Source organism: Eptesicus fuscus, chromosome 12 (assembly GCF_027574615.1).
Source record: "Eptesicus fuscus isolate TK198812 chromosome 12, DD_ASM_mEF_20220401, whole genome shotgun sequence".
Classification (NCBI taxonomy): domain Eukaryota; kingdom Metazoa; phylum Chordata; class Mammalia; order Chiroptera; family Vespertilionidae; genus Eptesicus; species Eptesicus fuscus.
In genome coordinates, this window is record NC_072484.1 from 6,139,779 (window position 1) to 6,283,957 (window position 144,179).

At 42.9% G+C, this 144,179-nt stretch overlaps 1 long non-coding RNA gene across 5 annotated transcripts; it reads left to right on the forward strand.

Annotated features, from left to right (window-relative positions):
• The first annotated feature begins 25,957 nt into the window (after window positions 1-25,957).
• LOC114231348 (uncharacterized) lies at window positions 25,958-116,988 on the forward strand. 5 transcript variants are annotated; one of them, XR_008557746.1, is made up of 5 exons: window positions 25,958-26,045; window positions 34,744-35,004; window positions 57,976-58,032; window positions 87,470-87,564; window positions 116,638-116,988. It is a non-coding gene; the product is annotated as an uncharacterized LOC114231348 (long non-coding RNA). The 5 variants fall into 5 exon arrangements; XR_003617293.2 differs by lacking the exon at window positions 57,976-58,032; XR_003617292.2 differs by lacking the exon at window positions 34,744-35,004.
• The last annotated feature ends 27,191 nt before the right edge of the window (window positions 116,989-144,179 follow it).

Genomic DNA, 144,179 nt, shown 5'->3' on the forward strand with positions numbered 1-144,179 from the left:
ACACATTTGAGTATTATTCTGGGGCAAATATCAAGTGATGCTTTTCCTGGGATATAGAATCTGTATAGTTTACATTTTACTAGACACTCAAGATGTCCTCCTGTCTCATCAGCAATCTGGAAGACTGGGCACATCCCAATCACACCAACACTTTGCATTTCAAGCCTTAATGTCTTTTGCCAACCAGTGCGGTGTTCTTATGGGATGGGTCAAGGAATGGTGGTTAAAGTGATTTAGCCTCAAACACGATCAAGCAGAATGAGCTCATGCATTATGCATGAAATGTAAACTTCTTTTTAAAACATACACTTAAAAATGCATCCATGTAATTGATGTTCAGTGTTGACCCTTGTGATGTGGTGGTGACCGTCTGAGCTATCAGCACCAGTTGGGGAGGGAGAAGCCAAGGTTAGGCGAAGGTCAGGAACGAGAGAGTCTTTAGGCTCGTGGTGAAACCTGGTGCATAGATTGAAACTGGAGTCCAGGCCTGCTGAGCTGCACTACAAAGTCAACAGAAGAAACCTGCCAAATTGGAGAAGCCAGGTGAGGAAATAGGAATCTGAAAGCAAATTAGCAGCCCACCAGCCCCGGAGTTTGATGAGGAAGAGATAGGAGCCAGAGCATTCAGACAAATTCGGTGGATGGAGCTCCCCTGATGCAGCCAGGAGAGGAGAGCAGAAGCAGAAACATCTTCTGAGTCTCAAGTCTCCCTTCTGGCGGGCGCCCTCGCTGGCCTTAGAAACACAGATGTCTGCATTGAGCAAACAATAGTCTTCATTTTTCATAATGTCTCCTATTATCCCCTGTATAGATCTGAAACTAATTTGTAATCTCATTTGTGATTTCTCTTCCTAGCCTCATGTGAGTAGTCTAGAGGCTGGCAAACTTTTCTCTAAAGATCCAGCTAGTCAGTATTTTAGGCTTTGAGCCAGACAAAACTTAAGTGAATGAGCAAGGCTGTATTTCAATAAAGCTTTATTTAAAACAACAGGCAATGGGCCAGATTCAGACCATGGGTAGTGGTTTTCTGACCCTGGTCTAGTTTGCTAAATGGGGTAATAATAGGAATGATCCCCTCTGTGGATTTCAGGGCTGAGTGAGAAAATGCAGGTGAAGTACTTAGTTCAGGGCTTAGATTGTAGCTTTGATTTTTCTGTTTTCTTAATTTAAATGTCTAACAAATAGCAATTAATTTTGTTATGCTCACTGTAATTATTCTTAATAAGCCTGTGTAATATATCTGCTCCTGAGAATGTTGGTTGGGTCAGGTTCCTTGTCATGCATTCTAACTGTGTAGGCCACTCATTCTTATGGAATTCTAAGTACTTAGAATTCCCCCCTGAGGTGCCCAAGTGATTTTAATAAAGGCTGAACATATTCCTTAAAGCAGACCAATGACTTCTTTTATAAAAGAATACAAAAGCACTGAGTTTGCTCATTGTTCTTGGTTGAGGACATCCCCTGGCATTTGACCTTTAGACAGGCCGGAGCAGCAAAGGGGTTTCAAGTTCACATGGGAAGCTCTGTGATCTCCTGGAAACATAATAAAGACATCACCTGCCCAGAACCCCTGAGCTGAGAGCATCCTAGAACTGATTAAAAGCTATTTCACTGAGTGTTGCTCTTCAAAGTAAATGATGCGCAAGGCTGTTGGAACAGAACTATTTTGTAAGTTGTAGCTTGATTTGCGGTTCTGATAAACCTGATGAAGTGTATTTGAACATTAGCAGAGACTTAGCATGCATTCCATCTTGTTTGTATAGTTTTCTCCAAACTGCAGGGATTATCCTCTTGTTAATACCGCTATTTGCTGTTCAGGCTAAGGCATGGCACGAGCGCATTGTAATTAGGATAAAACCAGAAACAAATGGACAGATTAGCTCATTGTCTCAAGCAAATTTGCTCCAGAGTCACTTTACACCACGTCAAGATGCAGAGGAGTGGCCGAGGGCTGGGTGCCACGCTTATGTCTAATTATGTTTGACAATTTATTATGACAAATCTATATTTGCACTATTTGCTATCTTCCAAGAATGCGGCAGAATGCCATGCCACTGGCACTTGAAGAAGGGGGTTTAGAATCACAAGAAAGAAGATAAACCTTCTGTTGAAAAGATATGTCAAAATATTTTTAATTCCAAAGTGAAAGATTGGAAAATTTCCCCCGTTTTAGTTCTTCTCTGGAACAAAAGATCCAATGTCTAATTAATCTAATTAGGGTGGTGGTCAAGAGCTCAGGCTTTGGGGATCCCACTGAGGGGGTTCAGGGCGGCTGCCCAGCAGGTGCCACTCAGGTGTGCTCATTATTTAGAGCTGAAGACAGTGGAGGCCAAGCCTTCAGGAGGAGCCTGTTTACTGCCTCTGTGACCACCTGAAAGGATTTAGAGAAGAGAGCTATTGCCAAAAACAACTTTTTTTTTTAACCTGAAAGACTTACCTGTGTGCAGGGTAAAAACATTTGCTTACCAAACACCTGCTGCTCTCATCTTTCTGCGAACTGTCTTTCTTCTCTCTGAGACCCCAGGCGCTCACTGCCTCCTCCTTAGCTCAGGACCTCATGTAAGTCTCCATCACCTGACTGCTGTGATGTCTCTCACGTCTTTGTGGGGCTTCCGTGCATATGAAATTAAATTTGATTTTCTTCTGTTAGTCTGTCTTTATGTCACTTGAATGATTAGGCCAGCCAAAGAACCTTAGAAGGGAGGAAAGGGAACTTTACCCTTCCCAATGCCGTCTTTATAAGTACAGACCGACAGTGAGCTACCATGATCTGGCACGGTGGAGGCTGTAGGGATTAAGAGCTGTAGGATGGGACCTTAGGACCTTGGCCTCAAATAAATGAGTGACTGGGGTAAACAACTTGTCTTGGTTTTCCCAGGTCTCTCCTAGTATTAGCACTGAAAATGCCATGTCCTGAGAACTACCTCAGTCCCAGGGAAGCCAGGACAGTCACTAAAATGAGGCTAGAAACACACAGTACTGTTCAAAGGATGAAGGACAATCGTGGCTCGGTGAGGGACTAGCTTGGTTAGGTTGGTTAAATTATTTAACCTCTCTGAATTTCTCTATAAAATAGCACATTAAAACCACTTTGGCCCTGGCTGCATAGCTCAGTTGGTTGGAGTGTCATCCTGATACACTAAGGTTGTGGGTTCAGTCTCAGGTCAGGGCACATATAAGAAGCAACTAATGAATGCATAAATAAGTGGAATAACAAATCAATGTTTTTCTCTCTCAAATAAATTAATAAAAATAATAATAAAGAATTCTGCTTTTAAAAATATACTTTTTACTCTAATTGTACAATAGGGTATGACATAGGCAATCAGAGTATATAACATACAGCTGGTAAAAATAACCTGTAACTGTTTTATGTCAATAAAAGATAAAAAACACACAACTATATTGTGAGCCAGAAGGAAGGAGATTAGACTGAGCTAGGGAGGGTGTGTGTATACTTGTGTGTATATATTTTTTAATGAGTTCTTACTTTCAACATTATAGTCTCCTGGGGAAGACATATAGTATCAAAAAAGTAACACAGGTAGATGGAAAATTGCAATGATGACAAGGCAACAGAGGGGAATGGAATGATACTATGGTATTTAGTGGGAATATTTGACCTGCTCAGGAGGTCAGAATGGTTTTGCTAAGGAGCTGAGGAGTCAGCTGGGCCAAAGGAGAAAGAAAGAACCTCTCAGCAGGGACCAACGTATCTGTGCTGATGAGAGAGAAGAAATAACAAGAATGTCAGAGATATCAGGAGAGCGGAGCCAATGAAAGGTGCACAGGGAGGGAGTCAGGGCTGGACCATGTAGACCTTACAGACCCTGGGTAGGAGGGATTTGCACTAACCATAAAAGAGCAGTTGGAGGGCATTTCAATGGAGCGAGGTAAAAAGCAAACAAACGAACAACTTGAATCTAATCAAGACCCTAGATTGAATGGCCAGGCTTCAGGGAGTAAGAGGGAGAGAGGAACAGACTAAATGTCACCACAAGGGGCAACCCACCAAATCCAGAATGTGGGACATTCTGTAGGACAACTGACCTGGTCTGGCTCTCTACCAAATCAACAACTCAAACAAAAAGTAGTGGAGAAAAATTGATACAGAACAGAAGAGCCTTAAACATCGTAACAACTAAATGTAATGCATGGACTCTATTCTTCCAACAAACCAACTGTAGAAAGACATCTTCGAGTCAATCAAGGGGAAATATGAATATGGACTCATCGATGATAGTAAGAAATTCTTAATACTGATAGGTATGAAAATGACACTGTGGTTATGTTTTTATATTCCCTTATTAGAGATCCATGCTGAAGTATTATGAGAGATGACATGACACTCAGGGTTTGCTTTAAAATTCTCTGGCCAAAAAAAAAAAAAAAAAAAAAATGTGTGGAGGATTGAGGATATAGACAATATAAACTCGGTAAGTGGTTATATTTTTGAAGCTGGGTAGTAGATTTATAGCAGTTCATTACACAAGGTGTGGCAAAGGCAGATTTGCAGTTGTGAGTATGTGAAACACAGAGTTTATTCTTGTATTATTATTTATTAACTAGAGGCCCAGTGCATGAAATTCGTGCATGGGGGGGGTTGTCCCTCAGCCCAGCCTGCACCCTCTTCAATCTGGGACCCCTCGAGGGATGTCCGACTGCCCATTTAGGCAGTTGGACATCCCTCTCACAATCCAGGACTGCTGGCTCCCAACTGCTCGCCTGCCTGCCTTCCTGATTGCCCCTAACTGCTTCTGCCTGCCAGCCTGATCACCCCCTAATCACTCCCCTGCCAGCCTGATTGATGCCTAACTGCTCCTCTGCCAGCCTGTTTTCCCCTAACTGCCCTCCCCTTCAGGCCTGGTCACCCCTAACTGCTCTCCCCTGCAGGCCTGGGTCCCCCCCAACTGCTCTCCCCTGCAGGCCTGGGTCCCCCCCAACTGCCCTTCCCTGCAGGCCCAGTCATCCCCAACTTCCCTCCTCTGCCAGCCTGGTCACCCCTAACTGTCCTCACATGCAGGCTTGATCACCCCCAACTGCCCTCCCTTGCAGGCCTGGTCCCTCCCAACTGCCCTTCCCTGCTGGCCATCTTGTGGTGGCCATCTTGTGTCCACATGGGGGCAGGATCTTTGACCACATGGGGAAAGCCATCTTGTGTGTTGGAGTGATGGTCAATCTGCATATTACTCTTTTATTAGATAGATGGAGGCCTGGTGCAGGGGTGGGGGCCAGCTGGTTTGCCCTGAAGGGTGTCCCAGATCAAGGTGGGGGTTCCCTTGGGGCATGGGGCGGCCTGGACGAGGGGCCTGTGGTGGTTTGCAGGCTGACCATGACCCCTGGTGACCCAAGTGGAGGCCCTGGTATTTGGGATTTATTTATCTTCTACAATTGAAACTTTGTAGCCTGGAGCTGAGCCAAGCCTTCTGCTCGCTCCATGGCAGCAGCCATTTCTGTTGGGATTTATTTACCTTCTATAATTGAAACTTTGTAGCATTGAGTGGAGGCCTAGGCTGGCAAGGGCAGGCAGAAAGCTTGGCTTCCTCCATTGCCGGGGAAACCCAAGCTTCCCTCCTGCTCTCTGTGGCTGCAGCCATCTTGGTTGGGTTTATTTGCATATTTGCTCCTGATTGGGTGGTGGGCGTCGCTGGTGAGTGTAGCGGAGGTGTGGTCAATTTGCATATTACTCTTTTATTAGATAGGATTATTGCATTATTGCCCCATGAACAACTGTAAACCTACTTCCTCTACTTTGTATTTGTTTGCATATCACCAGAGTAAAAAGTTAGGTTTAGAGGTGATAGAGAGATAGTAACATGATCATATCTGCATTTTAAAATATTTCCCTGACCTAGTTTTTAAATAGTATGTTTGTTGAAAAGCACAGATTTGACAAGAGGACTCATTCTGGGTAAGACTAGCTGAACAGAGATGGAAACTTTTATTTAATTACAATGCAGGGAGAAAGGAGTAGAGAATGGGGACAAAGTCTGATTAGTTGGTTGCTTATCCAGAGAGCTATTGGCATCCCGTCATCTCTTCTTGTTTCTTCTGGAAGCAACAGCTCAGTTTTGCTTCAGGGATCTCCCCCACTCCCTCAACCCCACTCCCCATAGATCAGTGCATGACTCCACCCCAGAGCTCCAGAGGAGGATATATGACTCAGATTTGGCCAATCAGAATGCAGCATTGCTTTGATTAGCACAGAGATTGGTTCAAGGAAGGCAGTTTGCTTCCTTTGAACCAATGAGATTAAGACCTGGGACTTTGGCTGAAGTTCATTTTCCCCTGGGCTTCCTCAGTTTTGAGGCTGTGTATCTAGTGCCATTGGCAGGCACTTTCCACCATGGGCAGAGTGCCTAGCCAAAAAAAAGTGACCATAGAGAAAAGCAGGGTTGGGGGTTGGAGAGAGCAAGAAGTAAAACCCTGATGATATTATTTCAGACTCCAGGCCTGCAGTGAATTACTTAAATGTTTGTGGGTCTATGAATCAATAAATCTATCTCTCTTTCCTTTGTCTTTTTGGGCATGTTTCTTTCACTTGCAGACAGACAAGTTCTAAGTAATGCAAAATTCTAGAAAGTTCTGTAGCTTTGCCACATTCACAGCTTTGTGTACCCCTCCCCATACGTGCTTCACGTCTTGTTTTAAAAGTTTCTCAAGTTCTGCCTATAGCTCAATTTCTACTGGATGACCAGCCAGTGTTCCCTTTTCCTCACTATAAATCTTTCAAGATCTCAAATTTCCATGTTCACAAACTGCTTCTTAATGGCAACCCAGGTATTCTATTGAGATCATTGTATACAGTAATTAGTAATCTGCAAGGTAATTTTAGTGAATTTAAAATTTAAAATCCATCATGCAAAACAAGTTTGGATCAGCGTGGAGCTACCAACAAAAAGGAATGAATCAGAGTGTGAGAGAAGCTGCACAGAGCCCTGAAAATAAAAACGTGCAGATTTCTCAGGGAATAATCATTGTCTCGATTTTTACTTGTAATTGTAATTTAATTATGAACCTACTTTGCAACATTTTAAAGGTACATAGTTAGCATTTGAGTACTTTCCATATAATTATCTATTATTGAACCTGCTCATTACAGAGCACTTGGTGCATAAATTACTGTGCTTTGCATAAAAATATTTTTCACTCCAGGTTGACTTGAAATAAAATCAGACAAATTATTTGAATGGTGCTTAGCGGATCCCCAATACTGCACAGCTTCTTTGGACCTGTCTATCTTCAAGATTGGAGTAGAGATGGACTCTGGCTTGGTTTGCTAATATTGGTGAAGATTATTTCTGGAAACCCAGACAATTTTTTTTCTTGATAATAATTTACTTGTTTTCTCATTGTTCCTCTTGAAACATTCCTAGAAAATATCTGAAACCCTTCAGCACCACGGGAGAGAGTTGGTGAATATTTTACTTCAGACATGGTTTTGGCTATAGAGTTTTAATTTGCTTATACCACGAAGGGACTCAGCTGTCCCAATCACATTCAGTGGACAAACACCAATACGAACCAAAGGGAAGTGACAGCAATCCAAATGTCCATCAACTGATGAATGGATAAGCAAACACAGTCCATCCATAGAATGAAATGTTACTCAGTCATGAAGAGGAATGAAGTACTGATACCTGCTATAACATGGGTCAACCTTGAAAATGTTATGCTGAGTGAAGGAAGCCAGACACAAAAGACCATTTGTATAAAATATAATTCCATGTATACAAAATGTTCAGAATTGGAAAATCTATACAGACAGAAAATAGATTAGTTGGTTGCCAGGGGCTGCAGGGAGAGAACCCCAGGGAATGAGTGCTAATGGCTCTGAGGTTTCTTTGTGGGGTGGTGAAAAGGTTCTGGAATTAGGTATTGATGATGGGTGCAGAGCCTTGTGGGCCCACCAAAAACTACTGGATTTTAGAAGGATGGATTGTATGATATGTGAATTACATCTCAATAAAACTAATATTTAAAAAACAAAACTGTTTCCAGATGTTGCCAAATATCCTCAGGGCGGGGGTAGGGGAGGTGGGGACTGCCCTGACTGAGGACTTCTGAGCTAGAGGAAACTAAACAGAATGCATAGGTACAGAAGGTGCAATGACAGGACAAGTCATTTAATCCTGTTTTCAAAAATAAACAAATATTATCTTTGTAATCAAGTTCGATTATTTAAAAAGTCCTAGCATCATTATCCAAGAGGTAATCAAGAGCTCCCTTCCTCTCATCTGCCCCAGTCCCTGTTTCCCTTTCTCTTGCAATTAGCAAGTTTATGGCCAAGCGAGGTTTTGTGTAGATGGATGTTTAGAAGAATCAGTATCTGTTGGTGGTAAGAGAACAAGGCTGAGATTCTGGCTCTCTCTTCCCATTATTCTAAGAAGGAGAAAAGTTTTAGGCGAAGATGAACGGAAATTATTCAATAACTCCAAATTTATTAATCCCCAGATCTCCTGTCCTGGTAAGTCAAGATACTCACAACTCTAGATAATGAGATAATTAAAAACTGGTAAATATATATGTGAGGTGCCTTCTGCCATTAAGCCCAGGGAATGTACCTGATTATGAAACACTGACTCTGTATTTTGAAATGTCATATCAATTATAAGAGACACTTTTACAGATCTCCATGAACAGTATTTACATAAAACTATATTTTATATACTATGTAAAGTACTGAAGTATAGATTTAATCAAAACTCTAAATAAGACTAAAGATATGCTGTAAGTGTGCAGTATGCAAGCATAAAAATATTTAGCCAAATTTTAAATCAGTTTCACTCTGAATTACATTGGCTTCTCTATTACTTGCATACTAGTGGCCTGGTGCATGAAATTTGTGCACGGGCAGGGGGGGTTCCCTCAGCCCAGCCTGCACCCTCTCCAATTGGGGACCCCTTGGGGGATGTCTGACTGCTGGTTTAAACCAGCAGTCGGACATCCCTCTCGCAATCTGGGACTACTGGCTCCTAACCGTTCACCTGCCTGCCTGCCTGATTGCCCCTAACTGCCTCTGTCTGTCTGATCACCCCTAACTGCCTTCCCTTGCTGGCCTGATCTTGCCCCCAACTTTTCTCCCCTGCTGGCCTGATCTTGCCCCCAACTTCCCTCCCCTGCCAGCCTGATCTCACTTCTAACTGCTCTCCCCTGCCGGCCTGATTTTGCCCTAACTGCCTCTGTCTGCCTGATCGCCGCTAACTGCCCTCCCCTGCAGGCCTGATCTCACTCCCAACTGCCCTCCCCTGCAGGCCTGATCTCTCCCCCAACTGCCCTCCCCTGCAGGCCTGATCTGACCCCCAAAGGCCCTCCCTGCTGGCCTGATCTCGCCCCCAACTGCCCTCCCCTGCCGGCCTGATCTCGCCCCCAACTGCCCTCCCATGCCAGCCTGATTACCCCTAATGGCCTCTGCCTCAGCCCCCACCACCATGGCTTTGTCTGGAAGGAAGTTGGATGTCCGGAAGATGGCCGGTCGACCGGTTTAATTAGCATATTACCCTTTTAGAGTATAGATAGATTATATAGGATAGGATTGCTTAAATGGGCAGGGGGAAGCCTTTTTCAGCAGGAGGAGATGCTCTTGGCAGACAAAAATACATAATCCCTATATCTGGACTGATAGCCAGCCATATACACTATACTGCCAAACCAGTCATTAAAAAATTGAACCACTTTCTTACACCTTACACCAAACAGCTGTTGCCCTTACAACCCCTCCTCAGCCTCCACGTTAGATTCTACCTTCACAGTTCACCCAGATTAGGTTCTCATTGGTCGGTTTCTATACTAGTCAGAGTCAAAAGCTCCACCTCCTAGGCAGCCATTGGTTCCTCACACTTCACCCAGATTTGGTTCTGATTGGTCGGTTTCTATGCCAGTCAACGTCTCTGGGCCTATCTCTGGGCCTGATCAGAGAAGCGGGACTGATCAACAGGCACCGCTGGCTGCTGGAAAATGGGCTGAACTGCTGATCTCTCCGAGAGAGAGACACGGCTGCTGGTGAGGCCTGGAGAGAGAGAGAAGCAGGGTCTGATCTTTTGCTGCAGACCTTGCTTCTCTCTCTCTCCAGGCCTCACCAACAGCCGCAGTAGCTGCTGATCAGCTCCACCTCTCTCTCCCTCTGAGAGGTCAGCAGTTCAGCCCACTCGCCAGTCCCCACCCATCAGAGCCTGCTGCACGTGCAGTCTGGTGTTTGGTCGAGCCTTTGGTCATTTTGGATGTTATGGACCCTGGGTTTTTATATATTAGGATTCCTCAGCACCCCCACCTCCTCTTTTCTCTTTCAACTTAATATTCTTTCATTGGAAAGAAGACATGGGAAAAGAATCACAGTGGTTTTATGTTTCTGTGTTTCTTGGGAAAAGGGTGTGAATTGAGAGAGTGTATTTCTGCCCCCATTCTGAATGTGACTTTCAATTGCTCCTTTTGCCCTGGAGGCCATACAGGTCACTGTACAAACTCTGATTTTGGTCTTGACCTGGGACTTGGGGTTCAAATTCTGCTTCTGACCCAGCTGTTTGCCCTGGGCAAGTAACTTACTTTCTCTGAGACTGAGTTTCCTCATTTGTAAAATGGGATTGATGGTGTCCAACTCTTGAGGGGTGGTCAGGATGATAGGAGAGGATGCTGGGAAGTTACTTCTCCCATGGTACTGTGGTACCCATTTCACCTCTTCACCTGTCTTTGTGCAGTTGTGGTACTGACCTTCTCTTGACATTATGGCTGGATAGAACAGATTGCATGAGAGGGACATCAAATGAGCAGTGCCATCACTGTGTCTCAATGAATGAACTGGGACACAGTTGTTTCAGAGTCAGAAGGAGCTTGTTTAAAATTTTTTTTTAAATTGATTTTAGAGAGAGAGGGAAGGGAGAGGGATAGAAACATTGATGGCTGCCTCCTGCACATCCCCCACTGGAGATTGAGCTCTTAACCCAGGCATGTGTCCTGACTAGGAATTGAACTAGAGACCTCTTGGTGAATGGGTTAATGGTCAACCACTGAGCCACACTGGTCAGGGAGAAGGAGTTTCTTGCAGCGTGATTCATTGCTGTGTGCTCTTCAAATCAGAATGCTTAACAGACCCCGATTTCTAGGGCTCTTCTTTTGTAAGATGCTTTCGTCCTGACTCACCAAATCAGGCTACCCCAGTAGGCAGAGGTCAAATGAACCACAAACGGGGAAGGAAGACCGGAAAAGTTTGGTTTATGAAAAATACTGTGGTTGAGTGACCAACTTGTCCTGGTTTCCTGGGACTGTCCTGGTTTTGGCTCTAAATATCCTCGGCTCCTAGAGATCCCGAGGTCCTGGGTAAATTGGGATGGTTGGTAATCCTACACTATAGTCAGCAATTTTAGTTATGGGGGAGGTAGTGAGAGACAGGAAGGTTGGTGGTTACATAGGGCTGGAAGTGGGAATGGGGGGATTCTTTTTAGGGTGGAAATGGAAATATTCTAAAATTAGGTGATGGTGACAGCTGACAACTCCATATATATACTAAAATTCATTGACTTGTACTCTTAAAACAGGTGAATGTTATGATATATCTCTATAAAGTTGTTTAAAATTGACTATAAAATTTAATTTTCATAATAAAGCATTTGATTGTGTTGATAGAAAAATAATAATACTTTGTTCACAAAATGAATGTGTGCATTAAGAATTTGAATTGGAAAAGATTTATTAAGATAGACAGTGTTCAGATTTGACAATGACAAGGGAAAGCGTTTTCATGTTCAACTGGTCAAAAGTGTGGATAAGAATGTTGGTGGTATGGACAAACTGTAAAATGAACATATTCCAACTCAGCAGTTTCATTTCTGGAAATTTATCCCAATCAGATAATTGTCAGTGTGCAAAGATGTTCATCACAGATGGCTTATAATAGAAATCATCTAAGTTTTCATCAGTGATGGACTGTTTAGGTGAGTGATGGCAAATCTATGCAATGAAATACTCTTACTATGACAGCAGATCGATCGCAATATACTACATCCACATGCAAATCTAGGGTAACCAACGTCCCAATTTGCCGGGAATAGTTCCTGTTTTAGTCTGGATCCAGGAAAAGCCCTCAGTCTCAGGTGAATAGAGATAGTTGGTCGTCAATAAAACTATAGAAAGACAACTAACAGGATGTCACAAAAAAGTTAATAGTTGTCTTGAAATGGTGGGATTTCAAGTCAGCTCAGTTTTCTTTGTTAAGATTTTTGGGTATTACTTGCATTTTTTATTAATTACATTTGAGGAAAAAGTAGCATTACAAAAGAACGTGTGCTGACACATTAACAAAATGTAGGCATATTAAATGTCGTTTATTTTATGTGTTTAGATTGCCATCAGTGGGGGATGGGTCTATTGTATATCTACTAGTAAGTACGTCCACACAGACACACATGTCCACACCAGAACCATACAGAACTCCCGACAGTCACGTCTGCTTGTTTCCTCTTGTAACACGTGGGCCTAGCATGGCGCTTGGCATGCAAGGTGCTTGTTGAAATGAGAGGAAAACAATTCATCAAAATTGGAATGGAAAGTCAAAGCAATACCTTTAAAATATTTGGTCAAATCAGTGAAGAGGTTACTATCTTACAATGACGCCCATTAGTTTTTCTGTTCTAACTTTTCTTCATGATTAGATAAACTGATTTCTCGCCTATAACATTTGTCATTTTTACTTTTCCTATTATTATTACACAATGAACACTCATTATATAAAAGTTAGAAATTGTCATCAATCAAAAATAAAAGTCTCTCTAGAGATAGCCCCTATTAATTCCCTTACTATACTCCCTATCTCTCTATCATCTATCACCTATCACCTATCTGTATCTACCTGTTTGTCATCTATATCTATCTATCTATCTATCTATCTATCTATCTATCTATCTGTCTGTCTGTCTGTCTGTCTATCTATCTATCTATCTATCTATCTATCTATCTATCTATCTATCATCTATCTCTATAATCTATCTATATTATATCTATCTATCTATCTATCTATCTATCTATCTATCTATCTATCTAACTACCTACCTATCATCTATCATCTATCTATACCTATCAACTATCATCTATCTATTATCTATCATCTATCTATCTATATCATCTATCTCCAGTAGTTAGCATAGGAGCTGGCAAGTAATTGAATAGCACTTGCTTATAGAGTCTAATTTTATACACTGTGAGGAAGGGAGTGACACATTTTGGAGGAGGGCCACTTGATACATTGACTTAAATTGTATTTGAGGTCATTATCATCAGGGAAGCAGCAATTCTTAGTTTCCTTCCCTTTGGGGACTATTTCTACAGAAAATACAAAACTCTAAACTAGATGGGGCAGGTAGAGGTCTCGCAAGGATTCTCTTTTAGAAGCTTTATTTACTTATATTGTTTTCCAATAAAAGCGATAGTTGGGACAAAAGGCTCAGAGGTTTACTCTGCCAGGCAGATGTGGGTTCCAATCCTGGTTTTGCCTCGTGACTACTGAATGACCTGGAACAGATCTCTGAGCCCTTCTTCCCTTATCTCTGAACTGAAGGAAGTAAGCTCTGGTTTTCAGGGCTAAGTGCGGCTTCATGATGTACAAACAGGTGTAAAGCTTTCGGACAGTGCCCACCTCAGTCCCTAGCGGCTGAGTCATGGTTCTTATTACCATCTTGCCTTCCCTTTTGTCTAGGCAACAAAAATCTTATCTGAAAACATCAAAATCTACACCATCCATGCATGTTTTAATACACATAAGCCCTTCAATAGGTGATATAACTTGTAAGGTTGAATCTGTTTTGAATTTGGAGATGTCTTTGTTTTTGCTGTAACTTTACTTACCTGGGTAGAGACAAGGCAATAATAAAACAGTTTCAAAATATCTTGAGTCTGTGAAACTCCACTCATTTTCACAGAAAGGAAACTTATATTAATAAAATATTACTCCAATTCCTTCAAAATCTACATAAAAATCCTCTATGATGATACAAATGGTCTCAGCTCACTACTTTTTAAAATACATATGTACTGTATATATATTATTGATTTCAGAGAGAAAGGGAGAGGGAGAGAAAGATAGAAACATCAATGATGACAGGCCATCATTGATTGGCTGCCTCCTGCACACCCCCTACTGGGGATAGAGCCTGAAACCAGGCATGTGCCCTTGACTGGAATCAAACCCTTTAGTCTGCAGGCTGACGTTCTACCCACTGAGCCAAACCAGCTAGGGCTGCACTCACTGCTTTTTTGACCCAAAGCAAACATGGAGCTCAATTATAGACCCGGTGCTGGGTATGCAATTCCCACAAGGTGCTCCCACTCTCAGAACTAGAGGATCAGCTGCCCAGAGCTCCTGTGTGGCTCAGGCTGTCCCATCTACCAGGTGTCCTGCCCTCAGTACAGGCCTCAGGGGCTGCTGCATCTCACCCAAGACCTCACACTTGCAGAGGAGTCGGCAATGGTGTCTTAAGAGCTTTATTTATTGTTATTGTTTCCCAAATGTAGGCAAAAGTTGGAGGAAAAAGTGCATCCCCAGTGCTGTAATTTACCCATCCTTCCTTCCACCCATCACTTTTCTGTCTGTCATTCTATCTTCCAAGTAATATTTCTTATGCCCCAACCAGGTGGTTCTTCCATGTACTCAGCCAGTTTTTACTCAGCTTGCTATGTGTTTTGGCTGTTGCATTTGTCAAGTGCTGAAGAAATAATGGTGAGAAAAGACAGTCATTGTTCTTAATCTCATGGGACTTAAGTTCAAGAGGGGCAGAGACCGAAACAAAGTAGGCAGATGTATGTATATGCATATTAATGTATGTTATGACAGATTTGATAAATGCAGTGAAAGAAAGGCCACGGAGTCATGAGAGCTTGTAACGGTAGTGGGGTAAAGGCAATTTAATCATTCAGGTCACAGGATTTTTCCCCAAGGAGGTGAAGATTTGCAGAGGTCAAAGAATAAATAAGTTAATTAGAACAAGGAGGCAGGAGTGAGTGGGAAGGTAAAGGGGACAGTGGGACAGTGTGTCCTGTCCTGGGCCAGGGAGCAGGGATTGAAACTCCAGTGGGGCTGGAGCAGAGAGAGGCAGGAAAGGGTGGGAAAGGTAGGGGGAGAGGGGCGGAGACCCAGGAGAGCTTCCTAGGCCATTTTAAGGAGTTCGGGTATAATCCTTAAAGCATTCAAAATGCAGGGAAAGATTTTCAGCAGGGGCATCGGTCAGCTGAGGGCAAGGACAGGTTGAACCTCAAGGCGTGTCTACGGGTGATTCAGTCGGAGGCTTTGTTGTATCCCAATGAGAGATGCTGAGGCGTGAGCTGAACCGTGTGTTAAAACTGTGGGGACCGATGGAGAAATTTCAAAATCCTAGGCCTGAAAGTATCTTGGGACAGGACTTGTGGACAGATGAACTGGCAAGTAAACAACACAAATGGTGTAATGACAGGTGGTGTGGTTGTGGAAGACATTTGAAGCAGGGTTAGAGCTGCTCGGAATGGCTTTTGGGCCTTAACATGGGCTGTGAAAGAGTTGAGGAAGGAGGAACTCAGAGGGCATTTCAGATTGGTGTGAGCAAGTGAACACAGCCTTAGAGAAGGGAGTTTGCATACTTTGTATAGAGGACGCAGAGGAGGCAAAAGAAAATAAAAACGCTGAGAGCGACGGTACACAGCAGCTGTGACAGCCTTTCCAGATAAAGTGGTTAGTCATGTTTCTTGATTTCATGGCAGCAAACCAGCTCAAACTGGCTCAATGCAAAAATCAATTTGCTGATGTAAATGAAAATTACATATGTAAGTGCCTTCAGGTCAAGCTGGATCCAGGTGCTCAAATAATAGTTCCAACATCTTTTCTGTCTTCACCTCTTGACCATTCTTTTCTTTGAATTGGCTTCATTCCCAGGCTGGCTCCTTCTTCTTGGTGGAGAGATGATGCCAGCTGATCTAGGCCGACCTACTAGTTAGACAACCCAGTGGTAGGACACCCATATACCTACAGATTTTTAGCAAAGGTTGCAGATATCTCTCTTACTTGTCTAGCTGACATCACATGTCTCCTAGAACCAATCACTGAGGCCAGGAGAGCCAATGCTCTCATCCTGGATCATATATTTTTTCCTTTGGAAGTGGGGATGGAGTCACCGCCCCCTCCTCCAAGTTAAATGGATTGAGAGAAGGGAAGGACGTTTCTCCATTGGAAAGTAGAATGCTGTTATGAGAAGAAGAGAAACTGTAAGCCAAGAAGGTAATTAACAAACAAATAATGCAAGTGTTCATAATATCACAAGATGTTAAAATGGGTAATGTATTGAACTTGGGAGGAATGCCTTCATGTTAAGAGATTCCCTCTTGATGCATTGTGATAATATTGTGAGATATATGCAAGTTTCATTTTAAAGACACCAAGAAACCATCTTTTATGGAACAACCAAATCTGGACTTTGTCCTTGAGGTTGGTGGTTCCTAGAAGCTGGAGAATCTTCAAATATCTGACTCTCCCTAGGACTGGGGTCAAACACTAGGCTTAGACCTACGCTCTCTGTTCCTAAGTAAGTTGGCATTAGTTTGTTCACCTGATGTTTTATTTCAAAAAGCATGAAAGTTGTCATAGGGAATTGAGTCATACCTAGAAGGTGAAATAGAACTTGAGTCATTCTATTCTATTTTTCTAGTCAAGGGAGATTGATGTGAGTTTTTGATCATAATTCAAGTAAGATATGTCCTTGACAATGTTCAAGAGAACTATCTAATTTAGAGCCCTTATTCTGCCATAAGTTATTTTTTCATATTCATCTCTGAATTCTTTCATCTTTTTAGCAAAAAGTTTTAAAAAATTTTAATTTTATGTTCTTTTCATTTTATCTTGATTAAACTTTGAAAGGCCTTTCTGAAGATCTTATTCTGGCTGATAATTAATTTTAAGGTATTCTTTCCTGGTTCATAATAGCCTTTGTTATTGTATAATTAAAAACAAAATTAAAATATTTCTGCCACTCAGTTTTGTGAAGCCTATAATCTGGCTCCTAGTGACGATCGGGATGCCACATCCGATGCAGAGCATGAAGCTTTCACTCTCTTGCAGTGAAATTAAAACCCCAATAAGAAGAAACAAAGTAGATATTAAACCATTGCACAGGAGTGATGAAATTTGATTGTGAGTGAATTTCCCCCACCATGCAACACTCTTACCTTTTTTTTTTTTTTTTTTCAGGATAAAGGGTATCTGACTTATATTATCTTAACCTGATACAACACTCACTACCCTCTTTGGCTTGCAGGTACCTACTGAAGTGTCCAGCCTCAGGCAAAGGTGAAGGACAGGGTAGGGAATGAGGGAAGAGGGGCCACTTTCTGGGCCCCTACTCTCTGCCTTCCAGAAGTTGTGGTAGGTGGATGTTCAAAGATGCCCATGTCCAGGTTATTTAATCTGATAGGAATCCAGGTACTTCTGCTAAGAGAAGGTGCAGGTGTAATTAAAATCCCCCTTTTTGATATGATATGAAGACTATTTGAGTGTTGGCCAATCAGGGAAGCCCTTTAAAATGAGAGCATTTTTATTGGCTGGTGGGAGAATGGGAAGTAGGAGTTACTCAGGAGTCTTGGAGAAGGAGTCAAAGCATCAGGACAATCCTGTGTTGAAGATGGAGAGGCCGAGTGCAAGGACCAGAGAGCACTACCTGAATGCGGAGAGTAGCTTCCTCCAACAGTCAGCAAGGAGCTGGGACCTCAGTCCTTAAATGACAAGGAACAAGTTGAGCCCCAATTCAACCAACCAGCTGAGTGAGCCTGGAAGCGGCTTCTCCCCATGAGAGGGCAACCCACCAACACCTGGGAGACCTGAGCAGAGAACCTAGCCAAGCCTGTTCAGACTTCTGACCTCCAGACCTGCAAAACGGAGACAAAAGTGGGTGTCATCTTAAGCAGCTAAGCCTGTGGCAATTTGTTACACAGGACAGAAAACTCATTCCTGTTTAAAAGACAGATACATAAGGTCACATAGGAATAACTGGACACTGAAGCTTGCATGTAGGTCTCTCAGACTTCAAGGTCAGCCTCTGTGTGGTGCCTGTGTGACTGAGCTGTTCAAAGTATGAGAAACCGGATGCAATTGATGTCACAGTCTCAGTACTTGTTTAGCAACAGCTTAAAAAATGTATTGTTTTGAACAAGGATAAAAGAAAAATCAAAACCTATAGTACTCTGTTCAAGTAACCTATCTCCCTTGCTTCTCTCTAAATATTTTAGTGGCACTTTACAGGGAGATGAAGAGCAGAGGCGTGGGAAAAAGAAAATGTGAACTCTGGTATGCAAGTTCTGTGGTGATCCGTCTAATTCTTTTATACCCCAGGGAAGAATGTTCACCAAGTGAATGAACACAAGAAAGGGAGACATTCAACAGCGTCTGGTCACAACTAAGGGGGGTGAGGCTTGCATCTAGTGGGGGGAGACCAGGGAAGCTGCTCATCACCACTAGAGACACAAGACAGCACCCCTCCCCCAGCACACACAAAACTGAGGTTGGACATCGTAAATGGTAGGATCCTTGCTGCTAAGTGGGATGGATTTCTTTTACCTACTACCCTGGCATAGTCCTTCTGGTTCTCAGTTTCCAAGCTCTTGATGGTTTTCCAGAACATTTAATCACCTGCCTTAGTTTCAGTCTTTGAAATCCACCTGATGTCTGAGCTCCTGTCCATTTACTAGGGCAGTTGACCCACTCCCAACCTGGATGCTCATAACAGCTAACACAGTATGAGCACCAGCTCTGTGCCAGACTGTGCTGAGCCACTGATACTATCTTCTCTTTGTGTCCTCAGGATGATTCTGCAGTACAAATTCTTTTGTCCCCTTTCTCAGGAGAGGAAAGTTGAAGACCAGAGAGTGTAGGTAGTATGCTTAAGATCTTAAAGCATGAGAACGGCAGGGCTTCGTCCTAACTTCGAACCTTGTAATTCTAGTAACAGTGCTGTGTGCCTTCCTCTTTGCCCATTGTGACCATTCTTACTGCAACTTTTAGTTTGAGAAAATGCCCTAACGTTTTTGCCTTTGATTCTCTTCCTGTTAACATGACTCATATTCATGACTTTTCTTCCATTATTTCTAACCTGCTGCCATTGACTCTTTATCATATCTCTGACATATTTTGTCACCTCCTTATCCTATATAATAAAAGCCTAATATGCAAATCAACCAAATGGTGGAATGACTGGTTACTATGATGTGCACTGACCACCAGGGGGCAGACGCTCAATGCAGGAGCTGCCCCCAGCCCACAGGCCCAAGGCCGGCCAATGCAGGTACCAACAGGGGCCCCCCCAATCATCCCACCGGTCACTCTGCAGAGGGAGGCAACCAGCAGTGGGGGAAGTGCGGGTGGCACCAGGCCAGCCAAGGTGGGTGCCAGCGGGGTCCCCCTGATTGCCCCGCTGGTCACCCCACAGATTGGCCCTGATCGCCAGTCAGGCCTAGCAGACCCTACCTGGGCATGAATTTCATGCACTGGGCCTCTAGTCTAATATAATACAGGGCCAACCAGGCAAGATAAAATGGAAAACTGGGGAAACTGATGCAGTACATAGAAACATCTTTTGAAAATATACATTGGTTGTGACTCACCATCTTCCATAAACCCTGGGTGGCTTCCCATTTCTTAGAATTAACTCCAATACCTTGAATGTGACCCACCAAGCCCTGCACAATCTTGTCCATACCCTTCTCTCTCCAGGCTGAAGAAATACATAGGTTAAAAAATATATAATGATTCAAACACAATGGAGGTTTATTTCTCACTCACACAGCAGCTCAAACAAACATTACAGGTGGCTCATAGTCCTCCTGCGGAATCCAGGCTCCTTTCATCCTTTGGTTCCTCTCTCCCCTGGAACCTCATTGCCACCTTCGTCCTGTAGGCCCAAAGGGAAAGAGAATAGAGGATGGACACCTGCTCTTTTAGAATCAGGCATGCCTCACTTCCTTCACATTCCATTGGCTGGACCTGTTACACAGCCACACTCAGCTGCAAGGGAAGCTGGGAAATGTAGTGTGACTGTCTTTCTAAATCAATCTGTGAACGGAAGGAGCCACATGCTAACCTGACAAGCTCAGGGGAGGCCTATGTGGCAGTCTTGCAAACTCAGAGACCTGAAATAACCACAAAGGATGGTTTGAAAATTAAATATTTAACTACAAACAGGTTATAGTGGGCAGTCATGTCCTAGGCCGATATCTTCCCTGACAAAGGTCAACTTAGATCTTCCTTACTGAGCCCATTTGCCTTTTTGCCTCTAAGATAACATATCTGTGAGATGTCTGGGTAACTTGTAACTTCCTTCTTTTGCTGGAGCCCCTGGGGCACAACCAAATGTGGTGGGCGCCAGGACAGATACTTCAAATTCCTTCATTATCATGTTAATTGTTCCTGTACCCACCTAGGTATGTGTCCATCATTTTACTTTTTATCCAATCCCAGGGGTTTCCCACCGTTTGACTTTAACCCACCTCCTTAATCCGTCACCAATGAATTTCATGTAGCCAACCTATGTCCCTCCTTTAATAGCAATGTATAAATACAGATGTAACCCACCATTTCCTCGGAGCATTATCTCAATTCATTGAGGTTCTGCTTCCCGGCATATGTCGACATTTTGGCTCAAATAAACTCACTAAATTCTTTACAGGTTTCAATGGTTTTTTTCGTTAACAAATCTATCATCACTTTATCTTCTCTCCAAGTGCTACAGCCGTGCTGTCCCAACTATTGATACTGAATTTTTGGACTGGAACCCGGATTCTTTGTCCGCCGGAATCGAAGAATGAATCCACGGACAGAAAAGTATAGCAAAGGTGGAGATTTATTGAAGAACAAGTACAGACTCCCACATAGGGAGGGGGAGAAGGGTCCCTGAACTGACTCCCACATGGGGAGGGGGAAAAGTCCCACTGGGTTCTTCTTCCCAATGGCTTATAAAGGCTACAGATCCTGGTGCCTGCTATCCCCTCTGATTGGTCACTATTCCCCTTCCAGTTGGTTACTATAGTAACTCCTGGGCTCAAAGGTCAAACCTCACATGGGACACGTGAGGTTCTCCCCCTCTCCTTCCTTCCAAATGAAGGGCTTCCTTCTCTTTATTTTGTAAATGTGACCTTTCTTGACTACTTCCAATTCCTTTGTCTTATGGAAATATACTTGTTGCTGCCTCCTTGTCTTATGGAAATGTAACTGCACCTGGCTTCCTTGTGTTATGGAAATGTACCTTCTCCCAGTCTGCAGCCCGTGCTTTTCCCATGGACACCAATTCTAAAAGAATCCCTAAGCTTGCCTATGTCCACCTAAAATTCCTGCTTCACTATCTTTAAGGCACCGTGCTTATTTTTTCACAGGGCCTTTGCATGAACTTCTTGGAGACACGTAGTCAGAGCCCATTCCCCCATCCAGTTTACTCTCACCCTTTTTTCAGCTCTGAGCCCATGTCTCACTTCCCCAGGGAAGACTTCTCCGGTGATTCCCCCAGACACATTCCATCACCCAGACTCCTCTTTGTCACCTGCTCTCACAAAACCATGCTCATTTCTTTGATACCACTTATCTCCATTTAAAACAAAGCCCTCATTTGTGTGATATTTTTCATTAATGTCAACTCACGCATTAGACCTTAAGTTCCAAAACAGAGGGGCATTGCCAGCTTTTATTTGTCAAAAAAAAAAAAAAAAAAAAAGGAGTTCGAATCCCATCAATGGGTTCAAGCAACGTTTCTTCCATCACATTGAATCCTGGGACTGCAGTTATAAATTAAGTCACTGGGTGACTCAGGAGATAAATGAGAAGTGGAGTTGTGAATCTCAACATATAAAGTGGATTTCATTTCATAGACTTCTCTCATTTTATTCCTTTGCTCCATTCCTATTTATTTATTCATCAAACACAAACCGAGTCTGCATTGGCCATTATACAGGGTCCTGAGAGTAAGTAAATACAAGGCCACATTTTCTGTCCTCAAGGAATTCTGGAAAGCAAAGGAAATTGACACATATTCTACCAACTAGACAATGGTATTATTCTCACTATAATAGAGGTATGAATGGAAGGTAGAGTTTCAAGCCTGGATGGTAGAAAAATGATTGTTTCTAGAACAAATACTTCAAATCATCTTTGCCCACAGGCTCTAAGTGCAAAAACAAAACAAAACAAAACAAAACAAAACAAAAAACAAGAAGGGTAATTATCTTATGTTGGCCTAGAGCTTTGTATTTTGCAGAATGCTTTTAGAGATGTCACCTCCTTTCATTCTCCAACAAACACAAGGCCAGGTAAGACAGGTATTACTGGCAATGTTTCAGTGACAAAGAGAAATTCTGGGAAGTGATGAGCTTTGCTAAGAAGTTGGAGTTGCTGAATCATGGGGAATTTGGGGGAAGGGGTGGTCCCTGAGGAGGGACCAGGGTGGCCAGGCTGACGGGACACTTCCAGGTGTTCAGAGCAATAGTTATTTATCAACTGGTGTAGATATATTTCAACATTTTAATAACTGGCTGGATGTCCTGGCTTGCATACCAGCTAACCACCCATCCAACTTCCAAATTCTGTTAGGTTACTAACTCTGCTGCCTCGCTCCATATGTTTTATTAACTTTCTTAAAGAATACCTTTTTATACTTAAAAGTTATAAATAGGTATGGTATAAAACATCAACAGCACACCAAGTATAAAAGGGAAGCGAATGCTTCTCTGCCTCTCCAGAAAGCCAGTCCCCAGTCCCCGCCCCAGAGGGAATGACAGCATCTGTGTGTGTTGTACAGAACAGCATAAAACCTCTACACTGGCAGACACAAACGGAGTATAGTGGTCTCAGGGGTCTGCCACTTGCGTTTTGTTTTGCTTACTGTATCTGGATGGTTTCCTGTATCATAATGCATAGATTACCTCGTTCTTTCTCACAGCTGTAGAGTATTATCTTGTATGGGCTACTTATTTAATCATATCTTATATAATGTGACATATATTACATAATATACACAATTTAATGTATATTATGAATTTAAACTATTATAGAATATATATTCATAAACAAATGCACCAATTATTTATATGTTCACGAATCCAGGTTATTTATTTATTTATAAATAAATCTATTTAATTAGGGATGGGAAAACTATAGCCCAAGGGCCAAATCCAGCCTACCACCTGGTTTTGTGAATAAAGTGTTATGGGGATCACAGACTCATTTATTCATTTATGTAACGTCAGAGTTCAGTGAAAAGCCTAAAAGTTTGTAACCAGACAATCATGGGTCTGGGCTGCCTGTCACTACTTGAGCCAATTAAGCAGAGACAGGGTTGAATCATATGCATGTTGTTCCAATACTGCCGGCAGTATGGGAGAGCAGCAGGTCATCCACAAAAATCTGCTCTGCCCCCCACCACAAGCCAGCTGCCTATATTGGGTAGAAGGACCAAGATTACCTGGGAAAGTAGGCAAAAGGTATGCCAAATGGTTAGTTTACAGGTCTGGAGATTTGCAAAGGCCTGCAGGTATGCAAAGGCTGAGGGTCTTCAAAGGGCTAGTGCTATGCAAAGGGCTGGAGGCTCTGGTTTTCACAACAAGGTTATTAATCTTTCCATGATGATAGGCAGTTCCAGATGGGGAGGATAGGCTGCATTTCCAGGTGAGCTCCCAGGTCCCTCATGCATTCTTTAATTAGAATAAAACAATCACAGTTAACAGAGCATGATTGATATTTCTTACAATTATAGCTGGTCCCCAGTATTTCTGCCCCTAACAGTTTCATAGATAGCCTAAAGTATTTATGGTATGGCCTTTAACAGCAAAAGTTTGGCAGCCACTGGTTTATTTATTGAATTATTGAAACTGTCTGTTTGGATTAAATAAAGCTTGTATGAACCCATACAAGGTTTAACTGTTTTCTTACTGGGGGCATTTGGATTGTTTGCTGTGTAATGTTGCAACAAATGTCCTCGAGCATAAGATTTTTGGGGAAGAAAAGGGTTTGTGTCTATAAGATGAATACTTGGCAGTAGAAATGCTGGAACCATCATTATGTGCTTTTTACATTTTTACAGAAGTTGCTGAGTTTTCCATCCAAGAGCTTACACTCACATGAAAGGATTTGAAAGTATCTGTTTATTCTTAGGCTCACCAAGCACTCTGTGTTGATCTTTATTTTCTTTAAAATTAAGATTGTGGGTGAATGTCTTCATGTATGTTCAAAGGTCATATTGTCCCTCCTGTAAGCAACATTGAAAGCTTCTTCTCACTTTTATAAATTGGGATGATGATTTTTAAAATTGTATTCTTTTCTTTTTCAGTGGGAATGTTAGTATTTTGTCATACGGATTTTAAATACTTTCAGTTTGTTAATCATTTGTCTTTTTATAATAAAAGCAAAAAAAAAAAAAAAAGGAAATAGTCAGACTTATGATCCATTGTCCCTCTTTTAAGATAAAGATCTTGCTTAGAAAATAAGATTTAAAAAAACCCAACCACCTCCCATGTTTTCTTCTAACACTTTTAAGGTTTAATTTCTTACTGTTAATATCACTGGCCCATTTGAAATAATTCTTGATGAAATAAATGATATAGAGATTTAATTCTCATATTTGTTGGCATATAATTGTTGGCTTTTATTTCATATTTAGAAAAATTTGCAGGTGTCCCAAATCCACTCATTGAATAATCCACCTTTCCCCACTGATTTAAAATGCAAACACTATCATACATTACATCACCATCTGTATTTGTGTCTATTTTTTTCCCATTCAGTTTTGTTCCATTAATCTCTCTCTCCATTCCTGTGTCAGGATTGTGCTAAGCAATTTACATTAATTATCTCATTAAGTTACTCCAACTTCATCATGTTTTATCTTTCAAGGCTAATCCCACCACCTACTTACTCTGCCTTGTCAGGGTTTTTCTGGTCATTTTCTTACCATTATTTTTCCCTGAGACCTTGAGTAGCTTGTTTCCTACTTCAAAAAATCTCAACCAATCAATGAAATTCACTTCTGGAATTTTAAAAGGAATCACATTACATTCAAACTTTAATTTAGGAAGATTTAACTTTAAAAAAATAAGATTAAGCCATCTTAGAAAAGAGTAACAAATATCTTTTCATTTATTAATACTTTCTGTATTATAAAAGTTATGTCTTATAGGTTTTCAAAGATTGCATATATTTCTTACTAAATTTATTTGCTGGTATCAAAACATCCTTTTCTCTTGCTTAAGAAATGAAATCTATTCTTTCTTTGTACTTTCTAGCTGCTTTCATTTATATATATATTATATCTCTACACAAAATCATTATTAAGCTATTCACTATTTCTAAAATAATGAATAACAAACTCAATCAAGTATCTTTTTATAATGTTTAGAAAACCATTGGTTTTGTGGCCACTGACAACCTAGTAGGGTAAACATGTCAATAGGTTATGAATCTAATTTTGGCATGGTGAATTATTCTTTTAATATGCTAATTTTTTGGTGTTGTTAATATTTTATTTTAAAATTTTGTATTAATATTTATTGGTCACAGGTTGGTATCAATGGTGTCAGGGCATGACACAAAATGCTTTCAGATGAGTGTTGTTTTTCCTCTGTATGTTCTAGAACAGTACGAACAGGTTTGGAGTTATCTGTTCATTGATGGTTCATAGAATTCACCTGTGACAGTCTTAGGCCTTAAGTACTCCACTTGGTGGCGGGTAGGAGGGCAATGGGAACATCTTGGGTTGTATTCCATAAAGCAGAGCCTGAGATTGTTGTGAAGGTAATTTACTGAGGAAGTGCACCCACAGAAGGGAAATGAGGAAGGCAAGAAAGGGCAGGGAAGGACTTCAACAAGTCCTCATCCTGATCCCATGCAGAGTTCTAGAGCGTGACTAGCATCACACAGTTAGTCCTCCTGTGACTAGGAGGCTAGGCATGGAATTCTCTGAAAAAGGGAGCAGCTGTGAGCTGTGAGCCGTCACTCCCAGCCTCTGGAGGACGGGCAGATGTCCTGGGGTGGAGGTCTTTGGTGGAGCACTAAGGACTTCCACTGAAAGGTAAGATGCTCTTTTGTGAAGGCAATTCGTGGTGGCAGCCTAGGTCTGTGCCCAATCAAACCTGCATTCTGACCCATAAGTGTACAAGTTATAATTAAGCTAGCCTTGCAAAACCCATTTTCCTGAATGCTTATTTTAACAGGAGCTATAAACCATACACAGTCAGACAATGGGGTCTGACTGCTGGTGCCAGACGGGGTCTTGGTTGCTATCTCACTCCCCCCTCCCCCTTACAAGGGTCACAGGGGCTGCAAAAGCCCTAGAAAAGTCCAGAAGCCTGGTCCATGTTTGGGAGACAAAGAAACTAGGGGGATAAAAGGGAAAGCCCTGCCAAATTTGGTGTTCAGTTTTGGGAACTGATCCCCTGAGTCACAGCACTGGTGCTCCTGCAATTAAAGTGCATATTCTGAATCGTCCAAGTGCCTGTTGTGTGTCTTCCTGCTGCCTGGTAACTTCTGTAACACTGACACTGGGCTGCTTAGATTCACTTTCTTCCCAAGGCCAGTGTTTCCTATCACAGGATTTGGAGCAGGTTCAACCAAATCCCTCCCAACAAATCTTACTCTCTGTACTAATGATTATCACTTATTATTCTACTTCATTAAAAATTACTTTAAGAAAAACATAGTTGGAGGGAATCACAATACCAAATATCAAGCTATATTACAAAGCCATGGTTCTCAAAACTGCCTAGTACTGGCACAAGAGCAGACATATAGAACAATGGAACAGAACAGAGAACCCAAAAATTGATCCAAGCCATTATGCTAAATTAATATTTGACAAAGAAAGCAGGAACATACAATGGAGTTAAGACAGTCTCTTTAATAAATGGTGCTGGGAAAATTGGTCAGATACATGCAAAAAAAAAAAAAAAAAAAGAAAAGAAAAGAAAGAAACTAGACCACCAACTTACACCATATGAAAAAATAAACTCAAAATGGTTAAAAGATGGGAAACCATAAAAATCTTAGAAGACTCCATAGGCACCAAAATAGCAGACATTTGTTGTAGCAATATTTGTACCAATACAGCTCCTAGGGCAATAAAAACTAAGGAGAAAGTAAACAAATGGGACTATATCAAAATAAGAAGCTTCTTCACAGCAAAAGAAACCATCAACAAAACAACAAGAAAGCCCACTGCATGGGAGAACATATTTGCCAATGCTATCTCAGATAAGGATTTAATCTCCAAAATTTACAGGTAACTCATACAACTTATCAAAAGGAAGATAAACAATCCAATCAAAAAAAGGGGCAAAGGACCTAAATAGACACTTTTCAAAAGAGGACATACAGAAGGCCCAGAGACATATGAAAACATGCTCAAAGTCACTAATCATCCGAGAGATGCAAATCAAAACAACAATGAGATACCATCTCACACCTGTCAGAATAGCTATCATCAACAAATCAACAAACGACAAGTGCTGGTGAGGATGTGGAGAAAAAGGAACCCTTGTGCACTGCTGGTGGGAATGCAGACTGGTGCAGCCACTGTGGAAAACAGTATGGAGTTTCCTCAAAAAATTAAAAATGGAACTCCTATTTGACCCAGTAATCCCACTTCTAGGAATATATCCCAAGAAACCAGAAGCACCAATCAGAGAGGATATATGCATCCCTATGTTTATAGCAGCACAATTTACAATAGCTAAGATTTGGAAACAACCTTAGTGCCCATTAGCAGATGAGTGGGTTAAAAAACTGTGGTACATCTACACAATGGAATACTATGCCACTATAAAAAAGAAGGAACTCTTACCATTTGCAACAGCATGGATGGAACTGGAGAGCATTATGCTAAGCAAAATAAATCAGTAGGAGAAAGATAAATATCACATGATCTCACTCATATCCTATATAATAGAAGGCTAATTTGCAAATTGACCAAATGGCAGAATGACCAGTCGCTATGACACATACTGACCACCAGAGGGCAGAAAGTTAATGCAGGAGCTGCCCCCTGGTGGTCAGTGCACTCCCACAGAGGGAGCGCTGCTCAGCCAGAACCTGGGCTCATAGCTGGTGAGTGCAGCAGTGGTGGTGGGAGCGTCTCCTGCCTCCATGGCAGCACTAAGGATGTCCAACTAACCACTTAGGCTGGGGGGTGGGAGGGAAGCTGGCCTTAGTGGTCAGTCGGACATCCCATGAGGGCTCCTGGACTGCGAGAGGGTGCAGGCTGGGCTCAGGGACCACCCGAGTGCATGAATTTCGTGCACTGGGCCTCTAGTGTGGGATATAATGATCAACATAAACTGATGAACAAAAATTGATCCAGAGACAAGGTAACACTGAACAGACCGTCCAACCTCAGACAGAAGGCAGGGGATGGGGTGGGGTTGGGGGGGGGGTTAGATAACAACCAAAGAACTTGTATGCATGCATATTAGCATAACCAATGGACACAGACACTGGGGTGGTGGGGCTTGTTCTGGGGGGATAGGAGTGGGGAGGGGTCAATTGGGGAAAAAGGAGGCATATGTAATACTTTAAACAATAATAAAAAAAAAAAACTCTCAGAAAAGTAGAAATAGAAGGGAATTTCCTCAACTTGATAAAAACATCTACCAAAAACCCTACAGCTAGCATTATATTTAATAATGAAAGACTGAATTCTTTCTTCCTAAGATTGGAAACAAGTCAAGGATATCTGCTTGTAGCACTCCTATTCAACATAGTATTGGAAGAACTGGCCAGCACAATAAGGCAAGAAAAGAACATAAAAGGTATACAAATTGGACAAAAAAGAAATAAAGCTCTGCCTTTGTGCAGATGGCATGATAGTCTATGTAAAAAAATCTCAAGAAATGGGATTTACAAAAGTTTTTTTTTTTTTTTTTTAACAAAAACTCCTAGAAAGAATACATATGTTCAGCGAAGTTATCGGATATACAATAAACACTCAAAAATCAATTGTATTTCTCTACAGTTGTAGTAAACACATGGAAACTGAAATTAAAAATACAATGCAAAAAAACAAACAAAAGAATTACTTTAAGACACAGGGATATTTGCTATAAAAAGGATTAGTGTTCAGAGTAAGATGCAAAAATATCTCTTTACCTCTCTGCTCTTTACCATCCTGCCCTCTCTTCCCCTCTCACACTGTCCTAGAAATAGCCACTGTTAACAGGTTGTGTGTGTGCGTGCATGTACAGAGTATGTGTATATATGTTAGTACACATAAATACTCATAGATGTATATATAATACTTACACATATATTGCTAATATTTGTATAACCATTTATTTCTTAGGAGAGCTAGGAAGTGGATTTAAAGAGAGGACAGTGGCTCGGTCACTGTCACTTTGCCCATGTGGACTTCCCTCCAGGGAGCAGTGATGAACTTTTTCGCTGAGGCTCACATGAGTTTGGAATGTTTGGAAAGGAACTGTGAATTTATTAAGACCAGGTTGTGAAGCCTAGGACATTCAGAAAGGAGCTAAGAGGCTTGGATGAAACGCAAATCTCTCAGGTCTCAGTGGCTTAAACGGTCTTTTCTAACTTTAGAAACATCATGAGGGTTTATTCATATGGTCTTCATTTTTCTGTGTTCATCTAGTGACCATTTTCTCCTGGGTTAGGAATTAGGCAACCTGCTTTCTGAGCATGTTCCCGGTGTCACCTTGGGTAGGTTACTTCACAATAGTTCTGCATCCCAGTTTCCTCACCTGTCATTTGAGATTAATAATATGCACCTTACCCAGTTGCTGTAGGTTTAAATGAGGTGATGTGTACCGAGCACTTGGCATAGTGCCTACCAGGTAATAAGCACTCAGTGAATTATCGTTGGTTTATTACATGTATATTTTTCTATCCTCCCAACAGCCCAGGGATAACTTTATATTTCACCCAAGATTCTCTCCTTGGACATTAAAGGAGGCTCCTTGGTTTACATAGACTAATAATAACTCACCTAAACATAAAATAGAAGAAAAAATACTCCAGGGCCCCAGTAGTGTGCCAGTAGACCACCCAGGTCTTGGTGAAGCCACTTGGTCTTGTAAATGAGTAACTCAGAATAGCCAGCAAGCGCCTCGAGCTGTCCCTGCCCTTTGGGTACGAGAAAGATGGGTATTGATGGAAAAATCACACACCAAAATGGCCAAGGAAAAATCGCCACCAACTGTTGGCCAACCAGTTCCTGGATTAAAAAACAAGCAAGCAAAGAAAGAAAGAAAAAAAAAAAAACAGCTAAAGAGTAATTAAAAGTTTTCCCTTTGTCCACTTTATCACCCCTCTTTGTGATGGGAATGAGGGGGGGGGAGCTGGGGGTGCAGGGGTTAATTTTCTTTTCAGCCTGTCCCCTCCGTGTGCTCCTTTGAGCATGGTGGCATGCTTGCAGGGAAGGGACTAATTGTGGGAGCTGATGCCCTTGGCACCCAATTCCAGCTTCTGCCAATAAGCAGTTGCATCTTTTGAGGGTGAGGCTTTGAAGAGTTCATTTTTCATTTCACGTTTGTTAATTGCCTGTGTGCTCCTTGGAGAGAAGGCAGCAAGAGGTCCTTGCAGAGGAAACCCTCAGGGAAAGGTAGGATGAGGGGCAAGCCCTCTGGGGTACGGGTAAGTGCAGTAGGTTCCCTCCTTCTGGTTGCTGTGAAGAGAGAGCCACACAAGTGCCTTCCGTGCCTCTTGGTGACTGTGTCACTTGGAGGGACCCCCAATGTGTGCCAGTTGCCACTCACAAAGGCTTCGCATAGAGCAGGTGGTCTTGACTCGAATTCCAATCGAGCCTCCATTCTTTCTGGCTTCTGAACTCCTAGAGGATCCTTTGATGTGTGTGCGTTTCCCAGCTTGGAGATTTTGCTGGCAAAGGCATGGTTGGTGGGAGGGAGGCGCCGGCCCTCTGGCGAGCTGGCAGGGAATAGGGTAATGTACTCAGCACCCGCAGAGCCAAAGTCACTTGAAAGAGACAATGGTGGTCTCTCTAGATGAAGTTGGCAAGGAGATGAAAAGGACACAGTGCCTCAGTCTTGGCCACAATGCTTGGTGTCAGCGGATGGTCCCAGGAAACATGTAATCAGGCTCCAGTCTTAGAGATGGAAATGTCTGTCTCATCCACGTGGAGGCAGACTGAAAGGATACGGGAGGGCCATGAGGAAGGGAAGAATAGGAGAGAAACTGCTACGGTCTGCATGTTCCTGTCCCTCCACCTCCAACTTCATTTGTTGAAATACTAATGCCCGATGTGATGGTATATTTTTAAAATTTATTTACCTTTATTGTTGAGGGTATTATAGATGTTGCCTGTCACAATAATCTGTGACAGTGTGCTTTGAGACCATGTAATATTCTGCTCCTCAGCATTCTTTTGTCCCCTACTTTTTATTATTATTTTTAAAATTGAGATGTAAATCCACATGCCATAAAATTCACCCTTTAACATGTACAGCTCAATGTTGTTATTATATTCACAAAGCTGTGTCATCATCATTGCTATCTAACTCTAGAATGTTTTTATCACCCCAAAAAGAAACCTGTACCCCATTGGCAGTCACTCTCTCTGACTCCTTCCCCACAGATCCCGGCAACCACTAATCTACTTGCGGTTTCTATGGGTTTGCCTATCCTGTTGCCTACAAATTTTAGCATCCATTCGGAATGCTTGCCGGTGACAATTTTCACTGTGGTGTCTGCCCATTGGTGGTATTTCTAAGCCTTACACTTGAAGGGTAGACGTTATAATGACCCATCCAAAGGGATTAAATTAATACCTACTATTATTACATGACTTGTCTGCTCAGACAGTCCTGGTGTCCCCTGACATTTATCATTTGTCTCAGAAGAAAGCATCCTGCTCAGATGGTAAATTATATGGTGACAGTTATCTACCACCCCGGTTATTTATGATAATGTTGAGCAGGGTAAATCCACTTCTGAGACCCTATGTGGGTGTTGCACATAGAATGATTTGCAGGGGGCCTATTCCCTTTTCTCAGGTTGAATAGGAATTGTTGCTGCTCGAAACACTCTTTTACCTAATCAGGAAGCAGAGTGCTCCTTGTATTTCCGTGTGTGTGTGTGTGTGTGTGTGTGTGTGTGTGTGTGTTGTGTGTGTGTGGTGTGTGTTTTGTGTGTGTGTTGATTTTATTTGTATTTTATTTTATTTTATTGATTAAGGTATTACATATGTGTCCTTATCTCCCCATTGTTCCCCACCCCCCGACTCATGCCCTCACCCCCCTGTTGTCTGTGTCCATTGGTTAGGCTTATGTGGATGCATACAAGTCCTTTGGTTGATCTCTCCCCCTTACCCCCACCCTCCCCTAACTTCCCTCTGAGGTTTGACGATCTGAAAGATGCTTCTCTGTCTCTGGATCTGTTTTTGTTCATCAGTTTATGTTGTTCATTATTTTCCATAAATGAGTGAGATCATGTGGTATTTATCTTTCTCCGACTGGCTTATTTCGCTTAGCATAATGTTCTCCAGTTCCATCCATGCTGTTGCAAATGGTAAGAATTCCTTGTTGTTGTTGTTTTTACCACAGCGTAGTATTCCATTGTGTAGGTGTATCTTTTGCTTTTCTGCTTTCAACAAACTACACCTTACCATGCCAGATGACCCACTAAGATTGTTCCTATATCATAGATTATTTTTTTGTAGTTGCATGAATGAACCTCCAATGGTAGTAAAGTTAGATTGTACACAGTGAATACAATTTCATATGCTTTGATGGTTGATGGCCCACTACGTTTACAATGGTGAAATCTACAGCTGCAGGGGAATGCAGCCATTGACTGATTTATCTTTATTTTCAGCCGTGTTCCCTGTCTTACCATGGTTCATAGGGAGGCTGACGTTTTTTTCTTATGAATAATTGCTAAACTGGATCTCTGGATTTTAGGCTGCCACAGTGATTTTTGAACGCTCTGCAAGGGATCTACATTTATTTCTAATAAACATTATCTTTTAGCTTGGCCAGTATTTCCAGATCTTAGCGACATATTTAGTTAGAGTTCTTAGCTTTGTGTATTCCATAGGTTTGTGCATTCTTTATTTAAGTTAGGTGATCTGAGTAACGCTTCGATAAATGACCATTTTATTAAGCACTTGCTATATGCTGGGAGTTGTGTTAGCTGCTCTACATAAGTTATTTAATTAATATAAAGTTTCTCTTCTCTGTGGCTGTTACTCCATCATGTAATGATGACTGGATGGATTCACATGGAATTTAGAAGCATGTTAGAGATGGTTGTATGTTTATTATAGACCATGTAGCATGGGTGAGGGACCACTTTCATGGGACTCTGGGAGATAAGACGAGGACAAGGGCAGTTGTCCTCCAGAGAAATGCAAGGATTGGTTGTAATGGAGCCACTTTATATATAAGACCAGGAAGTACTCTGTGTACTAGTATGTCATGAGCAATGGTAGGGAGACCAGTTATATAAGACTAGTGGCCCCGTGCACAGATTCGTGCACATTGAAAGGAAAATAATTAGAAGAAATATTTTAATATCGCTATTTGCCCTTTCTCCCTCAGTGCCTGGGAGCTGGGTGGCGGCCCCCTCCGCCCCCCTCACCCCCCGCCGCCAACCCCCCTGCTGCTGCTGCTGGTCGCCATCTGTGGGCCATCTGCTCGCACCAGCCTTGGCCTGGTGCTGCCCACTCACCTTCTCTACCATCCTGCCATGGTCCCGCTCTTGTCAGGGCCCATGCAGCCTGCAGCGCCTCCACTGCCACCTGCTGCCAGCACTGCGTAGCCAATGCCTGCCATGTTCTGTGCCACGCCCTGGTGGTCAGAGCACGTCATAGTGAGTGGTCGAACTCCTGGTCTCCTGGTGGAACTCCTGGTCTCCCAGTCAAACTCCCAGTCGACCACCTGCCCAAGGGGACAATTTGCATATTAGGCTTTTATTATGTAGGATGATAAAATATTCTTTAATTCTTAAAATCCTTACTGTGATACTAAGGCGAGGTATTGTTATTATCCATAATTTAAGGTTGAGGAAATTAAGTCTTAGAGTGATTAAGCAAATGGTCAAGTTCACATACTTATACTGGGGCATTGCTGGAATCTAATCTGGGATCAGCCAGACTCTAGAATCCTTGCTGTCAATCTCTGCGCTCTATGGTGGAGTGTGTGAGAATGGCAGTAAGCATATCACTTGTTCCCCAAGAGAGTCCTAGTGTGGAGGATGGCTGGTCACTCTAATTATCACCCAGGTTGCTCATAATAAGGTTAAAACCACTTCACTTTCTCTTTTGCCATGTGTCAGTATTGCTGAGAAAAAATGATTTGCAGGGGACCTATTCAGCTCAGTTTTATCATGCTCTTTGGCCATATTTGGTAGCTTAGAAATAGGATCAAGAAAGTACATGATGAGGGCTACTCATGGCTGGGCACTGGTCTCAGGAGGATTGGCAGGGGTTCAAGGTCCTGAGGACCTATGGAGTGGTACATTCATTGCAAGTAGTTCACCGAGACCACTGGCTCCAGGCTTGTGGTGGGGGGCGGTGAGGAAGCAGATAAGTCATGTGTCTAAAGAACAGTGTCACAGGTATGAGTGAATGAGAACGGGGAAGATAGGTAATTCTGGACAGAATTATTTCCAATGTTAGGTCTCAGACTTTGGTTATGCATGGACTTTGGAGACACACACAACCTCGTTGGAATCTTGGGCTTGGTGTGATGTTTACAAATGGAGGGAATAGTCATACCTACTTTTATTTGTATGTTGTCTTCCTCTAGATCGTTTGAGTTACATCACTTTCCATATTGGTTTGAACTCAGTGTACACTGTGAGGCACCCTGGGCCTGGGTTGCAGCCTTTGAGGAACGAAGTCCCACGGAGCTCAGCAAGGCCCCTCTTGCTGTCTTGGGATCTCTGCCTGTTCACACTGTGTCAGCAAACTGCACCTGAGGAATACGAAGCTTCAGAAAGCCCGTGTGCATGCATCGCACTGACACCTTCGCTCTGGGACACAGGAACACCTCCAGCATGTTCGGACGGTGAGGCAGCAGAGGCCAGATGGGCTTAGAAATATTAGTGCAATTTATGCAACCAAGACTTTTTATGTTCAAAAGTAGAATCATAAATATCTTTATTATTCATTTGCAAAGGTATATGCACAATGCTAAGTAAAATAAGTCAGTCAAAGAAAGACAAATACCATATGATCTCACTTATATGTGGAATCTAATGAACAAAATAAACTGACAAGCAAAATACAGAGGCATGGATACAGGGTACAGACTGACAGCTGTCAAGGGGAGGGGATTGGGGTACTGGGTGAAAGAAGGTGACGAGGTTAGCCCCAAATCATATATACATAAACATAGACACAGACAGCGTGTGGTGATAGCCAGAGGGAAGGGGGGTGCAGGTGGGTGGAGGTGGGCAAAGTGGGGATAAATGGGGATGGAGAGAGACTGCTTAGGGGGATCGGCACATGATGCGGTTCGCAGACGATGTTTGATTGAGTTGTACACTTGAAACCCGTATGGTTTTGTGAACCAATGTCACCCCAATAAAATCAATTAATTGAAAAACACATAGCTATTTGATAGGTTTCATAGCAAAATAATTATTCATGGCCCACAAGTCTCAATTATCTATGGACGTTGCCTGCTGGCATGGATCAGTCAGTGATGTTACTACTTTCCTATTAGACAGTGGGCGTGGGAAAAGCAGACAATAACGATTTCAGTTTGCACTTTTGTTTTTGCATACTAGTAGTAGCTCTATACATTTTGAATTACTCTCAGTGACCTTTCTTAGTTATTTTTCTCAACAGCCTTGGTAATAAATTAGTTTTTATGCGACTGCCAAGGTTTTAAGTGGCTTACTCTATACCAAGCAAGTTAGTTAAAGAAACAGGACTGGACCTGGTCGTGTAATTCTTGGTACTAATCAGTCCTCTTGCAAATTGTTGGCGGCCAAAAGCTCCGGGCGCAGGCTTTCTTCTCTTTCTTTTCTGTGGGCCTCTCTGTTGGCTCCATTTCCACGCAGGATCTCCCTCATGATGGCAGGACAGTACGAACAGCTCCAGGCCTGCATCCTAATTTTTCAAGAAACCTGAAGAGGGAAGATGTTTCTATCCGTGGTCCTTCCAGCAAAAGTCCTAGGCCAATTGGGTCACCTGAACCCTGTGCCCTGAGGGTTGGAGTCAAGTGGTTCTGCAAGGACCATTAGGAAGTCTTAATCAGAGTATGAGAGCCCGCATGCCAGTCTGTCAAATCACAGTTGTCCACTACACTGGATCGGTGGGTGGAGATGAGTTGTGGGAACTCACCATCTGAAAGAAGCTGTGGAGGGGGTGGAGCTAATCACCTGGGTCCAAGAGAACTAACTCCATACCTCCCAAAGTTTTCTCTAGACACCCTCTGTATTATTTTCCTTATAATCCCCATTGTGTTAAAGGTAATTTTCAAACAAATTGCACTTCTTAAGTAGTAACTGATTTTCCCATTTTTATTTCTTGCTTACTAATTACTATAATTTGGACCACAAAGAGTGACTATAAATTCACCAAAACCGGACAGTTAATATATCACCACCAATGCAGAGTTTCTGAAGGATTTTTGAACTCTTAAAAGTAGTTCACACAAATCAATGATCTCTTGGGCATCCAGGAGCCCACACTTGGGAGGCTGGTCTAGATAACTTGTGCACCTTGGGGTCTCTCTGTTGTAGTTGCTGACCGCCTCCCCCGCACTTCCCCCAGCCTCTGGGAACTTTATTCTTAGGTAGTTCTGATGAAAGAGTTGATGGGCAGAGGAGGTTGAAAGAACAGAATAGTTATCACTAGAGGACCTGACTTGTTTTAATTATCCAAGCCTTTCCTTTTCTGGTTATAAATAATCCAGTAAATAGTTCAAGTGGATCCTGAAAGTGAGTCTCTCAGGGAGAATATTTAGGCTGCTTGGGGTTTAGGATTAGAGAGAGCGAGAAAGGGAGAGGCAGCCCCGTGGGTGGTAGGTCTCCTTAGATAACTTCCATTCTTATCAGATTTCAGAAAATTCTGTCATTCCTACCTTGAAACAGACTCCAGCGTCAACCACCCCCTCCTGGATGGAAGTCCAAGCCACTGTAATTTCTTCTATTGATTTTTCTTTTTTTAGAGAGAGAGGAAGGGAGAGAGAGAGACATAGAGAGACACGTTGATTTGTTCCACTTATTTATGCATTCATTGGTTGATTCTTGAATGTGCCCCAACCAGGGATCAAACCCGCAACCTTGGTGTATCTGGAGGATGCTCTAACCAACTGAGCTGTCTGGCCAGGGCCTGCCACTGTGATTTCTTGCCTAAATTATTGCAGTAATCTCCCAATGGTCTCACTGCTCCTTCATTCTGCCCCTCAACAACTTCTTCTGAACCTCCCAACCGGCATGACCTTTGTAAAACACACCTGGAGACCTGCCACTTCTCACTGCCCTGGTCCCAGCCATCATCATCTCTCACATGGAGTGGGCATCAGACAGCCTTCCACTGGTGTCCCTGCTTCTGGTTTGCCCCTACGCTCTGTTCTCAGCAGCCACCAGCGTGAGCCTCGCACAGTATAAGTTGTCTTGTCATCTCCCTGTTTGAAAACTCTTCCATGACTCCTCATCTCACCGAGGATGAAAGCCAGAGCCTCACAACCGCCCAGCCTCCCAGTTGGCCTCCTGGCAGAGAACAGCCATTGCACATGGCAAGTCAGAGGAGCAGAGTCAGGGGAAGGGGGATGGAGGAGGTGGGATGAGAGGTGGCTGGCAGAGGGGTGGAGGCGGATCAGTATGTCATTCCTCCCCCAAAATAAACAGAAGACAATTTCACAAGCTGCCTATTTTGGGCACCTGTACATGCTGACAAAACCAAAACTTCAAATGCCATTACTCACAAATTCTGCTTTTCTGCTTAATACAGACCCTGGGGAGGGAGCGAGGCGGCGGCACGTGGCTGAGCGCTGCGGCTGCAGCCCTGCTGTGCACAGTTGGACTGAGAGGGTCAGTGCAGACCATCTGACACTTGTCTCATTATCCTCCATCTGGGATAGGATTCCCGGACCTGGGAGTGAAAATCAATTTTAAAAGAGCAATTTATTATTAGCCTTTGAAACAAAACCAGGGCTCTGCACTTTATGAAACTTACCTTAAATTGCTTTTTAATTGTTATATTTGCTCTAGAGAGAACAACCTGTATTGGGATTTCTGAATTTGTCCATTTAAAGATGAGTGTGTAATCCTAGTAGCCGCTAATGAGAAATGGAAAAGTCCTTCTGAACCTTCCAGTACACATTGCATAAACAATCAACTGCTACATTTAAATGTACAATGATTTTAATTTTTGAATAATTAATACATGCACCTAGTACATAATTTAAAAATCGAAGAGTAGACTGCACGTCTCACCCAGGGCTGCGCAGTAGAACTTTCTACAGCGCTGGGAATGTTCTAGTCTCACAGCGTCCAATACAGAAACCATTACCCCTGAGCAGACTGAACATCTGGAATGTGGTTAGTACAACAGAAGAACTGAATTTTTAATTTTATCTTAGATATTTCTTATGGCTATGGTATTGGACAGCACAGTTCTTGCCATTGAGCCTCTGAAACTTGTCTTCAGGTTTTGTGGGGTCTCCCACAGGCACTCTCCATATTTGTACAGGTGAATGCCTGGTTTTAGGAAAAGCCGGCACTTCTGTCTTTCTTTTGTCTTCCATGCTGGGATCTCGGTGCATGGAAGCTATGTAATATGGGTCAACTAGGGATGGTCCTGCCCCTCCCATTGACCCGTCAACTTCCTTTTCTCATAGAAGATCATTGACACAGTAAAGGGACTTTGAACCATGGAATAGTGGTCACTTCCCTGGCTGTCACAGACCAGGAAATGCCTGTCCTTGGTCAATCTTTTCCTAAAAGCCTTCCTGGATCTCTCCTAAGAAACTTCTGGGTGAAGTTCAAAGCAGAAACAGACTGGCTAGGGGTGCTGCATCACCACATGGATTATAACAGCCTTCATGTACACAGGTGCAATGCTACTGAAGATTCACCATGGCTCTTGGTGGAGGAACTGGAGTTTTCCTACGTCATCAAATTACATTGCATGTAACCCTTTGGGGATTTCCTGTGTAAGTTGGTTAGTGATAGGGTGCAGTTTGAAAAGAATCCAAAGAGGAGCTGGATTTCCCTCCCTTTTTTGTTTAAATTTCTCCAGCTATCTAGTAGCAGAGGTGCTCCCAGAGGTCATTGGAAATGGGTAATAAGTTCCTCTTTAGTAGGAGGTCTCACAGACACTCTTCAAAGGACAGTTGCGCAGAGGTCTAGTAAGACCATGCCTTCGTGTGGCGATGAGCAGGGAAACCATTCCTTTGCATGTTATCTTTGGAAGGGGTCTCCAAAGATAAATTTCTCCTGCAGGTCTTTTCTTCCTCATTTCTTTCTCCAGCTTCATGTACTCAATATTGGGATAAATGTTGAAATCTTGTCTGGTGAATATTGATTTTACATACAACCGAACAGTTTCTTTAAGATGACATATAGAAACAAGTACAAAGCAGAGAATGATAAACACTAGAAATAGCATGACAGGGAAATAACATTTGCCTTCATTTTTAGAACATCCTTCCAGGCTTGCGTTCACAAAGTCATGTACAGAAACATGCATGGTCTCATGTAAATGAGGTCATAGTTTATATGTGTTCTGCAGACTGACTTTAAAAAATCAGCAATATGACATATATTTCCAACTAAAAATTATTATGGTAAGAACAAACATCCATTACTATTTTTTTTTTTAAGAAACTATCAGGCTCTATGACAAGCATTTTAAGTGCATTATCTTATGTAATTTCTATAACTCTCTGAGATGATTATTTCTGGAGAGGCAAAATAACAGAGCTAATAAATGGTAGGTTGGGGATTTGAACCCTGGTTTATCTATGCCACTGTCCATGACCTCAAACATTATGTTTTACTCTCTATATGATGATTTTTAATGACTGGTTTGCAATCTATTATATTATATCTCATAATTTATTTAGCATGGCTGGTAAATTCTTTATCACATTATATTATCTAACTCAGGAGGCAGGATACCATCCAGAAAGACAACTGTCTATTCCTTGGAGTCCATTTTCTTCTGCTTCATCTCAGAGTTTCCAAGTTTTAAGCCTTCTATCTTTTCTGTGCACCAAGAATTTGATAAAAATATTCTAGTGATAATATAAATGATTACCTTGAGCTGAGACAGGATTTTCCAATGCCTCTGGCATTTGTCTTTACATCTATAAAAGTAAAATTAATAATAACAATAATTATACCTTTAACACAATTGTAGGGAAGCAAAATTTGCCACCCCAAATTATGTCTCTTAGTCATGAGGGTTATTTTAGGCTGATTATTTCTAAGAAACAGAAGACTCAGGAAGTTTTTCTTTCTACTTTTTCATGTACTGCCTAAAAGAATTTAGTGGGCCTATAGGAGGAAGAAAGCTGTTTTCAGAGATAACTACAAGGAATGTTGCTTGGGCATGTGGGCAGCAAGGGCCTGGAGATCAAAGTCCTCTCTGTGTCCCATGGTCTCTGTGTGGCATGACAAACATGTGTTTACCAAACATCTGCTGTTCCCATCTTCCTGTGAGTTGTCTTCCTTCCCTTTCAGTCCCCAGATGCCCACCCCCTTCTCCTTAGCTCAGGAAGACCTATAAGCCTCACTTACTGTCTTAGATCCTCTCATGTCTACGTAGGCTCTTGTATGTATGTAATTAAATTTGATTTTCTCCTGTTAATCTGCCTTATGTTGATATAATTATTAGATCAGCCAGAAGAACCTAGAAGGTTGAGGGAAATTTTTTTCCCCCTGACAACAGTAACTTGCAGTTTTCCCAACTCCCCACCTCTGAGCATTAGGAATAAGTATCCCAAATAAGGAATTTCTAACTCTAAGAGATGACTCAGTATTCTTTGCATCCAGATAAAGCTGGTAATAGTCTATTTTTCATTCTCCAATAGTGCTCAAATGTTTCATTAGCTGATAGGAGAAAATGTCAGTTTATTTCCTATTAAAATATAGGGCCAGTGGGAAATTACATCTTTTTACTCAGGGAACATGTTAGTCTGGTTTGTTTGCTTGTTTGTTTGATAGTATCCTGCATAAAATAAACTTTACTTATTGCCCTCTCTTCCCCATTCCTGGAAAATAACAGAAGAACAAATAATTATACTATAATAATATCTCTATGAAATAACCAAATATTTCACATTTTGGTTAGTATGTTAGGAAGATTTTGAAAATACAATTACATCTGGACTATTGAGTACTTGTCAAGACTTCATGCAAAAATTGCCATAAAATAATTTCACTTTTAACTTGATTATTGTATTATATCTAAAAATGCTTTGTGTGTATTTTCACCTGTGTTTTACAGTTGAAGGGTGAGTTTATTGCATTTCACATGAAGTAAACCAAAAAACTACAGACCTTATAAGAGAATAAAAAGTATAGAATTGAATTTCAAAGTAGGTCACATACTCCCACTGACAAAAGTTTAGTACAATGCAAGTTCACAAGAATGAGAAAAAATGGGAGTTTATTTGTGTGTATGTGTCTTGGTTAGGAAATAAATTGACCTTAAAATAAATATAATGGGTCTTGATTAAAGCCTAAAGTTAACATGTCCCTATTCTTTTAATGAAGAGAGGGTCAATGAATTTCCTTTGACTTTAGTTCTAGTACATCTTAGCTAACGGTCTGAAAACTATTTCAACATCAACAACGCATTTACTGTAATGGCCAAAGCTAAAAATGACTTGAAATAAGGTTCTACATTTGGACTTAATCACAATTGTTAATTATCTTGGTCTTTTTAGGTTTGACTTTTCTCTCTCTACCAAGCCTCTGATCTGATCATTTTTCCTTTCTCCAGAGATTAGTTAAAGAGGGAAAAACAAACCAGAAACAACAGGTACAGGGGTGAAACATCTATGACTTTTTTTTTTTTTTTAACCTAGAATTCTCTAGGGCCTGGAGTAATCACCTTGGTCCTGTCTTTATCATTTGGAGTTTGAAATGTTACCCATTCTAGAAAAGCAAGAAGAAAGCCAACAGGAAGAAGTCCTAGAAAATACTAATGAATCTCATCTTGCTGTGTGTTGGTGTGGTTGTTGCAGATTTTATTTTCACAGCATGGTACACTCAAATGCACAACTGTTTTCATCTTGTAAGAGCAGACGCTTGATAGACCAACTTTAGATTCTTGAACTTGATTTACAATCCCTTAATACTTAATTTATTTTGAAAACTTAGGACTTTATAAAGGGGTAACAAGATGTGTTGAGAAGATAAAGAGGATGTGTTTCTATAAGGAATGTGTTCTATACTATTTACTACAAAGTTACTCATGTAAGCATATGCACACATATATAGACACATACAGACTCACATTAATTTCAACTTGTAACAACTGGAATGCCAAATGTTAATTAATATTGCATATCTAGTAGTATCTAAGTAAGGAGATCATCAATTCTAAAGATACATGATGTATATTGTGGATATATATATATATATATATATATATATATATATATGTATTAGAGACCCAGTGCATGAAATTCAGGGGGGTCCCTCAGCCTGGTCTGCAACAATGCCAGTGTCCTGCGCACCAGTCGGCCTCTGGCCAGAGGCCCGCCCGCCTGCCCTCCCTCCCTCCATGGGCCAGGGTGCGCGGGATGCTGGGGCTCATGGCCGGGGCGATGCCACCAGCGTCCAACACCCTGGCCATCTTTGTGATGGAGTGGTGGTTAATTTGCACATTACCCTTTTATTAGATAGGATATATATATATATATATATATATATATATATATGAATTTTTACCCAAATCATACAGATAGAGGTCAGGGACTGGTTCTTATTTCTTTCTTTTCAAAAAAAATATTTTTATTGATTTCAGAGAGGAAGGGAGAGGGAGAGATAGAAACATCAATGATGAGAGAGAATCATTGATCCGCTGCCTCCTGCATGCCCCCACACTGGGGATCAAGCCCACAACCTGGGCATGTACCCTTGACCAGAATTGAACCCAGGATCCTTCAGTCCCCATGCAGGCTGATGCTCTATCTACTGAGCCAAACCAGCTAGGCCTCTTATTTCAATAGAACTTAGAAAAATGCCTTGGTTGAATAAATGAATGACAACAGTACTGTTTTGTTATAAACTATCAACTGCTTCTCACTAAGGTGTTAGCAAAACTTTTACCCATAGTAGGAAAAAAGAAATATTATTTCAGTGTCTAACAATAGTGCAGAGGAGATATTTAAAAACTTCCCTTATGAAATAAGTTTAAAAGGTAGGTAGATATACTACAGTGAACATTTCATTAATCTAGTGCTGAACTTACAAAAGAAAGAAAGAAAGAAAGAAAGAAAGAAAGAAAGAAAGAAAGAAAGAAAGAAAGAAAGAAAGAAAAGGTGAGGGGAATCCCTAAAGAGGGATTCGGAAACCAAAGATGGGGTTCTCAATAGAGGTAGGAGCTGGTACTGTTGTCATGGCCACCGTGTAGCATCACCTGTTGCTCTCAGATCTATTTCCTCCCAGCTTCTCTTCAAAACTGCTTTTTAGGATCCCTTGAACACTGGTTTCTGGCTAGATTGGTCAATGTAAGGTACCAGGGAAAACTGGAGGGGCTGAAGGGAGAAGCTAGTGTGTTTCTTTCCCTCACCTCCTGCCGAAGGGGTATTTTCCTACAGTGGTTGTGTAGGCATATCTGTATTTTATATATATACTAGAGGCCCAATGCACGAAATTCATGCATGGGTAGGGACCCTAGGCCTGGCCAGCAATTAGGGCCATCTGTGGGGCGACCAGCAAATGGGGTGATTGGGGGGGGGCCCCCACTGGCACCCACCTTGGCTGGCAGCCTTTTGCTGCTAGCTGGTTGGCCCCGGCCCCTGATTGCCGCCTCCGCTGCTGCAGGTTGCCTCCCTCTCAGGAGGCAGATGCTCAATGCAGGAGCTACCCCTAACCAGGGACAGCTCCTGTGTTAAGCGTCTGCCCCCTGGTGGTCAGTGCATGTCATAGCAACTGGTCGTTTTGCAGTTCATTCCTCCATCAGTCAATTTGCATATTAGGTTTTTATTATATAGCATAGTGGATGGTAGCATAACATATGAGCTCATTATCCCTCATTATCATAGCAAACTTGACTTTTTATTCCCCATATCTTTAAGGATCATTTGCATTCTTTTTAGTGACATATATACTTTTAATTCTTAATATAACTACAAAAATTAGATAAGTTATTATTGTTTGCAGACAGAAAGCTTGTGTAACTGGAGAACTTCAAAGAATTAGCTGAAAATCTACTAGAAAAATTAGGAGCATTTAGCAAAAAGGATTATATATAAAGTAATTATACACAAATCAATACCTTTATACAGAACAGTAATATATAATAAAATTTGCATTAGCAATACCCTCCCCCCAACTCTAAAATATGTGCACTTTTAAAATAAAGCAAATGGAAGACTTTATGGAGACATAAATACTTAACTACAATATAGCAACCATATTTTTGTATGGTAAATTTTATTATTCTGAAGATGCGAAGCCTTCCCAAATTAATTTGTAGCTTTAAAATAATTTAAAGCAAACTCCCAGAGGCATTCATTTCCCCTGTCGCTGACAAAGAAGACTCAGATGCTCATTTGAAAGAATAAATGAAGCCGAAGCTTGATGAGGTTGTTTTTTAAAAAAACAAGTATAATTAAGTGAGACTTTGTTACCAGTTATCTAAGCGTTTATAGAGTTATAGCAATTCACACAGTGTGATTGTGAACCAAGAAGATATGTGAAAATCAAGGGACAAAAAAACAAATCAGTGAAATAGACCCAAGGGGTCTTTTCAAATCAGGGAACAATATTTTTCCTGTCTTCTCTTAAGTGTGATTTTTAAAAATTGTTTTTGCCTGAAACTAGAAAAGCAACCTTATGCATCAGACTGGCTAGACCCACAGTAGTTAGGAACATTCCCATATTATGGGATATAGGTGTTGACACATGTAGCTTTATTTCTTCATACCTATTCATACCTAATCACACCTAGTCACACCTAATCATTCCTATTCATACCTATTCAACGATTGAGTCCTTATTTCTTTTGATAGCAGGAAACTTAAACTTTCTAAATTAAAGCAACTCGGTCTCTTCTGGTGTAAAACACAGTCACTGTCAGCATACCAAGCACCCTTCCCTTCCCTCTGGGTTGATCTGAGGTCTGGGCTGTGTGGGAGGGGACAGGCCTCTGAGGGCCGGGCACGTGTCCTTGTCTAGGCTCTCTACCCCACCAAGCTTTCAAGTTGTGGCTGTCATCCCTGGTCACCGCTGACGTCTAAAGTGCTTTCACGATTTCCTGGTGGAGTTGTCAGCACTGTACCCTCTGCAAGTGCCCACTTGTCACAGCTAAAAGCTATCTTCTTGCTTCCTCATTCCCTCCCCCAGTCCCCTCCCAACCCTGGGTCTTGGGAGGTTTCACAGCTCTGCTCTGCCACGCTGGGGCCCACAGTGCCCAGTGGGAACCCGTAGTTTGTGTCTGGCCTGTGAGTTAAGAATGATGTTTCCATTTTTAAATGGTTGAAAACAAATCAAAAGAAGAAGACTATTTATGGTGCACAAATGACATGAAAGTCAGATGCCTGTGCCCATAAATCAAGTGTTGCTGGGACACAGCCGTGTACACGTTGTCTGGCTGTTTTCCTGCCTCAAGGGCAGAGTTGAGGGGCCACAGGGACCGCAGAGCCTGTGAAATCTGAACTGTTTGCTGTTTGAGGCTTTGTAGAAAAAGTGTGCCAAGCCCTGACCTCAGGGTGGGGTGAGACCACGCTCAGCTGTGTGCTTTTGGCTTCTCACCTGACCCTGGAAGCTCTGCCCGCTGTGTACTGATGCATGGGAGAGAGCAGGGGGCTCACGAAGGGGGATGGGTCGCAGGCTCCTCGGGCCCACCATGGGAGCAGGCCACTCCCCTATGTTGTGTAACTTCTCTGATTTCTGCACTTTCCAGCCAAGGCAGGGACCTGGTTAGGCAATGGGACATGAACAAGAGGTGGGAGCCCCACATCTGCCTTGAAGTTCTCTTTTCCTCTCTCTCTCTCTCTCTCTCTCTCTCTCTCTCTCTCTCTCTCTCTCTCTCTCTCTCAAGTTTCACCTCTTCACAGCCCAGAAAGCCTTGTCATTTCCCCCCTGAATGGGGGGTGGGAATTCTATTATCTGTTATAAATCCTTTGAAATACAACTAAACCTTTGAAATGTTTTAAAAAGAAAGAGAAAAAAAGAAACTTTTTGAATGCTCAGTTCTTGCAATCAAAAGTCGAGGTTTTCCGGACTTGATTTTTGTTGGATCTTTTATGTCCTGCTTTTTTTCTTTTCTTTTTTGGGGGTAGGGGGAGTCTACTTCAGACAGGGTCCAGTTTTGCCGGTGGGATGGCCTTCAGGTTAAATGAAAACGTTGGGAAGGGGAATGCAGCGGCTACTGGTACATATTTCCCTGACACATGGTTGGTATACACCGTGTTTCTAGCCTGTAGACAGGGTAAGCCCCTTTGTACGAACCACAGTCTCAACACAATCTGACAGCAGTTGCAGCATAAGCATGTGACATTCTGTCAGTATTTGAAGATTATGCAAATGAGTTCTAAGTGGCGACCTCTAAAAACGTAGTTGGGAAGAAGATGTTTTTTTCCTAAGAAAATTCATTGTTCTTTTTTGATTAAAAATGTGTTTCAATGCATCTTAAAGAGACATGACACTGACTCGGGTCAAGCTCTCTCTCCAACTGGTGCTGATCAGGAAAAGCATGATAGGAGAATTAGTATCGTTACATCTGAGTATTACATGGTTCCTCCCAAGCTCATCTCAAATGAGAAAGTGACAAGATATGTTGGTTAGAGAAGTGTTGCACTATATAATAGCAGGAAATAATAAAAAGGATAGTTGATTAGCAAAAACATTAAGTGTGTGTCCTTATATCATACTAGAGACCCAGTGCACGAGTTTGTGCATTGGTAGGGTCTCTAGCAGCTTGTGGCAGCCAGCTGGTACTCCTTACCTTCCCCCGGCTGCCTGCCACCAGCCAGGGCTTCCCTCCTTTCCCCCGGCTGCCTGCTGTCCCCTGGTTGAACTCCTGGTTGAGGGGACAATTTGCATACTATGCTTTTATTATAGAGGATACTAAAATAAATTTCAGATGGTTTAATGAGTTAAAGTAAAAACAAAACAAACAACAATAAAAACAACAGAAAAACCCTGAAAACAATGCTATGGAAAAACCGGAAGGAAGATTTAATAAAAGCAAAGCCAAAGAAATCCAGGTCCATCCACATAAACATCCAGAATTACAGAAGGACAAGAAGTAAACACATCAAATTAAGATGAACAATGACCCGAGAAGTGTATTTTTCAGCCAAGTAGTCATTTAATATAGAGAGAATTCACACAAATGAGTAAAGAAAATGAAATCAATGAAAAAATGAGCAAAGGTTATGAAAAGAAATAGAAATGTACAAGAGAATATACACAATGGCCAGAAAATACATAAACACCTTCATCTTTTCCAGCAATCAAAGACATTCTAAATTAAAGAGCAATACACACCATTTATTGCTTATCACATCAGCATGGAATTTTAAAATAACGGGCACAATCGGGTACTGCTTAAGGAAGTAAAAGTTATCTGTCTGACAGTTTGCCAACATGTGCTAGAATTTTAACAAGTCCCATACCAGTTTCTCAAGTAAAAGCTTTAAATTGTTTACATAAGAATTGCCTATGGTGGTTCCTCCAAAGTGCATATGATCTGTCCTCACCTCAGATCCAATGAATCAAAACAGGTGGAGGGGCGTGGCCAGTGGATCTGTGATTTGCAGCTACAAGAACACAGCACCAGGTTTACAGCCAATAGAATTGCAGGTGGTAGTTTCCCCAGACCCAGTCATTCTACGTAACAATAATTCCACAGATACACAGGGACATTTATCTATTCTATCTATTCTTATAACAGTGAAAAATTGAGGTTACTTAAGTGAACAAAGGTAGGTATAGTTAAATAAAATTTAGATTTATATAATAGATGCTACAAAAACAACAGAACTGTTTCTCAAAAATATCTGATAATATAGAAAGATGCCATGATGTAATTTAAATTTATTTTTAGAACAGGTATAAAACTTTATGTATTGTGTTAACCCAAATTCATAAGGCATGCATTTACATAGACACTGGAATCAACTAAAACATTCACATCGTGCCAATACTCCCTTCCCCAAACTTTTTCTAATTTTTTTTGTCTTCAAAAGCATGGTTTTCAATATAATAATGTAAATTAGCGTTTTCACAACAAGCATTACTTAAGAAAGATTAGAGCCATCTTTATCGGAGAAATGGATGTCTAACCTTTTAGGGGACCCTGCAGTACATGGAGGTCCTGCTACCATCTTCCTGGGCCATAAGCAAGCCTTTTATTATCACAAGTGCTGGACTCACCCACACTCTGCTACCTTTTAAGTGGAACTCTTTCTTTCAGCCGCCTTGCTGACCATAGTGTTGTAGTGATAGTGTTTATGCGTTTACAAATGTGTGTGCTCAGCTCTCTGATGATCCCATTTGGTCTGTATGGAACCACCTCATTTTTCAAGTTCATTTTATAGGACTATACATCCTATAAATAATATACAGGGTGTCCCCAAAATGTATATGCACTTTGAATGATTAAATTTAGTGTTTATTACTATACAGTTCATTTTCAAAATTTAAAAGAATCTACAGAAATGAATACCAGGCACTGCTGATAACGTCAAGCAATGGGATCGCAAACATCAATAATTATTTCATTTGGTATTTGTGTGCCCTCAATTTGTCGACTGTGCTGGTTTTGTACCATAAACTTTATCATTTATGTATCCCCATAAAAAATAGTCTAGTGACACTTTATGATACATTTTCTTTGTTCAAAGCTTAGTATAGCTTTACCCATTATTTCAAATCAGTTAAACCTGAAAAGGAGTGAAAATTAAGTGAGTTACAAGTTGTTAAAGTATGTATAAATTTTTTAGGGACAACCTATGTATACCCTATGTTTGCTGACTACTCATTCAATAATTCAGCCCGATGCCATCTGTGATAGAAAATGTAACTATTCAGTTTCTTCTTGGCTTTGACCTTATAGATGGTTGGATCTCAATCCTGGTTTCCCAACAGATTCACCTGGGAACTTCATACAAACAAGCAAATATCTGAATATAGCCCTAGACCAAGTGGGTCAGAATCTTTGGGGAGAAAGCCCTGGATTGTTGTTTGTTTTGAATACTCTTCTCCAAGTGATGGTAGCCAAGGTTGAGGTCCTCTCACAACAAGCATTACTTAAGAAAGATTAGAGCCATCTTTATAGGAGAAATGGAGGTCTATTTACATAAATATGTTGATGGTCCAGGATGTGAGGCTGGTTAAATGAAAATGGCTAAGTGTTCTTTGCCAAGTGCAATGAAAAGTTAAATATTGGATTACTTGTAGAAAGCCTAAAATTATATTTCTTTACTAGAGGCCTGGTGCACAGATTTGTGCACTGGTGGGGTCCTTTGGCCTGGCCTGCACCCTCTCACAATCTGGAACCCCTCAGGGGATGTCTGACTGCTGGTTTTGGCCTGATCCCTGCAAGGATTTATTATCTAAATCTAAATTTTATTTAACTATACCCACCTTTGCACCAAGCCTCTAGTATGCATATAATATCTTTGGTTAATCTCTTCCTGCCCTCCTCCCTCCCCCATTCTCTCTGAGATTCATCAGTCTGTTCCATGTTTCCATGCCTGTGCATTGAGTGTCTGCACCCTGGTGGTCGGTGCACATCATAGCTACCAGTCAAACAATCCAACTGTCGAATGGTTGAATGGTCGCTTAGGCTTTTATATATATAGATTGGGATTTCTTTTTAAGCCCCGTGTATGAGAATCAAAGCCTTGAAAAATTGTTAGCAGTTAGTAAAAGTGATAAGGATGGTGAGGGAATCTCTGCCTGAGACAAATGCCTATGGGAAGATTTGGAAGAAAGGGACCAAGAGGCCACTGAGGTGGGAGGAGATGAGGTCAAAGGGATTAGGCAGAAACACATGAATTATGTTACTGCATCTGGCTCTTTTTCAAATGGCAATAGAAAGCTATTGGTGATTTCAAATGAGAGAGTCTAATAATTGTATTTTTAAAAGCTTCCCCTGGTGGCAGTTTGTTGAGCAGGTGAGATTTGCTAGGAATAAGAATGGGATCCCCAAGACCAGTTGAGAGACAAAGAAAGTGAGAGATGATGATAGGTTTGGCTAGGAAGGTGGCGAGAGTAGATGGAGAGAGGAGACAGATCTGAGAAATGTTTTTTCAGATGAAGATTTTCATTTTGAGCTATTCTCTGCCCATATAGGACACACAGGGACTTAGAATAATAATTTCATTTGACAGATGCACAAGCAAAAATATCCAGGCAGGAGGTTACTTGGCAGATAAAAGCCATGGAGAGAAAATAACCAAGGAAAATGCAAGCAGAATATATCAAGTAGTCGCCTTTCGCTTGCCACTGGCCAGCACTGTAAACCCTTCATTGTCACGTTATTTAATTATTTTTTCTTCATAACCTCAAATGTATTTGATTTAAAGTCTCATGTTAAGCAAAATACATGTCTCTCCACTTTCCCCAAAGCTCATAGTTTCCTCAAGCTATTTGCTTTTGCAAGGTAGGATTATATGGGTTATTCATCAATAGTTAAGGGGACATTGATGTCATTGCTTTACTATTTTTGGTGAATAATTTAAAATATTCTAGCTCATTTCCTTATTTTCTTATTTCCCTTCTCTACCCAGTACAGACATTTTAAAATGAGAATACTGGGACAGTTGATCGAAGTGTTATAAATTGGTGGCAAAGAAGATCTGACTTGCCCAAGTCAAGCCTCTTAATAACTGTGGGAGTTTGGGCAAGTTGATGATGAACTGTCTTGGGGACTGAATTTCATCTGTAAAATGGAACCTCCTGTGGTGAAGGGTAGATGGGATGATAATTGTAAAGTTGTACAGTGCTTTGAATAGCACTCAGGCCATCAGGGGTGTCCAGTAAAGGGTTAATTGTGTTATCATTAGTAAGGGTGGAAGAGGAAAAAGAGAGGAGGTATCAGGACATGGTTTTCCTGCATCTTCTATTGTTAGGCAATGACTTGGTCTAGAAATTTGTTCTTAGAGTGGAAGAATGCTTCAGTTTGAAGGAAACATTTTGCTGGAATACGTTTTAGGGGAGAATTGGTTTGGTGAAACTGAAGTAGCCAAACTCTGGCACCAGGGAAGACCTGTGCTCCAACCCCCTTACTGCTTTCCCTGTCTCCCAAAAGTATACTGCCCTCTATTGGTGGGAGTCCCCAGGATTTTAGAGACAAACTAGTCCTTAATTTACTTAGCAGATGCTTGACATTTACTTGTTTGGGAAATGGAACAAGTCATCAGGTCATTTTGTGCTGTAACAAACACACACAGAAACTCAGCAGGGATCAGAGGAACCTGTAATTCACCATGCTCCACAGATGCCACAGATCTCCAGCAGGTGATCATATGAGTGGTAATGTTTTTACTCTTTGGTAGAGCTAGACAAACATTAATAATGTTTTTGTGTGTGTACTTCCTTCTTTACCCCTGACTTTATGTCATAATCTCACCTCTTTATAATTCTGCCTTCTTTTCCCCCTATCATTTTTCTGCCTCTGTGTGTCTTTTTCTCTCATATTTATGCCATTCACCCTCTTTCTTTCATTATTCGGTGTGATCCTTACATTTAACAGCCCTGTTTTAACTTCACCCAAGAAACTTAAGCCCTTGTTCTGAACTACAGAACAATAAGTAAAGCTTCCCTTTCTTGGTGAATGGTAGAAATTTTATTGCAGATTTATTGAAGAAAATTTCCACTTTATTAAGCTGACAGGTTTTGCTTGAAGACACACTACCCTATGAAATTCTAAATTTGATTTAAAGGTCAGAGGGAAAGCCTGGCACCTACAATCTGCCTTCACACTGCTTTCCTAACACTAGAGTTTCCAAGGAGAGGAAACTGCAATTGGTCAGCAAAAGGCATGCGAATTATGACTTCTCTTATAAACTCTCCCTTCAACCAAGCCAGGAGGTGGAGAAAACTACTACATTGACATGACCTTGCAGAACGTAGGATGCTTCAGGTTCAATTAGGTGTGTGGGATCAGATGAACCACTTTGTGGGAAGACAGGAAAAAGCACTATTATTCTGAAAGCTGTGGGAGAAAACCCTTAATAACAGTTATTAATGACAAGGGCATTTTTATTAACATAAATAAAATAGTGGCTTTCTAAAAGGATACACATATTTAAAATAGGCTCCATTTTTGTTTGTTCTTGATGACATAACTCAACTTGGTGCTGGTGCTGGGCTCAGGAAAACTCTCTTTCCATATGTTCTTATTATCACAGCAAAAATACATTACTTTCTTAATTAAAATCATTTTGTACAGATTCAAGCTGCACATTTTAGCAGTAAGAAAGTTTAATGAAAATTTCTAATTTGCTGTATTAATCCCTTAAAATATGAAAACTTTAGTTATCTGATAATGGATTCTTGGTAATGGTGTGTGTGAAAGAGAAAAAAAAGTACACAAATTGCTAAAAATTGTTAGCATTGAACTTGTCAGAAACCAGGAATAAGACTGAAATATGGATGCAAATTGGAACAGCACTTTGATGGCTGCTGAATGTCTGCTTCCCACCTGCACATCTTCCCGGTGTGACTCAGCAAAGGATGCTCAAAGCTTAAAAACGGTCAGGTCACAGTGGGAGCAATGTCCTGACTGTCCAAACCAAAGAATAATGTGACAAAGTCCATTTTTACCTAAGTCCAGTCTTCTGCCTGAAACCAGTTCCCAACAAACAACAGTCAAAAAGTGGACCCTCACTGATGAGAGGCTCATGGAGGTGGCACATCTGGATTTCACTGTAATGATACCAAAAGCATGATGACAATAATGATGTGACCACTCTCTCCTGCCCTTCTTGGCTGATGCCCCAGCTATCAAAAGCAACTTCTTCCACCTTTAAGTATGATGGTTGATACCATCTGCAGCTTATTGTTTTTATTGCATTTGTTTTGCTGTCTATAATAGTAGCTCAGTTTTGAAAATTTGAGAAATTTGTCATCATTGAAGGAAAAATGGAAACATCACCCATAATCTTATCACCAAGACACAAGCACTATGAATACTTTGTGCCATGCCCTCCAACTTGTCATTCTGTGTGCTTATGTACACAGGGGTGTGCATATACTCATGGTGTGTGCCCGTGTGAAGGGTTACAAAATCCGTAGCATAATACATATGTAATTTTATATTTTGTCCTCTTAAACTTGACATTATATTGTGAACATTTTTCGTATTATTGCGAGTTCTTGAAAAAATGGTTTCTAATAGCTGGATAATATTCTGTTATAAGGAAGAAGCATAATTGGTTCATTTTCATTGGGTACCAAAGTTGTCTCTAATTTTTCACTTAGAAGTTGTCCTGTGGCGAATATCCTTGTGCCTAAGTCTGTGTATCTGACCATTTCTTCAGAGCCTGTTCCTGAAAGTGTAATGCCAGCTTCAGGGACAGGATCAACGCTGAGGTTCTGGACACATATTGCCAGTGTCCACACTGTGGGGTAAATTTTAGGACCTTCTTTTTTCCTATTCTTTTCTTTTTTCCTTTTCCCTTTGCAATGTGGGTATACTGCATAATCAGAAAGTATTCCTCCATGGGACTGAGCAAGTGTCATTGAGCACATATCCTATATAATTAAGAGGTAATATGCAAATTGACCATCACACCCTCACACAAGATGGCCACCACATGTGGTCACAAGATGGCCAGCACAAGATGGCCAGCACAAGATAGCCAGCAGGGAGGGCAGTTGTGGGCAATCAGGCCAGCAGGGGAGGGCAGTTAGGGGTGACCAGGCCAGCAGGGGAGGGCAGTTGGGGGTGACCAGGCCTGCAGGGGAGGGCAGTTAGGGGGGACCAGGCTGGCAGGGGAGGGCAGTTAGGGATGACTGGGCCAGCAGGGGAGGGCAGTTGTGGGGGACCAGGCCTGTAGGGGAGGGCAGTTGGGGGGGACCAGGCCTACAGGGGAGGGCAGTTGGGGACAATCGGGCTAGCAGGGGAGCAGTTAGGCATTGATCAGGCTGGCAGGGGAGTGGTTAGGGAGTGATCAGGCTGGCAGACAGAAGCAGTTAGGGGCAATCAGGCAGGCAGACAAGCAGTTGGGAGGCAGCAGTTCCAGATTGTGAGAGGGATGTCCAACTGCTGGTTTAGGCCTGATCCTAGAGGTTACAAAATTTGTGCACTGGGGGGGGGGGTGTCCCTCAGCACAGCCTGTACCCTCTCCAATCTGTGATCCCTCAGGGGATGTCTGACTGCCGGTTTAGGCCCGATCCCTGTCGGACATCCCTCTCACAATCCGGGACTGCTGGCTCTTAACCACTCACCTGCCTGGCTGCCTGATTGCCCCTAACCACTCTGCCTGCCAGCCTGATAGCCTCCTAACCGCTCCCCTGCCAGCCCAATCACCCTCAACTGCCCTCCCCTGCCCCTGCCCTCCCCTGCAGGCCCGGTCTCCCCCAACTGCCCTCCCCTGCAGGCTTGGTCCCCTCCAACTGCCCTCCCCACTGCAGGCCTGGTCTCCCCCAACTTCCCTCCCCTGCAGGCTGGTTGCCCCCAACTGCCTTCCCCTGCTGGCCATCTTGTGATGACATAGGGGTGGCCATATTGTGATGACATGGGGGTGGCCATATTGTGATGACATGAGGGTGGCCTTCTTGTGACAATGTGGGGGCGGCCATCTTGCGACGTGAGGGCGTGAAGGTCAATTTGCATATTACCTCTTTATTATATAGGATATATGTGTGTGTGTGTGTGTGTGTGTGTGTGTGTGTAATGGCCAACACATTTATGTCTTCATCACAACACATTCATAAAACAAAATCACTCCTGTAGATTTCTTTAGTATTAATTATTATTGTATTTTTAAGAGATGAATGCCCCAAGTTAGAAGCTTAGGAGAAGGAGTCCAAGAGATCCAATTGGAATTTTCAAGCAGTTAACTAGCTTAATGAGATTATATCTAATCAATACACCACTATATATGAAAGCCTATACAGGAATAATTAATATTACAAACACAATTAATAATACTGACTAGTCAAAAGATGTAGTAATTTGTATTATTTCCAAACAAACAAAACTCACAAAGTAGGTATTATTGTTTACTTTTTACATATGTGGTAGTGAAACTAGGAGTATTTAAATGATCTACCCAACAATTTACCCAAGTGGCAGAGAAAAAATTTGTAATCATAAATCATGGGACTACCAAATCAATATTTTGCTTTACTTCATGGTACTATTTCCCGGTACTACTTCAGTGTAGAATTCTGTGGTACTATGCCATGGTACTTCTTCATGGTACTACTTCATGGTACTATATCTCAGTCATAGGTCATCAGACTGCTTCCTGGTACTATTTTGCAGTATTACTTCAGAGTATTACTTCATGGTGTCACTTCACATAGTACATCATGGAACTACATCACAGTAGTACTTTAAAGTAGTATGTCACAATATTATTTTCCAGCAGTATTTCAGGGAAGTATTTTATTCTACCAGTTTATTGCACCTTAATTTGTAGTACAATAATTTGTACCAACATTAGTGATTCGATGTTGCTAAAAGACAATAAAAAAAAACCACACTAAATCATGACTCTCAGATATAAAATAAACACGTGTTAGAGACTTTATTTAGCTCAACCATGAGGAAACCAGGTGGATTTTATAATTGGTGGAACTGAGAAGTCTAAAAAACACATATGCAAACAAATGGGATAAAGGAATGTTGACGTGAATGAGCAAATGGAGGAGTGCCAAGTGAATTTCCACTGGACAGGGCAGAATTTATATGTCTAGAGACAAGAACTATTTTGCTTAACTATTGATTATCTACAATTTCCAGAGATGTAAAATAGCTCCTGTAGAATAGGTAACCCTTGAGTCTAGACAATGCATAGTTTCCCAAATGAAGCACAACATTTCCCATGCTACGTGCACTTTTAGAACACAATCGTTCAATTCTTGCCGTAGAAGACAATAGCTCCTTTGAATCCCTGTAACCTGGATTGTCCAGTAATTAAAATAAAATGGATTCATATGAATTATCTACACATTTTACTTTATTGGTGGAGACTTGACTCAAATCCACACTGTGAAAAGACTTTACTAAAGCCATTTCTGAAGGAGATAAGGGGAGGAATTTTATATTAATTCTCTGACTTTCAACCACAAATTTTCTTGGTTTATAAAGTCACAAGATAATTTTTCTAAATGCCAGCCTTGCAAATTCAAGCTGGGAATGGAATTCAAGCTGTGTTTTTTTTCTGCTTCTTATAGTCCATCATTGCTAGTAATAAAGAGCCTGCAAATTTCTCAGCCAAGTTCTGACAGTAAAATCTTTATTACCGGTGATGATGTAAGAGGCAAAAGGAGCACAGCTTGAGTTTTAGATCCCAGGTTGAATATAGAAAGCTGATGTCTAGAAAAAAAATAACTTCTTACACTGAACAAATTTGATCATTAAGGCAAGATAAATGTGGAACCCAACAAGGGCAATTATAGTCATGGAACCAACCATAACCACTGTTAATTGTTAATCCAAAGGTGAAGAAGTTATGTAGGAATTAACTAGCCCAACAGAAATAATTGGGAAAAGACCCAGAAAATTAATTTAAATCAAGAACTAGTGATACAAGCCAGCTTCAGTGTACGGTTGCAGAGGAAAAAATTGATAAAACAATTTCTCAGGAAAAATCCATAAAGTTCTACAAAGTTGCCTTGTGATAAGAATCACAGGAGAAACAAACATTTAGTCTGTTGAGTGCTGGAGGATTGTTTAATTAAAATTAAGCCAGATCCAAAGGGTAGGTTAATTACCACAAGTTCTGATCAAGTAGCATGAATAAAAAAGCAAGAACTAAATTGGGAAACAGAAGAAAAATACAATATAAAACAAGCAACAAACTAATACATTTTACCTGAAACCTTTCCAGCAAAGGGAAGTGTAGGTTTGCTGTAATTATGCTGTGGATTCAAAGTGTTGAACAGTAGCCTGAGATTGGTCTGAGATTACCCTCCACCCTCACCCTGGACAAGGGAAGCTTTCCAAACCCTTTCATTGCTGCATTGCTCAGAGCTGGAAAAGATGCCTCCTTCTCCCCTTTCATTCTCTATTTGTTCAGCTTTGGCAGAGTTCATTTCTGCTGCTTGCCACCTAGAGCTATGATATACACACACACACACACACACACACACACACACACACACACACACACACACAGTGTCAGAGAGGGGAGAGGAAGGGAAAGCCCTATGGTGGAGGTGGGGGCCATGGGCTTCAAGGAGTTTCTGGGTTCCCTGGAGGTTGCTCATATGTGTTTGAGAGTTAGATCTGGGCATCGAAATCCCACAGACATGAGCAGTCATATGGGGGAGAGTGGGGTTCCCCTCGGCTGTGAATTGGGATTGGGGACAATCCTGCCTAGATCTTGAGGGACAGGGACCCCAGGTAACATCCAGATTGCATTGTAGTTACCATTATGATTACTTTGGCATGATTCCAGGGGAGGACAGGTACTAGCTAGAAGCCCTTCTTGCTCCAGCCCAGACACTTCCCACTGCTTCCCAGGGGAAAGCAGGAGGGTTGCGGTTTCATTTAGAAGTGAGGGCACGAGCACCTTGGGCCTCCTGGTAATTAGTTTACACCAGAGCATCACTGGCCAAAAATAATAAAAAGAGAATCTCCCATCTCTTTATTATACTTGGCCGCAGTGATTGGACAGAGCTTAAACCAGCCTAAAGGGGTGGAATTTTCCTTGCAGGAGGAGAGCAGAGAGAGCAGAAAAAGGCCTCTGACTAACGAGTCATCAAGCACTTCAGTAAGTGTCTCTCCACTCATTTCCTTTTCTTTCTCTTTTTTCTTTTCCTTTCCCCCACCTTTCGCCTCCTTTCCATCCCTGCCCCCTTTACCTGCACAATATAGGGCTCTGTAAATAAAGGTCCCACATGCACACAAGTCCACTAAATTGATAGCTGAAGATCGGCGACTTCGATAGGTCAGTTTCAAGGCTGTGGTTACAGCAGTGCCTCTGGGACAGGAAACCGGAGCAGCCAACAGCTGCCCAGGATGCCCACCTGGGGACACGCTTCTACATCCTGTGTTTGTACTAGCTCATCTAACTACACAGCACCTCCATCGTGGAGGTTCTGGTTTGATGCCCATTTTAGAGATAATAAGACTTGTAAACACCTATGTAATGGTAAGCTCTGGTCTAAGGACTCTCTACTTTTTAATTCACTTTGTTTAGTCATTGTGTAACAACCCTCTGAAGTTATTATCATCCCATTTTAAAGCGGAGGAAACGGAGGCACAGAGAGGTAAAGGGTTTGCCACAATTTCCCAGGCAGCCGGGCCCCTGCATATCTGCTGGCTGTTACTTTACCTCTCCCATCTGGCGGACTGCTCCCTGCAAACCTGGACCGTTTCAGATACCTCTAGAGCTAACTCAGCACAAAGCAAGGATCTGAAGCAGGGTTGTGTGTATGTTCCCAAGGAATGAAGGATGAAAGTCCACGTGGGATGAACTTCCGTTTATTTTGGGGTACCTCTCCATCCAAGTGGAATTGCTTAGTGCATTTTTGCATACAGCCGGGGTAGATGTGGAAGTTTGTTTCCAGTAATAAAATGCTGCAATTGTACATACTGCCAGACAAGTTACAAAGCAGGAGATAAACATTCCTGTCTAGGTGCTGACAAAAGGGTGTGACTGCCGCGAGCAAGCTTCTATTTCAGCCCCGTCTCATTAAGCCGAATGTGTGCACAATCATTAGCATAGAGTTTTGCCAGCGATGTGATCATGCTCCGGTTTGGGCTACAAGTTGGCAGCTTGTGACACCCAAAGACAATTCTGTGATATCTGTATTGTTCAACGTGGTCTCCAAGCAGCATATGTAAGATGAAGCCATAAATAGCTCTCGTCTTTTGCTGGAGGCGCCAAGCGCCACTTTGCATGGGTAGTAAAATCACAAGAGTTGCAGGTACATCAGAAAGCAGCCAGGTGTCAGATGGAGGGGACTCACACCTGAATGAGCAATTAGCATCAGACTTTTCTGAGGGGAGATGACAGATGCCTGCCCACTTTTTTTCTGAAGAAGCAGGGTTTATTTTTTCATCTCTGAAGTTCTCTCTTAATCAGGCATGCTTAACCTTTCACAGGACACCCAGCGGCTAAGATTTTCAAGAAAACAGCGATCCCAAACCCAGGAGAATCTTCATAGGCACATACGACGAATGCCATTTTTTATTCCCCTCCCTTTTTTGGCCTTTTTAAAACAATCATTCAAGCAGGAAGCCATGTTCTGGGCGGCTCCACCCGCACGGAAGGCTTCATTTCCTAAAGGCTGGGTGTGTAGGAATGGGCAGAGTTCGTGGGGAAGGGTCTCAGGGTTTGCTCACCTCTTTGCATCAGACTCGTTTCTGGATAGAGCTGCGGAGAGAGAGTGTGGACACAGACACATTTTTCCACGTGCAAGCTACACACAGACATCATGGTGCTCGGCTCAGGGCTCTTTCCTCCGCGGTGGGTCAGGTCCTGCCCTCAGGGGACAGGCGGCTTCCCTGTTCGTGGATACGGACCCCAGGTGCACATCCAAGTCCCTGGAGATGGGTCAGGGCTGTTGGAGCCAGAGGATGGGGGCGGGCAGAGTATTCGTTTGAGCATCTCGGGACATCTACCCTCAAGTCATTCCTCTCACTGGGGGTACAGGGAGCCAGTTTCTCTCTGTCCTTTGGTAGAAATTTAAAACGAAAGAAGCAAAGAGAATTTCTGAACAAAGAGACATTTTGAATGGGGGTGTGAGAGGCGTCTTTTCTAGTGCTGCCGATGTGCTGTCCTGGGAGGGACCCAGATCCGAGCAGACTTTATTTTGGTGTTAGCCTGAGTCCGTTTGTCCACCTGCTTCTCTGTGGAAGGGAGGCAGGGACACAGTGATGGCAGAGCTGGGGAGGGCCGGTCATGACCGAGAGGTGGTTTCCCGGCCTTCCTCCATAGGAGAGGGTGGCATGAGGCTTATGGGATGGGGCGGAATCCTATGCAAGAAACGAGGGCAGGAGAGACTCACAACACATGCACACAAACACACCACACACACGTACACATCACATACATACCACGCACACATGCATACATACAGCACAAAAGAGGAGGGAGAGAGGGAGAGAGAGACAACATTCTCAAGGGAGAACTCAGCACAAACTTCTGAGCAACCCCCTGGGTTGTGGTGATGCTTGTTCACTCATATAAGCGGGTGCATCCTGGGTCCTCAGTCTTCACAGCCACAGTTTGCTCTGGATCCCGAACTATTTATCATTCTGCTTATTGAAGCTCCATGCATATTGTTCCCTCTGCCTACAGTGCCTGGTTACAACCCCCCCGGTTCTTTATCCTGCTAATTCCCACCCTCCTTCAAGTCTCAGCTCAGGAAGCAGCACCTCCTCCTCCGGAACCCGGGGCTTGCACTGTGATACCGCAGCCCAGGTGCTGACATCTCCACCTGGGCCTTGCTAAGTAGGTAATTGCTTCTTCCTCCTCTAGGGGCAGGGATCATATTTTACTCAGTGTTGCTTTGCATGGTGTCCTTCATAGTATATACATATGTATGGGGAAGGAATGGATGCTTGAAGAAAACCTGGAGGATGATGAATAGTGGACGAAGACTTTGAATAAAGTGGAGATTCAGTAATAGCTTGCTTTTGATAAAGGTATCTTTCAGCAAAAATGCCTGGTCATGCTCACAAAGATAGGGGGAATAAAAATGTGAACCGGGAGTTTGCACTTGGCCATGGCAGCACAGCTTATAGAGCTGCCAAGGGTTCCCCAGGGGCAGGGTATGTAATGGTCAGGAGCTTAGGATTGAGAACCAAAGAGTTAAGCATTCCAACCCAACTCCAACATTTATGAGCCGAGTGACTGAGAAAGTTATTGAATCCTTTTGACTCTCCATTGTCTTAACTGTAAATTCAAGCAGAGTGACAAGTACCTGTCCCCATGGATGTTGTGAAGACTGAACGGAAAGGTGGCATGTAGAGTGGTCAGTTGTGTGACTGACTCATGGTTAGGAATCAATAGATGTTACATTGGTTAGGTGGAATGTAGGCTGCCATGGTCAAGGTGAGTTCAGAATTCCATTTGCAGGGTGTTGCATGTGCATGAAGAACTGCCCAGCTCAGCTGGGATTCCAGGACAATATCAGAATATTAGTCCATGATGGGAAAGTGACATGCTCTGTTCTGCTTAATAAATTAATTCTATAGTCTAAATTTTGAGTTAATGCATGCAATTTTCATTCATTAGCATTCATAACATTGTCCACAGCTCTAACATTGCATAAACATCAAAGCATTTAGTGTCTACGAGTGATGATTTTTGCTATATATGTATCTACATAAATCAAGCTTTGGTGGCAACTATCACCATGCAGATACATATGAATTTCTTTTCAGCAAGAGTCATCAAACTTGTTTAAAAAGAGGCATGTGAAGAACATCTATTGCTTTTATCTCCTGGAATTTATGACCAAAGCCAGGCTTCTGAGTCCTTATTTATTTGTACTTTGCATTCCATAGGAGGCCCAGGCCATGCTTGAATCAAGTGTAAAACATATAAAACAACTGAATTACAGCAATGGTGCATAATCATAGTCTGACACAAGTAGGGAATTAATCTGGGCACTTGGAAAACACTGTCAACCCCATTGTCCTTAGTGTTTTTTGAGATGGGTTCAGTCAACTCCATTAGTAGGTTTGGAAGGTCAGAGAGCTCTGAAATAAATTGGGGCTGAACAGAATTCAAAAATGGGCGAGAATTTGTCAGAATTCTTAAATTCTTACATTGGCTTTGACCTCAAAAGCTGTGTGGTTTTTGGGCCTCAGTTTCTCCTACATGTACAATGGCCATGACAGATTAGGAGGCAGAACATTTGAAACTTGGGGTCCATGGATGTTCATCAAGCAGTTTGTAAATTCCTTGTGATTCTTTCTGTGTAGGTACATCTTTCTGGGATGACTGTAAATTATTTCGATCATATCCTCAAATAGTTCCATGAATACAACATAGGCAATAACCAGTCCTCTGCCCAATTGTTAAGAGTCTCTCGCAGATCCAAGACTTTATGATTCTCTCAAAATTGCAATCAAAGCCTGATAGTGTAATAATATAAAAATGTATTAGCATTTTTTGTAAAGATAATACTTTACTTTCAATTTTCTTTGATTTTTTTCATTTTCCTTCAAATAGGGAAATAGCTGGATGTCATATTCAAGGCTCACTTGATCTAGAACACTGGACCTCAAACTGTGTTTCTAATACTTGTGATGATATATTAATAAGTTGCACCTTAGAAAATGGATTCATTGTTTAAATACATATTCCACCTCTCTCCTGGAGAGTCAGAGCACATTGGTGTATAGCAGTGATGTTCAACCCTTTTCCATCTCATGACACACGTAAGCTAATTACTAAAATTCTGTAACACACCAAAATATATATTTTTTGCTAACCTAACCAAAAATAGGTATATAATTTTGATTCATTTACACTGGACAACTATTGTTTTGTTGGCTGTTGTCATTTTTTATTTTATAATCTAAGGGAAAAGAGGTCAGTGTCCCTGACTCAATAGTCTGGTAGTGCATGTTTTAAAAATTGTTGTGGCACACCAGGGTGCCGTTGCACACAGGTTGAAAATCGCTGAAAGCTCTAAGCAATTCTGCATTGAGAACCTGCTTAAATTTTTTTTCAACAGTGTTGTCTGAATTACCTGAACACAGAGCTCCTTAAACACCTGTTCTCATCATAAAACATAATTCTTTGAAGGAATGTGTTATTAGAAATACTGACCTAGTCATTTTGACTTTAATTCTTTGGAGCACATCGGTGGCCTTTGCTGGATTCTTGGAGGCCTAATAATGCTTACTTAATGAAGCACATATATTTCAGGGATCATTTTATGGTGTTTTAGGAAGCTTTAAATAAATGTAAGTAAAATGACTAATTTTTATATACAGGAGGTAAGTATAATTAGAAAGAGTTGACATTATGCTAGACAAAGATTTAAAAAAGCAAAGGTGGGGATAAGTACATGGAGAGTTGTGAATATCTGTGAGCAGGAGTTCATTCATTGATTTATTCATTCATGAATAGTTATTGGGAGACTCCTAAGTAAAGGGGACCATGAGAATACTTGATAATGGAGAGGAAAATGGGAGACAATGTGTGACCTTAATGTAGTCAACATCAGATGAGGCAGGTAATGGATAATTTCAGTACAGTGATGCATCTATGGCAGCTGTACGTACCATTGCACTGAAAAAGGATCCAGTCATTTTGCAGATTCAAGGAGGGCTTCAAGAAGGAGGTGATGTTTGAATTAATTAGTTTTAATATTCACAATTGGATAAATTAAATCCATGTTCTCATCAGAAGCCTAATGGGTATGGGAAAAAACAAAGTAAGAAGGCTTGCTGCTTTATCAAGTGAGAATTGTACCTAAAGTTTAGATTTAGGTTGATGGCACTTTGGCTACAAATATCAGGACAATAAAGAAATGTATGATCTCCCTTCATTGTGACTTCAGAGGCTTTCAGGGTCATTAACTCAGTTCTTGCCATTGCTCCATTTTGCCATCTTCCATTCTGAATTTATTCTCATGCTGTCAGTGAAATGGCTACAGAAGACTCAGGCATTACGTCTGGACAATGTCTAGGAGAAAGAGATGGCTTTGCTCCTCTTATTCCCTCATAGAAGTAAGGAAACCCTTCTCAGAAGCCTCTCAAGAGATGCCATTCCCTGTCTTATTGGCCATCTCCAAGTCACATGCCGATTCCTAAGCCAAGTCCCCTAGGCAGGCTGAGTGATGTCAGCTTTCCCCAAAGCATAGGGGCTGCATGGAGGAGAGGTGGACACCTGAACAAAATCAGGATCCTATCAGGAAGGGGGAAGAGGTCAGAGATGCTCAGGAGACAATCCGCAATGCCTGGCCCAGAAGGTCTACATACAAGGACATTGCTATCTGCAAGATACTTTATCAGACAGATAATGATGTCCTTTTTCCATCTCCATGACCAAGATTAACAACCTGGCCCAGGTAGTTGCCTGGGTGTCTCTCCACATTCTTGTCTATATTTTAATTCAAAGGATTGTGCAACACGGTGATATTAATCACTGTGCTTTAAAATACCCTCCACTGACATACCATAGGCTGTTTGGGAATCACTTAAATCATCCCCACCCTGAGACTTGGTTCTCGACTAGCATTTAATACTAATATGAGCTCTAATATCACACATGCTCAGAGTCTCACATGGTACTCTGCAAAATTAGGTTTATAGAAAAATGATCAGAAAATTATGATGATGATTTGACAGTAATTGTCATTTCAGCTAAATGACAAATCTCAAAGGCTGATAAAGTAATTCAAATAAACAGAGTTTCAGTGTTTTCATTGTATGGAGAGGGAAAAAGCCCACCACATCCATCTTTTGACTTTCATATTGATTAACATTAATTACTTCAAACTCTAATGCCAGCAATCTCCTACTGAATTATGGTTCATGAAAGCTATTGACATATGTGGAGGTGCAGTAAGGAGTCCTTTTTAGGCAAGACTACAATAGATTGCTGTCAGGATTATCTAATTATTGAGTAAGCAGTGGTGATGAACTCTAGCAATAAAAATACCGTATGCTCACCAGGGGCTCTGGGGTTGAAATAATGGCTACGTCTGACAGCATAAATTGGCTTTTCTTCTTCATCCCCCTTAAACAGAAATTCTCACTTGTGCTCTTCCAGAAGCAAAGAATGGATCAAACAACTGTTATTCCACTCTTCACCCCAACTTTCCTTCTTTTATTTAAAAGTCCTTTGGATTTCTAATTGAATTTGTATTGTTTCCTTTTCCTTACTTTCTAAAGAGTTCTCTCTTAGGTATCTAGTAATAGAAATGACAAAAGTTTCCTCAATTTAAAGGCACATATCTCTTTCTTTCTTTCTTTCTTTCTTTCTTTCTTTCTTTCTTTCTTTCTTTCTTTCTTTCTTTCTTTCTTTCTTCCTTCCTTCCTTCCTTCCTTCCTTCCTTCCTTCCTTCCTTCCTTCCTTCCTTTTCTTTTTTTCTTTCTTTCCTTTTTTTTGCATTCATGGCTTGTATTTTTCGAGCACTCACTCTGTGCCAGGACCTCAACCATTGTGTCATCATCAATAAAACCTAGTGTATCCAGAGGACAGCCAAGTCCCCATGACAAAATCCCACAGTGGGAGTACCCGGTACAGCTTCTGTCTTTGTAACCAGTCCTGGCTGATAGAGTTAGGTATTGTTACTTCCCCCACCTTTCAGGTAAAGAAACACACCTAGAAAGGGAAACTATAGCTAATGGATAGAGACCATGTTTGAACTAAGGCAGGTTGAGTCCAGCATCAAATTTCCTTTTCCCCATTGCTCTTCTGAATCTTAGATTTAGAAGCCTGAGTTGTGAGGGACCAGAGAAAACATTTAGTCCAGTGCCTCATTTTATAGAAAGAAGCCATTATTTTGGGCAAGTAAAGTACTAGTTTAACTAGGTCACACTCAGAGAGCAGTGCTTTCTTTCTTTCACTGATTCATTGATTCATTCATTTATTTAATTCACTGAACAAATATTTACCCACTGTTTCCTATCCTGTGCACTGTCAGTACAATAATCAAACAATCTAATAAGTCCCTACCTCATGGAATTAAGAAATTTATCAGGGGAGAGATAGAGGATAAGCACATAAATAATAGAGGCTAACAAGAAGAGCATAAGGAGTGCTTTGGAATGGGGTGGTTTGCCAACCTGGGTAGAGTGAGGCAAGGGACTATCTGGGGAGAGAACATGCCAGTCAAGTTTTAAGCTAGAGGCTGAAGAAGAAGAGCACATTCAGAGAAGAGGTCAAGGGTTGAGGGTCTTTTCTGATGACAGATCTTGAATTTTGGAGGCTCCTGTGGGGGCGAGGGTTGGAAGTTGTAGATGAGGCCAGATAAGGGGATGAAATGAAGGACACTGGGGATGCTTGGGCTTCTGTTAGTACCTGGTTTAAAAGGGATGTTATGTGAGTCATGATAGGTCTGTGCCTATCACTGCCTCATTCTGGGGTTGGTTTCATGGCAGTTCATGGAGCTGAGGCAGATGGTGTGTGGTTGGGTGAGGGGAACTACAGAGATAAAGAGGAATGTTCCTAAAATGCTGTTCTGAATAAAAAAAACAACTTTCATCTGAAACATGGTAGAAATGTTCTTTAAGCAATAATCCAGCACTAGTCAATGGTAAGTCTTACAAATAGTTTCAAGAAACACAATTTTGGTAAATGGATTCATTTGGAAAAGCAGAAAGTGATTTCTGGCAACTGGGTCCCCAGTGAGTTGATGTTTAATGAACGGAGCTGCTTCATGCCATGTGTCCAGCAGAGGAGGAACAGGTGCACCTGAGACATTCCTTAGACACTGTCCCCTTCCTTTCTCTCTACTTTGAAAAGGCCTCTGATTGACTCATCTGGGGCACATACCATGTCTGATGACAGGTTTTAGGATGGGTACTTTTTAAGTGGGGTGGGTACTCTTCCTGTAAGGAGGAAGAGATGTTGGACAAACAGCAGCATTCCTCTGTGGTTATTTTTCCAGATCATTGCTCCTCAATTTGACCACAGAGAAGGGGAGACTTAGAGTGTCAAAATGTCCAGACCCTCAGAATCAGGGACTGCTTCAGTTTAAATACCCACAGTCCCTGGACTTTTGTCCCCTGGCATTTTTCTGCCTTGGATATCTCTGAAACATCTGCTAACCTCCCACTCATAAATTATCCATGGCTGTGGACATATTTCCTCTGGAAGTTCGTACAAATTCAGCTTATAAACTCACCCACACGCCTCGATGGCCAAATTACTTATGTGTAGGTCCAATGTTGGCTTTGGGGTTGAGTCTGGAATCTGACCCCCTAGTGTCGAGCCCAAAGGGAGCTTGGGTGCTGGAGATGGGTGATAATTAGCCAGGGCTCACTGTCTGCATGGTGCCTGGGGGAATGTTCAAACATCGAACACATCCCTGACCTCAGAGCTCAGGCGTCAATTTGTTCCTTTTCTCAGTGGAGAAGAGACACTATCAACAGAACACAGTTTTTTCCCCCTGTTGTCTGATCCAGCTGTTAGGAGAGTAGATGTCCTGATCATGTTCTAAATAGGAAGAAATTGATGTTATTTACTTTCCTGATACCATTTAATATGTGTGTGGTTGAGTGTAAGTTCCAGGCACTCCAGTTTATCATGAAGTCAACTTTGCCCTTCCTCCTACCTAAATACATGTATAAATTGAGGGTTCTTTTATTTATCTAGCCTTGAGCATTGCTCAGACAACAGATTCCAATTTAAGATCTCTAATACTATGTCTTCAAGTGTGATTCAGATAAAAATGCTTTCCAAGTGGGCTGGGTAAACCCAAGATTACATGGAAAACAACCATTATTTGCTTTGGTGCTAGCTGTTTTCATGTCTTAAAACAATTCTTGTCAACTAAGGCTTAGCCACAATATCAAATAGCAGTTTATAGAGGCGTGAAAAAATCCTTCTTTTTAAGTGAGCAAAATAAATCATTGCTCACTAACAGTGATATTTAGGAAGATTAATTTGAATTGTTTCCTCCTCTGGCTACATTTCACTACAGTCAGTATTTATCTTTTGAAAGTTTCCCAATCATCCTAAAGAGATGGATTAGACTGAATTAGTTGCAGTGGCAGAAAAGTAAAACAGAAATATAAATCGGAGTCTAATGGCCATGGTTTGAACAACTTCATGTGCAGTTCTCTGAAGACAACCAAAATAAATATTTTCCGCATCAGATGGGGCTTGATTCTAATTCCTGATGATTATTTTGAAAGCAAAAAGGCTGAGTCATGATATGTGGCTGGTGTCAAGTCATGACATCACAGTGAAATGATAATCTGGGAGAAGTAATTTTATCTTGTATTTGTCATTCTTTAAAAGTGGAGGATTTAAAACTTATGCCATAAGGATAATCTTGATGATGCTCTACACTGAAGTTTAAGAACAGTACTCTTCCATAATCATCCTTTTTCTTTCATCCTTAGCAGATATTAGCATCTTGTTTGACATACTGAGGAGTTTTTGTCTTAAAGATCAGTGAGCACACAATATTATCATGGTTTAATATTATAGTAGAGTTGGGCTCCTCAAATGATATGTTTGTGGAAACATGTTGATTGCCTTGCCCGTCAGCACTCATTCTCCCTTTTCCAAACAACATCCATATTTTCCTCTGGGAATCCATCCCTTCTTCATCGTTGGTCCTGCAGTCTGGAGATGACTGACCTCCCCCTCAGGAGTGCAGATGCATTCCTGTGACCTCTGTAGTTGGCTCAGGTGTGGATGTGTGGAGGTGTGGGAGGAGATGACTCTTGGGGATTCTAGGAGAGATGCACCCTCTCTTTCTCTCTTTTTCTGGGATGGCTACTATGAGTAAGTAACACACTCTCTCCTGCTGCATGTTAATTAGCTAGTGCTGAGCCCTGGGAGCTGTTGGGGGTCCTCAAAAAGAGCAGTATTGGGGCAAAGCAAGTGAAGAGAAGGCAGAGCAGAGGCCCCAAGGAAAGAGAACCGTGGTGCATGAAGCCTCAACTGAAGGCTCCTCAGCATGTGAGCCCAGAATGTATTCCTGGAGCTTGGAGGACCAACCTGAAGAGAATAGTTAGCTCACTAAATATTGTGATCCATTGACCACGTGAATGACTAAATGCATCCCATGTTAGTGAAGCCAAAAACATGAGAATTAATTTAGAGAATAATTGTTCTCAAGAAAGAGAGAGGAAGAAACGGTTCATTTTTTTAAAAATTCTTTAAATAAGGAATTCTCCCTGAATATTTCAAATTTAAGGGTGAGTCATGAAAATTCACGTTACACCCAAGTTTTCTGGAACTGGCTAATGAGCTAGAATAAGTTCAGCTTTTAAACAAATTAATAAATATTCTACTTGTCAACACCCACATTTTTATAAATGTTAGGTGTTGTGAGGAAACTGATAGCATGAGAGTCATTAGTCCTATTTGTCAAATATACCCTATTGTCCCATTTTCTGAGCATGTGGTAGGATTCTTCCCAGCCTCCTCGTCATTGAGTGGGGTCATTGACTAGTTTTTGCCAATGGGTTGCAAGTAGAAGTGATATGTGTCACTTCTGGGAAAAATATTTCATTACCAGTGTAAGACCCTCTAATGCTCATTGTCACTGAAGCATGGGGTTGGTGGTATTTGAGAGGATGGCTACACTGTCCACCTGGACCCTGAGTGACAGATAAGAGCAGAGCTTCCCTGCCAACCCATAGTGACCATAGAGTTGTTACAAGCTATGGTGATTTGGGGATTGTTTGTTACCATAGCAGAACCTGGCCCATCAGGACTGATGGAGTCCCTGATGGAGTCATGGACAAAGAAACTAGAGCTAATTTCCCTGCAATCTGTCCAAGAAACTGGCTGGGCAAAATTTGACAGGCATTTCAGTGGGATGGTTGGTTGGATGTTTATTTTCCTCAACCAGCTTTTAGCATTGAAGAGACAGCCATATCCTTGGATTCCTCAGATAGTGTCCAGCACAGGGACAAATCAGAGAGCCTGTCCAATGCCAGAGAAGAGAGAGGAGGGGACAGGCAAAAAAGGCCCTGCGGATTGAGCCGTAAATTAGAAAGAAAAGGAAGGGAGATTTCATAAAGCGTTGTGGGATATAAATTAGATCACACATTTTCCTTGAGTGATACAAATAGATTGGACTGCTAATGTAATCACTTTTGGTTACCAGACAGTGCTATATTTTTTGTTTGTCTGTTTTGTTTTTACATAACCTGCTTGAAAGGCTGGTCCATAGAGGTTCAAACCTTTCTTAGGGTTATGTGTGTAATACTAAGAATATGATTTTCCAGGGGTGAAGCCTGGATTTAAATTTTCAAGTAGTACTGACTTAGTTTTGGACATTTCTACTTGCAGAAAAAAAAAATGGGCACAAAATAAGTGTTTTAATTTTTATTTAGTAAAATGTGGGGGTACTTTTATGACACATTTTATTTTTAGGTATTTACCTGGGAGAAATGAAAGGCAATGTCCACACAAAAACTTGTACTCAAATGTTCATATCCGGTAATACGCAAAAAGTATGAACAATACAATGTCCAGTCGCTGATGGATGGACAGACAAACTGTGGTCCAGACATACAATGAAATGCTAACCATAAAGGAAAATGAACAAAATGCTAATACCTGCTACAACATTATTTTGGTATAAAACCTCCAAAAACACTATGCCAATTGAAAGAGACTAGAAACAAAAGACCAGACATTATGTGTGATTCCATCCATATGAAATATCCAGAAAAGGCAAGTCTGTAAAGGCAGAATCGGTTTGCTAGCTGTTGCTTGGGGCTAGGGAAGTGAATGTGGATGAACTTGAGTGGGCACGAGGGATCTATTTGGATGATGAAATGTAAACTGGGTTCTGGTACTGGTTGTACAATTCTTTAAATCAACTAGGAATTACCCAATTGTTCACTTAAAACAGGTGACTTTCACGGTATTAAAATGATACCTCAATAAAGCTATTTAAAAAATTTAGGGTTTCACCATGGAGTATACTGATGTTGTGTGTTTTTTTTAATTAAGTGTCAATAATTTAGAATGAGGGACCTTGCACAGTGCCTGGCGTGCAGTAAGCACTTGATAAATGGACATTGAATCAGATCAGAGTTGTGTGCCCTCAAAGGCTGGAGAGGTCTGTGGGTGTGCGGGGCTCATGCCCAAGGCAACTGGACCTGGCAGCTCCGTTGGAAAGGAAGGGGCACGGGGTGTCTGCTTTTCTCTTCCTGAAGGTTTGCATCTGCTTGGCCAACTGTGATCGTCAATTATGAAATCCACTTGATTATATTGAACATATGTTGTTTTATGGCCACACAGCATCGTTCCCTCTGCGTTTGGCTGCAATAGCTGGAATTTCTTTGGGGGCAACACTCCTCTCTAGTCTTAGTCCATTTGGTGTGAGTGAGGCTGACTCCACCTCCAGTACCTGAAACAGAAGGTGGGTCAAATCCAGCAGGTCAGTGAATCCCATCCCCCTGACCGCTGTGGTTGGTGTGGGATGGACATGGCCCTTGCTGGCTCAGGCTCTGGCCTTTGGTTCACATTTCAGTGAACAGGGACTTTCCTTGCTTGTGGATTTGCACCATTGGGGACCTAATACTTAGAGCTCTTGGCAGGTGTTTCTTGTCATTGAAGCTTGAGAATGAAGCCAGCCTGGAGAAGAACACAGCCAAGAAGTGGAGAGACGGACCCTTGGAGTGGCATCCTTGGAGTCCCCAGAGTCTGCCTTCTGTTTCCACAAGCCAACGAGCACCCTTTTTCATGGGGTCAGTCTGGACTGTGTTTTCCGTCTATTGCAACCAGATTCCTGGACCAGGGATGGCTCTCGCTTTCTGCAAAGAGGAGAGGGCAGGAGCTGTAAGCACCCCACAGTGTTCCATTTTTAGAAATGCATACCAAGCAGTGGCCGGGAGGAGCTAATGAGGTCAAATCTGAAATCCTTGTCTCTTGGAAGCCAGAACTAGGCAGGTTACCCAGTAGCGTTTATTAATATTAATGGTAATAATTAGAGCCACCATTTATTGGTGTATACTCTGTGGCAAGTGCTATTTCACGTGCTCTATGTGCAGACACTGTGCTGATGCTGACTTGCTTCATTTCATCCAATTGTCCCAGCAGGTTTAGGAGTTGGTGCTGTCATTGTTCCCATTTTACTCAAGAAGAAACAAAGGTTAAATTGCTGAGGGTGTCATAGGCAACACAGAGGGTCTTTGTTATGTGTTGCCTATGACACCCTCAAAAAAAAAGAGGGTCTTATTTTTTCCATCACCATTTATTCTCTCTATGCCCTCTTCCACCACCCCTCCTCCCCCCTGCAAAACTAGGTGTGTTTTAACTCAATCTTCACAACAATCTTAAGATGCAGGTATAGGTGTTACCCCCATTTAACAGATGAAGAACTTACGGCCCTGAGAAGTAGAGTAACTCGCTCAAGTCCACACAGCCGGCGAGGGCTGAGCCCATGATTTGGTCCAAGAGCCAAACTAAGGTCAATCTGACTTAAAACTCATGCTCATAAATAGTAGGCTCTACTGCCATTTTTAAAAACTCAGCTTTTAATTTTGTGGTAATGTTAGATTTATAGAAATTTTGCAAAGATACAGAGAGAGTTCCTGAATGCCCTCCCCCAGTTCCCTGTGATGTCAGGTCACATGAGCAGGGCGCGCTTGTAAACACTTGGAGCTCAGCACTGGTGCATCCTGGTAAGGAAGCCCCTCCCTTTATTTGCATTTCAGCAGCTTTTCTGCTTTGGCTTTTTCCCTCTTCCTGGACGCCATCCTGAACACCTCATTGAATTTAGTTCTTCTGTCTTTTTTTTTTTTTTAATATTTTTATTGAATTCCGATAGGAAGGGGAGAGGGAGAGATAGAAACATCAATGATGAGAGATAATAATTGATCTCTGCTTCCTGCATGCCCCACACTGGGGATCAAGCCCACAACCTGGGCATGTGCCCTTGACCGGAATTGAACCCGGGACCCTTCAGTCTGCAGGCTGATGCTCTATCCACTGAGCCAAACCGGTTAGAGTTCTTCTGTCTTTTTAAAAATAATTCTTTCCATGTTAGGATCTTTTCTGGAATGAATAAATGCAGTGTTTGCTCTTGGTCTTTTTCTAGTTGAAAGAACAATAACAAAAATATTTTTTAAAACTTAAAAAATGATTTATTTTATTATATCTTATTTTTTCCATCACCATTTATTCTCTCTATGCCCTCTTCCACCACCCCTCCTCCCCCCTGCAATCACCACACTGTCCTTTATGTTCATGAGTTCTTTCTCTCTTTTTTTTTTTTTTTTGCTCAGCCCTCCCCCCGCCCGCCCTGACCCACTTCTATCAGAGCTGTCCGCCTGCTCTCTGCCTATGAGTCTGTCTCTATTTTGCTTGGTAGTTCAGTTTGTTCATTGAATTCCACATATGAGTGAAGTGCCAGTATGTTAAATACTGGGAATTAAGGCCTAGAATTTGGGCCATTATTGAACATTGCAAGCAACTATTACCAAATGTATTCACTGAAAAAATTTTAGCCTTCTATATTTGCTGTATGCCTTTGTTTTCGATGAAGCGTCTCATGTTTCATTTTTGATGCCATGGTAGCCGAATTTCAGCAAGGGATCGTTCTCTCAGATTTCTCAAACATGAGAAATGAACCTAAAGGAGACCCAAAATGTCTCTAAGAACACCATCACTCTGAGCCAGTGTTTCCACAGTATTTTGCCCCAGGGCCAACCCTAGGCAGAGTGGATCTACTCTCAGGAGGCGTGGCCCTGGAACCTGCATTTTCAAACGCTCTTCAGCGACAGGGTCTGTGCTCGTGTTTGGAACCCACAGGGGCAGGACCTCGCCTGTGCAGGAGGCATCCCTAAAACCGAGTCTGAAACCAAAGCAAAACAAGCCTGTAGCCTGATGGCCTGGCTGTGGTCAGTTACGCTGCTTATTTATTCCTCAGGCGAGTGTTGTTTATGTAAACCACACTCCATCCCTTCAACTAAAACTTACACCTGGGGAGAGAGGAAGAGGCAGAAAGAGGATTTTAGGACATGCTGGCTGCCTGGATGTGAGATGGGGGTCCCGGGTGCCCCTCTGGAGTTCTTCTCTGCGGCTCCTGCCTCATGGAGTGCAGGTCTCTCACTGCGGCCACACCTGGTGCTCATCCAGAAACAACAGCATGGGGAGGAAACGAGCGAGGTCACACTTCTTAAAAGATCTTACAGTTCCGCCTTTGTGGGCGACCCAAGGGGTTTTTCAAGAGTAGTTATGACTAGACAAGACTTTAGAAACCAATTCACGAAGAAGAAATGAATCTACTGTACATACTTAAATACTCTCTCGAGTATAAAAATTCCTCTTATGTACACATATACATATATGTGTATCACTTATAAGTGAGACATGCATATATGCACATATATGCACCTAAAATGACTACCTCATTATCCTAGTGACAGTCTTGAGATGGTTTGTTTTTGTCCCCATTTGCACGGGTGTATCTCACACTCAGGGAGAGGAGTGACTTGCAGGCGCTCACCTGGCTGGCCCGTCAGGTGGGGGATGTGAGGCCAGGCGCTGGGCCCGAGAGACTGGTCACAACCCCGCTCTGTGCGCGTCCCTGTCAGAGAGGACGCCTGGCCAGTGTGCGGGCTGGCGAACACCGGAGCTTTTGGGCATCAGAACCTGGCAGCGGCCGTCCCGGTGCTGTTTGTGCGACTCTCAAGGCTTGGCAAGAGCCCGACATCCTAATGATGCGACGTGGCATGTCCTCGGCGGCAGCGGAGGAGCTGAAAAATGGAATTCTCCTCGGCGAGTCACTAATCATGAATATAATGAGGTTAGGGCTGCTTCGAGTGTCTCCAAATGAAGAAGAACATGACAAGGGCAGCGCGCTGCGATGAGGTTACACAGAGAGACCGAGGCGACAGCGCAAGATAAATGCAGCCGCCGCACCTGTGACTCCCGCGTGCGCTCCCAGCTCCGATGCTCTCCTCGCTCCGGTTCCAGCCCCAGTCTTCAGAGAAGCGCGCTTCCTGCAAAAGAGCCTGGTTTTTGTTTTGCTTGCAAACAGTCATCCCCAATGAAATGCAGGCGGGACTCGCTTGCATTTTCAGCTAATGCTTCCTCCTTCGTTAAAGACATAATAAGATGTTGCCATACGCGTGGAATAAAATACCCGTGGCTGTGTAAACAAGACCAGACCTTGCTCTGGGCTCCTGTGGGGCGCACACCACCCGCCAGACAAATGCAAGTGTCTCCGGGGTTTCGCCTACCTGGGTGGATTTATGTAAACCACATTTGGATTATGTAAAATGCGTGCCACATTTTACCCTGCTGCCTCGCTCTCCTAAGACACTGAACCAAGTCCCAGTCCTGCAGGAAGCGGCATCATTCATTCCCGCGGGGAGCTGGGTGAAAGGCGGGCAGTCATAGTTTCTGCTCCGCTCGCCTCTTCTGGAGGGAGTCTTCCTTGACACATTGGGATGAATTTATGAGCAGGACAAATATTTTAATATCCCGATGAAAAATAAATCTGTAAACAATGTTTCATTGCCACCAAAAGGATATAAAACATTAAACGGGTGGCAATAATTATCATTAAGTTTGTGAGAGACATTAGAAGTCTTTTCTTTTTATCAAAAACTATAATTATAATGCAAGTTCCTGGTAGAAAATTCAGAAAATGCAGATACACACACACACACACACGTGTGCTGAATTCTCATTGAATCTGCAGGGATTTATATGGTGGGTGCTATGCTCCCACCTTGAACTTGAAACAGCATGGTTGTACCCACAGTGCCTCAGGTGCAAAGCCAGCTCTCAGGTCCTCAGATCTACCTGCTTCCTTCACCTGTACCTCCCTGCACGGAGCAAGCACAGCACAAACGCCCCCAGCGCCGTTGTTTTTGCCAGTATTCCAACAGGTGCCAAAAATAAATGAGGGAAAAGACAGCCACCCTCAATCTGGAAATGCTCAGCAATTTGCCTTGATTTGCAAAATTAAGTAAAAGCCATGTTCTTTAGAAAGTTTGATACTGATATTTTCTTACATATTCTGCCCTTTTTAGGGGAAATATATGTGACTGCAAGTAACTGAAAGACGTTTTTTGTTTATTACAAAAAAGGCAGTAAAATGGTCTCTTCATAGAAATCCATCCTTGTTGTTGGAGCAGAAATTCCAAAGGCCTGAGGGTGTCAGGTGACTCTCTGAGCCGGAGGAGAACATCAGTATCTTGTCTTTCTCAGAAGTGCCACCTGAGGGCTTTCAAGGGAGGCCCGAGAAGGTTTGAAGCGCTATTTGTGTTTGCTTATTTCTGAGAACTTGGTTTGGGTGTAGCTAGAAAAAGGTCAAAGAAGGATAAACCACTGTTGTTGTCATTAAAAATCGCCTTGGCTGGATGGTTCAGTTGGAGCGCCATCCTGTGCACCAAAGGTCAGTGGGTTCAATTCCAGGGCAGGGCACATGCCCAGGCCCACTTCAGGGTTCATAGACAGCCATCTCCACATCTTAGGCTCCGCCCTCATAGCTGATGACCTCCCAAAGGCCCTGCCTCCTAACAGCAACCACATTTGGGGTAGGATCTCAACATATGGATTTTGAGGGACACAAATATTCAGCCCATAGCAACTCCCTTTCCATGAAAACACGCATACACAACAATTCCATACCTGAGGTATTCCTGACGTTTTGGGATGTACATGCACGTATGTGTGTTGTTTGTGAGCCCCGGAGAGCCAGGAACCAGCTCTTGCTCACCTCTGTTTCCTCCTCAGCTCTTAGCCGTCCCTGCGTAATAGGTGTTCAGCATATGCTTGCCGAATTGGGACAGAAATCTGCGAGTTGACTGGGATAGCTAATTTGATAAACAAATTGTTGTTAGTGAGTGAAAGCAGTTTAATGTTCCATTCTTTCTGGTTCACATTTTCGCATTGATATAGGAGTCTTGGGGGATTTGAGGGATGGGGATCTGGGGTGCTGAGATAGATTAGAAAATTTCTGAGATAGCAACTTCGGTAACCCTTAAATCATATGTAGGCAAAAGTCTGTGTAGGCATAAAACTTGACCTAAATATGCAAATGAGAAATAATGAAGCTGCCATTTGCTGAGTGTTTACCGTGCGCCAGGCACCGTGCTCAGCTTTTCTTACACGCACTAGCTTCCTTCGATTAGTCCTTACAATATTCCCATAAAGGCCGTGTCATTATCCCTGTTCTTACCGAGGCAGGAATAAAGGCAGAGAAAATAGGTAATTCACACCAAGGTCACCCTCAGCTAAGAAGGAACCCAGTTGCTGTTTAACCCAGTCTGTCTGACTCCAGGTCCTCCCAGGTGGCCCTGTTGTGACTGCCTCCCACCCAGGGGTAGGGCTGCTCTGCTGTGTTCTCCGGCTCTGCCGTGAATGGTGATATTGCATGAGTTGGGGAGGGAAGGTATTATGAGGATGTGGTAAAGGCTGACACACACAAAGCCTGCTGCATGCAAGCAGCGTGTTAACGCCTAACCATTGGGGACTTACTGGAAAAATGCCAAGAGCAGGAGGAAACGAAGCCAGCCAGGGCCCCAAGTGGAACATCGCCAAGCCAGTGCAGGATGGGATATTTGTGCTGATGGAAGAATCCAAGGGATGCTTTCTATCTGGGTGGGTTGCAGTATACGCAGGGACCCTAATGTCCTCTCCCTCTGTGGCCCGGCCTCGTGTTTAGATGGCAGGGGTAATGTGCAGGTGTTTTTATTTTATTTTTTTTGCCAACTTAATTTGATTTTCAGGTTTATAAAATGTTTTTACAAGTAAAAGAGTAGGGCCTTTCCTCTCCAGTTCTTGAAAACAAATAATTAAGAGCATTAGACAGCATTTGTCCTTGCCATTCATGGAAGTCTATCAGAGGTGAGTCTGGAAATAAAGAATTGTCTTAAATGCTGACTCTTTAAATATCCTTTAAATCTCTAAAGCAATTGTTTTTAGTGACAAAGTATTATACCACGGTTTTCAGTTTAACTTGTGATTTGAATGTGGTGAAGTACCGTCTAGCCTCGCTGGGAAGGGGTGCTGTTTGGGACCGATGTGGACAAACGCTTGTTCAAGGCAAAGCGGGTCTTAAAGGAAGTTACACTCTAATTAAAAGCTGTGCCTTTTATAGCTCAACGTTTGATTGTTTGTCTTTAATGAAAGTTTAGATAAAGGGGCTTGTTAATTATACATCTGTCTCCAATGTGGTCCTTTTCCATTTGCTTTTGTTATCACGGCTCTTTCCAATTTCAATTCGCCAACAGGGACATATCAAGCATTCTAAGTTATTAAGGGTTAGAGCAGAAAACCCTTAGTAATTAGTAAAAACATTTTACTAATGAATGCAGCTACCTGACCTCAAAATCAAAGTGTTTTCAGGTCACTTTGGTAAGTTGGATTGTAAGTAAAAGTAGAAAAAATGTAGACTTGTTCAAACCCATTAGTGCTATTCATTTTAATTTCAGATAAATAAAATAAATATTTTTGGCTTCAAATGAGGTTCATTTGTTATTAGGCTGCTAAAAGTTTGACTGATAAAACATAAAATATCATAATGTTATATGTGATAGCATGGACATTTTAGATCTGTCTTTTAAAAATACATAGGACTGCCCTAGCTGTTTTGGCTCAGTGGGTAGAGTGTCGGTCTAAGGACTGAAGGGTCCTAGGTTTGATTCCAGTCAAGGGCACATGCCTGGGTTGCAGGCTGAATCCCCAGTAAGGGGCATGCAGGATACAGCCGATCAATGATTCTCTCTCATCATTGATGTTTTTATCTCTCTCACTCTCCCTTCCTCTCTAAAATCAATAAAAATGAAAATATTTTAAAGACAAAATAAAAATAAAATATATAGGACTTAAATAAATAAAGAAAGTATACCAGTATGTGATATGCAAGAGATTATTAAATTAATATGTAGAAAAATACAAGAAATGAAAATTACAGAAAATATCTTAATATAAATGATCTGTAATGTTATGTCCCAACTGCAACTCCTTTTTAATATTTGAGTATACTTTTTCATATATACTAGAGGCCCGGTGCACGAAATTTGTGCATGGGGGGCGGGCTCTAAGCCTGGCCTGCACCCTCTCCAAACAGGGACCCCTCGGGGGATGTTCGACTGCAAGCAGTTGGACATCCCTCTCACACTCTGGGGCCGCTGGCTCCTAACTGCTCACCTGCCTGTCGGCCTGGTCACCTCCCAACTGCCTCCTGCCAGCCTGGTTGCCCCCAAACTGCCCCCCTACCAGCCTGGTCACCCCCCAACTGCCCCCTGTCAGCCTGATCACCCTACATCTGCCTGCCTGCCAGCCTTGTTGCCCCCCAACTGCCCCCCTGCTGGCCTGGTCACCCCCCAACTGCCCCCTCTGCCAGCCTGGTTGCCCCCCAACTGCCCCCCTGTCAGCCTGGTCGCCCCCCAACTGCCCCCCTGTCAGCCTGGTTGCCCCCCAACTGCCCCCTGCTGGCCTGGTCACCCCCCAACTGCCCCCCTGCCAGCCTGGTTGCCCCCCAACTGCCCCCCTGTCAGCCTGGTTGCCCCCCAACTGCCCCCTGCCGGCCTGGTCACCCCCCTACTGCCCCCCTTCTGTCATGGCCACCCTCCAAATGTCCCCCTGCTGGCCTGGTCACCCCCAACTGCCCCCTGCCAGCGGCCTGGTCACCCCCCAACTGCTCCCCTTCTGGCCTGGTCACCCCCCAACTGCCCCCCTGCTGGCCTGGTCGCCCCCCAACTGTCCAGAAGGAAGTCAGACATCTGGAAGATGTTCGGTCACCTGGTCTAATTAGCATATTATCCTTTTATTAGTATACTAGCTTTCCCGTTGCAGGAAAAATCCTGCAATAGGATTTCCTGCTGCACTCTACCCCGCCTCCGTTCCTCCCTTGCTGCCCGCCCCGCCTTCTCCTCCAGCCCGCCTTCGTTTCCCTTCGCCCACGGCCCTGACTTCGCTCCTCCCTTCTCCTCCCCCCGCACCCCTGGCTTGCTTGCTTCTTCGAAGCTTTACTCCCTTTTGCAGCTCTTGGCTTCTTTCGACACTGTCTTGATATGCAAATTAGCCGCCATCTTTGTTGGGGTAATTTGCATACTCATCCTGATTGGTTGGTGGGCGTGGCTTGGCTGGTGGGCATGGCTTAGGTGTAGCAAAGGTGCGGTCAATTTGCATATTTGTCTATTATTAGATTAGATATATCTTGGTGCCTAGATACACATATATTTATATGTAATCAGATATATTAACAGAGGTCATAATACATTATATAAATATATATTTATATATTCAGTTTCAGATTATGCTAGTACTTTTCTGTTTTCCTATTTGTTTATCCTTTATTAGTGATGATTTGGTGGCAAACAACAGAAACCCACTCTGAGTGATATAACCAAAAAAGGAATTCATTTGAAGGGTAGTTGGATGACTTTAACTAAATTTAGAAAAGATAGGAACTTAGAAAGTTCCAGAAGGTGTTTATTGCAGAAATTATTCTAGAGTTTCATTCAACTGCTCCATCTGCAGTGAACAACTCCAATGAATGTGAGACTTTTTTTGGTTACTCGTAAGAAACACTCCAGGGAGGGTGTGTTCCTTGGCCCAGGTTCAGGGGATGGGTCTTTCCCTTAGCCGGAGAGGGAAGGGTGAGAATACATTGATCAACAGTCCAAACAGACAGCATAGACAGCATCCAGAAGAATGGTAGTCTCCCTTAAAGAGATCTGAGAGTTGTCCTTGAAAGAAGGTGGAATGGACATGATGCCCAAACAAAACAAATGTTTGCCACTATGATTTTATAATTTTTTTTGTTATTTTGATATCTTCAATGAGATATTGAGTTTTTGTCAAGTAGTGATTCTCAACCCAGAGTGATTTTGTGCCCCAGGGACATTTGGCAGTGTCTAGAGACATCCTTAGTTGTCAAAACTTGGGGCATTGCTACTGGCATTTGGTGGGTAGAGGCCAGAGATGCTGCTAAACATCCTATAATGCACTGGACTGTCCCCATGACAAGGAATGGTCTGGTCTAAATGTCAATGGTCTTGAAGTTGAGAAACCTTGTTCTGAGTCAGTCAATTTGTATGTCTTATTCCTCTACAATCCCTGTATGTCCTAGTAGATAACTGGATAATTTTATTTTCAATGAGTTCCCCAGATGATGTGAATCTGGGGATGGCATTTTGAGAGTCACTGAATTAGTTCAAGATAAAACAAAACAAACAAAAGCAAGCAAAGATTGTTACTGAAATAATTCCGGAACTCGTTTAGAAGTCAGAAGTTGCTATCTTTAGCTCTAATTTAAGTCATGATTTTAATCATTTTTCTTCCCAAGACATGTATAATCATCTGGTCCAGTACAAGGAACAGCCCCAAGGAAATGGTTGGATTTGTCCAAGATCCCATAGCTACTTTGTGGCCAAACTCAGAGAAGTTCCCTCTTTTCAGTACATCCTGTTGTCTTCCTAGAATGGGCAATGGGGAGCTATTGCAGGGCACTTTACAGAAAGCATCCGGGTGGGGGGCGGGAGGGTAGAATTATAGGAACACAACAGATGTTTGGAGAGTAAATGCAGCAGTTTGGGTGTTCTCTCCGACAGTCAAGCTTTAGATGTCAGTAGGATCAGTTCCCCATCTCTGAGATGCAACTTTCCTCCTGTGGGCAAAAATAGCACCCTTGGGCTGCTGGGAACATGTTCAGCTCCCTTCTCATAAACACTGCGAAGACAGCAGAGGTCGAATGTCCTGCTTTTGAACAGAGGTTGGGGATGAACACAGAGGACCTTAGAGAGATTGATTCCAAAGTAGAAGTTCACCTTTCACCAAGGTGAGTATTAAAGGGAAGAAAAAAAAAGAGGATTTGCCTTTGAGAATCACCCTTTAATAATGCAGACCATCTGGTTCCCTGATTTAAAAGATCTTTTCCTTGAGGCTCTTGGGAAAGCGTGTCTCTCACTTGCTCAGTGTTGGCTTCCCATGGTTTAGGAGCAGCCCAGCAGCGAATTCCCCAGCACCACCTTCCACACTCCCTCAGATACTTGACAGCACTTCTATGCCCTGAATTAATCTGAGAGTAGATCCTTATTGCCACAAGCCCAGCAGCAAATTCATGGTTGTTTGCTGCAGGAAGCGTCGTTGCCCATCTGGTGACAAATTCTTCCCTTTTCCTTTCCTCCCTCCCTCGCTCCTCCCCTCCCTCCCTCCCTCCCTCTCTTCCTTGCTTTGTGTAGACAGCAAACTTTCTTGAGCAATGGGTGTTGCAGGGGCAAAGAAGGCAGAATTCTTAGTCTCAACAAGCTCATGGTCTGTTCGAGATCATTGAACTTGATCCTGAATGCTTAAAACCCAAGGCAGAAATGTAGTTTACAGCATCTGACCTTCATATTTTAAAGATTCTTTCATTTAGTCTTTTGTTATGTCAACCTATAGTTATTGAGCTCCATTCTGTTGAGTGCTGGATATACTGGAGTGAACAGGACCTGAAGGTCTCCTATTGGGAGAGGGTGAGAAAATAGACAAGAAACAAATGAACAAGAATTGCTGATCCTGAGAAGTGGTTATAATAAGAATAGATCAGCAGAGTAACTAGGCAGGGAAGCTTGAGCATGGAAGGAGGTGATAGGTGACAGATGGGCTGAGATATGAAGACCAGGCATGCTGGGATCTTGCTATCCAGGTTGTGGAAACAGCAAATGCAAAATTCCTAAGGCAAACATGGTGGCAAACCCAGGGAGCTGAGAGCAAACCCATGGGACTGGAGGACCATGAACTTTAGGGGGTGGTGGGTGATAAAACACAAGACCAACAAAAGCAGAGGCCAGATCAGTGGGTCTTATGTACCTTGGCAAATGGTTTGGATTTTATTCTAAGTGTAAAGAGAAGGAACCATTGGCGTACTGTGAGCCACAGACGTGACTCTAGCCAAATACATTAGTAAGGTTCAGGTGTCCTGGGACCTCCCGAATGCCATTATGTCAACATGACCTCTGTATATGCTTAATTATACCAGTTGAACTGCTATGTCCTTTTATATAAACAGAGTATGACCGCCAACTCCTTGGAGCCAGACCTACTTTGATTTCATTCTTCTTAAGAGAGGTTATGGAATGTTTATCACAGAAGAATCTCTAGGAAAATGGATTTGGGACAGACAGTTTCATTTAAAGGTTGGGGTGTAGACTATGTGACTTCTCTAAGCATCAGAGGGTCATAACAATTTTCCAGGGAAAAAATAAAGTTGCCTTGAACTAACTATCTTGTCTATTAACAGAGGCCTTTTTCATGTCTTTCTTAAACACCCAATCTGCCCAGCTTCTGTAGGTATGACGTATGCCTTGCCTGCAATGTCATTAGAGCAAACCCCTGAAAATCCCCCTTTCCTGTCTCCACTAGTTAACTGGTTGGTATTCATTATCAATGGGCATACTAACGCTTATCCTAACGATTATTTGGTTTTGCAGATGAGAACCAAATAATCATTAGGATAAGCATTAGTATGCCCATTGAGCATAAAAGCATTTGGGCATGAAGACAATGAGAAAAAAACAAGTTACATCTTGTCTTGTCATATTTCCATAGCAAGTAGAAAAATATGCTAGTTGAAAACTCCCCAATAAATGTTAAAGTTATTTCCTCTTTGTGGCCAACTGCTCTTTATTGGTCTCTTCTATTTTTACACCAATAGAAGAGAGAGAGAGAGAGAGAGAGAGAGAGAGAGAGAGAGAGAGAGAGAGAGAGATTGCTGATTTTACTTTATGGGCCCGTATTTGCAGGGTATATCTCCATGACCTTGAGAGAGGGCTTTCACATGTTTGCCCAGTGTAGGCAGGAGTTCGGTTTGATTCCCAAAGCAGCTGGAGGTGTTTTCTCTGCCTGAATTCCAGATCTTGCCAAACTATAGGCTCCAACTTAAATACTTATGCAAAATAATTGCCGAGTAAAAGTGGTATTTGCACCAATCCCTCTAAATGCAAAAATAATACTGTCTATAGAATTATGGAAGAAGCTTTGATTGAGAAGCGACAGCAGAATTTGCAATAATGAAGGGAGGGACCAAGACTGTTTGGAGACCTGCCAGGTTCTTGCAATTACTTTTGCTTAGAAGTCAGCAGGATGCCCTGCTGTGGCTTGCAGCCTGAGTGGGCACTTTGCTTCCCAGATTGGTTGGAGCTTGGTTTGGTTTTTGAATTTAGGACTTTACCTCCTCCCTCTCCTCCTCCACTCCCTCCCTCCCCCCCACACACACACTTTGCCCAGACTTTCTCTAAAACAATGGTAGATGCACATGGAAAGAAGACAGGCTGGGTCACTTTTTGAGTCCCGGGAGTGAAATAGGGAAGAGGAGATGTATCAAAATAATGGTGACCCCCCTATGTCATCGTGCCTCAGGTGTGAAGTGTGAACGTGGATAGTTCTCCAAATTCTTCCACATTAAGATATAAAGGGAATAGTTTTACAATCAATGGAAAGGCTCACCGGATGCAATAATCTGATAGGGCTGGCCTGGGTCATGCATGTGATCAAATTCCAGAACTGTTGAATGAGCTGTTTGGCCAGCATTAGAAACAAAAACAATAAGAGGAGTTTGTGCTAAGCCCACTGGATGAGTTTATTGGGGAACAGGATAGTTATATAGTATCAGCCTGTCTCCCCACTTTTATACATGGAAAAAGAAAACAGGCAAGTCTCCCAGAAACTACCTCACCCTTGTTATCAAGGTTAACTTAATCAATATGTAGTAGGCATGTGTAACTTGGATCTTATGGGGAAACCATCAGACCCAAATTGAGAGACATTCTACAAAATAGCTGTGCTGTGCCTTTGGAAAACGTCAGTGTCATGAAAATCTGTTCCAGATTGAAGACACTAAAGAGACAAGACCATCAAATGCAGTGCATGACCTTGGATTGGATCCTGGATTAGGAAAAAAATGGTACCAAGTATGTTATTGAGACAATAAGTAAAATTTGAATATATATACATTCTATGTTAGATAGCACTAATATATCAATATTGATTTCCTGGATTCAATAACTGAATTGGGGGTTGTGTCAAATAATATATTCTCAGGAAACACATTTGCAGTAAGGTACTTGGGATGAAAGATCAAATTGTTTAACTGAATAACAGCAGTATGCATGTATGTTCCCTGTGCATATTTTCTATGTGTGCACACACATCCCAGAGAGAAAGCTAATGTGACAAGCAGTGATCTAGGTGAGCAGTATGTGGAACTTGATTTACTAGATGGACTACTATTTTTGCAACTTTTCTGTAGGTTTGAGTTTTTTCAAAATGAAAAGTTAAAAAAGAAGCGAAGGGGAGGGGAATGGAGAAAAAAAGAGTAGGAGAGGGAGGGGCTTAGAGACATTTGAGGTCTTTAATTACTGTGAGGACTCTGCAGCCACCACCCGCTGTCCTCAGACCTTATCTTGGCCTGGATGACCCTACTGGCTGTTTGTTACATTCACATCACCTGTATTCTCTTTCAAATCCGTTGAGAAGAGACAGTGGGCAGAAGGAAGGGCATGCTCAACCTTTCACTGTGAATTTGGAAGGCTGAGTGTGTCCAGGAACAGAGTAAGCCTCTTCTGGGGGCTGCCATTCAGTCCATTCACAGTGGCCTTGCAGCATCTTCTATGGAATTCGGATTCCCTTGAAATGAATCAACTGGCATCCTTTTCCTAAGATACTTCTCTGTTCAATGTTTCTGGGGGTCGTCTAGCTAGCTGACTAATTAATGAACTAACTAGCTAACTAACTAGATAGCTAACACAGGGTTTTGTTTTTCTTTTCATGATGTCTAAAGCCCACCTTCCCAGCCTCTTAAACTAGCCTTTGATTTGTGAGAAAAATATTATGCCCCACCCCTCCCCACCACCACCAAGAAAACGACTCAGGAAATAGTGAAGAAGCACAAAATTCCTGTCTCTAAACCTTTTATAATTACCATTATTTATCTACAATAGTCTGCTGGAGGCTTGGGGTGGAGGCGGGGAGAAAGTGTTGCGGAAGAGGTTACAGAGAGAGAAATTTCTCTCAGCATGTTCCAGCTCCAGGAATTCTTGAAAGTCTGAGAAGGAAGGAAAGGTAGTTAGTTAAATTTTATGAAATGCAGATTCTGTTTAGGTATTATATTTTTTTGTTTACATTGCTTTGCAGAGTTTCATCGTGTACACCATTAGAAAAAATTTTAGCTATATTATTATGCTCAAAGGGGCTACTCAAATATCTCTATTTCATAGTCTCTGATTTGTAAATGAGTGTATAGTAACTATGAGACCATGTCCTACCACTGAGGTTCTAATAACTGGAATTTGATTCTTTAGTTGTGAAGGAAGGAAGTAAGCTGATTTTGTGGGGAGTGAATAACATAACGCCCCAGAAGGCAGCTGTGTGACTGCTCAAGTGTAGGCCTTGAACTTGTGCTAATTCCTTTCTATCCACAAGTGAAGAACAGAACTAAAATCATTTAGAAACTTTTGTAGCAATTTATTAGAAAAATTTTATTTTGAAATTAATAAAAAATTGGAGCCCCGTATTTTCTGTTTAATTTTTAAATTTTGTTTCCCTGATTTTATTTTTATTGTATTTTACCAAAAACCCCAAAAACATTGGTCTGTGATGAACTGGGGTTGGGAGGGACTTTGTCTCTTTACCATAGCATAGACAATTGGAGAAGCACTGTGTTTGGGAACCCAAGGTTTGGCCTCTGTTAAATGTTTTGGACATTTTACTCCAATCTCTCAATTCTGCCTCTTTTTGTAAAAAGCCACTTCATCCTTCCTTCCCCAGAGACTGCCAATCTCCACTTCTCAGTTCCCAAAGCACAAGATGGCTTTGACCGACCCCAGCATTGAATCATAGCCCCATCTTGCCATAGTGGGTGACCTTGAGGAAAGTCCTTGACACCTTAAACTTCACTTTTCTCTGCAATAAGAAGATATACTATTGTTCAGAGGATTGTTTAAAGGATTAAATGAGATAACACGTACCAACATTTAGCACACAAAGTGTACTAAGTAATTATTAGCTGGGATTCCCATTCAGAATTGAGTTGGCATTTTTTAAAGGGTCTGCATATTAGAATACCTAGATCAGTTAAAATGACTGTTAATAAATACTACTTCATGTAAATCCATGGGAATCTCCCTTGCACTGCCAGGTACAGCCTTACTGATTGCCCACTGCCCTTCAAAAGCACTGCTCTCACAGATGACAATATAAGCAGTAAGGGGGGAGGTGTCACACAGGACCCAGGTCCTCACTCTCTGCTAATCTATGAATAATGCTGATCTTTAAATTAAAGGGAAAACACAAGGTGGGATCAGGATCAAATACTTTATTGATTTTCAGACTCTCTTTATCATTATTAAAAAGAAAAATGAAATGATGAATATAAAAGTAAGTAATTTCAACACTTTCATATTATTTCAAATATTAGCATCATGGTAATTGCTTCATTAAGAAGAACATTTATTCAATTGAAGTGGCTTAATAGATTCCAGAGTCTAATTTTAAGCCATGTTGACAAATAGAAGGCATATACTGAATGACTGGAATGATTTGGATGTTCAAATGTAGTGGTTCTTTGATCCACACTTCTCTCTCATTCTTTCTCTAGGATTTCTGGAATACTCTATTAGAGCTATTGAAGAGAAAAATGTACCTGGACAACTCCAAATGGGGAAGGGGTAAAATGATAACATGTCAAAGAAAGTGAGTATCTACTTATTTATTAGATGATGGAGTACCATTTAATCTCCTGAACCCAAGCATGGATGGGTCGGAGGTGCAAATGAAATGATATAAATAACAAAGTGACAGTTTGGTGAAGTTAAGCCTGAACCATATTCATTCTGTATCTTCTGGACACCCAATTCAATGTTTTGCAATCAAATTACTGTTTAGTCCCACTTCAGGGGCAATGATTAGCATATTTATTGGGTAATGATGAGCTATCAAATTTCAACCACTGGTCAGAAACATGTTACTTGCCTGATCCTGGGTGAATAGCCTAGAGCCAAACAGATGGCTCCTGGCTCTGTAATGCCAACAGGCTGTTGGAAAGCTCTGTCTTTACCCCTGACCCCGAGCAGCTGGAAATGAGGATTTAGCGAGAAAAAAACAACCTTAGAACAGAAAAATCAATTGCATAAATAAGATGGACTTCTTGTTTGGGAGGATTAGGAGGGAAGCAAAATCACTGAGAATGTATGATCAGGCCATCTGAAATAGAAAAAGCCCGTAATTCTAACGTGGAGGATTGTGTTTCTGTATTTGACATGACAACATATAGCCATTAAATACACAGTATCTGGCATCAGAAAATTGTGGGTTTCAATCTCATAAGTAACCACCCCAAAACTGAGCGAAAGGATCAGTGATTATTGCTCACAAGTCTACTGCTTGACTTGATGGTTATTCTTGCCTGGGCGGGGCTTGGCTGGTCTCTGCTAGACTCTTTCATGCTTCTTGGGTCAGTTGGCATATCACTTGGTATTGGCTATGTAGGTTGACCTCACCTGGAAGGCCCTCCCCATGATCTCTCAGTCTCCAGTTGGCTGGCATGAACTCATGCATATGGCGACCTCAGGGGTCTGCGACCCAGAACAGAGCTTGCAAGCTCTTGAGGCAGGGGCTGGGCCCTGATACACTGCCACACCCACTGTATTCAGTTGGCCATGGTAAGTCTCAAGTCCAACAAGATTAACAGAGTGGAGAATAGATCCCGCCTCTTGACTGAAGGAGCTGCAAGGTTCCATTGCAAGGGTGTGGCATTCGGGTGAACTGTGGCCATTTTTGTGAGTAATCTACCATACACACTCATCAGATATTGGACTTTACATAACTAATCTTTAGTTTCCTTGCATGTAAAATAGAAACAATAATTATATTGCTCTCAAGGTATTGTTGTGAACATGAAAGGATATGAATAAAAAGGGTATGGCTCACTCTTTGGGCACACAGAAGCCCTCAGTTAAGTTGGTATTAACACCCTATATTGTTACTTCTATTACTTTACTAGAACACCAACTTATTTAGGAAGACAGACAACTCCTTCTGGGGTTGTTCTTTGTCCTGTACTGGCTGAAGCTACATACCACTTATGAAAAGTTGAGCATCTGCCAGCTGGTGGTCAGTGTACATCACAGTGACCGGTTGTTCTGCCATTCAGTCGATTTGCATATAAGCCTTTTATTATATAGGTTAATTTAGTTCAGATCATCTAGAATTCATTGAAATTCATCTCTCTATTGCACACACTGTTCCAGGAACATTGATGTTCTTAGTATTTCTCAGAGCAGCTAATACACAGTAGATACTCAATAAATATTGGCTGAATGAATGAATGTGTCCTTATCTGAAAAACATCTATTTTATTTTGTTTATTTCTTGTATGTCTCAAGAGGCCAATGTTGGAACACATTAACTGAACAATTTATTTTTGCTGAATTAAAATTTTCCCTCCAATTCATATAATTTGACTATCTCTGTCCCCCAGACAACACCCTCTCCAAATATACCCACACATACCCCACCCCCCAAGGATAGATTTTTAACCTTTACATTCAGTTTTATGTCAAAAGAGAGTGTTGATCTTTGGGATTTCCTAAGAAATTTGATGTTTACATTAGGTGCACCTTCCAGGCAAAGCAAAGATCTCTCTCCCTCTCCCCCAGTCTCTGTATATATAAACACATGTATATACTAGTATACACATGCAAACTCTCTGTCTCCCTCTACATATATGTATATAAATTCATGCACACATATAATTTATACATATACATCATACATATATTTATATTATATATGACATATTGTAAATATATTTATTAATATAACATATAATCCTATATAATAAAGAGGTAATATGAAAATTAACCCTCATGCCCTCACAAGATGGCTGTCTATGACCAAACAACTGAACAAGCAGGCAGCAGGGGTGTTAGTGAAGGACGACCAAACGACTGAACAAGCAGGCTGCATGGGGCGACCAGGCCGGCAGGGGGGGTTAGTGAGGGACGACCAAATGACTGAACAAGGAGGCTGTGTGGGGTGACCAGGTCAGCAGGGGGGGTAGTGAGAGATGACCAAATGACTGAACAGCAGGCTTCATGGGGTGACCAGGCTGGCAAGGGGGCAGTTAGGGGCGACTAGGCCGGCAGAGGGGGGCAGTTCGGGGTGGCCAGGCTGGCAGGGTGGGGGCAGTAAGAGGCAACCAGGCTGGCAGGGGGGGCAGTGAGGGGCAACTAGGCTGGTGGGGGGGACCAGGCCAGCAGGAGGGGTAGTAAGGGGTGACCAGGCTGGTGGGGGGGCAGTTAGGAGCGACCAGGCCAGCAGAGAGGGGGCAGTTGAGGGCGACCTGGCTGGCAGTGGGAGGCAGTTAGGGGCAATCAGGCTGGCACGCAGAGGCAGTGAGGGGCAATCAGGCCAGCAAGGGGGGGGCAGTTAGGGGCAACCAAGCAGGCAGGCAGGTGAGTGATTAGGAGCCAATGGTCCAGGATTGTGAGAGGGATGTCCTACTGCCAGTTTAGGCCCAATCCCGGCAGTCAGACATCCCTCAAGGGGCTCTAGATTGGATAGGGTGCAGGCTGGGCTGAGGGGACCCCCCCATGCACAAATTTTGTGCATCAAATTCATGCACTTGGGAGGTGGTTCCTTCAGCCTGGCTTTTGCCCTCTAGCAGTCCAGGAGCTGGCAGTTGGACATCCTTAGAGCTGCTGTGGAGGCAGGAGAGGCTCCCACCACTGCCACTGCACTCAGCAGCCATGAGCCCAGCTTCTGGATGAGTGGCGCTCCCCCTGTGGGAGTGCACTGACCACCAGGGGGCTGTTCCTGAGTTGAGCGTCTGCCAGCTGGTGGTCAGTGTGCATCACAGTGACCAGTTGTTCTGCCATTCAGTCGATTTGCATATTAGCCTTTTATTATATAGGATCTACACTAATAAAAGAGAAATATGCAAATTGACCATACCTCCACGATGCCCACCAGCCAATCAGGAGTGAGTATGCAAACTAACCCAACAAAGATGGTGAGTTAATTTGCATATGCAGGTGCGGAGTGAAGACTAAAGGCTCAGGCCCGAGCAAAGACTGAAGACTGAAGACTGAAAACGGCTAAAGACTGAAGACTGAAGAGGCTTGGCTTCTTCGCTGTGGCTGGGGTGAAGGCCTGGGTCCTAGGTGCCGGAGGTAAACTGGTGCCAGCAGCCAGCGGAAGGAAGGCCTATTGCATGAATCTTCATGCAACAGGCCTCTAGTATTATATAATTATACTAGAGGCCCGGTGCACGAAATTCGTGCACGGGGGGTCCCTCAACCCAACCTGCACCCTCTACAATCCAGGAACTCTCAGCGGATATCCTACTGATGGCTTAGGCCCACTCCCCATGGTTCTCTGCTCTCTGCAGGGCATGGAGGTTTCCCTGCAGCCATGGAGATGAAGCCCCCATGTCCTGCTGTCGCTCTCTGACTGCTGCCACCATGTGCCATGTGAAGGAAGCTCCAATGCCCTGCAGTGTGCTCTGTCTGCTGGGCCTGGGGGCTTCCCAGACACAGACACACTAAGGAAGCCCCCATGCCCTGTTGTTCAGGCTCTGTCTGTGGGGCCCAGGGGTGTTCCCACCACCACTGCCCACTAAGGAAGCCCCCAAGCCCTGCTGTCTGGGCTCTGTCTGCCATGTCTGGGGACTTCCCTGCCACTGCCCCACTAAGGAAGCTGCCATGCCCGGCATGCAGGGCCTGGCGGCTTCTTGGCTGCAGAGATTGGGAAGCCGCCATGCCCTGCTCTGCTGGCACTGGAGTCTTTCCTATCACCCACCAGCTCCGTGTGCGCAGGGCCTGGCGTCCTCCCAATCGCCGTGGCGACCATTAGGAAGGCCCCAGGCCCCGCTCCTCCGCCGGCTCCGTGTGCACGTGTGCGCATGTGCGCAGGGCCTGGCGTCCTCCCGATCACCACAGTGACCATCGGGAAGGCCCCAGGCCCCGCTCCTCTGCCGGGTCTGTGTGCGCGTGTGCGCAGGGCCTGGTGTCCTCCCAATCACCACAGCGACCATCGGGAAGGCCCCAGGCCCCACTCCTCCGCCGGCTCCGTGTGCTCGTGTGTGCAGGGCCTGGCGTCCTCCCGATCGCCACAGCGACCATCGGGAAGGCCCCAGGCCCCACTCCTCCGCCGGCTCCATGTGCGCATGTGCGCAGGGCCTGGCGGCTTCCCGCTGCTGCAGCACTAAGGAATCTGCCATGCCCTGCTCTCAGTGCTCTGTTTGCTGGTGGGACAGGCCAGACACTCCAGCAGTGGGGCTGAGGGGACTGGGCGCCGCCATCTTGTGGGTATGGGGGCCGCCATTTTTGTCGCGGAGTGATGCCTAATTTGCATATTACTCTATTATTAGATAGGATAACACTTATATTTATATTATATAGTACACATATATTGATACAGTACACATATATAATATATTATATATAGTATGTAATATTATCTATACATATAACTATATCTAATTGGATGTGTTCAGGTGTTGATTTTTAAACCCAAGGTTAAATTATGTTTTTTAAAAATTAGTCATTTATTTTCTATCAGACCACTCTTGGTATTCAGTCTCCGATGAAGCTTTTCTTTAAGATGATTGTTTGAAATACTGTTAAAAGGACTTTGGCCATGTGACACCATGTGACTTGGAAAAAAGAAAGGACTAGCCAAAGGAACTGGTGCGTTTAACGTGGTTTAGCAGAGACATTAAGGAGGTACACCAGCTGGGTTCCAATTCCCTAACACTACTTGTAATTCATGTGCACTATTACAACTGAGCGCTGTATTGCTTGTCTTTATGCTTATTCTAAAACAACCCATGCTTAAGTTTTCAGTTGTCACAACGTACAGGCTGTTAACTTCAGTGCCAGACAAGAGCAACACTTAGGTCTTGTGTTAATCTGCTACATATTTATTTACTGCTGAAATATCTCAATATAATTTTGGGGGCAAAGGACTTTCTTTCCATGAACCTGCTTACTGAGAAATGAGTTTGATCAGGGTCAGGTGGCCCAGAAGGTAAATGTACAATGAAGTTAACTAGATAATGTGGTAATCCATCACATTCACACTGTGCATCCAACTCCAAATATATTTAATAACACAGCAGCAGGGCACTTAAAGAAATATCTGTGGATCAATGTGGAGGAAAGCCACATTCTGAAGCAAGCAACATTTATCTTTTTAAAAGGTTCCATCTGTGTCTCTCATTTTAATAGCTGAATTCTGTTTGTCTTCTCAGTGGTCTAGAGCAGGGGTCCTCGAACTTTTTAAACAGGGGGCCAGTTCACTGTCCCTCAGACCGTTGGAGGGCCGGACTATAGTTAAAAAAAAACAACTATGAACAAATTCCTATGCACCCTGCACATATCTTATTTTGAAGTAAAAAAACAAAATGGCAAAAACACCCACATGTGGCCCGCGGGCCGTAGTTTGAGGACGCCTGGTCTAGAGTCTTGGAGGAATCCTTAGCTCTTCTGTTATTTTTGATGAAAAGTATTGTTCTCATTTGGCCACTGGTTATAACTTCCAACCTGAAAGCAGGTCACCCTGTAATTTCAAGAAAACAAGCGAAAAAGTTAATACAATACAGCGCCAGAGGAAAATGTCTGAGGCCTGCAATTGCCATCAATTGATGGGCCAGGTGGCTGTTTTCTGAAGTGGTACCCAAGGGCCGATCCAGACCCGCTGGAGTCATTTCAGAATTCTAATCTAAAATGAAGGTCAGGAATAGGATGGATGGGAAACAGGGCAGGGTGCAGGTCTTGGGATTTAAAATTTTGGTATTTTTTTCCCTTTAAGTAGAAAATATTAAATCACCATAAGGCCCTCCCATAATTCAAATAGAGAAAGGAAAGTAGTCTTAAAATGCATTTCAGCATATGACATTTCTTAAAATGCCAAAATTCTCAATATGTACACTCTGGATGTTAAACCATGAGCTCTCCTGAACTGATCAGATGTGCAGATTTACTGAGGAAGGAGCGACCCAGCTCTATTTCAAGCTCAGAATGACTTTGGACATGAGAACCAGTGTATCTGCCCACATGGGGGACGAAGTCTAACAACAGTGGGGGCTTGCTTATTTATTTTTTACTCCTTTATTTTGAGAAATATTATGGGCTTATTTCTTGAATAACTTTTAAAGTTCGGAGAGTAATATAACAACTATTTTCTTAGGACTCACAGTTGAGCATTGTTATGAATTTATTATATTCTTTCAAATTTTTTTCTAAAATGACACATTTTAGATAAATGTGAAGTTCCTTTTGATACCAACCTCAATCCCATTTTCTCTTAATTTCCTCACTGGTAACCATAATTATCAATGTGTTTTTTTTTAAGTATATTTTTATCACTTATATACCTATTTGTGATTTCTGTGTCTGTGTATTTGTATTATCATATAAAATTTTGTATTGTGATGAGATATTACACATTTATTTCCTGATGTTTATTAATGTTGAGATATATTGATTTAGGCTATTCATTTTAGTAGCTTCATGGCACTCCGCTATGTGACAATACCATGATGTATTTATCTAGATCCTTGTGGATGGACATGTAGGTTCTTTCCATCTTTTGATTTCCCACCCCCCTCAAAAAATTCTCTAATAAGCCTTCTTGTATAAGGTATATGATGCAGGGTATTTTTTTATTTACCTCTAGAATATATATATTTTAAAAAGAATTTGGTGTCCAAGCATAAATGCATTTAAATTGTCCTCCAAATGGTCTAGAGTCTTGGAGTCCTCCAAATGACTTTAAAATTGATACTCCCAACATTGGTTTGTTGAAGTGCCCCTGTCCACATATTTACAAACACTCAATATAACTGGGGTTCAGATTCCTTGGCTTTAACAGGAGGTAGAAGAGTTTGAAATCACTCATTTTCTCTCTAGATATAATGCTCTGTGACAGAATGCCTTACTTGGGATCATTGCTCTTCCCTCCCCTATTTCTCCCTTTCCCTCCTCCTCTCCTCTCTCCACTTCTCCAACCTTTCTACAATCACATCCATACCCATGGCTCCAATTGCCACCTACATGCTGAGGACAACCGAGTTCAAGAGCAGACAGTGTTTCCATGAGAAGGCATCAACCCTGGATTGAGGTTAGATGGTGAACAGTCAGTGGTGTCTTCCCCAGCTGACATGACTGTGTCTGTCACATTGTAGATGGTCAGTAAAACAGTTTGAAATCAATGAATCTTAGATAAAGGTAAAATTAAAAGATATGTTGCAAGGTTCTATAACTTTCTCAGCTTACAGAAAGAATCATTAAAAGTGGCCATTAGGTGAAAACATAAGTGACAGAGGTCTTGCTGGATCTTGCTTTCTTTTTCAGGTCCCTTATTTGTCAGATTTTATTTTTTGGTCTCATCTTTAACCAACTTGCTTAATAGAAAATGTCCCAAGTTTTGTTCTTTGAATAAAATTGATATTGTTTAGTAATTTTTTGTTATTTGTTTTTTATGAACAGAGTATTTTTTTAAAAAAATTTGGAGTAGTCTGAGAATGACCAGAATTTAAATTTGAGTAGATCTGACCCGTGGCAACACCCGAACCACAGCCCCCATGATTCTGTAACTCTGGGATAAATGGGTTCTGTCTCGCTTCATAGCACACTTGAAAATTTGAATGCGCAGTAGACCAGAGTTTGGGGAGCTGGCTCGTTCCCTTTCCTGACTAAGGAAAATACTCAGGGGGCAATGAAAAAGTTTGTAATAGAACTGGTTTATAAGACACTTATTTTTAACCTTCACAAACAAAAAATAATTTTTATTTTGTCATTGTTTTCCTATTATTGCCCTTATGGACAATTTTTCTTATCAAACTGGAAAGAAAAGACATGGCAGAAGAAAGTTCTACAGCTTAGCTCAGCCAGGAGTTGAGTGACTGAAATACCCCCAGCCTTTTATGAGTTACTTTGATTGATAACAAATAACCTTATTAATTTTCAATGGAAAATACTCATAAGAAGGCTGATGTTTTCTTCCTGAGTTAAGAGGTAACATTGTTTGTTTTGATTTTATTTATTCTAATTAATTGATGTATTTGTGTGTATGATTTCATTTGCTGCCTAACTTCTGTCCACTTTTCTTCTAGTTATAACCAAGTTTTATTAGGGAAAATCAGTCTTTTCTATCAATGACATTTAATTGGGATCAGTCATGTGACTTTGGCTTATCTCTTTATCCTCCCGTCACAGGAATTGGGTTAGATTAAGGTACATGAAGTCCAGCACATCTCAGAATGTTGATTGAGAGGAATTCTCTTTTTTGCTGGAATTGAATCTAAGAGCCCATCAATTTGTGTCTATGGGCAGCTACCTTCCACCAGATAGAATCTGAAAATAAGGCCAACCTGGTGAACAGAGTTGCCAGTGCCCCTAGGTCCTGTTGTCATCATTTGACACCTTCAATGAAACCCGATGGTGCATCAGTTCAAATTCTGTACTTTTCAGTTACATGAGGAAGAAAATCATCTCTTAGCCTAAGCAAATGTGAGGTGTGTTTTTGTCATTTGCAACCAAAAGAGCTTAAACAGATCTGCTACCTCTGCCAGAGAATTATAGAATGATAAATGTGTTCTAATGTCACTTAGCATCTAGGAAATCCAGAATCTAGAAGAACGGAGAATCTAGAGTCTAAATGGCTACATGAGAAGGATCACAAAAAGTAGTAGAGAGGTTAGCCTGTAGATTCAATCAGAGAATATAGAAATACTCTAGTTGGAAAATGGAGGCTCAGGTTTATTCTTCTTGGATGGTGGTTGGAAAGTTTAGGTATAAGTTGGCCCCCAAAGTTTTCCACTGTTCCTAGGCCCTCCTCTCCTGCAGAGTTGGGTTCATAGTATTAAGGAAAGACCCTGACTAGTCCTAGACACCTGCCTCTGTTACATAAACTTCCTGAGAACTTAAACACATAATAAATATGAGTCCTATTCATCAATAGAACTCATGGTGAGGGAATGGCCATAAAAATGCAAGCTATTTAGGGAGAGATATACTGTTAGTAGAAAGAGATTTGAAAAGCATTAAACACGGGATCATTTTCTTTACAAAAACATCTTGTCTCCATTTCTGTCTCCTTGGAACATTAAACACAAATGAGTTCAAGTGAAATATTAAGTCTTTTGATGATTTATGGTTAATAGTAAATTCAGAGAAAAACACACCAATTTGAGGCATTATTGTTATTAAGGGACAGCCAGTGCTCCCATCTTCTGCAATCAGCATGTTAAGTCACATTCTCTCTTTTGCATATTCACAGTCATGGTCATTTTAGAGGCAATATACATAACTGCATCTTCTTTCTATTTCTTCGCCATGGCGTCTTCTGGTTGGAAAGCTTGCACAGTTTAATATTTTCCCCAGCAGACAAGTTTGAAGCCTTTATTTTACTTTCAGAGATAAGACAGGAGATGATGCTCCTGCAAGTGAAAAACAGGTCTGGATGCTGCGTTATCAAGCTCTGGCCCCAGAAAAGTTTCCTTTTGATGGTTTCCCCCTGTGCCATTGAGCTCATGTATTTGTATCTGCAGCTGTTCCATCCTGGTGCCTTTGTTTATCACTTCTCTCATCAGATTGGAAACCATTTCTTATCTTTCCTGATCCTGTTTTAGCCAAAACTGCACTATTTATAGCAAGTCAACAAAACCTTATTATAGATATACTAGAGGGGCCCGGTACATGAAATTTGTGCATGGGGGAGGGTGTCCCCCTCAGCCCAACCTGCACCCTCTACAATCTGGGATCCCTCACAATCCGGGACTGCTGGCTCCTAACCACTTGCCTACCTGCCTGTCTGATTGCACCTAACCACTCTGCATGCCAGTCTGATAGCCCCCTAACCACTCCCCTGCTGGCCTGATTGCCTCCAACTGCCCTCCCCTGCTGGCCAGATTGCCCCCAACTGCCTTCCCCTGCAGGGCTGAGGGGACTAGGGACTGAGGCTGGATGAGGCGGGGCTGAGGGGACTGGGGGACACTGGCTGGATGAGGCGGGGCTGAGGGGACTGGGCGTCACCATCTTATGGCTGTGGGTGCCACCATCTTGTGAGGGCATGATGGTCAATTAGCATATTCCCTCTTTATTAGATAGGATATTGATTTCAGAAAGGACGGGAGAGGGAGAGAGAGATAAAAACATCAATGATGAGAGAGAATCATTGATGGGCTGCCTCCTGCATGCCCCCTACTGGGGATCATGCCTGCAACCTGGGCATGTGCCCTTGAGTGGAATGGAACCGGGACCCTTCAGTCCACAGGCTGATGCTCTATCCACTGAGCCAAACCAGCTAGGGTCAAAACCTTATTTATAAATTTTGACAGGAGTAAAAACATCTAGAACTGAAAGACAGTAGGTGGTGTTCTTTGACAAATTGAACACTTTGAGAAAGACAGAGGGCTTATCAGGTCCCCACTCCTGGGAAGAAATCTTCTTACGCTTTGTTCCAACACCTTCGCTGTGCCCTGAGCAATGGCCAAGAATGGGAATAGCCATCTCCTCTCTCCAAAAACAAATAAACATTTGTTTTCCAAAGGGTCAAAGAAAAATAGGAAGTTTCAAAATTATCTCAATGGGCACTCCCATGACTACCACTATGGGTAACACAATGAATTAACAGGAGTTAATTTACTCACAATGAATTAATTTACTCACCACAGAATGACCCATCCAGTTCAAATAATTCTTAACAATTCCCAATGAGCCTGTTACGGTAGCAAAAGAATACACCCTGAGACTGGGAATAAGTTGAGGAGTGAACCATCATGTGAAGTCTTAAAATATAAATGAAAACGTGAACTAGAGGGGCAGAACACTTCCTAACTTTTTCCTCTGAGAAGTTATTCCTAGTTTCTCCCCCCAAAGAATCTCTTGTTTCTCATTCTCATACTACAGCCTACCTTTCATTAGAAACATCCTCAGTGTTGAAAACTTTAAATGCATTTGTATAAATCCTCAAGAGCAGAGACTGTGTAATTCTTTGGCTCATCGTAGCATTCCCAGAGACTGATGCTGTGCTTCATACACAAACATATAAATATTTGTGAATGAATAAAACGTTTTTCCAGAAAGAATATCCACTGAACATTGTTGATTGTGGTAGTTGGGAGGGGACCCTAGTGTTAAGCAATAGGGGAATTGCTTTAAATACATTTTGGTACATCTGAAATAATGAGATGGCATGGCATCCCCATTATTAATTTTTTCAAATAATTTTAAGGGTGTTGGTACATGGATGCAGTGCTTAGTGTAGAAAGGTAGGACAAGAGTCTGAACAGCTCTGAATAAGTTCTAAAAAATTGCACAATTATTTCCCTTTTATCTCGTTCCTTTTCTGTTTCTCCAATTAATTGCCTTAGAATAACTTTGTACCTCTCCAGGCTCCTCAGATAGGAAGGCAACCCCACGGGAATGTACAAGTGGAGCTTATACTTCTCTGTGAGACTGCCCTGCTCCTCTCAGGCTTGGACCCAAGCATTATTTGACTCCCAATGTGCCACATGCATCATATACACAAAGAATTCCCCTAGGATTTTTCCAGGCACTTAATTTCCGTGGAGGACACCAGAGACTTCCAGAAGCACAAAGGGGATTCTGTTCTATGGGACAAAACAGATGAAACAATTGCTCTGCTTTCCTGATGTGGCTGGGACTTGGCGTAGAGTTCATTTATATTGCTACACAGTAGAGGGATTTTCTCAAATCGCCTTCCAGACGATACTGGTTCTTATGGATCCTTATCTGGTGGCCCAAGGAGGAAGGGTTTTCTGCCCCCAAATTTGGAAAACTCCATATACTATGTCACCTTGAAATCCACAAATTGTATTTGCATATTAAAGGTTCAGAGAAATCTTCAGCCAATGAGAAAAACTGGTTGTCACTCACAATGAAATAATACACTTATTTTATGTATATCTATTAAATGAACATGTGGCCACTACCCACCCTTTTACTCTTAATAGCAAGTTAATAACATCACTGCACCTTTGTCCTTCTGAAGGATAAAGCCCCAACACTTTCCTGCAGTTTCCAGATTCTCAAATACCACTATAATGTATAGTTTTGTTCATAAGATCCAGAACAACTTAATTGTGTAAGCTTTATAGCTTACACAATGTGGACATTATGCATTAAAAAAAAGGGTTTGCCTGGTACATCCAGACTGAGTGTCTAAATACTTCCATTTGTGACTCTAGGAGTGAGACATGGAATAGCAACCCCACAAACCACAGGAAGTCAGAAATAGAAAGTTTATTCACCTGCCTCCACATTGACCTGTTTCTTCTCTTACACCTACATCTGATTTATTCTTTTCTAAATCACTGCAGATATAGAAAGGGAGCTGGGTCTTCTCTTTCCATTCATCCAAACTTTGTAACCAACAGTTCAGCTGCAACTCTGTCCCCATCTGTCTTCCCTCATATGCCTTCTACTCCCGCCCTATTAACCCCTTCATTTTGTGAACCTGCAGCTTGACAGTAGATTCTCGGTATTCAAAAGGGATCTGATATAAGATTTTGTGAGCTTAGTGAGCATCTCTATAGCTGGTGTTTTCAATGGGACAGAGAGTAAATATTTTCGACTTTGTGGCTCATACAGAATCTCTGATACAACTCCACTCTGTCATTGTAGCATGAAAGCCATCCTAGACAATATGGAAAGAAACCAGTGACTTTATTAAAAAAAAAAAAAGGTGGAGGGCCACATTTAGTTTTCTAACCCTTACTCTACAGCATACAAATGTCCCCACAAAAATAGTAAAGTAAAACTGAGAATCTTAGTGACTGCTTTATAAACTTACATTATAAATACCAGTGAAGTCACTTACAAAACTATTAAAGTTAATTCTGCCCCCAAAGTGAGCTCTGTACCATTGCACATTATATCAGTATGATTTTAATACTGGCCATGAGCTTACCTGAACCTGATGTGCTTTATCCCTTCGACAGAGTTACAGCACATAGGAGGACAAGCAGAGAGCAATGACTCTGTGCTGAGATGCACAGGCCGAACTATAGACCCTGCACCAGCCCCCATGACCCAGTTCCACACATCAGTCCTTAAAGGGCCATGCTGATGGCCTTTAGCACCCCTGTTGAAGTATGGAAACTAGCGTTTACATTTGTGCGTGCTAAGGCTCTTGTGTGTCTGGCCTTCAGCACTAAGGTATCCATACCACCTTAAATCCTTCACTATTCTGTTTTGTTTTAATGAACTGGTTATGTCACCCGCCAGTTTGCTACTCCCATTTGTTGACATCTGTCACAGCATTTGGCAGAGGGCCAAATACTCTGTCACTAAATGAATATATTTTGATCACACAATCACTGGGTTAAGACATTGTCCTGGCTTGGGCATTGCTTCTGCTTCTAAATAATTCACAAATGAATGCATGTTGATTACATGAGTGAGAAATATAGATCCATCTTAAGTGAATTAAGCTGAAGTGATGGGATCCTTGTATAGGGCAGGTCTCTACAATATAGAGTCATTGGTAATCTTGTCCTGGTTCTTAAATAGCGTCACTGATCTGGAGACAATCAAGAAGTTAAGACTACTTAGCACTTATTACTTGTATATATAGCAATTCTTTACCGAGGTGTTGCATTCCTACACACTGTGCTCTGTGCCAAGTGTTGAAGCAACAGGGGGCAAACCATGGTCTCTGCCCTGGAGGAGCTCTAGGCAAGAGGGAAGTTGGACACTCTACAGGCAGCAGAACTCAGTCCTACTGTAAAACAATTCAGGGTGTTGAGAGAGAGTCAGAGAGAGAGAGAGAGAGAGAGAGAGAGCAGATCCATAGTGAGGTCTAGGACAGCTTTCTGGAGGTCGTCACAGCTGAGACCACAGAAGGGATGGATGAGTGGGGGTTAGGTGCGAGAAGGACAGGCTCAAGGTGAAAGGCAAGGTATTCCAAAAAGAGAAAGTTGCTTTTGCAAAGACCTAGAGCCAAGTCACATGATTTCAGTGTTTGTAGAAAACTATGCTCACTAACTATGCCGCCGTGGGATGTGTGACTTCCGTGAGGTGTGTCCTGCCCCAGCAGCCTGAGAGGGTGGGCAGTCTGGTTCACCAAGCTGGTTTAACACGTGCAGACAGATACTTGCTAAATTGGTGCAAACGCAGTAGGAGTAATCCTCCCAATGAAGTTAAAACTGAAGTTGATTGTGAGGGGTGTTTGTAGCCTCTCTTCCCTTTGACGCCTGTTAGGACACAATGGATTGTGATGGACCTTGGAGTGTTTGCAACTACATAATCCTCCTTTGTCAACACATCCAATCTTGCTGGACACAGAAGTAAAGCAACGGTTGGAAGGCAGGTTATCCCTGCCTCACACTTCACCTCCAGACACATACCACCTGTGTCCTGATCAACCAACATCTTCACCCCCCTCCCTCCATCCTGCTCCCACTGTGCCCTCTGAGCACATCTACTAGTGTATCCCATTCCAACATTGACTTGTTTTAAAGGGCTCTCTCGGTGTGAATTTTCATTCAGAAAGCCCATCCTTTTGTGTTTTGGTAGCATTTGTAGTGCTGAGTACACACACACACATATACACACACACACAGAGCACACACAGCACACACCCCCTACATATGCATTCATTCTAGGATATGTTTGAGTTAAAGAGTAGGCTGCTCAGATAAGGATTAAGGAAATGGTAGTTTAGGTGGTACATGGATATTTTAATAACCATAAATGACTGACATTGAGAAATATCCTATATATTAAAAGGCTAATAATGCAAATTGTCCCCTCGGGAGTTCAACTGGGAGACCGGGAGTTGATCACTCGCTATGATGTCCGCTGTGGTGCAGAACGTGGTGGGTGACCAGCAGTGGTAGCAGGGTGTTGAGAGAGCGAGGGAAGGAGGAGGTGGAGAGGCTGGGAGGTGGGGAACCTGATTGGCCCTGGTTGTTGGCCATGCCTAGGGACCCTACCTGTGCATGGATTTTGTGCACTGTTTCTCTAGTTATTTTAATAAACAGAATATGTGTTTTTGGAGTCTGATTGTAGATTCTGTATAGCATTTTGGGAAAGTTACTCCATCTCAGTGATGCTCAGTTTTTAAATCTGTGGTACAGTTGAATGAAGCTGACAGCACAAGTTTTTTGGTTTTGAGAGCCCTAATTCAGACATTGATAGAAGCACTGAGCTGAGTGTCTAGTATGTTGCAGGTAGTGTGAATGTTAGTTTTCTTTCTCACTGCCTCCCATGTGTCTCCTACTATATTTCTATAGTGTTTTCCTTCAGAGAGAGCTGAATCTAATCTTTATTACCTACCCACCAATACCCAGAATGCAACTTTCCCCCTGAATTTACACAGGATTTTTTCCATTAGGTTCCCAGCTCTTTCTTTCCTTTTCAAAGTCATTGAGCAAAAGGGCAAATTGCATCTTTTGGACTGTTTCTGGCTGTGCAGTCAGCATTCTGATGCAGGAGACCATAGCTCATGTTCCCAATTTCCAATGGCCACGTCTGCTGTGATGGTGTGAAGATGTTTTTGTCGTGGGCTTGGTGGGACAATAAAGCATGCAGGAGATAAGTTATTGGCACTGAAACATAACCTGTGCCTCATATCCCCCAGAAGTTACGAGGTTTTAAGTAATAGAAAAAACACAATTTCCTACCGATAAACCAATTTTTAAAAAATCCTACAATCCAGGCTTTATTTGTATTTCACCAAGTTTTTTCATTAGTGTTCTCTCTCTGTTCCAGAATCCAGTCCAGGATACCACATTGCTTTTAGTTGTTATGTCTCCTTTGACCCGCTGGTCTCTAAAAGTTTTCCCATCTTTCTTTACTTTTCATGACCTGAAGTGAGAGGCTCCTATCCTGCAGAATGTCCCCTGATCTGGGCCTGTCTGGTGGGCTCTTTTTTCATGATTTGACTGAGGTCATGGGTTTGGGGGAAGAAAAGCAAGGGATGAGGTGACTTTCTCATCATATCCCATCAGGTTGCACTTGACAGATGGTGTGAACCTTCATCACTTGGTGGAGGTGGCACCTGCTGGGTTCCTCCACTGTGTTACTGTTTTTACCTTCCCATAAGCTGCTTTTGGTGGAAGCAAGTAGTCGGTCTAGCCCACTCTCCAGGGGGAAGGGGCGGAGGCTATCGCCAGGAGGCAGAAAGAGCTAAAGCTCTTACATAGAATGCTTCTGCAAGGAAAATGTATCAGCTTATTTAAAAATCTGTTTTTGAGTATTTTTGCTCTATAAATCAAACTCCAAATGATCTAATAAAACTCACACCTGGAGTGGTCTTGATATTCCCTCTGGTCCTTGTGCTTTGAAGTGTTTATATAATAAAGTGTTGTTGAAATGTGTTTCTATTTTCATCTGGAAAACAGAAAAATGGTCTCAAAGTCTAGTCTCTCTGTTTTCTTTGGAAAAAACAAACAATCCCCACATTCAAATGTTGGAAGATGCACAATCCCATGGGGATTTAGCAAAAAGAACAATGGCTTGCTGCAGGTTAGATAGCATTCCTGCCAGTGTTCATGGAGCATTTTCCTAACCTAAAGTGCACTTATCTAGAGCGGTTTCTTCAATGCTGCTGTAGATAAATGATGGCTGGTCTCATCTCTGCTACTTTGGCTCAAGGGTGGGCAGGTATTTCAGAGACAATCTCCACCTCAGTAACACTTCCATCATCCACAGGCGTGATTGGTTTAAGTCAATATGAAAACATTATTCAATCAGAAAAGAAACACTTACTGAGTATCTATAGAGTAATAGGCCTGGAGGTGCACCAGAAATGTACCTGCCCCAGAAAATGATGCCAGGTGCTCGTTGCTCCAAAATTAGTGCTTTCTAGCTAGTAAGTTGAAAAGATATTTACTCTTCAATGTGCTTGTTGGCTTTTTCCTCTTTGCTTAGGGAAATGGCAAGGACAAAAGCTGGGTGGCTGAATTTAACTTGGTGCCTTGTTTGAAGAAGTCAGAGGTCCAGACTTTGCTCCGAGAGCTTCACTGGGAACTGAACCACAGGGTACAGAGGGCGAGCTCCCTTTGGCCAGCGCCTCGTGTGCAGGTGTGTGGCCTCAGGGCCTGGTGCAGTCAGAACCTGGCACGCGGGAGGACAGTAACATTAATTGAGGTCATTGGCCTTTGGCTAAAAAAGGGGGAAGAATCCAATACATTTCCATGATTACTAAATAATTTTATTAAGCAATGCCACCCCAATAAATTCAATAAAGATAAAAAAGAAGAAGAATGTGGAAGACATTTTAAAAACTCAAAGGAAGCAAATAACACAAAATATTTTAATTAATAAGTTATATCTCATCAAAATGAAAACTTTTTGAAAGATGCCACCAAGAAGACCAAAGGCAAGCCTTGCATTGGGAGAAAATATTTTCAAATTAAATATCTGACAAAGGACTTGCACCTAGAATATATAAAGAATACCTTATAACACAGTAATAAGAAGACAGATAACAACAACAAAAAAAGAACAAAATATTTGAAGAGACACTCACAAATGTGTTGCCCATTCACATAAGTCATATGAATGGTCCATAAGCAAAAGGAAGGTTACCTCACATCAACAGTCAACAGGGAAATACAAATGCAAACCATACTGAGGTAACGATACGCATCGATTAGATTGGTGAAGATCCTATGTAATAAGAGAGGAATATGCTAATTATCTGTTACACCCTGAGGTGTAACAACCAACCGCATAACGACCAGATCACGGATCTGCAGGAGGGTGGGGCAGTGAACTACAAGCTGGCAGTAGAGAGCTACAAGAGGGGGCAGGGCAGCAAGCTATGAGGGGGGGTGAGGGGCGCTACAGGAGGGTGGGGCAGCGGGTGGAGAGCTATAGGAGGGCAGCAGCAACCTACTGGCATACGGATTCATGCACAGGGCTACTAGTAATAATAATAACAATGAAGTGACTCTACTCTGCCAAATGTTGGGGGAAATGTCAAGCAATTGACAGTCAGGGGGAGTGTAAAATATTTCATTCACTTTGGGAAATAGTTTGACTGGTTTTAAGAAGTTAAACCTATGCTTATCCTAAGACCAGGCAATCTCACCCCTAGATATATACCCAAGAGAAAAGGAAAAATATTGCACCAAAACCTGTATTTGAAGATTCATAGTGTCTGTATTTATAATATCCCCAAACTGTGAATATACTATAACTTTTTTTTCCATTCAAATGTTCATCGGCAGGTGAATGGAAAAGTTACAGTATATTTATACAATGGATAGTACTCAGTAATAAAAATGAACTACCGATACAGCCAATGTGTCTAAACTTTACAATAATTATGCTGAAAGAAACCACACACAATAAGAATGCATACTGTGTGATTCCATTTATATAAAAATTCTAGGACACATCACTAAATCACTAATCCCTCTGGACAGAAAGCTGGTCAGTGTTTCTGGGGGTGGGGTGTGAGGAGAGGGATGGACCATGATGAGGTATGAACAAATTTGGGGGAATGATGAAAATATTTTTCATCTTGATTGTAGTGATAGCTTTAGAGATATATACACATGTTGAAACTGATCAAATTGTATAATTTAAATGTAGGCAATTCATTTACTTAAATCACATCTCGATAAAGTTGTTAAAGGAAACCTTACAAAGGCTTAATGTTATGTTCAGATGACCCGATTTCTTGTGGTATAACCCAGGGGATATTATTGGAATGTGAATTCTTTCTAGAGGAGAGAAATGACATCCTAAATAACACTGGTGATTTAAAGTGAGAACAATGTCGAGACCCAATCATATCAAAGTAATAATTATTTGTCTCAGAAACTACCTAGATGATTGCCTACAGATACCGTGGTTTAAAACATTCTGAAATTACAGTTGGTCCTTGGCATTCATAGTCTCAACATTTAATTTCAACAGCTCCTGAGACAGCTCCAAGGTGGAGGGTGGGTTGTAGCAGGTAATTTGCTGAGGCAGAGACTTAGGAGCACACGGCAGGCCAGGCATGAGATGCAAGCCATGTGATTCCTGTGTGGCACCACCCACTGGTACATCTTCCCACCGAGGCTTGTGGCCATAACAAACTGATGTGTGTGTGTGTGTGTGTGTGTGTGTGTGTGTGTGTCTGTTTATAACAGGTAACCCATCACAGAAAGGGGGAAAGCTGGTTAACTCAGGGTGTGAGGGTTTACACGTCAGTCTTAACAGAAGTGTGCTTATCCATCGATTGATCCAAGGGATAGTCACTGAACTTGCACCGAGTGCCTGGCATTGAGGACACACCAGGCTTTTTCCTCCTGGTCTCACAGTCCACCAGAGGAGATGGACATTGATCAAATAATCACCAAAGGCCATGTGAAAAACCATTATGAATGCAGTAATGAATGCCAGCTACCACAATGGGAGCTGGGGGAGTGTTTGCTGTGGGAGGTTGGTCAGGCTTGCCTGAGAAACAGGGTCGGAGCTGAGACTGGAAAACAAAGTAGAGCCTGAGGAAGGGATAGGAGGGTGGACAGTGGGCCATGGGAGTGGGAGGGTGGGGCTGGGCAGAGACACATTCCTATATAATAAAAGCCTAATATGCAAATTAACCGAATGGCAGAATGACCAGTCACTATGACACACACTAACCACCAGGGGGCAGACACTCAACGAAAGAGCTGCCACCAGCCCGCAGGCCCCAGGCCAGCCAAGGCAGGTGCCAGCAGGGCACCCCCTCTCTGGGTCACCCCGCCGGTCGCCCCACAGATCGGCTCTGATCGCCATCCAGGCCTAGGGACCCTACCTGTGCACAAATTTTGTGCACTGGGCCTCTAATAAAATATAATACATCATTTGTCAAGTGTAACTTAATTTTGGAAATGTTATAAAACTTGAGTGTTGATGTAATATAGTTTTAGAGGAAAATATTAGAATAGTTAAAAAGAAAATGACCAAGAACAAAGTCATTTAAAGAGTCTGTGTAAGTGCTTTACTTGGTTATCCCCCAGAAAGTTCTAGGTGTCTAAGTACCTTTTCTGTCCTGCACTGATGAGCAAGCTGAAGTCTGTGCAGCTGGGCAGCTGAGTCCAAGCCACATGAGTCACCCTCCCTTTACCAGCTCCCCCAGGAATCAAGAGATTCCCCTGGCTCAGTGCTGAACTTGGCAACACACCTGCCTTGGAGCAGGTACCCTCAGTGGCCAGCAGTCTTCCAGAGATATGAACTTGGAAAGAAAATTTGCCAACTAGCCAGCCAGCCCGTGTCCCCAATAAGCCTGGGTTCAAAGTGATGCTCTCTCTGAGTGTTATGATTCTGGTCTGTCAAATTCATGTTTTTATGATGTGTTTGTGATAATGGTTTATAACCAGAACTATTAATTTCTTCAAAATCCCACCTGCTGCAAAGCTTCTCCATCAATTAAAAAGAGCTCTCAGATGCGGAAAAGTAAAAATGGCTCATGTCTATGATTTTACTGTGTTTGAAAACATTGAAAATTTATGAAATTTAGATGGAGGGTCAAATAAAAGCAACTACCTGGGATTAAAAAATGATGGTTGCCCCACCAGCATGGCTCAGTTGTTGAGCGTTGACCTATGAACCAGGAGGTCATTGTTCAAATCTTGGTCAGGGGACATCCCGTGTTGGGGCTTGACCCCAGTGTGGGGGTGCAGGAGGCAGCCGATCGATGATTCTCCCTCATCATTGACATTTCTATTTCTCTCTCCCTCCCTTCCTCTCTGAATTTAATAAAATAAAAATAATTTAAAATTATGGTTGATGCATTTGAGATTAGAGAGAAAGAGAGATGGATAGACACATATAGAGAGAATAAAAGGAAGTAGAAAGTAAGATGAAGAGGAAATGTTTTTGTTTGTTTGCCTTTAAATACAGCCTCCAATAGGAAGCCTTGGCTGAAGGCTGGGAAAAATGGTGGTTGTACACTCAATTAAAACAGGCAAGAATAAAATTCAAATAATTGATTTTAAACACATTCAGAATAGGTAATCCATCACAGAAAGGAAATAGACACGATGGGCCCTGCTTTGCCTATGGTGAAGTTCAAATAAAACAGGATAGTAAAATATTTTTCAACTGTAAAGGGCCATTTAGAACAAGGGATTATCTCCATGATGATTACCAATTTCTACCCCAATGGCAGAACAAGTTTGGTATGCATTTTAATGAAATGCTGTGTATTGTTGAGTCCATGTATTCTTGCTGCATAGAAAATAGCCAGTGGCATGACTCCTGGTTCTTGATCATTTTGTTGTTTAATGTTTTTAAATCTTCTTGCTGGAGATATTCTTAGCTCTAGGTATTAGCTCTCAGGTCTCCCATCGTGATTCCAGTTGTCAGAGAAGAAACCAATGAACATCTGGATTGCCAGGAAATATTGTTTGGATATTTTATCGCCTTTTGCCCTGGTGATACACATAGTTAACAAGTAATGACAAAGTAATATTCCAGAGCCAAGTCCTGGGATCCCCATTAGACTGTGAGTGCCAGCCTTGCTTACCAATGGAACCTAGGACATATTAGACATTCAATAAACAGTGGTACAATGAACAAATCCATATTTGGAGACCCATACATGATCCAAACCCTTCATCAAGGGCAACATTAAAAGAAGGCAGCTTGGCTCTCAATTAAGGTAATGGGTTAACGGGTTCAAATTCTGATATAGAAAGCTGTGCTCAAATTCTAGTCCTGTCACTGACCAGCTATGTGCCCTGGGATAGATCTCTCTTCTCTGTCTCTCTCTTTCTCTCTCTCTCTCTCTCTCTCTCTCTCTTCTTGCCCTCATTCTTTGATTCAAAAGCCTTGAATTAATCATATTCTCAGATGATGGCATATTATTATCACTGGTCCTTATAAGACTCTTCTTTGTTATTCATTCATTCATTCATTCATTCATTCTTTCATTCATGATTTTACCCTCATAGTTCACCCTCACTTGCCTACTCAACCTTTAGGCAGCCATTGAAATGTGTTAAACTTGAACCTTTTTGTTCACGTGCCTTCTTGCAAAACTAGTATTATTAAACATACATGTATTTTTAGTTGATGTAGATTGCTATCTATCCTATCAAATAAAAGAGTAATATGCAAATTGACCATCACACCAAGACACAATATGGCAGCCCCCATGTGGTCAAAGATGGCTGCCCCCATGTGGACACAAGATGGCCACCACAAGATGGTTGCCACAAGATGGCTACCACAAGATGGCCACCACAAAGATGGCCACCACAAGATGGCCTGCAAGGGGGGGGGGCAGTTGTGGGAAGTTAGGGGTGACCAGGATAGCAGAGGAGGGCAGTTGGGGGAGACCAGGCCTGCAGGGGAAGGCAGTTTGGGGGACTAGGCCTGCAGGGGAGGGCAGTTGGGGAGGACCCAGGCCTGCAGGGAAAGGCAGTTGGGGGGGACCAGGCCTGCAGGGGAGGGCAGTTGGGGGGACCAGGACAGCAGGGGAGGGCAGTTGAGGGGGACCAGGCCTGCAGGGGAAGGCAGTTGGGAGGAGGCAGGCCTGAAGGGAAGAACAGTTGGGGGGACCAGGCCTGCAGGGGAGGGCAGTTGGGGGGGACCCAGGCCTGCAGGGGAGGGCAGTTGGGTGCCAGCAGTCCTGGATTGTGACAGGGATGTCCGACCACCTGTTTAGGCCTGATCCCTTGGGTCTAAACGGGTGGTCGGACATCCCTCAAGGGGTCCCAGATTGGAGAGGGTGCAGGCTGGGCTGAGGGACCCCCCCATGCATGAATTTCATGCACCGGGCCTCTAGTCTAATATACGTGGATAACACAAAATAACACAGGTGGATTGACATGGTTCTTTTTGCAAAATTAACCTCTGTTCCTTTGGCACTAGGGATTAATGATCCATCTCTGTTGATTTCTTACCCTCACATTTTACCTTTTATGTCCCCCAATGATGGACACATAGATTGATTCTTAGTCTTCGACAGTGAAACTTATTATACATGGTCTGTCTGGACCTGTGTGAGAATTTCTGGGACTCTACACCCAGGAGTGGAATTGCTGATGCATTACTAAGTACATGGCAAGTAATCTATATCTGTAAGCCACAGCTGGCATATGGCCCATCGCTTCCCATCTTGGACTTCCTGCAGCCAGGTAACAACCTACAGAGGATGGTGCCCTCTGCCTACTCTCCACTTGGCAAAGATTCTAGGAATCTGGGGCAGGGAATGGGGTGGGGGGAGGCTGTCTTATTTTCTGGGCATCAAGATGACCTGAGGGGGCTTGTTAAAAGTGACTCTAGAACCCTACCCCCCGAGTTTCTCATTGAGTGGCTCTGACATGGAGCCTGAAAATGTGCATTTCCAATAAGTTCAGGTGCAGCTGCTGGTGGTTCTGGGTCCATAGTTTGTGACCCTCTGACCTAGGGTCAGGTCAGGGAGGAAAGGTGTGGCTTGGGGCAGCAGGGTGGCCTTGCGTGTGCAGATAGATGACTGGCACTCAGTCTGAGCAGTGGCTGGAGCAGCACATCTATAAAGGCATCAGAAAAGGAAAAGTAACAATCTAGAGAACCATTTTAGGGTTAGTTACTTGTAACTTCCTGAAACTGCATCTAACTAGTGATGTGGGGGGAAAGAAGTGTTTGGTTTTCCTTTGCTTACTTTTCTTTAGCCTTCTTTCCTCCCTCCCTCTTCTTCTCCCTCCCTCCTTTTTCATGCTGAAGATTTCTTTCTTCTAGGTTTGCTATGGCGCTGCTCTTACTCATTTGATAGCGAGTGGATTAGTTTCACATCGATTGCTGTTTGGCTCAGAAACACATCAAGTCAAAGAGTCTGAGCTTGGCTGTGTGCAATCAGAAGCTTTTCCACAACAATCGTGACTCAGTCCATTATGCATATGTCACCTTCGGATTGCCTGCGCTGGTACCTACTAGACAGAGCACCGGGCTTAGCATCATCATAGCTATTAGGAAGTTGTGAATATAACTCTTAGTCACCTATTGGCATTATTTCTTATAAGACTTATTTTCATAATGGGGAACATATACTTTGATTGTGTTACATCAGGGTTTCTCGGTAATTTGGCAATATGCCCTACTTGATTGAGAGCATCTTGGCTATAGTTCCCCATTCAGCTTCTTATAAATCCAGAATTTTTCTTTTGGAACTCTTTAGCTGTGTCTCAACCACCCACAGCTGATCTTCCCCTTTTACTGAATACATTTATTGGCTCATAAAACAACTGTTAGCTGGTGAGGACAGGCATATTTTCTTTATCTTTTACGTGCTTCATAGTCCCTTGCACAGTGTTGCACAATGGTTTCTTGAGTTCTTGGGTACTATGTTTTTAGAGTCATAGTCTATGGCCTAGCACACTGTAGGTGTTCAGTTAATGCTTATTGAATGAGTGAATTGACATATGAATGGATGGGCAAATACGATTAATTGTTGTTTTTGACTAGTTGACAAGAATTGTATTAGATACTCCTTTGCATTATGTTTTATACATCCTGTGAATGCACTGGCAATTTAATTTACAATTTCTATGGTAGTGACAGGACATTTTGGTAGGTTTAATCCTGACTCTTAAAAAAATGTTTTTAGTATGTAATGTCATTCCTTAAATAGTTATTGTAAAATATTATAATTGGTCCCCTTCAAATCAATTATTTTTGAGATTGAAACCACAAATATACTAGTCCATGGCTGTATCATTTAATAAATACTTTCTAGTAAGAAATTAAAAAAAATTGTATTAGATCACTAATTTTTTTTTAACTTTACTTTTGCTTTTACATTATTTCACAGTTTGTTAGTGGAAATGACCACCTATTGCCTTCTAGTGCAGGACTCTGGGAACTAGTTCATTATAGGCAAACTAGGTGCCTGGGAGCTTTCTTTTTATGAGTTTAGTGGAAATTAAGGGATAGTGCCTAGAAATAAACCCAACTTCAGTGAATTCCCAATTAAATGCCTGAAATCTCTTTGGTAAGTGTGTGACTGATAAATAAACACATAAAAAGAATCCCAATTACCTACAATAGTGAAAAATGAGATATTCTGTTTTAAGTTCATTTTCTCATTATTAGAATGTTATTATTAAGTTGGATTTCTCATTAATACAGAGTTATATATTCCATGTAGTATTTTCCAGTTTTCCTTTGATAATTTTTATTTTGGGCTCTAAATATAAAAAGCAATCAAAACCTATTGTAGAAAATGCTGGGAAAGAATAAAAGAACAATATAAAAGAAAAATATCTACAGCACCAGATAATACTTCTGTTCATTCCTGGTAATGTTTTATAGATACACTAGTGGCCTGGTGCACAAAATTTGTGGACGGGGTGTGTGTGTGTGTGTCCCTCAGCCCAGCCTGCACCCTCTCCAATCAGGGACCCCTTGGGGGATGTCCGACTACTGGTTTAGGCTCGATCGCACAGGGATCAATCAGAGCCTAATCTGGGTGAACTGTGAAGGCAGAATCTAAGGTGGGGGCTGAGGAGGAGTTTTAAGGGCAACAGCTATTTGCTGTAAGGTGTAAGAAAGTGGTTCAATTTTTAATGACCAGTTTGGCAGTATAGTGCATATGGCTGGCTATCAGTCCAGATACAGGGATTATATATTTCATCTCCTTCTGATGAAAAAGGCTTTCTAGGTGCCTGGGAGCTTTCTCTTTATGAGTTCAGTGGAAATTAAGGATCAGAAGCTCAGAAGCATCAGAAGCTCTGCCTCCTAGGCAGCCATTGGCTCCTCATAGTTCACCCAGATTTGGTTCTGATTGGTCGGTTTCTATGCCAGTCAGCATTTCCGGGCCTATCTCCAGGCCTGATCAGAGAGGCAAGGCTGATCAGCAGCCCCTGCAGAGGTCTGGAGAGAAAGAGAGACGCAGCTGCTGGCGAAGTCCGGAGAGAAAGAGAGATGCAAGGGCTGATCAACTGCTGCCATGGAGGCTGCAGATCAGACCCTGCCTCTCTCTCTGGGCCTCTCTCTGGGCCTGATCTGCAGCCCCCTCAGCAGTCAGTGTTGGGTTGCCATGCCCGCAGTGGCAGCAGTCAGTGCTGGGTCTCCATGGCAACCCAGCACTGACTACAGGACCGACTTCTGGTGTTTGGTTGAGTCTTCGGTCATTACGGACCCTGGGTTTTTATATATATTAGGACTAGAGGCCTGATGCACGAAATTAATGCAAGAATAGGCCTTCCTTCCCCTAGCTGCCAGCACCAGCTCCCCTCTGGCACCTGGGACCCAGGCTTGCTTCCTTCAGGCCGCTGGCAGGCACCCAGGACCTGGGCTTCCCTCACAGCCCCGGCTTCATCGGAAAGATCGTGCAGAAGGATGTCTGGAAGGACGTCTGGTATAATTAACATATTATGCTTTTATTATTATAGACTAAAGGCCTGGTGCACAAAATTCATACACGGGAGGGGGATTCCTCTCAGCCCGGCCTGCACCCTCTCGCAATCTGGAATCCCTCAAGGGATGTCCAACTGCTGGTCAGACATCCCTCTCGCAATCCGGGACTGCTGGCTCCTAACCACTCACCTGCCTGCCTGATCGCCCCTAACCGCCTCTGCCTTGGCCCCCGTTGCCGAGGTTTCATCTGGAAAGACATCTGAAATGACATCCAGAAGGTCATTCTGCTGTCTGGTCTAATTAGCATGTTATACTTTTATTATTATAGAAGATAAGTACATTTTAAATTCTTTTTTCCCCTCTATTTGCTTGTTTATTTTATTTTATTTAACTTATATATTTATGTATTTATTTTTTATTTCTTTATGTACATATATATATATTTCTATATATGTATATATAACAGTTTTTATTGAGATTGCATTGCATTTTGAGCTCTGCTTTTTTTATTCATCATTATATAAGAATTATTTCCCCATGCCAATAAGTAGTCTTTGAAGACATTTTACTTTCATGGCTGTGTAGCATGACATCACATGGATACATAAACATCAATTTCAGCAGTCCCCTTTTCTTTAGCATGTAGGTTTAATATCCTCACACAAAGGTGTGTCTTTGTTTTCCTCTTTCATTCTATATAATAAAGAGATAATATGCAAATTAACCCTCTCGCCCTCACAAGATGGCTGCCTATGACCAGGCCGGCAGGGGGGTCAGTGAGGGATGACCAGACGACTGAACAAGCAGGCTGCCTGGGGTAACCAGGCCAGCAGGGGTTAGTGCGGGATGACCAAACAACTGAACAACAGGCTGCGTGGGATGACCAGGCTGGCAGGGGGTTAGTGAGGGATGACCAAATGACTGAACAGCAGGCTACGAGGGACAACCAGGCCAGCAGGGGGGCCGTGAGAGGTAACCAGGCCAGCAGGGGGGGACGTTGGCGGCGACCAGGCCGGCTGGGGGTTTGCAGTTGGGGTGACCAGGTCAGCATGGGGGAGGGAGTTGGAGGTGATTAGGTTGGCAGGGGAGGCAGTGAGGGATGACTAGGCCGGCAGGGGGGTGCAGTTAGGGGACACCAGGCCGGCAGGGGGGGCAGTTAGGGGTGACCAGGCCAGCAGAGAAGGGCAGTTGGGGGTGACCAGGCCAGCAAGGGGGGAAGTAAGGGTGACCAGGCTGGTGGGGGGCAGTTATGGGCGACCAGGCCAGCAGTGTGGGGCAGTTAGGGGTGATCAGGCCAGCACGCAGAGGCAGTGAGGGGCGATCAGGCCGGCAAGGGGGGGGAGGGCAGTTAGGGACAACCAGGCAGGCAGGCAGGTGAGCGATTAGGAGCCAATGGTCCAGGATTGTGAGAGGGATGTCTAACTGCCGGTTTAGGCCTGATCCCCAAGGGGTCCCGGATTGGAGAGGGTGCAGGCTGGGCTGAGGGGACCCCCCCCCCCACCTTGTGCACGAATATCATGCACCAGGCCTCTAGTAGTTTAATAATAACAGATCCCTATAGGAGGAGTAAGTGGTTAAAGGTTGAGGCTATCTTAAGGCATTTTTCAGAAGGTGCATTTTCAGCAGCCCTGGCAGGGTAGAGAGTTCTCACTGTGTTATAGTGTGATCATTATAAAATATTACTATCTCATTAAAAAGATGACCTGTTTGATGGGTTAATTTTATAAGCTTCCAGTGCTTAAACACAGAATTCCCTCTCCAAGGACACAAGCCATAAGGCTTGTTCAATTTTCAGAGGCCTGGAAGCAAAAGATTTTATCATACAAGACAGTAGACAGAGATATTACAGGGTCCTAGAAGGAATAAATCCTAATTGCAGGATAATATTTTTGCTGTTTTGTATTCGTCATTACTCTGTTTTTAATTTTTCAGGAAAATAGAAAATAGAAAAACTTTCTACTGATATGGTCCTTTCCATGTACCCTCACCTCATCCCTGATAATCCACCTTCTGTAGAAATATGTTGAAGATATTTTTCTCTTAAGATGTGCATACTAGACCTATGTCTGCTCAAAACAGAAACCAGGTTGTCTTGATTTTATTGTGGCATCAGGTAAAAATTAAACATCAGTATGGTAGAGTCATTTTCAACTTATTCATAAAGAAGGGTTTATTTTCCAAATTAATTTTGAATGTGTGACTCCCCCCACCCCTCAGGTAAGGACCCAGAATGATTTTTGTTCCTAATTATGTAGCCTTGCTCATAGAAACTGTCCCAAACCCCCATTCTTTCTCCTCAGATGACAGAGGCTGTCAGAGCTTTAGACTCGCATGAAAATTCTCTGAATTTAGAGGATGCAAGGTGCATGAGGGGTAATAAATAACACAGACAGGAGAGGTTCACACTTCAGTTCTGCTTAAAGGAAATACTCTCCGACAAGAGAGCTGATGCGCCTCTTTCCCCTCTCTCCAGCCCACTCCAGCTTCCCTCCGCGAAGAGAACAAGGACCCTCAGTGAAGTCCTGCTGATGACACCCATTGGTGGCTGTGGCTTGTTCCATCTGGACCCCGATGGGGCCATTGCACTTGTGCAGGCCCCTGGGAATCTCTTCGGCTGTCACAGACTCTCGGCTGTGTAACTTGGTTCAGTACAAATCCTTGGACTGAATTTCTTTCTGTCCTGGAGCAAGCGAGGAGCCTGGTATGCTGGCTCCACTGCATATATCCATCTTTACAGGCCTTTGAAAAATATACCCTGTGTGCATTATCATTTTCTCTCTCTTCCTTATTTGTGTATGCTCCTCAATGCCACTTTACACATAAATTACTTAGCTGCAATTGGTTGGCTGTCCTTGAGTCATTTTATTTATTCCATTTCCTTGGCACTTCAATATTTTAAACACTTTCTTATGAGTAAGGTCTGAAACAAAAGCACACCAGGTCCCCATCGGGAGTCGCACGTTAATAAAATCCCCAGCCAAATGTAAATGGAATTGCTACCATTACGATGCTTTGGCGGAGATGTACATGCTGCTAGGAGATTGTTTAATAGAATTATTTGACTCAGTAGGATAAAGGAGGTAGAGAGGAACATAGTGATAATTCGTATTTCCTAATATCATAAAATATACAGTGTTCAAATGTCCCCAATGGTATAAATATGTAATGTGTGTGTGTGCATTTATTTGTATGTCTATAGTTTCTTTGAATTGAGGTTGAAATAATATTTATACATTGCAATTAGTGATATGTCTCTTAGGTCTCTTTTAATTGTGCATTCTTCTACTCTCTTTATTTTTATTCCTTGAAGTTTATTTTTAAGGAATTCCTGTCATTTATGATGCTGTGGAGACCACCATCTGATTGGATCAGTGCATCTTCTGGAGGCTATCAGTTGTCCTCTGCGTTGGGTATTTCCTGCCAATTGGTAGTTAGATCTCCAGAGGCTTGTCCCTTTGCAGATTCAATTTTTGTCAAAGTCACCCTTTTTGGCAAAGTGACTTAATAGATGGTGTTCTGTCCTTCAGAAGGCACATGTTGTCTGTGTTTCTCCTCTTTTCATGATATTAGTAGCCATTGATGGCCATTGTCTACTTCAATAATTTACTGAAGTTTTTAAAATAGTGATGTGTGGATTCTATCATTTTTTCTTCATTCACTGAGAAGAAATTTACTCACCAGGTACTTAGTTACCCTGACGCCCAGCCCACATAGGAGAGACAGGATTAATGCTTCCTTCTTTCTCTTTACTTAACGTTCTTAAAATAATGAATTGGTCCCCTAAATTGATGCAAAGATTTTTTCTTAATGAGGATTTTTAGTTTGATTTTTGTCTTTAGAGTCAGTATAAATTCATGGGTTTAAATTTTCTTGGCTGTTTTAATTTTTCATACAGTTATTCTTATTGATGCTTCCTAGACCAAAACAGCAAAGTCAGCACAAGGCCAAGGACTGCTGAGCTTCCCCCTCACTGCTCAGTTGAGGGCCAGAAGTGGGGCATGAACTAGGGAGTTCCACAGCATGGTGTGTATGAGGAGGCATGAAGTGCATGAAACCCTTAGGCTTGTCTCTATTAATTTGTGTCCTCATCCCAATCAATAATCTAAGAATTGTCAGTGTGACCCAGAGAGGAGAGAGAGGCCCTTCTAAGTAGAGGAAAGTCATAGACCAAGACTACTGTAGTATTTTCTATGATGTGGCACTAACCACAATAACACTTAAAAAAACTTATGGTTTCCATGGGTCAGGGGTCTGGGTGCACTCTAGCTGTGCCCTCTGCTCAGGGTCCCCAGGGCTGAAATCAAGGCACTGACTGTGGTTGCATTCTCATCTAAGGCTCAGGGGCATCTTCCAAGCCCACTGGTGGGCAGGAGAATGTAGATGCTTGGGCCTGTAGGACTAAAGCTCACAGCTCCTGGAGGCTGCCCTCTGGCCAGCCGGGCAGTCTTCTCTTCAATATTTGGAGTTTTCCTCTTCAAGGCCAACCAGAGAGCATCTCTACTGCTTTGAGTCACTGACCTCCAGACCCTGGTTGAAAGAGCTTGTCTTATTAGGTCAAACCTCCTAGGATACTCACTCCTTAATTAACTTCAAGTCAACCAATTAGTTTTTAATTACATCTATAAAATTTTCACTTTTGTTATATACAATAATGCAATCAACTGAATGAACATACTATAGTCACAGGACAGAGGATTAAACATGAGTTGGATTCATTGGGAGCCATCTTGGAGTTATGCCTACCTTGGATAATATTTGTAGCTTTACTATAAATTTTCTGTGTTGCTGGGTCCCAGGCATGTCTCATCCCTGGGCCTCAATTCCCCTGCCTGCACAGTGCAAGGACTAAACTAGGTTATTGCTGAGGCCCTCCCAGTACTAACATTATGGTGCTTACTATTCTGCTGTATTCACAATTTAATGAATGTTGGCTATGTTGCTTCATATTAACACTTTCCCACAAAATCAAGAAGGAGAAACAAGTGCCTAAATCAGCTGCTATAACCAAACAGGCTTGTAAATAATTAAATGCACTCTCTAGCTTTGACGGGTGGTTTTTACACCGATCATAAGTCAGTCATTGAGTTTAAAAGGCTTGATGTGCTTAAATCTAGATTTACAGGATCTGTAAATTTGCTGTTTCATGATGAAACACTTATTTTAATAGGACATGTTCACGGGTTCTCTTTGTTGTACAGTTTATTCTAAAAATAAAAACATGTGAACAAGCCTTTTCATTGTTTGACAGAAATTGGAACAGACGCTGCAGGGGGTAATTTTTAATAAGAGCAACAGCATAATTAGCAGGAAACCCAGTTGATAAAATATCTGTTTAATTTAAGCAATTGGTATGCTACTTTTAAAGTAATCAGATTAAAGTTAAATACAGTACTTGGAATTATTTTTATGTTTAATTTAGGGCTCTATAAAATGAGACAATGTAATATTCAAGCATTAACAATAGAATCCTGGGGAGGTTGCCCAAATCTCGTTGCTACGTAACAGAATATCACCTCATTCCTCATGTTCTTCCTTTTCTGCTTTTAGCCATTTGAAGCATCAACTACATGAAATAGAACATGGCATAGTCCAAAAGGGTGAAGGAAATTTGTAGTAGGTTATGCAAATTGGCGTGAGGCAATTTGGTCAAATTTTTAAAAGATATTTGTTGGTAATCTTCCATACTTAGAGGTAGAAAAGTTGTAAGTCTTCACAACGTTGCTATACAGTGGTGTATTACAATCAAAGCAACCTCAGTCGGAATATATATATATATTATTAGTAATACAGACACAAAAGCAGGCTTATAGCCTGTCCTATAAATTCAGCAAAGTCCCACCACTTCTCCTCCTTGGCATTGATAACACTGGGATGGATGATTCTTTGTTGGGGGTCTGTCCCTTGCATTGTAGGATGATGTTTAGCATCTTACCCTGGCCTTTGCTTACTTGATGCCAACCCTTCCTCCACCCTCTCCCCAAGCTGTGACAACCCAAACAGTATAGATAGCAGAAAGTCAATGAATACTTGCAGAAAGAATAAATGATTGTGGAAGGCATGCTAATATATTGGTAATCTAGCGAGTAAGCACGTTTCCTTGGTTTTGTGAGCTGGTCTATCAAATTAGAATCAAACCCAAGGAGAGGGTTCTGGGAACCTCTGATTTGTAGCCTGTAGGTGACACATATAACCACCTAGACTCAAGATTGGTGTCTGAAGTGGAGGGCGCTCTGTGGGACTGAGATATTGATCCATGGACTCTGATGCTGTCTCTAGGTAGACAGTGTCCGGATTGAGTTGAATTATCAGACACCCTGCTGGTGTCTGAGAATTCCTGTCTACACACACACACACACACACACACACACACACACACACACATTGGAATTTTGTCCAGGAATCCAAAAGACACTCTAAAATAAAGGATCTACATGCATTACTCAGAAACCCAACAACTGTGTAGCAGACGGTGCTGGGGAATGATCAGCTGAGACATGAGTAAGCATTTCTGTTCTGAGTGTGCTCAGAATTCAGGGTGCTCACACATACCCCCATTCTGAGCTCTTGTATTGGGATCCAGAGGTGCAGACACTAGGCTAACCCAATGGCTGTTTATTTTCCTAGTCTTCATACTGTGGTAGTTTCCATTCAGATGAAATAAGAATATCCAAACAGGGCCTAGGATTTAAACTCAATCCCTAAGAAAAACACTGACTAAAAAGGTATCCTCTGAACATAGAGTTTTCTATTTTTCAATGTTCTTTTGCAAATTCCTGTGGGGGATTTGTGTGTGCAGTAGAAAAAGTGTTTGAGACCAACCCAAATTGGGGTGACTTCTGAGAGCACTGAAAACCAGCTGGTTGTCAGTACCCCACTCTCCCTAAAGTCTTCACTGAGGAAGCTTGGCCTTTGCACACACGGATTGTGGGTATTAGCTGTTGATGATTAAATGTTGCCAAACAGCTGCCCTGCAAAAGAAGCCAACAGTGATGTGCCGGTTCAGCTCACTATTTGTAGTTGACACTTCTTTTGTTTTTTAAAATTAAATTAGAAAATACAAACAAGGTGCCTCCCTTTGTTTCTACCTTTTTTCCTGGGATAAATTGCTCCTACTTGTCTCATTTGAAATTCAAGGGATTGACAGGCTAAGTAAATTATTATAGTCAAGACAATGCACGAAGGTGAACAGACAAGTATTTATTCCAAATGTAACCCGGAATGAGTATAATATATTTGACTTGAATTCAGCAAATATTTAGCTCATGGTGCCTCTCAAAATTCCCCACAGTGGTCACCCTGAAATCAGTGCAGGGTAAACTGGAATCCAAGGTAAGGCAGAAGCTACTGGGGGCACATCTAAAATCACTTTGATCCCTCTATTATCTTTGGGGTGCCCAGGAATTTTATTCCCTTCCAGGAAAATGTCATGCATGTATAATAAATAGAGTGTTTACTCCTTCCCCAAATATTGTTGCATTGCCATTCCAGGAACATTTCACATGTTGACATACAGTTATACAAATACTCACACGTCCACCCATTTTAAGACCCCAGGAGAGCAACACAAAGACAAAGAAGCAGAGTCTTCCTTCAAGGTGCTTAAATCTGGTAGGATCCTTGCAGCTATTGGTGACTGAATACTTCGGTTCTGAGATCAACGCTTTGCCATGCATCATCTTATTTATTTCACCTTTACAGTAATTCTGCAAGATATGCATGAGGATGATTACTCATTTAATTTGATTAACCCTTTGTACTCGCTTGCTTTTTTCTCGATTCCTTTATTCTACTCAGGATTTAATTTTTTAAATACCCCAGATTTTACAAAGCGCGGCAGTAGAATAAAAAACTGGAGTTTCTTTTCATACAAACTTACTTATTTGGATTTTTTAATATTTCAAATTATTGATACATTCAAAGAGTATAAAAAGAGCTGCTACTGATGCTAACCGTGTCGAGTCACACTCGACATCCGAGTGCAAAAGGTTAAGACTGCTTCAAAGTGAGAATGCTTAGACAACTTGCGCAAAGTTGCAAAGTCAGGAAGTAGTAAAAGCAGCATTTGGACCCAGAGATTCCTACAGCAGAGGCCACCCTTGCACACTGGGCTCCTTATCTTCAATGTCCAGTGAAAGTGAAGAAATTCATTTATATATTAGGAAAACAGCACTAGAGCTGGTACTGATGTACTAAATCTCATTTTGAATATCCAAGAATCATATCCTTGTATAATGTGTGAATATTAAGCATACAGTTTAATGAGCTTTGGCAAGTGCTTACACCTATGCAATTCTTACTCTACAAGATTTCAACCATCATCACCTTCCCCAGAAAGTTTCTCTTCTGACGTATTCTTCCCCAGCAACTTCTATACCCCCAGTGAAACATCTGCTGTTGGATTTCTACTTCAATTGTATGGCCTGCTTGAAGACTTCTTATAAATGGACTCATGTGCCTGCTTTCAATCAGCATATTGTTTTCTTCAAAAATTTTTATTGATTTTTAGAGAGAAAGGAAGGAAGAGGGAGAGAGAGAAACATTGATGTGAGAGGGTAACATCAATCTGCTGCCTCCTGCGTGCCCTCCACTAGGAATCAAACCCTCAACCCGGGCATGTGCCCTGACTGGGAACTGCACTGACCACCTTTTGGTGCACAGGATGATGCTCAGCTAACTGAGCTGCACCGGCCCCGGCAGCATATTGTTTTTGAGATTCATTCATGTTATTCTGTGTGTCCATAGTTTCTTCATTTTTATTGCTATGTTCACACCCTCCTTCTCTAATTCTTCACAAACAAAGGAAGAGTTTGTATCTGCCTGTGGGACTCAACAGAAAGGCATCCATATGTCTTCAACATGATCTGGTCTATTCCTACACACATCCTTGCTGGCTCTGCTCTCCGAGCTCAAGGACTTGGCCACAATATCTGGTGGGTGAAGGACTGATGCACAAGCTAATGATGTGTGATTGTCTGGACCCAGAGAAAGCTAACTGTCTCTGAGCTTCCTTGACACTAATTGTTTCCATTAAGAAAGTTCTACATTTTCTGGCAAACAATTGAATCCATTAAATCTTCATGTTTGGAAAATATACATAGAAGGCAAACAAATCACTGAAAGAGGCCAACCACTGCTGGTGTGTTTAGGTCCAATGGTGCTGGGTTGTCACTCTGGTTCTCTAGACCCCAGCATGACTGTGTGCTGGGCTATCTCAGGCTTCTGTGAATCCCAGCCCAGTGCCCTAAAATGGAGTGGAATGGAGATGAGCAGGGTTTCAGGAAGATGCCAAAGGCTTTGGAGACAGTGGGGAAAGTTTGTGTGAGCATCAGTGGTGGCTCGAAGGTGGGAAGTTGGCTGAGTGTTTGGGGCACGTTAATTAAGCTGTCTTCATTAAGCTAATGATCATGTAGTGCAGTAGAGGGCTGTGATACTGTGCAGATAAATTGGGCTCAAATTAGAGAATTCCTGAAGGCCAGAGTGAGGAGTTTATACTTAATTTCATAGGCACTGGGGAGCCATTTTGAACACAGACTGTGAGCTGAATAACCCTTGAGAACAAATAATTTGGCAGAAAATTGTATTGTGAAACTGGAAGGAGGCAAGCGCTATGTTAAAACCTGAGCTATGGCAGCATACCGGCCTAAGAAGGAAGGTGTGAGTTTATTTTTTGTTGGAAGAATTTCTTTGGGTCTTTTTTCTCATGGTGTGTGTGTGTGTGTGTGTGTGTGTGTGTGTGTGTGTGTGTGTATGTGTGTAATGGACCGAAAACTAGCTATTTTGCAGGTTTTAAGCATATTTTAACCTCGCTGTATTCAGCCCTTTACATTTGCTCCATTCTAGACCTTAAGCCAAGGCACAAGAAAACCCAATTAGGCTAGTAATAGCTTTGGACTAAATTATATTAACTATTAAGAGGACATAATTTATACATAGTCAGCATGTATAATTCTCACTATGGAGAAAACCCCGAAATGCTAACTTGATATTAAAACCCGAGAGAACACAAATCTGCATAATATAATCAAATCACTTTTATTGTGAGGTTGAGATAGGTGGCGGGTAGTGGAGTTATTACAGAAACAAACTGTGCCAAAGTCCTTTCCAATCGGCGCATGAGAATTGGGGAAAATCAGTTTCTTGGTTTGGAGGCAACAGGCATGATTAGAAATAAACTGTAATTAAAATAAGAAACGTACACACATTCACTTTCATCTTTTCAAGAGATGGAAGAATACTATTGGAAAAGCTAAAACAAGACTCTTTACATTCAGGGTAATTATATTACAACAAGAGTGCATAAAATTTTAAGGAGAAAAGAAACTGAGAATGTTTTCCAACTTTACTTATTTTTTTCTATTCTACTTTTAAATTTGTTCTGAATCTGCCTCTAGAATGATGGGAACTTGAAATAAAACATAATAAGAGGGTAATATGCAAATAGACCGAATGGCAGAACAACCAAACAGCTAATCAAAGTGTAATATGCTAATGATATGCTAAGGCTGCTCAACTGCTCGCTATGACATTCACTAACAACCAAGGGACAAACAGTTGACCAGTCGACCAGTGGCTATGATGTGCACTGACCACCAGGGGGCAGATGCTCTGACCAATAGGTTAGCTTGCTGCTGGGGTCCAGCCAATTGGGACTGAGGGAGATGGGCCAGACACATCCTGGTGCCCTCCTGTGGTCCCTCCCTGGGCCTGATTGTGCACCGGTGGGGTCCTCAGCTTGACCTGCACCCTTTCACAATCTGGGACCCCTCGGGGTATGTTGGAGAGCCAGTTTCAGCCTGATCCTGCAGGCTATTCCCCTTGGGAGGGTTACAGAGGCTGGGCTCATGGCAGGTGAGTGCTGCTGCAGCAGTGTGAGCCCCTCTCGATCAGGACTGATTGGGCACAGTGGGGCCGGGATGAGCGGGAGCGGGAGGTAGGAGCTGCAGGTGGTGTTGGACTGCGTGTTCCGGCTCAATCCCTGCAGGCCACCCAGAGGGACCCAACCTATGCACAAATTTGTGAACCGGGCCTCTAGTCAATTATGATTGTCATCATTATCACTATAATCACATATGTTTGTTTTCTCATGTTTTTGTGATAGGACTTATAATGAAGTATAAGGTACATGGTTCCAATATAAATATATACATGGAAAAATCACTAATAATACAAGATAGCATAGAATAAATATTAAATATCTACTATTTATATTAAGTATCACATCTGTATCTCCAGAAAAATGGGTGAGGCATTTCCTCAGCAGGATACAATAAAGATGGTGACTAAAGACAGTATTGTCTCCAGCGGTCAAAACTCAGCAGGTTTAATAAGCTCCACCTCTGATGTCTGAGGGTTATTCAAGATCTAAGTGAAGAAGTTTAATTAGTGCCTTTTATAAAACTCTACTAGAGGCCCAGTGCATGATTGAATCATGCACGTGTAGGGTCCCCTACACGCTTTCGCTTTCAATCACGGGGGAGCTAGGGGCCTGTCCGCTGGTGCACCAGGTGAAGGAGGCTTCTGAAAGGCCTGGTGCCTGAGCGGAAAGGCATCCAGCTCCCACGCTTTTGCTTTTGACTGTGGGGAGCTGGGTGCCTGTCCCCTGGTGCCTGAATGGACAGGCACCCAGCTCCCATGCTTTCGCTTTCGATCACTGGTGCACCAGGCCTTTCAGAAGCCTCTGGCATGGCGGAGGCTTCTGAAAGGCCTGGTGCCTGAGTGGATAGGCACCCAGCTCCCACGCTTTTGTTTTTGATTGCGGGGAGCTGGGTGCCTGTCCGCTGGTGCACCAGGCCATTCAGAAGCCTCCGGCGCGTGGAGGCTTCTGAAAGGCCTGGTGCCTGAGTGGACAGGCACCCAGCTCCCCCGCTTTTGATGGTCCGCGTGGCGGGATGTGAGCTCGCTGCTCCAGAGGCCCCTTCTGTGCCGCAGCACAGCCATGGTGCAGACGCTGAGCTCGCGCTGCCGCTGGCGACGCAGCTCAGCGTCCCACCGGCCCAATCAGCTACCCCGGCCACCCCGAGTCCTGCCCCCCCCCCCCCCCCCCCGCGCCTCCTGGTCAATCGTGGGCATAGCAAAGGTATGGTCAATTTTCATATTTGTCTATTATTAGGTAGGATTGTTTTCATCACGAAGCAGTCCAGAGTGTTGCTTTGATGTTAGGCTGACTTTAGCATGAGTTCTGGCTCTATGACCCTCAGAAAGTTGCTTAATCATTCTGAGCAGTGGTTTCCTCATCTGAAAACTAGGAAAAATCGAGGTCTAACTCATGGGATTTTGGTGATACATAAGTGAGATAGTGAAAAGTAAGCACAGTGACTAGCGCATAGTAAGCACTCAATAACTATTTATCATCATCATCATCATCACAAGAATTTGTGTGTGTTAAACTTTGTTAGATGTTAAAGAGGGTTTGGAAAGAGATTTCATTGACATAGGGTGATGTCCAGTTGGACTGGGCTTCACAATATTTGGGCTCAGATATAATTTACTCATAGGCATTTAGATTTGTCCAGTTTTTAACAATGAAAAATATGCCACAATGAACATTCCTGTAAATATTTTAATGCATCACAAGACATATTTCTATATGATAGTTTCATGACATTAAAATTTGGGGACTGTATTGGTCTCTTTTGTTTTAGGTTCAAATGAGAAACTCTTATTAAGCTTGCTTCAGTGAAAATATTTATTATATTTTCCTGCATACTGTTAAAATACTATGGCTTTTACATGGTATATGCTGATTCTAGTAAGTCCTTTCTCTTTTTTATCAAAATAATTTTGCTGCTTCTCCTATATTTATTCTTTAGATGAACTTTGAGATCAATCAATTTCTATGGAGGCTTTATGGGAATTTTATTGAACTGGTATTGTGAGATTAATTATTAATTTTGGAAGAATGGATAGATTTGCAATATTGAATTTCTTTCATCTTAAGTTTTCTTCAGCAAATCTTTATGGTTTCTTCTTGTAGCTTTGAATTTTTTTAAAGTTCACTTCTAGATATTTGATATGCAACGATAATCTTTTCCATAGTAAAAATTAATTGGTTAAAATGAGTATATAGAAAATATATTGAATTTTAATATTGTTAACCTTTAAGTCAAAACAATATAAACCAATAAAAATAGCAAATAATCAAATAAAATTTGTAATCTGTAAGTATATTATATTTAGTGTCTTTTTAAATATTCACAAAAATTTGACAGTTATAGTTATTTCTATTTTCATATTTTACCTGCAAAAGGTATGAAGCTTAGAGAGATTATCAAATGCCCACAGTCACACAGACAGTGGCTGGTGTGTGGATCATGTTTTGTGGACGAAAAAGGGCCACATGCAACCTGACAAGCTCAGGAAAGGCCTACATAGTGTCTTGCAAACTCAGAGACCTAAAGTAATCACAAAGGATGATCTGAAATTAAACTTTAACTAAAAGCAGTTATGTTGGGTAGTCACCTCCTAGGCAAGTATCTTCACTGACAAGGTCAACCTTCACCTTTACTGAGCCTATTGTCTTTTTGCATCTATAATAACATATGCTTGAAATGTCTGGGTAACTTGTAACTTCCTTTTTTCTGGACCCCTTGAGGCACAACCTAATGTGCTTGGGTGCCAATAAATGCCAATTTTTTCATTGTTATTGTTATCTTGTTAATTGTTGACTGTTGGCTATCCTGCACCCACTTAAGTATGTGTTTATCATTTTACTTTTTATTCAATCCCAGGTGTTTCCCCTGCTTTGCTTTCTCCTGCCTCTCTAATCTATCACCAATGGATTTTATGTAACCCACCTACGTCCCCTCCTTTGATTGCAATGTATAAAATTAGATGAGAAACCGCCATTCTCTGGAGCATTATCCCATTCCCTTGAGATACTGTTTCTCGGCAATTGTTGACAGCTTGGCTCAAATAAACTCACAAAAATTCTTTACGGGTTTGAATGTTTTTACCTTAACATTTAAACACTGGTCTATGATATATCTTTTTATTTAGGACATAAAGAGCATTTCTAAGAAATCTAGTTGGATTATTTAGGACACAAAGATCATTTCTAAGAAATACAACTGGATTAACATTCATTCAGTGATATCTTCTGACAAACTGGGAGTTTATGTTTATAGATGATTAACCTCATCAGTTAGGTAGGATTCCACTTTTTCACCCTTGGGGTGTGGTCCCAGCACCTTCTTGTCGACCAAGGCTTAAGGGGGATTTCTAATACAGCTACTATTTTAAAATTCTCTTAGTCAAAAATATCTTCTCTCCTAAAATCATAATCCCTGCAAAAGTGTTGGTTTTATTCAAGTAAAAAAAGGTTTCTATGCAGAAATGCATCAACAATATTAATGTTTCTGAAGAAGACGATGTTTGGCAGGGGAGTGGACATAATCCTATATAATAAAGAGATAATATGCAAATTAACCTTCATGCCCTCACAAGATAGCTGCCTACGAACAGGCCAGCAAGGGCGTTAGTGAGGACCAAACGACTGAACAGCAGGCTGCATGGGGCGACCAGGCTGGAGGGAGTGGCTGTGAGGGGCAACTAGGCTGGCGGGGGTGGGGGGGGCAGTTAGGGGTGACCAGGTCAGCAGGAGGGGGGAAGTTGGGGGTGACCAGGCTAGCAGGGGGGCAGTTGGGGGCAACCTGGCCGGCAGGGAGGGGGCAATTGGGGGTGACCTGGCCAGCAGCAGGGGGCAGTTAGGGGCTACCAGGCTGGCAGGCAGGTGAGTGATTAGGAGCCAGCAGTCCAGGATTGTGAGAGGGATGTTCGACTGCCAGTTTAGACTTGATCTAAAGGGGTCCCGGATTTGGAGAGAGTGCAGGCTGGGCTGAGGTCCCCGCCCCCCCCCCCCACCCGGTCATGCATGAAGTTCGTGTATCGAGCCTGTAGTAGTGTATAGAATCCTAAAGAAAGCCAGAGAGACTACTCAGAAACCACTTCATGTGAGCAAAAATAAATCACAGCAACTCCGTGAAACTAATTAAAAAAACTGTACATCTACTATGGCCCATCTGGTTTTCAGAGGTTCTGTAGGATCCTGTTGTATTTCACAGAGAACCCTGGGCCTATCTGAACTGTTCAGCATTTCCCTGAACTCAACTGAGAGTTTTAAAAAGCCTCCTCGGCCCCATCTCAGACCTGAACTCAGCATTTCTGGGAAATGACTCCCATGCTGATGTTTAAGACTCACTGGCTTCTCGATTGTTCACTCAGTCTAGACTAGAAAACAATGGGGGCACTTAGCTGCCACGGACAGTAGAGTCTCCCCTTTCCTGCATGATGTTTAATTCCACAGCTTTTTCCCCCCTTGAAAACATCCCACTCATAGTCAACTTCATAAAAATTGATTGCGCCTAAATTGAGGTACAAGGTTTCAGGCCTAGCACTGACTTCTACCACTAGACCAATGCTTACCTTTCTTGTAGCTGGTAAGGAAAAACCCATTCCTTCGTTTTGCATCTGCTTTTGAAAATACCCTGCCTTCCATGGGTGCCTTACAGTGGAAAATTCTGCAGAGCAAAGCTCATCTGAGCCTGGCTGAATTGCCCAGGGCCAAAGGGCTTTGTTTCCAAAGTTTTAATGAGGATTCTGAGATGAGTCATCATGGACAGCAAATGCCTTTCCTAGTCTTAAAGAATGACTTTATAATTTGGAAGGAAAGGGTTGGGAGTTGGTGGTTTAGTAATCCCTTCCTAACCATGGAGAACATCATTCTTAGCAACCTGCCCACTGTAACAAAATCCCACAGTGGTCCTGGACATGCATCTGGGTCACCCATGCAGTTTGCTAGAAGGAGCTTTGATCTGCTTTGATTGATTCATTTAATAGACACTAGTTTAATGCCCCACCCCCCCCAACTCTCCAATATTACTCAAATCAGTTCATCTCTTTCCATTTCCATGGCTACCCTCTGTCTAAACTCCTGGCATCTCTCACCTGACCAGCCAACTGAGCCCATTCATTCATCAGGCTTATCCTCCAGCTGCCCTGGAACCTTTATCCAAACAGCAGCCAGGACAGTCTCTCTCTCTATAATATATATTTATTGATTTCAGAGAGGAAGGAAGAGGCAGAGAGAGAGAGATAGAAACATCAATGATGAGAGAGAATCATTGATTGGCTGCCTTCTACATCCCCACTACTGGGGATGGAGCCTGCAACCTGGGCATGTGCCCTTGACTATAATCGAACCCAGGATCCTTCAGTCCGCAGACCGATGCTCTATCCACTGAGCCAAACCAGCTAAGGCAGGACGGTCTCTTTTGAAACTCCTCCATAACTTCCTATGGCTCTTGGGCCAAATATCAACACCCTTGATCTGGTCTATAAATCAAGTGATGTCCCACCACTTATAGTTTCAACCACTTTCAATTTTTAACATGCACACCCCTTCCCCCAGCATCGCCTCCTCTCACTCCTCCATGGGCTGCAGCCATCCTTACAGTCTTCACCTGCAGTCACATTCCCATTCCCGGGGAAGCCCGGGACACAGGTCACGCTCTCTTTAGTTGTGTGCTTTCAAAGAGACAGATGGTTTCCTTGTCATGCCTGACATCAGCTTGTATTGAAATATTTATTGGTGTGATGATTTTTATTAATAGCTGTCTTTTGTGCTACACTATGAGTCAACATCATTTTTAAAAAATATTGTATCCTAGCACCTAGTTACATAAGTCCCACAATATGTATGAGTTAAATGAATAAATAATCTTCTCCCCAAATGAAAATATTTTTCTTCCAAACATCACTTTCTTAGAAAAAAAAAACTTTGTCTCAGTTGAACTGCAATTTATCTGGAATCCTTAGATTAATTTCCACATATAAACTACCTTTCATCGTATCTCCCTGCAAAGGTGCAACTAGAGCCAGGTCATTACCCCTCCAAAATGCTGACCTCACTGCTCATTTTCTTCCTGTGATACAGATTGGATATTACAAAAGTTCCGGTCCTTCTAATTTTGAGTGTTCAGTGCACATCCGTTGTGATTTAAAAATTCAGGAAATTTAATTGACTCCTAATGTTTTCATGCTCACACTTGTTTTCCTTTCTTTGGAGCCAAAGCTGTGCCTGTCCCGTTACTTAATGGGAGTCCTCATTGCAAGCTAATGCTGAATCAATATTTTACAGAGCAGCTTGCAATCGCGGTCACGTTTCTGATGTGCTGCTGGGTTCCACACGTGGCCAGAATACCAATCCTGAGAACTGCTCCCTGGCAAAGCCAATCTGTGATGGTGGCTGACAACCCAAGTGTTTTTTTCCGTTGCCTGCCTCTGGACATACAGGACACAGGGGCAAGGAAAAGCTGTTGTATGGCCCTTGGTGTGCCAGTTAGCAAAGGCCACCGCCGACCTGGCCGGGGGGATTCTTGTGGAACAAAATACACTCAGATAATTGAGAATGGCTCTTACAAGTGGATGTTTCTGCCCAGCCTGTTCTGTGAAGCACAGAATCAAACAGAAGGAGCACAGCTCTCAGCCAGACCTGAGGGACTGGCTGCGGGTCCTCAGTTTGCAAATGAATGCGACTTACTGTAAGCGCTGTTTTCATCTGTGAAATGGAATTGGGATTTTGTTGTTGAAGATTTTTTCTTTAATGCATTTCCTTCTTCTCTCCATTGTCCAAGAAAAAATTGTACTGGATTGAATTAAAGAGGCAAGGGAGACTTTATTTAAAACTGTTGTTATAGGGACAGAGTGGACACAACCTTATTCAGCAAGAGGAAGGGAAGTGCTCAAAGTGCTGGGTGAGCTGGGGGAAGACATCAGGGCAGGGTGGGTCTCAGTCCTTAAGCCATCAGTGTTTGCTAATTGGTGCTCACCTAAGTTAGCTTCCTAACCTTCCACAGAGTCTGGGTGATTCTTTTCTTTCTTTTCCTTTCTTCCTTCCCTTCTTCCTCTCCCCGCCGTTCCTTGCATTCTTTTTAAAATTAATTAATATTTTAATTGAATTTATTAGGGTGACATTGGTTATTAAAATTATATTGGTTTCAGATATACAATTGTACAATACATAATCTGTATATTGTATTGTGTCTTTACCACCCATAAAAACACTTAATTTGAGATTTCTTAACAAAAATTTAAATGCACAATACAATATTGTTAACCATAGGCACAGTGTTGTACAATAGATCTCTAGAATTTGTTCATCTTACCTAACTGAAGCTTTATACCCTTTGAACAACACCCACCCTCCACACACACACACACACACACACACACACCATTTCTCTCTCCCCCAGCCACTGGCATCCACTCCCTACTGCCTGTTTCCAGGAGATTGGCCATAGGGATGCCTCCTGTAGGTGGGATTACGTGGTCATTGTCCTTCTGTGGCTGGCTTATTTCACTCAGCTCATCTTTCTTGATGATTACATTTCTAAGCAGTGGCCCCCAGGTCCTTGAGAGAGACATTCCTGGACTGGGAAACTGGCAAGAGGCTCAGAAAGATTTACATCTCAAAGGGGCAGAGGAAGAATTATAATGACAAGTTTTCTAAAGTAAACACTCTAAGAAAAGGGCGGCATTGGGGCTGGTGAGGCACTTGGTCAGGAGGGAACCTGTGTAAAGTGTAATCAGGCTGATGGAGCCTTAGGAAGCCATCTCCATCTCTTTCCTACCTTCAAAAATCTAAATAATATTTGCTACAACAGAATTAGATGCTATTAAAGGGTTTTATTTTTAATTTTTTTAATTTTATTGAGATATCATTGGCATTGTATTAGCATCAAGTGTACAACAAAAAGATGTGATATTTACATATATTGCAAAATGATTTGTTCAGTTAACATCCATCAACCTCACACAGTTACAATTTTTCTTGTGATAAAAATTTTTAATGTTTACTACCGGTGGCCACATGCTAACCTGACAAGCTCAGGGAGGGCCTGCATGGCAGTCTAACAAACTCAGAGACCTAAAGCAACCACAAAAGCAGTTATGGTGGGTAGTTAAGTCCTAGGCTGGTATCTTCACTGACAAGTTCAACCTTTACCTTAACTGAGCCTATCTGTCTTTTTGCATCTATGATAACATATCCTTGAAATGCCTGGTTAACTTGTAACTTCCCTTTTTCCAGACCCCTTGGGGCACAACCTAATGTGCCTGGATGCCAAGACAGATACCACCAATTCCTTCATTGTTATTGTTATCATGTTAATTGTTCCTGCACCCACCTAAGTATGTGTCTATCATTTTACTTTTTATCCAATCCCAGAGGTTTCCCCTGCTTTGCTTTCTCCAGCCTTCCTAATCTATCACCAATGGATTTCATGTAACCCATCTAAGTTCCCTTCATTGATTGCAATGTATAAAAATAGATGAAAGCCACCATTCTCTGGAGCATTATTCCCAATATGTTGAGATTTTGCTTCCCGGCAATTGTCGACAGTTTGGCTCAAATAAACTCATAAACTTACAGGTTTGAATGTTTTTATGTTAACATATCTTAGCAATTTTCTTTTTAAAAATTTGAGTTTATTGGGGTTACACAGGTTCGCAAAACTGTACAATTTCAGGTATACCACCCAACAAAATACCATCTGCGCACTGCATAGTGGGCCCATGGCTCCAAGCAGAGTCTCTTTCCATCCCCATATCCCTAGCCTTTGCCCACCTTCACCTACCCCCACCCCCTTTCCCTCTGGCTATCACCACTATGTTGTCTGAGACTTTGTGTTATATACAGATGTTTTTTGCTTAATCCCTTCACCTTCTTTCAAATGTACAATATGATACTGTAAACTATAGTCACCATGCTGTACATGATATCCCCAGAACTTATTTATTTTATAACTGGAAGTATGTTCCTTTTGACCACTTTTACCTACTTTCCCCACCCCCATCCATGCTGCTGGTGACCACCAATCTGTTCTGGGTCTCTCTGAGTCCATTTCTTTTTAAGATTCCATGTAAAAGAATAACTTCAAAATGGTAAAATCATGGTTTTCATATAAATATAAAAAGGTGTGCATGTTGAAACTTTTATTGAACTCATAAATTAAACAAGGAAGCCAGCAGATGTTCTAACAGATTCAAGGGAAGTAGACACAGCCGGCATTTATAGGTCAGGGTTTCTGAAACGAGGGTGCGAATGGAGGTAACAGCTTTTCTGCAGTGGGCCTGGGAGGTCAATTGGATGTTGACTGAACAACATTTGTGTGTCTATACATAAGAATTATTTTTCATTGCTACCAGTTATCTTCAATAACAAAGTTATTACTATGAGCCCCAATTCACAGAGCTGTAAATAATTCTCATAGAATCAGAGTTAGGTAATCCAAATGGGTTTGCTCTGGATATTATCTTGTTTTCCATTGAATCACCAATTTTTGTCCTATGGGTCTATACTTCCATGACATATTGTGTCTTTTTGTTCCTTCTTACAAGTCCTTTTATAACCGAACAACCAAGGGGTCAGGTAGAAGGGCAATGATTACATTGGAAAATAAGCATTATAGGCATGGGAAAGTAGGCAGGTATAATGGTTACAGGCAATAGGGCTGGGGGTTGCAAAGAGTGGGTGCCTCTGGGACTAGATGGTCTCAGCCATGAGGTTGTAAATTTTTCCATAATGATAGGCATTTCTCGGGACAGGAGGATGGACTGTATTCCGATGTGAGCTCCCATGTCCAAGGCATGCAACTCTCAGCCAGGTTAGAATGTGCTTTCTCTAATCAGAATAGAACAATAACAGTTAACAGAGCATGATTAATACCCTATATAATAAAAGGATAATATGCAAATTGATCCTAATGGAGGAACGACCGGTCACTATGACACGCACTGACCACAAGGGGCAGACACTCAATGCAGGAGCTGCCCACTGGTGGTGATGATCATCTGCCCCCTGGTGGTGAGTGTGCTTCCATAGGGGGAGCACCGCTCAGCCAGAAGCTGGCTCATGGCTGGCCAGTGCAGCGGTGGTGGCAGGAGCCTCTCTCGCCTCCAAGGCAGTGCTAAGGATGTCTGACTAACGGCTTAGGCCTGTTAGTGGGACATCCCCTGAGGGCTCCCAGGCTGCTCAAGGGATGTCCTACTGCCAGGTTAGGCCTGATCTCCTGGGGAGTGGGCCTAAGCTGGCAGGTGGACATCTCCCAAGGGGTCCAGGACTGCGAGAGGGCGCAGGCTGGGCTGAGGGACCCTCCCCTCTGAGTGCACGAATTTTCGTGCACTGGGCCTCTAGTTTCTTATAATTATAGCTAATTCCCAATATTCTATATCTGCCCCTACACTTTTGCACTCCCGTATTATGTACCCAGTATGGGTCTGGCATACTGAGAAGGGTACAGCCCCATCATCTAGGTTCTCTGCCCTCAGGGTGCACAGCCTAGTTCAGGTATCCTCACTGATAACTCCAAGAAAGATGCCTAATATAGGTGGAACCTAATGAACTATTCTCAGATTTCCTTGAATGATGTCTGTTAGGACTATAGGGCGATACAATCCTTAACAGCCATTTGTAAGCTTCCAGCCACAGAAGACAAAGGCTTGGAAAGCTTGCTGGACACCAGGAGTCAGGTCATATAAGGAATTGGAGCTGACCTAAAGACTCCTGACCACATACCTGCATTCCATCAGCATTCCAAGCCCACCACCTCAGCCCCCAAACCTAGAACATATAAGAATGAAACTCCAACTCCTGGACCCAATGTCCTTTTGGCTTGGTGCTGTGTAGCCCTTCCCTTTGGACAGCCCAACCTCCATCCTCTTTCCTTCAATAAGTTCAATTTTCTTTAATCACCATTGGAACTGGCTATTTATCCAACCCATGTGCATCACCATGATAACCTTTCAATGTCTTACCCTCTTACCTGGAGGGCTTCCCAAAGGAGGTGGCAGCTTGTCAATAGTTGGCTCCCCAAATGTCACCAGGACAACCTCTTAATAAGACAAAACTGAGTTAACTGCTTAACCAGGTAAAAAAGGATACCATCTCCCAAACTTCAGTGTATTCAAGAGAGGAGAAGTTAAGAATTCCCAATGCCCTGTTCTTGCCATCATGAAAGTCTTAATAATTTTGAACAAGGGGATCCACATTTTTATTTTGCACTGGGTCCTACAAATGTCATCACCAGTCCTAACTATGACCACGAGAAGGCTAAAAGGCTAATTCCAATGTAACCCTGATATTTGGGGCAGGAGGGTGGTAGCAATCTGAATCTGTGCCAGCAAGCACAGTGTACGTTCTTGATAACCTATAATTAAGTCACTGCCTCTTTCCCAGAAACTGGTCTTGCAAGACCTGTTACGTAAATACAGAAGTCATAAACTATGAACAGTGCACAGCCCCAGAGTAGGGGAGGGTTATTAGATATGGTCTCAAGACATCCAACACCTGGGGCCTTTTGTGCAAAGCCCATGAGAAGACTAGAAACATAATCCATATTTGAAGGACAAAGATACCAGAAAGATATAAAAGAGAAGCTCCCTGCATATTACTTTGCTCAGACTTGGGAAGTTATTCCACTGGGTCTGCAGGCGTAATAAACTGTGTAACTCCTTTTCTCTAAAGCGTTGCTTGGTTTTTCTCCGGTCTTCTGCAACAACCAAGTGTTGTCTTCCCCACATGGCTAAAGTGTTTTAAGATTACAGATGAGGGGGCCACTGAATGTTTCTGGGAGGGGAAGGGTGACAGAGATGGTCCTGGTCTGGTGAATCAAGAGCTCAGTTTGGAGAATGAGGAGAAGTTCAGAAAGCAGAGAAAGGGAGTCTCGTGGTGGAGGGGACACAAAAATCACAAGTTAAGTTTGGAAATGATGGGTCGTTTGTAGAACTCTGTGTACCGGGGCAGTGCTGTGGCATCTGACAGAGAAAACAAGAAATGGAAGGACTCTGAATACATCAAGATAAGTGATTTGGAACCTACTTTTGGGCAGTGGTGGGGGGGGATTTGGAAGTCATCAAGGGGAGCAGCGACAGGCTCAGAAGCAGATTTTGGAAGGCCTTTCAAAATTGCTGGGGTTGGGATTTTGAAAGGGTAATATTTTAGTTCAAGCTTGGTAGATGAATTCATATGTAAATTCTATTCAAGTATGTTATTGTTATGCAAAAAAGAACACAAGTGGTCTTCACAATCACTCTCTGGGGAAAATGCTAATGTCAACCACCCAGGGAGGAATCCTAGCACTGGCTGAGCACTGTATTCAGAGTTTTAATCTAAGAATTACCCTCAAGACCAGAAAGGAAATGCAGAAGAAAATACAATTCAAGGCTCAAGTTTAAAGCCATATCATACAGATGTCACAGTCACCTCTAAACTGTACGTGTGACCCCAAAACAGGAAAGGACAAGCAGTGTGACAAAGAATTTAATTGAACTATGAACTTATGTCGCTCTTCCCTCTCTTAGTTGATTTGTTCCAATCAGGTAACCAGTTGTTAAAGGATAATGTTCAAAAAAGGTAAAACATGACCTCCATACAGATATAAAATGAACACCTGCCTAAGATTTTACTGGTCTCATTAATGAAAGAACCAAACAGGTTTACAGCTGCTCCAAAGGGGAATTCAAAGTATGATACTTTTACAGATGAGGAACATTTTAATTGAAATATTTTGACAAGTAAAATTTACAAATAGGTGAAATAAATTTACACTTCACTTTATTAATAGGCAAAAACTGGATAGACCTGCAGTGGGACAGGGACTTTGGTCTGCTGGAGACGGACTTTGCATGTGTTTAAACAAATGAGATTTGCATTACTATGTATTTTCTTCAAGTTAGCTTCTGTTCCACACAGTTGTAAAATAGCCCAGTGAAAACCAAGGCGCAGCTCCTATAGGATAGCATCTCTCAGACATCCCAAAGTCTTAAACTGTCTTCATGCAGAGGTCCTTCTGTGCCTCTTGGCCTCAGGGAAGTTTGTGTGTCCTAGGCTTAAAATCTCTAGCTACCCCCCCCCCCCCTCTGCTCCTCCTCCTCCTTCTATTCCTCCTCCTCCTCCTTCAAAATCCAACTGTGTGGAACAGAAGCTAACTTGAAGAAAATACATAGTAATGCAAATCTCATTTGTTTAAACACATGCAAAGTCTGTCCCCAGCAGACCAAAGTCCCTGCCCCACTGCAGGGATATCCAGTTTTTGCCTATTAATAAAGTGAAGTGTAAATTTATTTCACCTATTTGTAAATTTTATTTGTCAAAATATTTCAATAAAAATGTTCCTCCTCCTCCTCTTCCTCCTTCTCCTCTTCCTCCTCCTCCTCTTCTTCCTCCTGCTCCTTCTCCTCCTCCTCCTCCTCCTCCCCCTCCTCCTCCTCCTCCTCCTCCTCTTCCTTCTTTTCCCACATGTCACATGCTAAGCTAAGCCCTAGAAAGAGGTGATACCTGGAGGCCAGGGGCAGTGGAGAGGGGTGAGGAGGAAGCCACACTGCAGCCAGGAAAGCAGAAACCCCTTAGAGCTTGGTGCTAGGTTTGGTGCAAGTGTCAGGGCCTCTGGAGAGATGGCTTCCTGGGGGTGGCACAGGGGTAGCTGTGCCCTCATAAGGAGGACCCACCAGACAGGGAGGTTGCCATGGTCAGTTTGGAATGCTGACCAGGCTGATCATGGAATTCACCATCCAAACCAAGACAGGTTTGAGGACAAAAGGGGTCACTATGGCAGGACAATCTAGGCACACTTAGGACACAATACTTTAGCTCTATAAGCAATTTCAAGGAACAGGAATTTCACATGTAGTTGTTTTTCAGAGAAAACCCATGAGTCTTCAGTCCTTGGAGGGGACTTCTATGACAGTCCCTGAAGGTGCTGCTTTTATAAGGCCCTCAACATGCCTGATGGGACGTTTGGATTGTGACCTGACAGAATTTGAATATTTAAGAGCAATGAGTGAAACTGATTTTGAAAGAGTGTTTTTTTGGGATGAAGTAATAGGAACAGAGAGGTAGACACTGTTCTGTGAGACAGGCAGGAAGGATTTGAATGCCAAGGTGTTTGTGCATCTCTGTGAGAAAGTGTCCCATTGAAATGGGTTCTCTGTAACCTCAGCAGCAAGGCTGTCACCAAAGGGAGGCCCCCGTGACACCAGGTGACAGCACGAGGGGCTGCTTCACTAGAAGGGCCAGTTCCCTCCAGGACAGCCACCGTTTCTTGACACCAGTCTTTGAACAGCCATTTCCTGTTGCTTTCCTAGGTTAGTTCACGACTCAGTGATCTGCCTTAATATTCGCCTTTGAACTTTCCTACCACAATCGCCCTCTACACCCACAACACATTTCAAAATCTATGGCTGTTGAAAATGAATCTTGTGTGTGTAGAACTACATTATCAACTATTGCACATTCATGCACCCCATCAGCATTGTATTAGGGGACCCCCTAGGTGAGCAGGCATACAAAATTCCCTGTACAGACTTAGACTGCAGCTGACCCCAACATTTAACCCCCATATCCCTCCAAAATGGAATAATTCTTACCTACATGTAATGTGGGCTGAGAATTAAGCCCAGTAATAAGCAATGACACGTGAAAGGTTTGCGACGCAGGAAACAAGACACAGAGTCCAGGCCATGGAAAAGGGGGGGAGGTTTTAATCTTGCGCTCCCGGGCGAAACTCACCGGTCCAAGAGTGGGCCAGGGGAGTTCGCGCCAAAACAGGGGCTTAGGTACTTCCTTTATACAGCCGTTTGGTGAGGGGAGGGTGGAGAGCATGAGAGATGTGGAATTCCTGCCTCGGGCAGGGGTTTGGGAAGGCGCCAGTTATCTGCCAGTTATCTTCGTCACCATCTACCTTGCGGGTGCTTGCATGGCTGTGGTCTTTCCCCCATGCCTCGACCTAACATCCCAGCCTTTTTGGTGATAGGGGGCGCCGAAATCGTCCTGGCTACTTCCTGCTGACCAGGGGTGAAGAGGGTGGGGGATGTTAAAGGCCAGGGTCAGGCAGAGGCGGGTTGAGGGGCAGCCGAGTGTAGGGATGGAGCAGGAGCTGGTTTACAGTCACATTTCTGTGATCCGGGAGCGGATGAATTTGAGGAGGCAGGGAGCTAGGGAAAAAAAGACACAGATGAGAATTGGGGGCCCTATCAGAGGTAGGGTCCAGGTAGCTCTAAAGAGAGTTGTTCCAGGAGTGTCTTGCACGTCTACCGATGTTACTTGCCGCTGCAGGGAGGCTAAGGAGGTAATCCTGAGCAGAGATTATGCTGTTCCCGAGGACCCCCCCCCAGCGAGGCCTATGAGGCAGCGATACTTACCCCCAACATGACAGGGAGGAAGGCGGCCCTGTGGGCCCGGGGGTGGGATGAAGGGAGCAACCAGGCAAGCTCTCTCCATACAAGGTTAGCTGGGGAACTACTGTGACCCCGAAGCAAGGCCGGGGTCAGAGGAGTTGATGCAGTTGCTTAAGGTGCCGTTGCACCAAAAGAAGGTACCCGGGCTGGCCTTGGTGGGACTGGCTGCAGTGTGGTTTTGGGTACAGTTCCAAGTGACCCGTCCCACAGTTACCGCGTTGCTGGTCTGGTAGCATATCCACGGGGGCAAGGTGGGCTCTGGAGTTTCGGGTTTCTAGAGGGGAATGCCAGCCAGGGGAGGCTGACATTCACCATGTCCTTGAGTTCCTGGAGGAGTCATGAGTGGGACGGCAGCCAGCAAAGGTCTTTGGAGAGAGACACATAAAAAGCAGTGCGAGACATTGGGCAGGGTATGGGTCTCGTTAAGGAATAGTAGAGTGTGTTGGATAAATTGGAGCCAAGAAGATAGGACTTCTACCCGGGGGGAATCAGGCAGCTTCCCTTTAAGGGAATTTTCGGCCTGTAGGATGCTTTTGGAGACCTGAATGGTTGGATAAGAGGTTAGACACTGAATATTCTGGTTTAGCATAAGAAGTATCCAGCAACCTTGTCCTGCCAGGCTTGGAGACTGAACCCTCACTTTCTTGCTCAGAGTAACTTCTTTCTTTCGTTTTTTCTTTCTTTCTCTTCTCCATCTCATCACATGCACAACCTTCACAAAAACCTTCACAATTTCAAATTAGCCTTCAAACCTTCCTTCTATGTCCTTCAAAAATGCATAACCATGCCTTAGACCTTCTATTCAGTATTTCTAAAAGGCGATGGGGGAGGGAGCAGGCTCCGCAGCCAGTTCCCAGCCTAGCCAGGCCTCTAGCCGCTTCAGTCCCAAATGGCCACATTCTTCCTAGAGATAATGATCATAGAGGAGATAAGGCGTTTACAGTCCAAGGAATGGCTTGGCCTTGTGGGGTAAGAGAGTGAAACTGAGGTAGGTGACTGTGGTTTGGGACAACTGGGTTTTAAGAGGGGATGCATGGTAGCCCTGGCTGGGCACCAAGGTAGAATGGGAAAAGAGTGAATGGGGGAATTTAGTAAGATGCCGTGTAGACATGAGGTGGCTAATGGCTGTGAGACTAATCCGTCAACTCCATAATAGAGACTGAGGAGGGGATAAGGGTCCCAGCGAATTCAGAGAGGGCAGAATAAGTGGCCCTAGTGTCAATTATAAAGGAGATCGGCTTACCTGCCACCACAGTCATTACCCGAGGCTCTGTCCTGGTGATGTAAGTCTGTGGGGCCCTGTCAGGGCCTGGCAGCTTCTTCAGTGGCCAGTCCCAGGGGGTCTGGGAGCTCCAAACCGGATCCAGAGGGTGGCCTGCTGGACTGGCTGAGGCCAGACCGGAGGAGCCAGACTACAGTCTGATTTCCAGTGGCCTTCCCTTCCGCACCTTGGGCAGGGCCCAGGCGGGGGTCTCGGGTTTGAGCAGGACTTGGCTCAGTGTCCTTCCTTGCTGCATTTGAAGGAGGGCCCAGAGGAGGCTGAGCCCCTGACTTACCCACAGTTGGAGGACAGGAACTCTGTTTGGAGTTCGTGAGAGTGGTGGCTAGGAGCTGGAAGGCCTCCTAATGGGCCTCCGCCTTGGCCTGATCTCGTTTGATTTTGGATTTGGGTCTCCTTGTCTCTATTATTAAAGAGCTTAAAAGTTAGGTTAACGAGGTCTTTTTGGACCTGCAGTTGCAGTGTATGTCGGGGAGTACAGGTGGTCAGGTCAATGGAAAAAGAAACCTGAGATGCCTCTCAATCTGTGAGGCTGGACATAGAGAATGGGACCTGGACTCAAAAAGTGTGCCCTCAGTTCCTGCTGCCTCCCTCAGGGGTAGCTGCAGGTTGGGTGGAGGCAGCAGGAAGGAGTGTGGCTGGGTTCAGGGCTGGGGACTGAGTTAGGGAGATGTAAGGACTCTTCAGGAGCAGATGGAGTTCCTGCATGGGAGAGGGGACAAGGAGAGATAAGGACCGGTGTGACAGAAGATCTTGGAGAAGACCTGTAGGGGTTGCTGGAGGCAAATCTTCTGGGCCTCCGTGGTGAGAGCAGCAGCTGCAGCCAGAGCCCGGAGGCAGGGCTGCCATTCCTGAATTGTGGGATCAAGCTGTCTGGACAGGTAGGCTGCGGGGTGAAGGCTGGAAGAATCCTACCAGCAGAGGCCAGCTGTATGCCTCTGAGACATGTCCAGGGAGGGGCTGCAGAGAAGGAGATCATCTCCATACTGGAGGAAAGTGCTGGGTTCTAATGAACATTGTCGGAGGGCTCTGTTAGGCCTGGCCAAACAGATGAGGGCTGTCTCTGAACCCCTGGGGCAGGACTGTCCAGGTGAGTGGGTCCTTTTAAAATCCTTGTCAACAGTTAACTTTAAAACTTCTTGGAACAGGCCTCTAACTGCTTGAATTCAGAACTGAGTTTCTGATAAGCCTGTGTCAGCAAGAAAGTTGTTCTCTAGGGAGGGAGGAGCGGGGGAGAGGGCGGGGTGAGAAGGCGCTGAGGCCAGAGCATGTTTGCCATCAATACCCATGACCGAGATCGTGGAAGGGGCAATGGCCTGGAAAAGGAGGGCAAGGACAGAGCCGTAGCCCCCGTATGATCAGGAAGGAGATCTGCTTACCCACTACCTTGAGCGTTTACCTGGGGGCCCGGCGAGGGTGATGGGTCGTCGAGTCCTGCCATCTTCAGCCTTCAGCCAGTTCCAGTGTGGCCAGCGGCGGGTCATGACCTGGAAGGACGGCCCCTCTACGTTGAGACGCAGAGGGCCCGTCACTTTTCCAGGGGCAGTCACTTTTCCAGTGGCCGCTTTGACCGCACGCCGGGCAGGGCTGGGCTGGAGCCCGGGGTTGGGGGCACTGTGGCCTTCGTTTCTGCACTGGAAGCATCCTCTCGTTGCACCCCCACCACGCACAGTCCCTTTTGGACCAAACGTGGCTGCCGGCCGGCCCCAAAGGTAGCAAGGTTTGGGTTTGCAGACTCATCTCCTGTTGAAGGCGGGCGTACTCTGCCTGCTCCTCACGGGCATTGAAAACCTTAAATGCCATATTCACCAGATCCCGGACAGGGGTCTGAGGGCCATTTGCCTTTTTAAACTTTTTTCGGATATCTGGGGCTGACTGCGAAATGAAGTGAGTGGCTAGAACTGTTGCTCCCGCCGGGACCCAGAGTCTAGGCGAGTATATAAGGTCAGAGCCTCAGTCAGCCTGTTAAGGAAGACTGCGGGGTTCTCATCTGGTCCCTGAGTAACTTCCCTCAGCTTGTCAAAGTTAACTACCTGTGGGAGACGGCCTGTAGGCCGGCTGTTAGGCATTGGAGCATCTGGTCGCAATGTCGGCGCCCCTCTCGCCCTTTCGGGGTATCTAGTTGGTACTCCCAGCCTGGTTCCTGACGAGGAATGGCCTGGGGAGGTCGGGGAGGGAGGATGGGGGAAGGGAGGGAGCGGACGGCAGGGCAGAAGGAGGCAGGGCGGAAGGAGCCCTGTTGCAGGGAGGCCTGCGAGTCGGAGGGGAGGAGGAGGAGGAGGAGGAGGCGGGGCCGCGGACCCGGAGGCTCGGGGGTCCGAGCCCGGTCGCTGTCCGGGGCGTCCTGTGCCTGAGTCAGCGGCACTGCCCGCCCTCCCCACGCCTACTCCCTTGCCGCCTCCGCTCCCCCACCCGGAGCGCGGGAGCCAGCTGTTTGGAGCGGCTTGCGGGATGGCGGGCGGGTGGCTCTCGCGCTGTGCAGCAGCGATGGTTGCAGCCGCGGGGAA